Raw genomic sequence first — 123,246 nt, forward strand, 5'->3', positions numbered from 1 at the left:
AAAATAATATTCACATTCAGTGTGCTCAGTGTAAAGTGCTATTTTTAGGGTAGGTGCCTGTCCCTTTTTACAGCATTCAAAACAGAAATCTTTGGTTTCCACTTGTCATAGAGAACCAGTTTGTAAAGTGTCTTTGAACTTCTTTGCACTTCTCCCTTTCCCAAGTAAGTGGCAAATAAGTAGGTGTCACTGATACGTAGGGCAACAAATTGATAAAGCAAGCATAGATTCCGAGATCTATAATTTTTAATAATTTTTAAACTAGCTACAAAATGTCAATCACTTCACAAACTGACAGGAGACATAAGGAATTTCATATTACATGCTGTAAATGATATTTATCTCACAGTTTATCTAGAGTTCATTCATTTAGGTTTTTTTATTATTTTTTTACTGAGTCAGCTACTAAACATCTCAGCGATTTGGTGTGCATAGCTCTAGGTAAGCAACAGAGAACTGTACTGATAACAAACCACATGGGGATAGCGACTAGTAAGAGAAAGCCTTATAAAAATTACATTTCTTTGCACCATTTCATATGGTAGTCGTTTCCTCCAAAAGATAGTCTACAAAATCAGCAGACAAACCCAATATATTACACTTACTTCTTTTTGTCTTTAACGTATTTTCAGCCAAGCTTTTATTTTGCTGGCAATGGCTAAATGGTGAGTGCCAAATCCCTCTTTTTCATTATTAAAAAAATTATCATGATTAATAACTATATATATATCAACAAGAAAAAAGTGGCACGACTGCAAACTTGCTGGTATAACATAGTCCCAAAAGAGTCCGAATACTGAGCATGCTTTTGTTGTCATTGTTGGTGTGCTACTGCCATGGGAAAAGTCTTGTTTAAGTAGGACTCTAAAAGTCTATTTATTCCTCATGCATAAATGCATAAATCACATCACTTTTTAGTGCAATGCCTGTTATAGTAATATAATTCCACATTGTCTAATCATGAAATCATAACAACGGATAATGGTGATGAAGAACCAAAGACAGCAGGTTTAAGTGCTTAAACATCATGATACCCAAAGACAGGAGCATGGCAGTAGCTCTGTGGAATGTCACAGTTTTACAAGAACAATACTGTATATTTAAAGGTTAACAGCACGTTTAGCATTCCAACATTGTTGTCATTCAGCAAACATCATAAAAAAAAGGGAGAGAAGAGGAAAAAAGAAAAGGAATCCAAAACAGAAACAAGGAAAGGAAAAATCTCAAAAAACATCATAGTGAGCTATAGCCATCAAATCAGCACTATGTACAACCTTTGGAAAGAAAGATATCTAGAAAAAAATAATTACAAGTATCATTTTTGGAAAGCTGACAAACTACACAGGACAACATTTACAATGGGGCTGATATGTGCATGTGTGCAAACCTAGTAGGTAAATACCATGATAAAAGCATGAAGGTGCTGCCCTGTGGGACAGTGTTAAAAGGAAATGCACTTTGCTGCATTTAACCACTGCCCAGCATCTTTGTTGCACGCTGGTTAGCATCATCAATCCTGGTTTTGTTGGAATCAGCCTGTGGAAACACAAATTAAAGAAATAGTTGATTATAAGCAGAGAGAAAACATTTACAATGCTTTGTGGACACTTCCCTAGTTTTAGGTAGGTCAGAGGAGAAAAAAACCCTTGAAAATACTGGAGAGCTGGTTTTCTAGTGGTATTGGGGCCCAAATGTAAATTACAGATTTGCCTGTTTTTTTGACATTTCAGATAGCCTCTGAGTAAAGCTTTTGTGTTTGGCAGTTTTTGTGAACTCTTCTACTGCTATGCCAGATCTGTAGCCAGTGTTAACTGGTAACTCCATTAATAGGAACGCTCTGGATGACAACTGATAATGTATGTGCAGATTTCATTTGTTTAAAGCTTTAATGGAGTATAAGACTGATTGATAGATTCAGCGGATGTGGATTCTGTCCCAGCTGAAGGATGCACTAAAATTTAGATTACCACACAATCAAAACTAAAGTTTTCTTCAATGTACTGGAGAATCACTGGATTAGAGAAGCTAAGTCATCTTATGCAGGGAATGCTGGGAAAGATAAATTTTTCTGAAAAGAAATCAATCTGGATCTCTTTGCTTTACGTGTGACAGGAAGGGAATAGGTAGGAGTGATGCCATTATTCCATTCTCTTAAGAGAATTTGTTGGTGTGGCTGCAAGACAGGGTAACCTCTCTCATTGGGCAGCAGCATGAACAGGAATTAAGAAAAGGAAGGGATTCTACCATTATTTGAAAAAATCAAGCTAGAATTTAGTCTAGTGTGGGCTAAACTATTAGCTTCACCGTCTTCCATGATTTAACCCTTGTCATGCTTATAAAATGATGTTAATAAAACAGTGCCACCTTGGAGGTTTAGGAGTTGTCCTTGAAAGGGAGGACACTTTAACCATGGGCTTCTGTAGCTCTGTAGAAGTTAGTCTGGGATACAGAGGCATTGTTTTAGCTGACATAAATTGGTAAAGTTCCATTCAAGCCTATTATGCTATGCTGACTTATGCTAGGAGAGGGACTAGTTTTCAGCTCTTGAAATCAGACTTGTGGGAAAGGTGAGAATTATATTCTTGCTTTGAAACATGAAATCAAATAGCAAAGTTTCTCTTCTGTGATTTGGCGTCTGCATTTTGTTAGCTTTGATGACTATTTCCACTTCTCTGGGGTGTGTCCAAATTGTACAGATTTATTTTAAATCTTCAGTTTGCAAAGATACAGAATGGTGAAGCATCTTTTCCACATACATTCCAAAACCCCTTAAAAAGGTTATACTGATGTGAAGTAAATCATTCTTAAGCATCTTGGGCTTTTCTCTGTAACTGCTTTGGCAAATACTATGTAGATATGTCTTTTTAGTACAGTAGCATGTGCCAGGTCCTCAGCAAGTGTAGATCAGCATAACCGCTCATTATGAACCACACTCATTTATATTAGTCAGGAGTTTGACCTTGTCTATAACAGTATAGCTACCTAAAAAAAAAGTGAATGGTTTTGGAAGCAGTTAAGTTTGTCGTAAAATATATGAATACTGGGGTAAGGCTGTATGTGTATGTATTTTTTTCAGAGATGAAACATAATGGTCCTGAATGGAAATACTGAAGTCTAACTCTGGTGGATGACTCTGTTGCATCAGTCAGTGGGAGTCTTATCACAAACCTTCTCACCTGGGTCAATACAGAATACTTTTGAGCCCGTCGTACTTTCTGTCTAACCTCCATTTATAGCTCATTTCAGAGCAGGGTGCTCTGTGATGACAGCCGAGCCATTTGACCCACTCAGCACATTTTGTTTTTTCTCTTTCTTTCTGACTTGAAGGAAGGACTAAGTCTTTTATTTATTCTCTGATTATCTTGGATAGATCAGAGTACATCTCCACCCTGTGAGATGGCTCCGACTTGGATACACATTTCCAGTTTAACATATATGCTTTACGAGCGTAAGGGTTAGCTTTGTGATGTACCCCAGCTTTTGCAAAGTGTGCCAGCCCAGGGTCTTTCTAATGGTCATAGCTGATCAAAAGCACAGTGTTTCAGCTGGTCAAAAAACCAAAAAACTCTGGCAATGCTGTATTACCTGTCACCAGCCGGGGCCACTATTCTAGTATTTCTTTACAAAATGGACATGTATACATTTGTTATCCAGCTGTCGGTCACTTTTGTGTCTTCATGGAGGGCTTTCCTAATATATAGTTTCTTTTCCTTGTATATCATTACTGCTCAGACCATATGTACTTACCCTGAGAAATCAGATCTTCATTAAGATTGAACTGTCTTGTTTTTGTGCTGCTATCATGTGACTCCTCTGTATACGCTGCAAATCCATCTTTCAAAAGTGTATCACCGTTCTTAGCCAAGATCTCTGCCTGACTAGGCCTGCCTATGAGGCTGGATTTAGTGATCGATACTAGCTTGCAATGCTCTTTTATTGCTGTATAAAATGCTGTATAGCTAATTCTATAAGGAGACTCCATAGATGTGGAAGGCCAGTCCCTCAGTTAGTCAACTGCTGTCAGCACACACTGCGTAGAAACTTGGTCCATGTACCTCGTGCACAAAATGCCTGGTCTATGTTTTCAAAATCCAAACGTTTGCAGGCATGAACTGATGGGAGATCAGTGCAGTGTTAGAAAGTTAGGGTTGCTGCATTTGGTGATAGCATCCTGAAGGCATGGATGAGACACACCTGATTTCCAAGTGCAGCGCATGTCATCTGCCACTAAAGTTATGTCATGAATAGAATAGCTGCTAACATGGAGTAGTATGTGTCCTTGTACTTCCTCTGAGAAAATGATATATACCCTAGACTTCTTATTTAAAGCTAGTTATGACACGTGCTATACAATCCTCCAGTCCCTTCTTGCAATGTAGATAGATATACTTTCCAACGCTTTTCTTATGAATAGCAGTGGTAAATCCCTCTCCCTATCGCCACTTCTTTTTCCCAGAAATACAAACTGCTGCAGAATGGCATCACAATAATACTGTGCATTTTCCAGTTCATTCAAACTAACAGATGCAGCTTTATAAACAGAAGTTTTGACTGTTACAAAGCTATGTGCTCTTTTATGTTATGCGAATATCTGTCAGAAATAAACTTCCTTCTTTTAAGACAGCATACACTTCAACCAGTTCTCTCTGGAATCAAACTCCAGTAAGGAAAGTTACCAAACTGTGTGAACCCCTGACAGCAATGTTTTCTTTATTTTAATTTGTTGCACTAGGGTCTCGTGTAGCTAATTAGCACGGAAAGGAGATATGGACATCTTGCTTTCTGTAGCTGGCAGGTGTAAGAAGGCTCAAGAGTACAAGCTCTACCACTTAAGGTCAGCATTAATTCTAAGCAGTACATTTAAGTCCTTGGGTTAGATCCTCAGGTTGTGTAAATCTTAGCTGAAGTCAAGAGTGTACACCAGACAAAGATCTAGCCTGTTATGTCACTTCAGCCTGGCTGTGTCTATGCCTGGAGCTCTGCCAGCAATGAACGCAGATGGCTTGCAGATCTTAGGATCTGAAGAGAAGAGTGAATTCTCAGCTGGGCATGGAGAGTGCTTAGTATCTACTTTGGAAATCTGCAATGCAGATCTGGCATTGGAATGGTGCTCTCTGCATTTTTATATAGTGATTCCACAGTGGTAATAATAAGCTTTTGTACTTGGCTGGGCCCATGCAGGGCCCAGTTTATGTATATACGTAGAGTGAGCTGGTGGATCTCTATCCAAAAGGGGTTAAAAGCAGGCAGCAAGACAAGGCTGACTGCACTGTTACCACATGTCAAAACCAAGCTTAGTAAGTTCACATCCTTTTTTTAGGACTGGCCCTCCTAACAGGTTATCCAAGTCTGAATCATTCATGGAGTTTCTTAGGGAAGGAAAGTCCAGAAAAGTTCAAAATTTGCCAGGAAGTGCCCAGGCATTCAGGCCCAAGCTCCACAGTTCTGCACAGCTCACTGCTCACTTCTTTCCCAAAACCTTTGCAGAAGGAGCCTTGAAGCTACCCTTTATATATACCTGAAGTTATTAAGTGCTACCCTTGCCAGCTGTTGTCTTTTGAACCCAGCAGTGCAGTATGACCTGCAGTGAAGGGTTACTGAAGATCTACAGCAGCAAGCTCTGCTTTGATCCAAGGATTTGGAAGGAGGAGAGAGAGGAACTCTAGCAGCTGTTTCTGTTCCCTCTCCTCTGAAAGAGCTGAAGAGAAACTGCAGCATGACCCCTAAGTTGAAAGAGCTGGGAACAGACTGGGTTACATGTCTTCTGTACTCCTTGTAGCAGCCTGTTTCTGTACTCCTTGTAGCAGACTGTGCCCATGAACAAAGGCTTGCGGAAGAGAAAACACAGCCACCCTTTGGGGTTCTCTTAGAAATGTCAGCTCTTACCTTCTCCATGATCCTGTCGATCTGGCGATTCTGTGTGTCAATCTCATTGCCCATATCCAGGGCCATGTGACGTAAGTTTCCAATGATGCCGCTGACCTGCTCGAGGTTCTCATCCATTTCATTTTCTCGGGCATCATTTGTTACCCTGGGAGTGAAAAAACAATTCTTTGAGTAGAGACAGAGGAGGTCCCTCTGAAACTCTGATTCACCTGAAACCTCCCCTGCATCCTTCTTCACTTGTGACTTGTGCAGCACGCTGCTATGCTAAACTTTGAAGAAAAGGGATCAATTATTAAGCAGCTAGCTTGAAAACCTTTGCATGCTTACTTTTTGACTGTTGGGACTAATTGTTTGGGTTCATTACTACTCCACTCGTGCTGCTTCTTCCTGCTGCTCCTGGAAGTGTTGCTGTCTGAGCAATTCCACATAGTGTTGCTGTGTGAGGTATTCCACATACCACACCTGTCTGCTAGTGATGGTGCTTCTCAAAAGAAGAATAAAAGTATGCTTCATTTGGACATTTGGATTTACGTGTGGTTACAGTATATGTAACATGCTGTAGGGCCTTGGAATTGAAGCTATACGAGCTCCCAGCCTTGGGCTACACACAGCTAACTGTTACAGTGCAGTCCTTGCAGCCTGGGGGCTAATTGAAATACTAGGCATGAGCAGCTTCAGCTGTGAAAGTCCTGACCTAAACTCCTATTTTAGTTAAACGTATTTCCAGTAAATGACAGAAGCAGCTTCTCTCTGATTTGCTGGCTTCAGTAAAGATGCTTTGCCTCTCCTGTTAGCCCTGTCTTTTTCAGTTGCTTGGTGTTTAAAAGAAAAAAACTTGCCCTTGAGCCAGGGCCCAGCTCAACACTCTAGTCACTGGGGAGTTATTTGGTGACTGACATTGGGAAAAGCAAGGGCCATGGGTGACACTCAGGAAATACTACCTTGACAGGCTTTTTTGCTCTTTGTGTTCATAAAGGTGCCAGAAGGGCTGTATAGGCTATTTGCAGAACAATTATGGCATAGCACCCATGTAAACTTTCTTCACTGCTGTTCTGTTAACCTGCCCCAGCCTTCATGTTGCTGGAGCCTCCCCCCAGAGGTAAAAAAGTAAAAGTGAATGGCAGTCCCAGCCAACTTAAATGGCAACTCAGTCCCACACTCTGGACTGCATGACAGCATTGTTTCTATCACACTGATTTCCCTTTAATACAGCAGCCAAAAAATAAGTGGATAATAGTTTTTGGAAAGATAATTACTTATTAATTCAGTGTTCTTAATCTTCAGAGATCAAAGCTTTGCCTGCTGGTATGCCTTTATCCATTCAGCTGATAGCATTGTCATCTAAATACATGCTCAGTAAGTAGTGTAATCAGTATGTACTTATCATTGGATCCCTATGTATTGCTGAAAGTTTACAGCTTGGTTGCTATTAGTATAGCCGTGTGTTTAAAACTGGCTTTCGTTTGAATGCACAGTGGTTGCCACTAAAGTGTCAATGTTTTTTGAAAGTTATGGCATTTCAGCAGTTGAGGAACAGTGCCTCATTTCCCATTTAATGATTTTTTTCTGGGTAATAGTCATAAGCAGGGAAATGGTTTTCTCGAAGACAGTGTACCTTTAGTAAAAAGTGTGCTTCAAGTTCTGCACTTGTCTCTGTGCTTTGACAAAGGGCCTGAGACTCTTCTTTCAGAAAAGAGAGGAAGGGGTGCTGAATGCTTTGATATACCCTCTGGCAAGGACAGATAATGGAAAATGAGCCCTACATATCTTCAAAACCAAAATAATTATAAGCTAACTTTATTTGACACTTTATTTCCACAACATTTTACCAACTGTCATTAATGAGACCCATAATAAGGCCCTAAGTAAAAGTTCATTGATCATGCTGGGGAGCTGGAGTGCAGGGGTCACATGGCAAATGCTGACTGACCTTGAGAATCTTAAACCTAACATTTCTGCTATGAAGTAAATAAAAGTATATATTATATCTATGTAATTATCACCCAAATTTTAGCAATCTCAAGGAAGTAGGTTTAGGGTAAACATCTTCTGGATCTTAGGGTTGAGGCCCTGACTTCCAGGATTTTCATCAACATCCTCATCGTTATTTGCACTAGCTCAGGCAAGCACCCATAGGGCCAGGTGAAGCTGGTGGAAGCAGTGGGTGTTTAGGGCCTGTACTAATCAGCGTCAACCTAAATCTGAGCATCTACCATGCGTTGGAATACAGTGACTCCATTGCATTACCAGGTAGCACTGAAGGAGTTAATGAACATCACAGAACTCATGACCATATGGAAGATTTCTAAATATATCACTGACAAGCAAAATAGAGAGAAAACAGTGGATGAAAAGACTCACTTGCGGATAAAGCCACCACTGATGGCCATCTGCTCCCGTTCATCTACGACACGTGCAGGCTGGCTGGCTACAACACCATCCTGATTATTGCCCCAGGCTTTTTTGTAAGCATCACTTGATTTAAGCCTATGCAAAAAAGATGATGAGTAACAAAGCAGCAAGTGGACGAAGACAAATGCAAAACTCTTTACTTCTCCAAGCTAAAAGCTGAATCAAGCACATGAGTTTTCAGATAGAGGGTCACTAATTGTATACCGATATATCATAAGCCTGAATAAAAGGAGATTTTATTTTACTGCCACAACAACTGTGATGGTCAGAGGTTTTGTTTCCAATAGGGTGAATTGCAATTGTCAGGTCTACAACACTGCACACAGGTTTTTGGATGTTGACTTAGTTTCCAGAAAGGAGAAAAAAAAAAAAAGAAAGAAAGAAAGAAAAAGAAGAAAGAAAAGAAGAAGAGAAGAAATAGATAACTGGAAAACATTGTTTCATTTCAGTGACACATATATTTTGACATCAAACACAGAGAACGTACGGGCAGACAGACATAAAAACAAAACCGCCAAGTATAGTATGTACATCACATCACAGCAACACACCCTCTTAGAGAAAAACAGATTTGGCTAGATTTTAACAGGTTACCATGCAGAAGATTGGGCTTTGTTGTTGTTGTTTAGCATGTATGTGGCATAATAGGCATTTAAAGCCACTAACCTTTTCCAAGGTGATTTGGGGGTGATTTTATCATACAAGTCATAGGAATCATTGGATTTCTAAATAATATATCGGTACTTGAAAATAGTAATCATACATCGACAGTTGATGTACAAACCTTTCTCCACAGAGACAAAAAGTAAAATAGGCAGAAGTGAGATGAGTGCAGGAGAAAAGAAAAGATACAAGCAATCTAGCATCAGAAAGGGAAATTTTTCTACATTTTCTTCATGCACCAGCTACAGGCATGAATAAGAAGTGAAGCATTCTCACTAAGCACAGTTGCCCCAATTGTTCATCATACTCTTAATGCATCAGCAGTAACAGCCTTCACAATAAGCAAGACGCAGGCAAAAATGGATCATCACTTCCTTCAGGAGCTTTAAACCATGGGACTTTAAAATAGCCTACCAGGTTGTTATATTTGTTGTTTATGATAGTTATATTAGCTTTCAGAGAGCCATTTTTGACTGAGCTGCCATGGATAGAAAAATTAAAATCCAGGCATACCTTCAGTGGCAGATTAGCATGTGCCAGCGTGTTTTGGGTTGCTGTCTTCGGGGTGATCGGACAAGATCAGGCACTTAAACAGGAGAGCATGAGTGTTTGGGTTCTGTAGCTACGAATTCTTGATCTTATTTCAGAAGTGGAGCAGTTTCCAACAAAGCTGTTTGGAACTGCAAATCCCCATAGTTTCTGTGTTCTTCATTTTGGCTCTAGTCAATCATAGAAACAGCCCTGTGGCTTGGCTTTTGTGGGAGAAATTGAACATGCTTCTAGTTGGGAAAGGACACAAAAAGCCCAGCTCTGGTGTTACGTTCTCTCCGTGCCCTCTGAAGCTGCTTGGCATCTTTTGAGTCTGAAGATGTGTAGCATACTTTGATACAGAACTAAAATATAAATTAAAAGAGGATCTTTCCAAGTAGTCCTCTATTTCATTGTTTATTTCCTTTTAAAATCTGTGAAGACTTAGAAGAGGTGTTTGATTGGCTTGTTTGTTCTTAGCTCTCTGAAACTATACATCAGCTTTGGTGTTTCTGGAAATGAGTGAAGCTAGCTCTCTTGCTGCACATACAATTACAGGTGTTTGTTTGTTCTTTAGACCTGCACAACTTTGAGAGTGACACAGTGTTTGTGTTTGAGGTGAATGATTTTATACACCAAGAGCTCGATCCCCTGATTTTTGTGCATGTACACTTCCCACTAAAGTCAACAGGTAGAGTCTGGGCCTGCTCATGATCGATAGCAGTTGTCTTACTGACTTTAGTCTGGTTAAAGTTGTATGCCATGGGAATTTTGGGTCTTCTAAGAATGTAGGATCAAGCCTTACATTTTCGTATGGTTCACTGAATTGTTTTTACAAGCAACAGAGAATAATTGTGTGTGAAATGGTTAATCTTTTTGGAATATATGCAATTTACTACCAGCCAGAAGAGCATTAGGGGATGATGGCGTAATCATACTGATGCCTAGAACTGTTTGGATTTATCTCCCTCCTTAACTGTGCTTCTGAGAATATCATCTTAGGTGCACCAGTTGATTCCTGGCATGGTGAATCAAAGACTCTGTTTTTAAACATGTTGACTGATTGGTAATGCTAGTTTATCCACCCTGGCAGCAGTCTGCAAAGGTGAGTCAGAATGCTGCCTTGAAACAGGAAAGGGTCACCTTTAGAAATGAATGCCTGCCTCACCAAATGCAGGCAGTATCTTCCGGTCCCTGCACCTATGCATTTCATAATATTCCAATCATTGTGGAGCAGTAAATGTTTCCAGACCAGATATCAGATCCTAACCCCGTGCACTCACAGGTCTGGCTTTCAATTTTAAGCAGTCTTCCCTACAGCACAAAATATTAAACCTACTTCAAAAAATGAAGATTTCCTGCAAAATACATAAGGTTTTCTGCAGCTTAAGGATGAACTTTTGACATAGATGTTATGTTAGGTTTCTCCAGGAGGAGCAAGCCAAGGCAGTGTTCCTCTTTAAGTTGTAACTTTCCTCCCTCTCACTTTTCACGGGTAGGCAATGATATACGTCTTCTTGGCAAAATGCATACCCCAGCAAAGTGTTTTTGGCTTGGTATGCAGGAGCAAAATTGATTTTTAAAGCTGAGACAGTATCTGCATTTTGTCCCAAGGGAATTAACTTCAAAATAAATGGTGACTGATAAGACAGAAACCCAGTCCTACTGTTCCTATTCCAGGTAAAATTCCCACTGAATTCCACAACAGCTTTCAGTCGTTTGGTCTTGATAATGATGGTAGGATCAGGCCATGGTGAAAAAAGTATCTGTGCTACGCAGTGTCGTGCTACAACACGATAGAACCACAGCACTCTACCTTGTTTCCTGCAAAATCTTTGGCCAACCATCTATAAATGTTGTCACAGTAACCTGAATGAGTGCTGACTCATTGCATGCTGGATTTGCTATTCCTTGAGGAATTCTGGTTGTTCCAGTTTGCCCCTAATCTCTGCACCCACAATATGCACATAACATTTTCCTTTGGCATTTAAAACAAGCTTTGCATTACTCGGAGAACAGTTTCGTTCAAGTGTGATGGCATGCAAGCAAAATTCGATGCATTTCAACATTTCTGCTTAGTGTACTTTCTACCCAAATGAGAGAAATTGACACCACGTGTTCAGTTTTTCTCAAATTGGGTTCCCTAAAGCGGGATGAAAATCATCGCAAGTTGGATTCCAATTGTAAAACGTCATGTCTCCTTCAAGATTTCATCGAGGACAATGTCTGTTGAACAATGAGAGGAAGTATGATTTCCTTGCATAATTTTTGGTAATGTTTGTTATTACCTCTTCTGCATTTTTAAGCTACGAATTTTTATTATTAAACTTTTCTGTGAAAATAGGTTTTAAAATTTAGGGCTTCCAGGAATAAAGTAGCCCCAATGGTTTTGTTTGCTGGAAAATGGAAGCACGTAGTACACTTTGTGTAAAATGTTGAAACTTTTACCAGTAAAAGGTGTTGACAGTGAAGCTTTCACTGCAGTATGCCTGATTTTAATGCATCTACAGTAATTCCCAGTCAGTTGTCTATGCTATGAGATGAATGCATTTGAATCAGAATCATTCTTTCTGCATGCCACATGCTCATCCTGTCCATGTGCCTAGCAAGGATGAGCTTCACAAGGCCTTTGGGATCAGCCTTAAGTGCTCAAAGAGATGAGGCAGGCAGCACCTACTTGTTACATGGACAGACACAAAGACCACAGAATTTTCCTAGGTCCGTCAAATTCTTTTCTGCTTCTTTCATGTCCTTATTGATTTGGTCCATTCCCTCTTCGATGCGTTCCAGTTGTTCTGATTAAACACAAGTATTTTATCCCCACAGAATGAAGCAGATGGAAAAGGACAAAGAAAAAAAAGACAAAAAACTTCAGACATTCACTGTGACAAAAAACTGGACACCACATAGCAGAGCCGGTACCCAGTACCTACTTGTTACAAGGACATATGAAAAGGCCACAGCATTTCCCTAAATCTTTTAAATTTTTCTCGGCCTCCTTCATGTCTTGGTTGATATGGTTCATGCCTTCTTCAACACGATCGAGTTGTTCTGGTCAGGACAAAGGGATGACAGTGTGGAATGAATTGTATTTTTGTTTGTTTTTGTCTTCAACAGAACATGAAAAATGACCATGTAAAACTGAATTAATAATGATGTTACAATGCATTAATCTGAGCTGATGCATTGTTGCAAGGATGTATGCCAGACTGGATGCAGAAGATGTTTTTTACTAATATGGGAAGAGTAAAACAAAGGAGGCAGATGTTTGAAATATATTAATTTAAACAAGATGTAATGGTGTAGAAAGGAAGGGTTATAAACTTTAAGGTCCAGAAACATAATACAATACATCCACTTACTAAGACACCAATGACATCCAAGAGAAAGAAAGATACAGTGTTATTATTTTGCATTTATGCACGTTAATACCAGAGAAGTAGTGTCCTTCCATGGAAAATGCTTGAGTTACTTACACTGACAAGTGCCTTGGAATGAGATGATGTTTGGCAGAGTAACTGGTTTAATTAGTGACTGATTGAGTGAGAGATTTGGTAGTAGTGGTATCGGAGATGGTGTGAGCTTTAAAGAGCTGTGTCCAAGTACTCCTTTTTCCAGAGGCTGAGAAAACTGAGACGTGCCACTTTGATTGGCACTGGATATTAATCTCTAATCTGAGTATGGCTTCAAGGTTGATTCTTTCTCTTTTGGGCTGCTGTAAATCAGGAATAACCCCAGTGAACACAAAGGAATTACAACAACCTAAGAAACCTGATCCAATGCCCACTGAAAGAGGAGCACTGTGACTAACTTTGTCTCCATCCCCAAGGGATCTTACATAAACAAAGATTAGGTGAAGACTAACATTTCTCAGTGGGGTCACTTCTGATCTGCGCCAGGTCAAGTGACCAAATCATCAAGCCCAGTAGCTAGCCACACACAGGCATTATGTTTCTCCACTGATATCACACAGAATTTTCCTTATTGGTACTAAGGCTGACTTGTTGTGGGTTTTTCTCAGTGACTCTGTAGCTCAGAATAATTTAATGTGTTAATTTTTTCACTAATCTTAAAGCTGAGAAAAATGGCCTAGAGGAGTGGAACGCCACAGTATAAAACTGTCAGACCAGCTCCTTCGCTGATGCTAACAGACACCGATCCAGCTGGATCAGGGTTTGCTATGTCAAGTTTGGTGTACCTATGACATTTAACACTGGTGGAAAGCTCGGCCATTTGTTTAATGTGAGATATACCCAGATTATTACTACATGGAATAAAAAAGTTAGTTGGAGTGATATTTCAATGCAGTAGAACTTTTCACTCTACCTAAAGAGACAAAGTAAAGCAATCCCAGTAAAATACAAATACATTTCTATTCCTTGTATTGAGTAGAGAAAATATAAACACAGAATTAGAACTGAGAGGAAAGGAACTAAGAGAGCACAGGTTATAGGAGAAATCTAACGTCATCCCTGATGTTAAGGTAGCCATGTCAAGATAAAAGGAAGGCATTTTAGAAAAAAAATCATGTGCGTATTGACATCAGTACAAAACTCCCCTTGACTTCTTTGGAAATAGAAATAGGCCTAATTTCTTACTTGGGTTTCTATTAACAATTGAGGTTTAGATTTTAAAAGCTTCCTGGGGGATTTGGATGCCCAATTCCCATTAAAATCAATTTAATTTTAATTTTATATAATATATATAATTTTAATTAATTAATTTTAATGGGAATTGGGCATCTCACCCCTAGAGGGCTTTGAAAATCCCAGCCTAAATTATTCAAGCTGAAATAATTCTAATATTGAACTTGTGCTGTTTATTTAATTCTTGCATGAGGCTGGGCTTTGAGATGAAGAGACACCATGTCAGTATTGCCAGCTGCATCTCTTTTTCAGCTGTCAGTTCTCATTCTCCTCAGCTGGATGTGCCTGTTTCCTGATACCACAGGGATTATTGATCCCGAATCCAAGGATGCATTCGGGGGTTCAGAATTATGTGGTGACATCCTCTGACAGGAGTACATTTAATGTGAGCAAAAGATTAGGAAATTTATAAGGAAACCTGAGAGATGTGTTGTACAAGTTTGGCCAGATAAACTGCTGAACAAAGAAATAGAAGGTTAGACTGTTTTAACACACATTGCAATTTTGCTTGCTAATTTGGAGGCTTGAGCAGAAACTTCAGGTCATGTTTGCACCCACAGATCGTGAATTTAACTAGCCTCATGGGTTTTTGCCATTCTATTTTAAGGAGACATTCTCCTCAGAGGTGTGAGTACGTGATAAAAGGTGATACTGCTGTTCCTCGCATACTCAGTCTTGCCTGCTCCTGTGTAGCTGGGCAACACTTGCTCTGGCTCTGTGAAGCCTGTGCAGCTGTGTGAGCGTGAACTGGCTTTTATGCTGGTTCATGCATCATCATGACCAAGAATTGCTAAATTTCAGTTGCAAATTCCTTCCTCCTGCTTGTGAGGAGACAACTTTGACTGCAGAGGCCATTTTTCAGGGCTATTAGTTAAAAGCATCCTGTTTCCAAATGCATGTTTTGACAAAGCTGTCACTGGGAGGGACATATGATGCTGACCTTCATTTCACTGATTTTACTGCCCATATTTCTCTAACCTTGGGTGGCCAGGAAAAAACATTAAGTAAGCCTGCAGTGATCAGTCCTAGACCACGATTACTGGTCAACTTTCAGCCTAAGTGTGTTTCAGATTCACTGAAGTCAAATATATAGTAGGACTCTGAACTTTCTTTCCCAATTTCCTATTCTTCCTGAGTAGGTGAGCGTTAGTTGAAGAATACATTTGACATGACTCAAAGACTTTCCTTTAAATTATACTTCTCTTCAGGACTCTGAATTTATCTCGCTTCAGTATTTGTGTGTATGATGCCTGTGCTATTTCTGAAGAGAACACAACTAATTTATCTTCCATTAAAGGAAAGCTCATCAATGTAAAAAGGCATGTGACATTTGTAGCCCAGAAGTCTAGACATCTGGCTGCTGCTCCTAAAGCCATTTGCTTGTTGTAAATGTAGTGGGATGGATTGTTAACTGGCTTAAATCAGCATAGTTATACTGTCTTCGTGGAGCAACATCAATTTATACCTGCCACAGATCTGGTCCTACATGCGAGTAAACAAATTCGTGAATCATATTTTCTACCATTACAGAGGCATAAATATTACAGAGGAATTAATTTAATGGGGTCACTCTGGAGTTGTTTTAGTATAGCTGATATTAAAATCTGGCCCAGAATGAATCATTGCATGTAAGAAATTAGATGGCTATCAAAAGGTTAATTTAATATCTATTTTCATTGATTTTTCCCTATTCTGACTTTATGTGTTGTGTTAAAAGGTTTTAGGGAAGACATTCTGCTGGCATGTGCTGCCTTTTATACAGACTTTTATCTTTTGATGGTTTGTTGCGGTATTCTTTAGACATACTCCATCTCTAGATTTTTTTTTTTATATATATATACACTATATATATGTATACGTATGGTATATAAGAACTGGCATTGTCTTAATCTGGAGGTAGAATATACATGCGAGATATTTTTCATTTAGATTTGCTTCTTTTTTTTTTCCAGGAAGCTTTGGTGATTATTAACCCCTTTTGCATGTTGATATCATTTGATGTTTGAGAATGTCACTTTGATTCACAAATAGTGGCCATATATCTACTTCCAGATCTTATAGCAAACTGAGGGCATGTCTTAGGGTACATGCAAATCTCTTTTCATACCTCTATCATTATACTTGTGAACTACTTACAGATTAACAGCATAAGCAGCTGAGAGACCTTAAACTAGTCCTGTTCGCCTTACAGTGGCATTGTGCCCCTCTGCCAGTGTAAAACATCTCTGAAGCTAGCTTGGTATATCCCAGCTGTAGCACCAAGTGGGTGATCCTCAAGTATTACTGCATCAGTTGTAACAGCTTGAAAAATCCCCTCCATGCAACTGGTCCAGGGTGAGTGGCTGGCAGGAGGAGGCTGTGGCAAGGCTATCCCTCAGCTGCTCCCGTGGTCTCTTGAGCTGACACAGCTGCAAAAGGCTCTTAGCACAGTGTTGGATGCAGGACCAACACAGGGCAGCTGTAGTATTATTCCACCTTTATCTCCCCATCTGCAATTTATAAGAATTTTTCCTTAGTGTCCAGGAGCTGGGGCCTGTGCTTCTCAAATGTCAGTTAAGTGCTTTTAGAGAAGGGAGCTTGTTCCTCTGCCTGGAGTATTGTGCAACAAAGCAACCTCTACCAAGGACAATTTTAATTCAAAAAAGGATGTTTAAGAACACATTGTAATCATAATTGCATACAAGAGGGCTGCTTTTGAAGCAGAGTCAGCAGATTAACTACTTCCAGTGTTACTCAGTGATCCCATTTTCCACAAAGGGAAATCAGATTGGAATGAGGTACATTTCTAGGACAGCCTTTTCAAAAATCCTGAGTCTTGACCTAGCTCTTCTGAAAGGCATTGCTAAGCATGCATATGAATGGAAGAAAGCTGATGGGGAGTGCTTGTGAAACCATGTCTAGCCGGGCTAAAAATAACGATGGGCAAGGCACAACCTGCTTTTGTGGGGGTTTTGTTTTCTCTTTTCTTCTGCAGTACAGTTTCAACATAATGCCATTTTCTCTGTAAAATTTGGAATAGTCAATACCTATCATTATTTTCACTAATTAGCAAACCATTTCTGACTCTGATCAGCTCTTTCAGTCTTAATAGACTTGTTCCAGTATGAACTGAAAGGCTAACCTGCAAGACATTGGACTATCTATCTGTCTGTCCATCCAAAAGTATCTATCTGTCAATAGGAATCCTTATTTCCTGCACAGGGAAATTAGATCGCTAGTGTGAGTTTCAAGGTGGGTTAAGGGATGTTTGCTTTTTGTCCTTCCACTATCCTAACACCCTCAGTGGAAGGGCAAGAAATATATACTTAGGTGTTTATTATTTTTATTGTCCACTTACTGATGGTGGAAAACGAACATGCACTAAATGTGGGATTCTGCTATATTCTAGAAGGCTGGAGTTCCTTGTAGCAACTGCTTCCTGGGTGCAGAGGGTTATAGGAATTACAGTGCGGAGGTGATGGAGACTGTAATGACTGTTGCCAAAGCCTGTTTTCTTGATGTCAAGACTACCTGCTTGTCTGGAGTTGTGGATGAGCTCAACAAACATTAAAGATTTATGGCATTGGTTGGAAAGGAACAAGCTCAGGTCTGAAGCCTTGCCCACTTCTGGGAATCTCTGCAGCACCTTGTCAAGAGCAAAATTTGAGGCAGTTCTCCATCAGAAAACTGATATTTCCCCTGACTCCCTCTATGGCGGACGAGACCTGTGGCTAGGCATCGTTGGAACACCTCTAGTAACTAAACCTCTGGCATCTCACTAGCGATCTATTTTCATGGTAGGTACTGAACAGGAGGCAAGCTGGGGAAGGGCTCCCCCACATGGGGACATTGTTTTTCTCTATGGTGGAAGGAAATTCTTGCTATCTTTGTAGTTGCTGCAATCATTTCTCTAGTGCCATAGAAGCAGGTCAGCCATACATACCTCTTTTGGCAAAAACTGTAGAGACGTCAGCTAGCATAGGCGCTGAGACCTGGGATCTTAATCCCTTTGCATGTGGAGTCTCCCAGTTATTCTAAAAGTTTTATCTCCGTACTTCAACTTAATCTGGAGCACAGATCTGCAGTGAATCCAAGGCACTGGTGGAGTTTACTTGTTCCTGAATCTTAGTTTCTCAGCTATTCATCATAGCTCATTGGAGATGAAAGCCAGAGGAAGGAATTTTTAATCATAAAATATTATGTTTTGGCAATCTGTTCAGACTGTGTTATGTTGACTCACTTCACTAAGGAGCTTATAGATTGCTTGTGGGTGTATTGTAGCTACTTTGGGTCTACCTGTGCAGAGGGGACAGACACTAGTTTCTTAAGTTTGCATTAGGCAGCTTGGCGTATTAAGCTACCCTCTGTGTTTATTGGCATTGCTCGTTGCTCATTTGCAGCTACTGTGGTGCAGGGAGAAAATTTCCACTGCTGTGGCATTTTCGTTGTGGCTTATCAAAGACAGTTGAGATATTCCTCTGTCTTGTCTTGGATGAAAAATGGCTGTGCTGTTATTGCTGTTAGTGGAAACATTCCCCCCTCCACCACATTTTCAATAACAGAAGAGCGAAATTCCTTTGTAATATACTGCACAAGGACATCATCACTCAGGCATCATCAAAGGTCCAAATAGCTCTGCCCACCAATACTCCCCAAGTGATGGGAGATTCTGAGAAGGACAGAGATCTGCTCCTTTGGAAGGAGCTACAGCTCTGGGACCTCCTGCTGTGTGTGAAAGCCACGTCTATCTTCATATCCTCACTTTGTACTATCAGCTTCATTTTTTATGGTCTGCTTTTAACCAATACAATATGAACTCATCCAAATGTTAACATTTTCCTAAGCTAGCATGTTTTGAAGATACATTTAATGAAGCACAGCAACTGCCACTGCACAATAATCATTTGCAGCATGACATTTTTTTAGTATAAAATGTAAACACATTAAAATTTAAATATATATCTATATATACACACACTAATTAAACAAATAAGGGAGTTTGTCCCAAGGCCAGGTTTAAAAAAATGTAAGCATTATGGATGTAGACAGACTCTGAGAAAGACTTTCTCACTGATGAAAAATTTCAACAAGGAGAGCTTAACCTCTTAGCCCTCTGCTGTGGACTCCCCAGGAGAAGGACTCTTTTGAAATGGCTTGGGTGAGAATACCTGGCCCAAAAAGTTACAAGGAACTTTTGGGATTGCAGAGGGGCTACTCCAAAAGCCCACTCAGATTCATGCAAAGATTCCCAGTGACTTCAAAGGGTACGGGAGGAGGTCTCTAATTTTCATGGCAGTCCCATTCTCTGTGAAAAAGGAGTAATGAAAGCTCTTGTGAAGTTCCATATTTCTGTAGAGGAATAATATACTCTGCAGCCTGCTGGGCAGCCAGATACGCTGAACTGTTCTAGGCAACAGGAACTAGGCAAAATGGCGAGACCGTATAAATACCTAGTATTATAAAATTACACGGACTTCTCTCCTTATTATGATCCCAAAGACTTTTGCTTATTAATGTCAGAAAATGAGTTCTGCTCTGTGCTATTGGCTCAAAGAAATTTTGCTCATAGAGTATGTGTAACTTCAAAGCAAACAAATTGTCTAAAAAACCCTCAAAACAGAGCTTTGAACAACTGCGAGGATTAGGTATTCTGCTTGCCGCCCACTGGAAAGATCAATGTCATGGTCTTTGTCTATGTAACACCTAATAATCTTAAGTGACTTGTGCAGTCAGCTGAAAAGAGATCACATGGCAGTGTTAGCAAATGATTTCCTTAATCTGATAATCTGCTGAGACATCCATGCGTTGCACACATTGCATTAATTACAGAGGTTTCAAAGTCATCATTAGTGTATTTTGCCCAGTAATATAATAAGTCCTTCACCACTAAAAAAAAATAAAAAATATTTAGGCATTATTAGAGCTACATATGGCTAGAATGGACAAAACGTAGTTAAACATTTAACATAGTACAGTGATTACAATATTCCCAGGGTTTGTAGCATTGTTAGGCTGTTTTACTTGAGAAACCCATAAAGTATAATTACAAGCTTAATTCACTGAACCACTTAAGGCATGACCATAACCAGTTTAAGGAGGCTTTTAAGTTGTCTGCTTTTTCCCTGTAAGTATTGGCTACCTCCATCTCTGATCATACAATATACATTTCAGGTTTCACTGCCTAAAATAAGAGTTTAATACTGAGTTTCCTGGACTCCAGATAGTTCAGTGGGTCCAGCCTCAGCTCCTTCGCTCACACCGACACTGCTTCCTAGCACGACTAGTGATTTCAGAGTCAGTGTGACAGCTTGTGCATACAGGGGTTTAGCAATAGTAGATCTCTACAGTAAAAAAAAAATCAGAGTTAAAAACAAAATAAAAGGTCTGCAAATCTGTGAAAAATAACAGTTAAAAAACCCACAAACATACTTTCCCAAGAGCTAACACAAGCAAAGTTTTAGGCACCACTGAGGTCTCTGCTGATCTGCCTGTGAATTGCATCGCTAGACCCACCTGGATATTTATAGGATTTCTCTGGCAATATTTGTGATTTACTTTAAATGTATAATTCACTTCTGAAACAAAAAACATTATTTAGACAGGTGCTGCGTCTGTTTCAACACAACTGATCCTTGGTTTTCTGTATTCATTGGTAGTCCTTTTACCACCCTTATTCAGGAAATAAAAGAATTTCGAAGGCACCAAAATATTCTCTTTAATATTTTCCTTGTCTAGACGAATTCACGAGGCAGAATTTGGTTAGGTTAAATTCTTTTCCTTAAGAGGAAAAAAAAAAAAAAAAAAGCAATGCGGCATCTACATAAAAGCAAACAGGAGAAAACACTCTCTGTTTGAGTCCTGCTATCACTTTTCCTTCATTTTAGGGCCAGAGAAGCAGGGAAATTACACATGGCCTGCCAGGTTATGTAGTCCATTTCCTAATAATGCAATACTTTTGCCTATACTTGTTATCTGGGTTTGCTGCGTAATATAGCATTACTCCTCTAAAAAACTTTTCCTAATACTGTTTCATATCGTGCCATGTACTAAATAATGACAAGGGCTCACTGGAAGCTGGTTTGATTTAGAGCAGTAGAAATTTATACCGTATTGATTAACTTCTCTTTGAAGTCACCATTTATGTTGTTCCTGTGGGTCTGCCATGAATGGAGACTTAATAGTTTTGTTGCAGAAAAAAGCACCATCCATTGCTTTTTAATATTATGAAGAGCGAAAGTGTGATTTCCTGGGATTGTACTGAATAGATCTAGCTCTGTCTTTGTCAGTGTCATCCAGACTGGGACTCCTCTAAGTTTAAAAGCTCATATATGGTCAATTATAATGAGCCAATCATCCTATGGCTCCTGTTATCTTCACTGAGAGTGAACAAAAAGCAACTGAAAGTTACACGAACTATATCTGTTTTATCCTTTCTTTGGATGCATTTATTGCATGTGTTTCACTTGTAGCTAGGACAAGTGAGAAAATTACATAGCACCTGTGTAAATAATGCTGGATTTCACATTTATGAAGGCAAACCTTCCCATCATGTTGCTGGATCCTGACCCAGAACCCACTGAAAAAATAATGATTTTGATGAGTTCAGCCTGCAGCTCCCTTTGACATTAATGGGAAACAAATCAAAAGAAGTACAGACTCTTATGCGGTTATTTTATGTTCCTCTATCAGACAACACAGCTAAAGGCAGAGAGATTCTTGGATTCTCATGCGCAGCTACACAGACATATTTTATGGCCCTTATTTTTGTAATTGCACACAGTTAATACAGTACTTTGTGAACGGTTATACTTCCTTACTGAAGCAATCTGAACTTACCTCCTTGCTCATCCAACATAACCAAAGTCCTGATACCAGCATCTTTACTCTACATCCCGATAGTGGTAGCAAGGTTAGGAGAGAGAGGGGGAGAAAAAGAAAGAGAGAGGGGGAGAGAGAAAGAGAGATCAGTGAGGGAACACTCAGTCCTAGGTATGGGACATAGGAAGACAAAAGAAAAACAGTGAGAGGAATGGCAAGGTCGTAAGGGGCTGGTGATATAATCTGAAGCCCTTATATGAATGGACACTGTAAAGGGAACTGGGTGCTCTCTGTTGTACCATCAGCCCTTTAGGATTCAGTGGGATACTGAACTACTGCAGAAAAGAGAAAGTCCCAGACCTTGAGATTAAAATAATCATTTTATGCAAGAATCTTTTCTAAAAAGAGGGTTCATCTCTGGGTTCATCTCCATGTTCCCTGAAGCAGGAGAAGGGAGGTGGGGAATGGTCATGTTGCAGATGTATGTTCATCCCACAGGAGAAATTCCCAGGGAAAATAGATGACACAGATATGTTTGGTAAGGAGGCATAGTGACTTGTACATAGCCCTTGCAACACAGAAGTCAGAAAGCTTCCCTCCTTAGGCTTCCATCTTAAAGCAGACTAATGTTTTGTAGGATTAAGCCGTATCTTTTGGCTCAAAGATCTATTGATAAGGGCTTGAGCCAAGTTTTAATTCAGCCAGTGGACACTTTTAATTTCAATGGAATTTGGATCCCGTTTGAAGGCAATGTTTTCAGAACACTTACACACTGATCTATTCCTGCTCCCATTGAGGTTCTTGGGAATCTTATTGTCGTCTTTGCTGGAAGCAGAGTTTGAGCAAAGCTGAGCACTTTTAGAGCTCCCATCTGTCTAAAGCAGCAGGAAGGCGCCTTTCACACATACAGTTTTTGTATGCGTTATCATCACTCTGGGATGTGATCAGGTATCTCAGGTTCTTGGGTGCTGTGATGCTAAGCTATATCACAGATCACATTAGCTCCTTTTTAATTACTAAGCGAAAACTAGTTTCGTTCTGCTTAGAGCAGTGATAATGTCTGTGAATAATTAATGATCTGAAAGTTCTTGTGACTGCTGCATTTCAATAACAGATGAAGTAAGTCTTCTGTGGCCTAGCATCTTGCCAGTGGAGTTATCTGGACACGTACAGTGGTAATTCAGCTGCTTCGCTGAGCATAAGACCACCAAGATCCCCATGAAGTAGATAAGGATCATGGTCTCCATTTTGCAGAGGCCAAGGGAGATGAAGTTGCTTGCCCACAGTGGCACAGGAGCTTGGGGAACAGAAACCTGGGGTCCTGACTGTCCCTCTTGTGTTGCAAGCCATTCTGTCTCCTTGAAGCAAATTAAGGACTTAGTATTATCCTTCCTTCCAGCTGCCCTCCTCACTGCCATCACTTGTCTGTTTGTCTGGGAGTTGTGTCATTTCTCAGGCTGTCAGCTGCCCGGTCCACGCTCTCTCGGCCCTCCGAGGCAGGCTGGCTGCATGCTCCACACGTTGGCTCAGCTACATGCCTGACTTTCTGCTGCGCTCAAGGAGTGGCTGGCTGGTGCAGCTGCCAATTCAAGAGCACACTGCTCAGTTCAAGAGGGATACAAGATGCCTCTTGCTGCACTCTTATCCGCCTCTCACTACACTCCCATTCTTGTCTTTAATGTCTATGTCACTGTAGAAACTGGGAAAAACATCAGATGTGTGCAGCCCAGTTGGCTCCCCTATATTTTTCCTTGCATGAATTGCCAGGTGGAGGGAAAAAGCCACCTGCGTCCTCCCCATAGTCCCCTGGACCCTATTGCTCATTGGGTCAGTTGTTCTACTGGGTAATTGCTGCTTCCTTCTCTCCCTTCAAGCTGATACTGCGTTTACTTGAAACCCAGCCAGCTTCTTTTTCATCCTTTAGAAAACTTAAGGACCAAAGGTCATCAGATTTGCCTATACAGACTAACAAAGCAGCCATTAATGATCTTACAGATGTCAGATCTTCTAAGCACCTGATGTGCAGCAGCTTGCTACCGTGCTGTCTCTATGCTCTTGCCCCGTGGTACACAGGGGTGTCTTACCCTGAAAAATTGATATGTATTTAAAAAAATACACCTCATGCAAATGCAAGGAAGCTGCTTAAATCCTGAGTAATCTTAGATTTGGGTAAATATGAATGAAATCTGACATGGGGCCCTTCCAGATACTGGACTTGGAAAACCCACTATTGGTAGTTTGATAGTTGTTGGCTTTCAGTGAGGTAGCCAGGCTAAGAAACGTTAACTTAACTGTCCGACCCTATTTTCCTATGATTTTTTAAGATCTGACCAAACTGCCTTTATTCAGTTAAGATGTCCAGTGACCTGAATGAGAGCCTTGCTGAGAGGACGACTCAGCAATTAGTCCTTCCTTATGGAAAGACTTAACAAAAACGTTACGGTTTGTATTTCGTATTAAATCCTTGCAGAGAGCAGAAGAGGCACAATTTTCTTCTTCTTATGTGACCATCAATGCCATTTCATTTTGTCAGGCAGTACCATATCTCTTAAGGTGTCCTGTCACTCAGCCTTCCACAGCATTAATACTAATGTGAAAATATTAAAGGACTGTGCATTGAATATACTTCTCTGCATCTGAGGTCTAATCCAAAGCATATCAAAGCTAATAAGAAGATGCTCACTGACAAAGATGAGTGGTAAATCAGGCATCGAGTGACAATCTCCTCCTGTTCCAGGTTTCTATTAAGCTCTAATTGTCAGGTTTTTCACAAAAAATACTGTGTAAAGCCAATTAAAAAAAATATTACCAATCACATTTGTGCATTTTAAACAGATCCAGACTTCCCTAAATGTTCAGTATCTCCACTGTCACCAATCTTAGATAGCTCAGAACCCAACACATTTGCAAATACAGAACTTCTGTGAAAATGTGCTCATCATCCAGGTGTCTGAACAGGAGAGAAACACTCTGCATATCTGACCCTCAGTAACAGCAGACTAAGGCATCGCTGGAAAGCTCAAACCCTCTTCATTTAAAGGAATACGGAGAAAGAAAAGCTGCCACATCAGTGCATTTTGGGCTAATGGGAGAGATTTTCCAACACAGAAAATGTTGGCATTTTCTGCACTGAAACTATCATGGAAACTCCCCTCAATCTCAATAGGAGCAGGTGTCAGCTAACACACTTGAACTGGTTGCTTAGAGAGCATGTAACAGGAGGTGACGAAATCTGTGTTTGCTAAGTGCCAGCCCAGAAGAATATGTTTTACAACAACTGATCATAAAACCTTGGTAACAGGCTTCTAGAAGAGCTGCTGTCATGGCAGTGGCAGGGTGACAGTGCTGGGAGGTTCCCACTCCACATACACTACTCATTAACATGAACAAGATCCTATTTCGGAAGCCATAAATTGGTAGAACTGCAGCGAGGTCATGTTATGAAAATTTGTGCTAACGATAAACTTTCCCAAGGAACAGGGCCTTTATTTCTCCCTATGCAATGGAGGAATTTGTTAGGACCCTTCACTCCTCTGTTTAGTTTGCTGCAAAATAAGGTTTCTCAGAAAGCAAGATTCTTATGGTGGTTCAGGCCAGAGTGGGATGAAAAATACACCTCTGATAGGACACTACAGAGTTCATGGAGCATGTCCCATTTTAATCCAGCTTTCAAATCTATGAATGTAACGCCCTCTCGATTCAGATTTACTTTTGACCCTCTTTGTTTTCCCATTGTATCTGAGAAGAGAATTTGGACTGCCAGATTTTGCCTTGGAACAACAAACATCTTTCTTACACTTCTGTCCTTTGGAAGAAAATGGAATAGAAGGTATTGCTTTTATTAAGGCATTAAACTGACAGCTCTGGAGTTCCTCTGTTTATCCATAAAGCAGGTATATCACCAACAGTAAAATATATAATCTTTCCCACACAGCTGTTGAACAGACTGAGCCCCAAGTCTAGAAATGGTGGGTCAGTCCTTGTGTCCTTCCAGTCTTTGATTTCCATGGAGACTGTCATGTGTTGCCAACTGCTTTTCTGCAAAGTGGAGGAACTGACATATTTTGTGTCAAGATGAAAGGCTTCTCAGGTGGTGGTGGCAAAGGCCCCTCTCCTGTGGTGGTGCCACACAAGATGCCTTCTAGGGAAGGCAGTGGGAGAGTTTTGAGTGACAAGCCTGTGGCATCAGGTGCTTTGCTGCTCCTGGGACCCCACTGAGTGGGAGGCTATCACTGACTTTTAAAAGTTAATCGCATTAGTGGAAATAACACAATGAATATTGACCCCACAGAGTTTATGAAACACAGTAAATCCATGTCCTTCTACCTTTAAATAACACTAAGCTCTAGTGTTTTGAATAAAGGCAAAGCTACAAGGAGTACCAGTTTGTGTTTAACTTTAACTGCATGAACGCTGTTGCTGACAGTGAGATTCACCGTATGCTTTTGTGAAGCACATGCCTAAGTCTAAGCAAAGGGATTCTTAATTAGAAAGCCAGAGCCTGTGATTTAAAAACTCTGGGCTTAGCTCAACTCTTAGGTACATCATTCTAAGTCTGTCAGTGCTTCAGTGAAGCCTGTTTAACAGCACAATTTGGACCCCTGTTAGAGCCTATAATATACATTAACTTCAATCCTCTCTAACAGCTTTTTAAACCTTTTTGTTATTAGGGTCTCACTCAAAGCCCATTAAAGTCAGTGGCAAGACTTTCACTGAAATTTGTTAGCACTTTGGAGGGGAGATGCATTGCTGTATCATTTCTTGTTATTACTATTATGTCACTTAATTTCCCAAGGTGGGAATAAGACCAGAAAGGGAATTGGAATGACTTCTGAAAAGGCCCATCGGTCGTCCCAGGAACACAGTATGTTGAGTCCTATCCAAGCCAGCTACAAAAGACAGCTTCTCTGGCTTTGTTTAAGCTCTAGGCATAATTCGTGTATCAGTATGAAGGAATGATTTATCAGCTAGAGAATCCAAATTATCGAAATCACTTTCTGCGCATTTCAGGAAGTACCCTGAAAAACAACTACACACTCTCAGTTATGTGAAAAACACATAAACTTCCACTTCAGTGAGGAATTTTGCTTCAATCAATAGAGATTATAGAGTTTGTTTTGAATAAATTAATACAGACAATTATATACCAGGACAGGCTGACATTGCTAGCCGTTCGCAGAGACACTAAGGAGAAGTGTCAACTCCCTGAAGACAAAAGTGTGGTCAGAGAAACATTTTTTAGTCATCCCTTCTAATGCATCTCCTCGGTTCCTGTTCCAAGCTCACTGCCACCCTGTTAAGGCTGTAATGTCTGTTTATGCCTGATTAAAGGGTCATGTTGGTTCTCTTCACCCTATTAATTCACCCCATTGTTTAGATCCTCAGCCGATGCAAATCAGTGTAGCTCTCCCTGAATCCTGTGGGGCTGGTTTCACCTAGCACAATGTCCATGGCTCCAGTGCTGTCCTGCTGATTTACAAGGACAAAGGGGGTTAATCCTGTGCAGCAAAAACTGACAGCAGAATAATGAATCACCTCGTCTGTGTCAGATACTTATTTCTGTGGAAATACACAGATTAAAATATTTCGCTGAGTAGAACTGTTCCAGTAGCTACTGATGTCAAAGGGATTTTTAAAATTAGCTTTGACAAGCTTTAGATCAGATTCTAAATTAATAGAATCTTATTTTTCTTATTCTTTAGACTCATTAAGGAACATTTTGACTGTGATAATAATGTGATTTCCCAATCATAAATGAAGGGATGATAATGTATATGTAAAAGTCAGTAAAGTGGCATAGTGTGTGTTCAGTGTCATGCATCAGGGTCAGCATCATGAGGTTATCAAATTAAACATTTAGAGCTTACCATTTCAGCTTTGAAATGTTAGTAAGCTTGACTCTAACCCCCCAGCATATAAGAAACAGAAAGCAGTCCTGTTTGGATTTGAATATACAGAGCAGCCCTTTTGTCTGTACGTGTTGCTAAGTGCTTTCTTCCTGGAATTTCTGCAGTACTGATCTTATTGATTTTTTTTCTCTTGCTGCATCATAGCTAGAAACCATTTTTCCCCCCTACAATATATTTTTTTAAGTTATGTTGGTTTCACTGGAAGATGATAGTAGAGTCCTTGCTTTTCTCCTACCATGTTATTTTGTATTTAATAGAGTTGGTTCAGAGGTAAAAAGTTTGAACAAGAAAATAAGGCCAGCTTTAAGCTGTGTATTTAGTCTCACTTCTTTTGCCTCAACTCATTTTTATTTTATGTTTTGGCTAGAACATTGCACAGCAGCACCATAAAATACACATATTTATAGCACTGTGTAACTGAGTGGCTCTCAGCCTGTGACGTTTAATGAACATTGGTTAATGTAGATGTAATTATATATTGTATGGGAACGGTCAGCATCAGAGACCAAACTGATCTTTGTAATCTACCTTCCCAGTACGTAGTTGCCTTGGGGCAAAGCAGTGGCTACTTTACAGTGGCCACTCACCATTCCTTCTTTGCTTCCCCTGTTGTGCTAGAACTAAAACAATCAACTCCTCGCAAAGCTGAGTAATAAAAAATAAGAAGCAGTAACATATTTGGTCCTTCGGCAAGGAGAACGGCTCAGTTTTCCTTGCTGATGTTCCTTGGGACTAGCACCAAGGCTTAGTCCATTCTCTCCAGACTTGGTCTAGTCTTCTTGGACAAGGAGCACAAGGGTTCTCACTGGACATTGGTTTTGTCCCCCACACCATGACCTACAGTTCAGCATGTAAGGATGGCTGGTACTGCTGTAAGGCTTCACTGAGTGGACTGCAGTCCTCTGTCTCTAGAGTGCTGCTGAGGATTAGATCATACTCAGGGGCCAAGTCAGTCTGTTTGTTCTGTATTTTCCTAACACCAAGCAGAGTGCAGCTGACCATGATTCGAGTTTCTACGAATGTATATAGTGATAATGTTTAAACGTGGAGGTTTCATTTTCCCAAGTAAAGAATAACAGGTTTGCTCTATCAACAGAATATGATAAAACATGTTCTTTCCCTGAGCTGTGCATTTTTCTCTCTCTACTCACTAGACAGGTTCTGCTAAGCAAGTTGAGTCTAATTGCATTTTTTTGTCTATTAAAGCAGAGTAGTGCAAGTTTGATTTCAAAGACACTTGCCATTTGTCTTTTCAGTATAAAATCTTTCACTCCCTAAATACTGCAGTCTTTCAAAAGTATCTAGGAAATGGGGTCAGAGTAAGCAACCAGCTGTTTAGACCACAGAAAGAATTTGAAAGGTCTTTTGTAGTCACCTTAGTGAAAATTATATTCAGCTCCTTGTAAAAGAATTCCCTTGACTACTCAGTGCTAGTTTAAAAATTTCTGTATTTGAATAGGAAGATATTGTAGAATCCAAAAAATAGTCAGATCTAGAGAGATGCTGAGCTCTTCCAACTGGAGTCCTACATAAATTCACGGGTAGATTCAGCAGTCCCAGTTTTCCTCCTACTTTGTCAATTGCTGTGATTTAATACTGAAATTTCATGGCATTCACAAGATGCTGGTTCAATATGTTAGGAAAATTCAAGCAGTGCACAGGTCACACAGATATGGCTAAGGAGAGACAGGTCTGATATTTACTGATGGTTTGGCCCTGGGCAATTCACTTCCCTTTCCTGTGCCTCTCTTTCTTCCCACTCATCATCTGCCTCATCTATTTAAATCACAGGCATTTTGGGGCAGCAGACTCTCCTGTTTTGTATTTGTGGAGATACCCATGTGAGACGATCTTATATATAGATTGATTGATTTGATTTAATCAGAAGCCGCATCCAGCATCGAGTTGAAATAACGTGATGGTTAGAAATGGCATGTCCAGGTAGTTAAGCAGTGAAGAGAAAAAAGACAGGTGGCTTACAAGACGAGAACGTGCTCCTGCTGGTAGGGGCCCAAGCCATGAGAGCCAAAGCTGAAGTGTGTATGGAGGAGAACTGATGCTGACTATGCTCAGCGATCCATCTGTCTGTCTGTCTGTACACAGGAATTTAATTTTGTCCCTGCTGAACTCCATTGATTTCTGCAGTCATGATTGATTTCAAGGCCATGAAGCCTAAGGCTGGGCTTGTGTTTGTTCATAAACATGGGACCTGATGTCATTTTCTGCCCGTTGTCTTTGCTTGAGACTCCCACAGTTGTCACTATGCTGGGACTGTCAGTCCTGAAGACCCTGATTAAAAATGTCACTAGCTGCAGTACCAGTTCTAGCATGGTGTCTGAAAATAATACATCCTGTCAGGCAGGACCCAAGTTTCTCGCCATCTGATGGCTGATCACTCTGAACTGAACTGAGTGGGGGAGTGTCAGACTTTTAAACCCCTCCATTACAAAGACCGTGAAATGAGGCCTGATTGAATTGCTTTCCCCCCCTGGAAGTGCTCCCTCCAGGTGGGTATAAAATGCATTAGCTGTGAGGGCTGTGCCTGAATCCCCTTTTCCAGCACTGCGGAAAAAGAGAACTTCGTTCTCCAGAGCTGTCAATCTATGACATTTAATGAGCCTCGAAATCCTGATAAATGTTTCAGAGATACATAAAGAATTGGCATTTAAATGCTGTGGTGATTGATGCTCTATAAATAGCTGCAAGTATTTATGTAGCGGGAGGTATTTAGAGATGACAGGGCAAAGGGACCAAGAGCCTTTCTCACTGTCCCCACTTGCAGTATTAGGGCAATGACGTCAGAGTCGTGCCGGCATGAGGCTCCAGGAACTCTGTAGCAAGCTCAGCCATTTGTCCCTGACTTCAGGTCACCTTCAGAGCCTATTTTTGTGGTTTATCTTGAGTAGTCCCTCTCAATACTCAGATATGGCTGAAACATAGTGCCTCAGCAACTGGACTGCAGTCTGACACCTGAAAACTGAGGTACAGTGTCTCAAATGACCCTCATGGCTGGGATAAGGATAATCAGTGACGGAGTGGCATATAAAGCCGTGGCCATGCCCTAGCAATGTGAATAAAATAAAGAAACCTTCATTGTGTCACACTCTCCAATACTTTTGCTCATAAGGGAAGTGCAAATAAAATGTAAGTCCTTACCTCTTCAACAAGCTGCAGCATTCGACGGGTGCTCTCAAGTGACTGAAAAAATGGAGGAAAAGCCACTTAGATTTGGCAGATACAGCTTCCATCACTAATGTGCAGGCTCATGCTGACAGTATTGTTTCCTATGCTCTTTGCCTTCCCTCCAAATCCTGCCATTAGCGGGGTACTAGTGATCTCTTCCTCTTCAGCTATCCATTATGGTTCACTAATGCAGTAGTTCCTACCACATGTCTGGGTAGCTGCAATTTCTGATGCTTGCACTGTCTTTGCCTATGTGGTCAGTGATAGTACTTGGAACAGCTGGTGCTCCAATTCTGAAAACAAAATCCATGGTTTTCAGCTAAGACTTTTCAGATACCTAATTGGCGACTTTTAATATTCTGTATATTTGGCAAATTGAAGGAATCCCTAGAAAAAAATTAATTTCTGCTTTCTGTTCTGAGGTCAGCCAAATTGATGCAGACCCTAATACCTAGACCAAACCCATGATCAATAGTCTAGACTACTTAATCTAGACTAAACATGGCATTAATTTTTGTCCCAATTTATCTCTATTCCACAAGGGTCTTGTCCCAGAAATTCTGTGACAAGTGCAGTAATTTTGCTCTCAGTGACAGCAGTGTAACTCTGGAGCGACTCAGTGTCTCTGGCTGAGTTACTGTCTGTTGCCACTGGAGAGAGTGGCAGTCGAATGGGAGTCAGCTTTCCCTGGAATAAAGCTGACGGAAAACAGTCCTATAAATCTTTAGCCAGCTCTGCTCCTATTTCTGGATGCGTCTCTCATACAAAAAGAACCCCAAGTTTCTTTTAAGTTATTGGTCTCACTTCATCAGCAAGCTGGTCGGCACGCCGCTGCATTTCTTCCAACTCATTGCGCATGTCAGCGTCTTCTGCCATTTTAGCTGTGGGTGTGTTTGTGGAAGCTGCAAATCAAGGATTTGTGTTCAGCCTGTGAGCCTGGAAGACAGCAAAAAGCAAAAGAAACAGTGTGGTTAAACTCCCTGTGCTTAAAGCACTGAACTGTGCTTAAATGTCAATGCCCCAGAAGTGCTTTTATTACATTAGTGCCCTCACCCAAACTCTTTCTTTCTGGATAGCAATTCTTATATGTAGGATTATTATATACGTATGGAGCACTCAGGATTTTTCAAGGTAATGGTTTATTCCTGTACTGTTACTCGCTCTGAAAGAACAAGAATGTATCCTTGTCATACTCATTAAGGAAATATTAGTTCTTCCTTTTCCCTTAAGGGAAACATTTCAAATGCTGTACACATTGAAGCTGGAAATTCAGGAGGCATTGTTTGCTACCAGAAATGGGCTTGAGACCCGTTCATTCTTCTCTAGAATTAAAAGCAATAATATGAAGGAGTTAAAGGTCAAGTCTGTGCCCCTCACATCCCATATTTCAGCTGCATAGCTTGGAGGGCCGAATGCTCAGCTAATGTATCTCCAAGGAAACTAAAGACAACGGAACTTTGCCAGTTTTTATCAGCTAATGACTTGTCCAGAAAACTCTAGTGTAGACTCTGAAATACTTACAGCTAAACTGGGTAAAGACATCTATTTGGGAAAATCCTTCATTTCAGGGCAATACATAGTATGACCTAACTGGTACCTAATGTTTACCCTAGGTGGGTCAGATTTTGATCTTAATTGTCCTTCTCAATACAGAATAGTATCACTGAACTGATCCTAACCAGAGCTCAGGATGCAGCCTATTAATCCTCATTTAGATAGGGTTTCTTTTTTGTTATAAATGTGAGCTAGCTTTGATTACTGAGCACGACTTGATTAAGAAAGGTGGGTCCTCCTACCATCTGTCAGGTCTTTATAACAACAACACTGGCTTATTTCTCTGCTCGATTCAGGCATGGCACATTGCAAATTACTGCTCACTGAATGTTAGATTTGTTCACTGCAGGAAGACCTAATCCCGGGTGCAAAGTTGCTGGGGAAGATGTGGGGGACTGAGATTAAACAGCACTAAAGCACATGCCATCATGCTCAATTACAGAAGCAGGATAAAAGCAGCCCATTTCAGTAAAGCTGCTCTAGGAAAGTAAGATCCCAGGGGCTATTTTCTGCCCTGTCTTTGTGATATGTGCAGCCTTTATGAAGCAAGGTAAGATAGGTCAGAGTTTGGCTCTAAAATTTTAACAGTAACAACTCTCCTTAAATGGAGAAATGAATCCATTCCTTGCTTGACAATGCTCTCCATTGGGACAACAGGCATGCAGGCTGAACAGGTACAGCTAGGGTGGCAGAGATATTTCCTGGATAATAGCCTGTTTACTTATAAATGTATACAGAAAGCAGACAGCTCCTTGCATTTCCTCTGCAGCTTCAGCAAAGAATTTGCTGTTTTTCTTATCTAGGAGGGAGTATGTGACCTTCATGCTTTCGCATTAGCTGTGTCCTCACTTGTGGTTGCTTTTGCTCTTTCAAGCTACAGCAGGAAGAAATCCATCTTGAAGAGTCAGCCCTGAAGCTACTGGCACGACATCCTATTTTCATCACTGAGAATATTGCCACATCCCTGTCTGAGGGAGTCTGGCATTTTGTGATGGGTCACACAATATTCAGGAGCCCCAATATACTCTGGAGAAGTGGCTGGAACAAACCCACTGGGTTCTGACAGCTGCATGGTCACAGCAGTGCAAAGGACCAAGCTTAAGCAACTCATTTGTAGCCCCAGCTGATGCAAATACAAAGCTTAATTTCCTGGCTAATATTCAATGTGGTATCAGGCACTTCAAAGATGCTCACAAACAGCAATGAATAAGCTTTACAAAAACTGGCTCACTCTGAGGATTAGAAGGAAAAGATGAATCAGGAGTCAGACTCTTCCTAGAGGGCACGTGAAAGTGTGGGGACATCTTGTGCTGCTCAAGGCCCCCGCAGCCTTCCCACGCCCTGCTGCGCTGGCTGTGCCTGGGCTTTGTGCATTGCCTTCTGCGGCACACCATGCAGCTCCAGGAAGACCCCCACCCCTGAACAGCAAATGGAGCAGGAGGAAAGGGCAGGTTCCACTGGGATAACAAAAGGTTATTTTAGTAAAGAAGTGCTCCCCAAACTCCTTTTCCTCTTGGCACAGGCTTGTGCTAGATCCAGTCAACCAGGAATTCCATCATTTCACAAACTGTTTTTGTCCCAAATCAAGGCAAAAAACAGCATTTAAGTATTTCTGGCAGAGCCTCTACAGCAGTATACCAGGGTTAAGTCTGTAGATATAGATTTAGTGCTTAAAATATTGTCCTCTGCCTGCATCCCTCACTACACTTGTGCCAGTAGAATAGCATCAGTGAGCCATACCAAAAATATGGAAAATTTAGACATGACTTCAATGCTGATCCAATTAGTATATACATGTAGCTGTGAGAAAAATGAAACTAGTTCTGCATTATGCCTATCTGGGAGCATTTTACGAGTTGCAAAATGGGACTTGATGTACCAGAGAGGATAGGATGCTAACATGGGATTGGGTTCAGTCTCTAGCCATATCCAATGTGAGCTCAATGATTACAGAAGCATAGGCAAGTGAAAATGAGATGAGAGCTTCTAGTGACAATAACAAATTAATAGAGTCTGTCAGTCAGTCACCACAGATAGATAATAAAAATTGCACAGATAAGCCAGTTCTCAAGTAGGTTCCAGCCTTGTTCTTGATCTTTTGCTTATTAATTTTTGATCATGAATCAGTAGTAGCCTTGAGTGGTACAAAAAAGTGGTGAAACTTTGTGATTTATATCTAGAGTTGTCCTTCTGGTTAATTAGAACCATCAGTTGACCTCTTAGTGACAGATGCATCCTATTTTACATCAACCTTAAAAAATGTCAGAGGTTGGAACCAGAGAGATGTTATGTAGCAAGTGATTGAACTTGACAGGTTTATTGAGATTGTTTGGTATTTGTAAAGCACTTAGAATGGATTGAGAAATAGCAAAAACCATTCTTCCAGACAAGTCGTTTTACATCAAGTTTTAGGCATAAACAAAAGTGCCCTGTAGCAATGCTGATTCAACTTTATTTAATGGAAAACCATGTACAAAAATCAATAAAGATTACTCATTTGCACGCAATATGATAAACTGCATATATTTTGTAAGTGTCTGGGTATGGGTTTAAATTTTTGCAGATATTGCAGTTCAAGATGTGGAATAGGACAGACTGGAGCTAGGATTTTCCTAGAAAAGTCCTATATAGACTGAAATTCCATGGGCATTAGGTGCTTAACTCTTTAGAGTAATAGTATTTTTAAAAAGCTACAACAACAAAATCTGTTATCAATAGAATCCCACAGCTGTAGAGAGCAGGTTTATTTGCTTTAAACGGTGTTATTTCTCTACAGTATGAATTAACATGTTTTTCTTGGTAATATTCCTTAGGGAAAATCTGGGGTCTATATATAGACCTCTTGATGTACTAAAACATGTTGGAACTGAATGGTCACAGTGATGGCCAAGAAAAGGTGAACCATAATGGGTTTGCTCTCAGTGATTACTGGATAGATTTTCAAAAGCACAAAGCATTAGTCTTAGCTTTGGGGCCACTGAAACCTGCTACTGTTTTAGTAAAGTGGGAACAGACTGTAGATACTGTTGAGGATTTTGAGGAATAAATTCCTTGCAGAATTTATATTTTTAAAAATACCTGATATTTTGCATTTTTCAAAGCTTGAATATTTTGCGCTCATTCAAGCTAATTTGAAGCAAGTATCAAAATCCTATAATTGTCTTTGAAGCCCCCAATATGATTGGACTTAACATCTCAAAAATATATTCTTTAGTTTCAACATAAGTTTACACTTGCAATAACTGTATTAAAAATGCAAGCTTAAAAATTCATGACGGTCTTGGTTTTTTCATTTCAAAAAGGGGAAACCCTTTGGGTTACATACAAACACACACCAGACTCTCTTAAAAGAAAATAAAAATCAAAACATTGTTAAAAAACTGTGTGCTTCATGGACCAAATTGTACTCTATATCTTCTAGATAACTGAGGTAACTTCAAGGACTTGATGACTTGTATCAAATTCCCCTTGTGAGCCAGACTTATACATCATACCAGTGCTGGTACAGAAGGACCATAGGAGATTAAGGGCTAAAGAAAAATTCAGAGAGAAACTGGCTAATGGAAGTGCATTGCCTGTTACAGTTTGAATTCTGTATCTGCTGTTTTAGTAGTGCTCAGATGCAATAAAGAATCTCACAGCAAGAACATTGTATACCCTTACGGAGTTATACTGAAGTCTTAGAGAACCTTGCGTCTATCCCCAGAGAAAGAGAGATACAATGAGTGACCTTTGAAAGCAAATATTTGCTTTACAGTGATATAAACACTTCAGTGCAATAAATACAGGCAAATGAAAATGCTGCAATTTACTGTGGTGAAGGCAACCCTGCAATAAAGTGTTCTTTTTTAAGCACTCTTACTGTTATTAAAGGACACATCTATTTTTCCCATGGATATTTGTTGCCAGAGGATGATTTCATTGGCGTATTCTACTAAAAAAGTCAGTCTATCAATACTGCACTTCATGCTTCTCTCTTGTAGGACTGTGTGAGCCTTGCCACAGTGCTGTAGCATTATTAGAGCTGCAGAAAATCCAAAGAGAGACTTTGGTCATCAGGCATCTCAAGAAGGATGTAGAGTCATTTAAAGTTAGATGCTTGGTTTGCAGCTGTTCCCCTTTTAATCTGCCCTGGTAGAATGAGAAACACATGCTGACGAAGGAGAAGAAGATGGGAAGATGTTCAACTACAGCTCACGGGGGCTGTTCTCTCTCATGCTGGTGCTGCAAGGCAGCCTGTATGCTGTGCAAGGCAGATTCATTCACGGGACGGGCCAGTCACTAGCTGCTTCTGGGGCTTTGTAGGATCCTCCTCTCAAGGTGTGCATCCTTTTTGCTGCCGCACCTCCCCAGCAGCTTTGCTAAGAGCTATCTAGAGGTCAGCTGCCCGGCGGGATGGCATCTTCACCTTTACCAGCCTTCCTTAGGCAGGCTCTTTGCAACTAGGTTATAAGAAATGGATTAGCATTAACCACAGAGCTCAGTCTAGTCTAGAGACTGCCTATTAACACCAGCCAGGGAATGAAACTACTTCAAAAGTGAGAATCTGTTGGGAAAGGACTCAGCTACGAGTATATGCCCATGTTGCTGACACCAGCAGGTTCCCTCTGAAACTATGTTGAGAATGTAGTGTCTGAAGGAAGGTCCCAGCAGAAAGGAAAGAAAGGCTTGTGTGTGCTGCCTACAGTCAATGTGACAAACAACAGCTGGTGAGAAATTATTTAAGGGAGTTGGGAGCATAGTTTTTATATGTTGTGGGCTCTCAGAAGTGTACCTCACAAGTTCTAATTCTTATGAGTTTCAACTTCTGTCATTTCCATAGAAAGCTTACTACAGTTAATACTGCCTATAACAGAAACATTTCCTGCTTTTGCTCTTATTGTATTTTAATTGATCTAAAAGCACTTGAAGAACAAATCAGCTAATTTTGTGATGAAGAATTCTATTTAAAGATTTTATGCTATTGTATAAAACATAAAATTACTTAAATTTGTTATTTAGGTTTAAATTTTAAATAGCTCTGAAATAGAATCTTGAGGAAAGAATATCTTTTGTATCAATTCTGCAGCTCAGCCTATGGCCTGAATGTGTGTCAGGTTACCCACAAGATTTTTAGCAAAGTTACTATCCATCATTTCCAAAGATACTGCCTTTGTTATGTTTGTGTTGCTGATTAAGTCTAAATGCAGCGTCTGTGCTTTTGGGGGGTATGTTAATGTTAACCTGTGACACAGACACCTCACCTCTCTGCTGTTGCTTTCCCACAGTGGGTTGCTTGCAAGCCTTTGGGCACAGCTTTGCAGCCCAGACTAACAGTGTGGTGATAACTGATTTCACTCTGTTCTTCACTTGATATTCAGTAAAGAATAATGCCTCCAGGTGAAGGCTTGACAGGGAGCGGCTTTGGAAAAGACAGGCAGTGAGATCTTGCAGATCTGATATTCAGGAAATGCAGGCAATTGCTAGTTCATCACAGTCGTCTTGTGTAGCCTTAGACAACTTACTTTACGCCTAGGGCTTGCTTCCATTGGCTAGAGATAGGTCCCTAGAGCTATGTGAGATGCTCTAGGTATTTGTTTTCCTGCTGCTGTCTGTACCTGTCAGTCTTGTGCAGATGTCTTGGATACCCCCTGATGGGACTACTTGTCTGGGTTTAACAACTGAAGCTGTCTCTCATCTGTAAAATGAGGACAAAATTCTTCTTCCTCCTGCCTTGTCCCTTTTTTGTCTATTTGAATTGCAGGCACTTTAGGACACGGACTGACACTCAATTTGGGAATGTATGTGATGCAGGACAGTGGGGACTTCTGGATAAATACTAGTGGGAGTGATGCCATAATCTCACGTTGCATCCTTATGGTCAGAGCCTATATCTAGCTGGAAAGAGAAGTCTCCAGTCAAGGGCCAAAATGAAGATGCTGAAGAATAATTAGACAAAATTATGAGTCCTGATCTTTTGCTGAATGTGTTGGAAAGAATAATTGGAAAGTGGTTTTCCTGTGGGCTTCTATTGCTATAATATCATAAAGCTCAATAAAATGATTTCTTAGTGTGGATGCAATTACACAATATATATGTACTTCTAGTGAAATTACTTTTTCCTGTAAACATGGGCACCTCTATCACTAGTAAACCCATGATTATTAGTGGATAAATAATTATGATTGTGTGTATACACAGTCGCAGTGCAGCCAGCAAGTCATGTTGACACAACTGCTCTGTGCCTCCAGGTTCTGCAAATAGGGAGGTTATGAGCAATACATCCCACACTTCTTCCCCAGGCGCTGCAGCAAGAGGGGAATGACAGGTTTAAAAAGTTGTCTTTGAGATCTCAGAGAATAACAGGAGGTCCTAAAAGAAATGCCTGGAGCCTCCCCATCAAATACAAAGCAAGTCATTGTTGTCCTGTCAGTTGTCAGACAACACTTCTATTTTATAAGGCTTCAACATGTGCGCGTCTCTTTATCAGGCTCCTACACAGGAAAAAAATGCTCAGAGCAGCCATTTTGTAATAATTTCACTTCAGAGAAATAATAACCTGACTTTCGATCCATTTTACTGCTAATAAAACCACTTTAGGAAAGAAACCTTTCATTATTATCTTTTTGCAGTCATTTCCAAAGCCATATACCCACCTACTTTTTTTTTTTCTTTCCTGACAGCAACAGAAAAATATCACAGGTGAAAATGTTTGTCTGGGAGCAACCAACTGGAGTGGTGGAGGATAAAGAAGCCCACATACTGGAAGTGGGGCCCCTTACCTGGAAGGGGTTGCAGGCAGCGCAGAGGACACTGAACAGCGGCCTGGACTGAACAGGCTACAGTGAGTCTAATTCCCTGCTATTACGGATAGCCATGTCACACAGCTTCATTTGTAATTTAGCAAGCAATGTCCTATGATTTCCTAGGTTTCTTATGTTCCCTCTTCTCCTGATACAAGGCTATTCCAGACCCTCACTTTCCAGTGTCTAGAAAACAGCTCAAATTAATTCACAGCCAGCTAATACTAGCTTATTCTTGTGCCAGTGTTGTCCTATGGCTTAAATAGTTCCTCTCCTTCCCTAGCCTCTCTTTCTCTCTCTATGATGGGTATATAAACAGCAATCATAAGCTTTCTCAGTGTTTCTTATGACATGTATGATCAGACTCTGTTAGTCCTTTGTTGGTAGATGGACTGTTTGTTCCTCTGGTCATCCTAGCAGTTGTCGCTTATGCTGGTTCCAGTTTGAACTGGTCTTCCTTTGAGATGCGTAGCAGTGTATTTTAAATGAGAGTACAGGCTTTGCTCAAAGGCCTCAGTAGTTCCCTGTCCCTACAGGTGATACCTCCTCCAAAATATCCTACAACCTCACTTGCCATTTGCATAGCTAGATCTTGTTGGTGGCTCTGTAAAAGAAATCCAGGCATTAGTAGAGAGGATTAAAAGAAATGTCTTGACTCATGGCAAAGTTATTTGCATTCTGTAGCCAGAATCTGGAAGAAAAACAAAAGACATCTCTTCAGCTAGAGGATGAGGTTTGCAATTGTGCCATGGTTTTTAGTGTAACTCACCTTAAACTTCTCAAAATACTCACTTACCATCACTGCAGCAATGACAAACAGCAAGTCTTACTTCTTTGGTTATTTTCTGCCCTGTGTTTCTTTATACTGCTCCTTAAGCTGCTAAATCTGATTAACAAACAATTTTAGAAGCTAAGGTGAAAGTCAGGCCCCACTTCAAGCTGGAGGAAGTTTCACCATTGCCATTAGCATGGTCAGGCTTGCAAGTGGGGATAGCGGGTGGCAGCATGCTGTTAGATCCTGGCAGCGTATAGGTGGTGAACAGTGCACCGTGTGTGTGTGTGTGTGTGTGTGTGTGTGTGTGTGTGTGTGTGTATGCAAACATATGACAGGAGTGTCTTGGAGTCTTAAACACTTCTGTGCCAGATTTTCCTGGGGCTCTACCTGCTCCCTTATGCTTCTCTTATATGTATCTAACAGAATTATTGGAAGATGTTTATTGAGGGATTCAGGAGAGAGTGATGATTAGGAAAACTCAGTGGCAGATTTTCCTGGGGAGCATAAAAGGGGTTCCCACCAGGCTGTACAAGGCCTGCTGCATTTGCTGTCCCTGAGGGCTGGATTCAAACTGGTGCAGTGACAGGGAAGTCAATGGGGAGCGAAGGCAGGTGCAGATTTACTAGGGAGCTGAGCTGGACTTGCATCCATCCACCCCTGGCACCAGTTCCCACAAAGGTGTTTGGCACTGGTCTGCACCAAAGCATTAGCGCTCGTCTTTCTCTCTGTTAAAGCTCTTGCTCCTGGACCATGACTGCTAAGCACTAAGTGTATGCAGATGGTATGACATATCTTGTTCAGTGGGCTCAGGGAAGGGAGTAGGTCGTAATCTGGGAGGTAGGTGGGCAGAGACCAACAGCGTATTCCTTCACGTGTCTCTGGCAGAGCCCAAGGGAATCAGATTCAACCTTACAAAGTTACTGTGGAATATACCGGATTAACTGTGTCTTCGCCTATTAACTTCCCCCTAGAGCTTCACATGGTGTCTGTGAGTCAGGAGCACTTCAGCTACATGAATGTAATGCAGTATGAGAAAATTACAGTAGCTCAGCCCCGTCTGCTCATTCCTTTGCTCATAGTCCTGCCAGCGGGCACGTCTTACAGATCAACGCCCTAGCGACTGACCAGTTCATGTTGTTTTCTGTTCGTGGGTGAAGGGTCTCTCTCTGTTTCTTAGTAAGTCAAGAGCAGCAGGCCCAGTGGCAACTGGGAAAGAAAACCGAGCTTCTGCAAGAGAATATTAAACGAGTGGTTGTTTGAAAGGCCTCACTCTTCATTGCCTCAGCCCTGGCTTGGTCTCCTCTGCCTTTGCAAAGTCAGTGCAAAATGCCACCATGTTGACAGAGTTACACAGTTACATTTTGTGCAGATTATATCAATGTCAGAAAATGCAACACAGGAGAGATCATCCCTAAATTGCTTACAGTAATCCAAGAAAGCAGAGAGACAACTGGAGAAAGATTTCTTTAAATGGATGACAGAAAGAATATCCACTGGTATTACAGGAAGAAAGGAGTGCATTTGCATTGGCCTCAGTCACAAAGTAGAGCTGATTTTTGGTGTGTTTTGTGGTAGTGTGCAAGTCAAGTAGAAATTTTGTGGTAATTTTGTTTAATTAAAAAGTAATTTTTTAAATTAATAGAATGGAACAAAAAATAACTCAGTCATTAAACCAGTCAGTGAGTTCTTCATTTTTATATTAAAAATTGATTAATTTGGTGCTCACCCTTCTTTACCAATACTGATGCTTTTAGGACCAGATGAGACAAGTTGTAAGTGAAACTAGTGTTTTCACATGCTTCGTATGGGATGGTTGATGATTTTGGTAGCTGGGAAAATATGGAAGGAAATTTTGAGGAAAAAGAATAATAGCTCAATATTTCTGTTAAAAAGATTGGTACTGGAATAGTTAACATCAGCATCTATGTTGTCTTTGATTTCAAACTGAGAGATGGGAATAAAGCTGTTACTTCATGATGTTTCTTATGGGCTGTCAGCAGACTCAGGAAGACAATTTATTTCTGCTTATTTCATACTCAGAAGGTTTGTGTGCAGTCTAGGACACACATCGACCGCAGCCCCTGAGCACTATTGTACCAGTAAGATCTTACTCTTAGAGTCTTGCTTTTCATGTGCTGAATAGTACTTGATAAAGGTGTATTTGTTGAATTAACTGCTGCACAAGCCCCATCCTTTCACTCCTCTTACTCAGCACTTGAATTTGGCTGGTAGGGGACATCAGGTGATGCCTCATGAGTCCATGACACTGGGCTTTTATCTCTTTTTGTCCAGTAGAGGTGACTAAGCCAGTACAGTCCCCCTGCCTGACAGGCTAGATGAAGTGGCCTTGGCTTTGTCTGACTCTAAAAAAGAGTAGGAGGCTAGTCATGGAAGAGACCATGTTAATGGATTGATATTGCCAGGTTTTCACCTTCAACTTCTGCCAATAAGGTAGTTACATTCAGCCTTAGATTTCTGCTCTTTTTGCCCTGAAAACTGTTGTCTCACAGAAGTATTGTCACCTTGTAACTACAATATTGCTTCGCCAGTGGAGCACATGTGCACTTGGCTGCTGGACCAGAGGGCTGTGACTTCACTGTGACTTTTGTGGTAGGTTTTACCAGCTTTCAGTGCATTTGTGTGGGGACTGAGGCAAATGTGCAGTGCCAAAGGGCACCTTCTTCTGTCAAGACATGGCAATGTAGACTCTGGCCTACACAGCAGCGACCTTCACTGGGCCCATCTTTTTGGAAAGGTACCACCTGCAGTGACACATGGTCCCAGTGTAGCCCTGTTGAAATACCATCTCCTTCTGACTGGACAGCAAACAAGATAATGCAGTTTGTCCCACACTGTGCAATAGCTTATATTCCTCCTGAAAAGAGGCAGTCAATGCAGTGATGCTCTCTGGCTTTCAGCGAGCTCTCCCCAAAATCTCGATCTCGTTCTGTGGTGACCCTTGAATCTTAAAGGTGTGTATGGGATGAGGTCCAAGTGCAATTATAGCTGTACAGCATCTTGCAGTAACATCTCCAGAACAGAACTAGAAGGTGTTGGGGGCAGGACATTTACAGTGAAGGATTGTAGTCAGAGAGCATGATCCCTGTCATGTCACAGGGCAGGATTAATCTGTGTGCTCCAAAAGGAGAGCACCTGGACAGAGTGTTGTTGGCAACATTCTTCCAAACCAGAAACACGAAAAGGCCATTTTGAGCAGTGACAGAAATTAATGAAAGACGATGAATGCAACTGTTGCTACATACAAAAATTCTAATATGAGAATATAATTCTATATGCTACAATCATGAGGGTGTTAGGAATGTAAATAGACAGATTACCCCTTTAGATATATATATATTCAGTAAATAAAGCAATTAATTATGTTTATTATATTCATCCTTTCCTTTCATTTCTGCTTGATAGTAAATGCATGGACAAGTTTCAACCAATGACCTGGTATATTTTTAGCAGAAAGAATAAATCTCCTTTAACTAAGTTGCCAGAATCAAATCAGCAGCTGATAAAATATAAGCACTATGAAACTGGACTGATGGTGTTGTTTGTAGAATGGAATTTTTAACTGAAGAAGAGTGGGGGGGTTTAAGCTATGAGGTATAGCAAAAAAGGAGGTGTTAAGGAAAAGATCTCATTGCCTTCGTGAGTCTTGGTTATAGCTCATTATTTATATGCTTTACTTTTTCAAATGAAAGGGGTTTCATCTTTAAAGACACAATTTCATCATCCATCCATCAGTCTGTCCATCCATCCTTCCATCCATTATATCATATGACACTTGAAGCAGGCAGCAAGAAGGAAAGGAGTTCACCAACTTGAGTTTTTTCCCCTGATGCATATATCCATTTGTGGTGAGGCCACTATCACGTGGAAATGCAGTGTCACGGGCAAAATAGAACAGGCACAAGAGATTATAAGTCTGAGTCAAAGCCCCATCATGTCAAGGAACTTTTACCTAAAATATGTCCAAAAGGAGTTCAGGAGACCATCTGTACATCTTTAGTACTGCCTCTGGATTTTCTCTAGCTGTAGTAGTGGACAAACAAATAAAAATGGGTTGATATTTCCAGAGCATTCTGAACTACCCCAGAGGAAGCCTTATGTTCGGTAGACCAACAGCCGCACTCTCAGCTCAGGGTTCACTTTCTGACATGTCCAGGGCAACCCAGCCCTCCCTGGAGCTCTGTTCTCTCTTACTTCATGCCTTAGTCTCCACTGAAAACTTACTGTGGAAATACCAGTTAAAGCTGAAGAAAGTCCATTGGCTTTTGAAAAACTTACTCCCCTTCAAGAAAGAAAAAGAAGTAACAACAGCATTTCTGGAAAAGTCTTTCTATAAATTCAGAGTAATCCACCAAAGGTCCAGAGAGATGTTAAGAGGCAAGATACTGAGAAACACTTCTGATGGCTAAAAAGGACTGAAACCAGATGTAGGCTGCTTAAGTCCACCAAAAAACAAACAAACAAAAACCCGGAAACTCCTTTTCAACAAAACTCTTTTGGGCGCTAATGTTTCTCAGCACAGTTCTCTGAGTACCTAAGCTTCTCTTCCCCCAGAGAAGTAAGCATCCTAGCCACCAGGCAGTGCCATCAGACATCTCCTCCTGGCATTGTATGACTGGCCAAATGGTGCCCTGGTTTCTGCAAGAGAGACTGTCCCTCTCTGCCCCCCAGCTGCCTAGCAGCCTGGTGGTCGGGCTGCTCTCCTGGAGAGTCAGATGGTGTGGTTTTGAAACCCCCTAGGCTGAGGAAGGCCTCAAATCACCAGCTATGTTATAAAAAGAAAGAACCCTACGAACTATCCTCTTCATCTGCTTATATGCAGATGATTGATACACAGATGGGCAAGTGCGTACATGAAATGCAGGTGGCACAGTGGAAGGAGACAGCACAGTCTCTTTTTTAAAGGCAACATATATGGTGAAAGAGCTTAGAAACCCAATTTTAATCTAATAGATCTTTTGCAGCTCTAAATTTTGCTATTTGAGGCTCCTTTATAGAGGCACAAGGGCTAAAAACTCTGCTCCCATTAAACAGCTCATCTCTCTGAAGTGAAGTTGGCCCCTTGACTAGCGCAGGCCCACCTGCAAAAGCCTGCAATTTCACAGATGCCTTTCCTGCAAGGGAGAGGAGCTGGCTATTCCCTTCAGTGGGCATGGCTGGGAGATTAGATGGGAAGATCTAGGATCATATCCATCATTCATTGCATGTGAATATTTATTCCAAAACCAATAAGCTGGGAATGACTGTTTAAAAATATGTATTTGCAATACACATACACTTATACAAGTCAAATATTGAAAGTACCTGGCATTTCTAGGCTAAATAACAAATTATATTAGCCACAGGAATGTATAATAGTACCCCACGGATAAGCAAAACTTATTCACTCATTTTCAAAACCCACTGCTGCTTTCTGATTCACACCTACAAGTAATTCCTGGTTGCTACTCATTTCCTACTATTGAGTAATATAAATTTGAAGAGGCCAAGGGCACACACATACATTGGCTTTCCCTGGTGCAGTGTATGAGAACTCCTCATTATTTATTATAGGCTTATGAGGTTAAACCTCTCTTTCCTCCGAACTCGATTTCAGCTTCACAAGCTGATGAAGAAATCCAGCACACTCCTGCAGTGTGCTAAAGATTACCCAGACTTGCAGGCAAGGATTTAGCTGTACCAGTACAGAAGCACAACTTCTATTCTTTTTTTTTCTCTTTCTTTTTTTGTTGACCAATCAACTCAACAACAGGCTAGATTGTACCTCAAGGGCATCGCTTTCAACCACATGACCAGCAGATTAGCAGAGAGGCTGCAAAATCCTTTCCGCTCAAACTGTTTTAACAGAGGATCAAAATCTTTCTCTCTGCATGGGGATTTTTATTTCGCTAGTTGTTTTTATTCAGCTTGCACATGTTTGTGAAGGAATTAAGACCTGCAAGGACAAGTAAGATGGTCCATGTTGGCTTCTAACCTTTTTTGCTTTAGCGTACAGTTATTTTGGAGTAGAATGTTTGCCACATTCCTTGTGAGAATATTGCCCCTCTCCTGGGCCTTAGGGCTGCATTAGTATTGTGTGAACCTAATCAGCCCACAGATGATGGCCCTGAAAGGCCAAAGCTTAAAATGTTTTGCAAAAGCTCCCCCTTTTTCCATGCTGAAGTTCATGTTCTTGTGAAGGGAGGTGGATATATTGAAACAGGCAGCGATACAATCTGTAGGAGAAAGGCCTGGGAAAGGCACAAACTGGGTAGGTCTTTAGGGGTTGCATTAAACTCACAGGGCTCTTCTGAATGATAGGCCATGGGATGAAATTGATCATGTAAATAAACCAAACAACAATTGACTGACTCTTGGCCCCAGCAGCCTGGCTACCAAGAAGCTGATGTGCTAGTTTCTTTACAGTGCAGAGCTACGTGGGGATTCCTGCTGAAACTCTTTACGATAGCAGGAAGGAATCCAGGTACCTTCACTGCTGTAGCGCACGTGTATTTTTACTGAAGAGGATGGGACTTGAAAAAAACAGAACAACAGAAAAACAGACTGCCTTCCATCTAAGGCGTGAAAGCACACCTAGAGCTACGTCGAGTGAGGACCATGTGTACGCACAGCATGACCAAGTGGTTTCTTTGGCTGCAGCATGTGCTGAAACAAGGCTAACCTACTCACTCAGCTGCTGGATGGGGGACCATGGCAGTGAGCTGAGCTGAGAGCAATTCACATAGAACCGACCGCAACTGCAAGAATAAACTCAGCAAACAAATTAATAGCTGACATTTGACAGCAATTACAGTCTGGTCATGAACAAATCATAGCATCTAGCAAATACAGGATTTCCCCTGAACTGCGCTTGGATATTCCTACAGTCTCATTGTCAATATTCTACAGGTTCAGATTTCAAGCTGGGGAGCAAATGTGTGCTATACAGCCGAGGGCAAAGGGATTTTGCTTTGCTGCCCAGCAGTGGAAGCTCCATTTTTTTTTTTTTTCATTTAAATCCCTAGGCCTTTTTTTACCATCACTGAGAGCTACATGGGGTGATTTGGGGCCTTTAAGACTGGAGGCTTTCTAAAGAGTTCTGCCAAAATGCAGGAATAAAATATTCCTTGCAGTGAATGAATAGTGACAGTCAATCTTATTTTCAAAACATTAAAAAGGTACTTGTTTTACATCAGCAAAGGGATTTGCCTTTCAACCTCTGTCATCAGAAGATTCATACTTATTTAGCTGCTTCTGCACTCATTCACATATATCATAAATTTAGAGGAATTCTGGGTTTTAGTTGAGACAGTCTGCTTTTACAGCCCTCTAAATAAGCAGAGTTTGTCGCAAGGACAGGCAACTATCAACAGTTCTGCCTCCAGAGCATCACAGAGATGACTCAGGCCGGCAACCCAGGAGCAAGAGGCACAGTTGCTTACAAAGCTGCAGCATGATAAGGACCACAGGGCAAAGTCCGTGACGAGACTGAGCAGGGGTTGTACAATTCATAACACTGAGCACATCTGGCCAAGCACAGTCCATGACAACAGCAGAGAGGAGATGCCTGAAAGATAGGGGTGGTAGCATACGTGTTGTCCCTAAAGCCATGTGCAGCAGCAATAGGTGACTTCAGGCTAGGTCCCCATATGGGGTGGTAGGAGTTGGTACACAGTGGTGTGTGTGAGATCAGGCGTTGTAAAATAAGGAAATTCTACCCCACAGGTTACTTTTACACTTTAAAATGGCCAAGCAGTCTGTGTTCAAGGCTAGGTGTCTCAAGCAGATGGTGCACTGCCAAATCTGTTGGCACCTGAGTATCCTGCTGGAACTGTTCAGGAAACAGTGTATGTGTCCCTTCTGAGAGACCCATCAGAGGACATCCAGCTTTTCAGGTTTTGGTAGAAATGCTCTGGTCTTGCGGTGTCATCCAAGAATCCTTTATTTTTCATCTGGTTTTAGTTTTGGAGAGCTCCCTCTTTCTATCTACCTCCTCTGTAAATGTTTGTTTGAGGATTTTTAGAAACTGGCATGTTTTCAAGAGAAGAACAATACTTGCTAATGAAGCCATTCTTCAGGAAAATAAGTTCCAATCAAGAATATTGACCTGCTTTACTATATATTTCTAGATACTACTCCTGTGAGTAAAGACAGGAGGATGGGCCCTGAACTTTGCTTCAATGTAATCCAATCTAAATCTAAAGCAGTATTTTTTTCTTGTGTATTTTATGTCATCTAAATTCCAGGGTGCAGAATCAGTGAGTCTTCATTCTGCACCTAAGGATAACGTGGAAACAATTCCACATCTCAAACAGAATTTATTTTCTGTGAGCAACATCCCTCCTTATAGTATTCAGACATTTCAGACTGGACTGCTTTCACAGCAATGACATTTATTTCTCAATAACAGGAAATAAAGAAAGGAAGATGACTCCTTCCTTCATGAAACCCTAATGACACATACTGCAGAAAATCCACGCAGTGTAAGAGATCTTGTAGTGCAGCTGCTGTCTTCACACTTAACCTGAGGGTAAATTGAGGACCACAGCTTTAAATGAAATTACCCTCTTAAGCTTTGAAAATACATCTAAAGAGCATATCTCGAGGACATCCAACCTGGACCCATCTGGTAGATTACAAGCCCCTTGTTCAAACAAATAAAAAAGGCCATTGTTGAGAAAAAAGAAAATAATATTTGTGTCACTTAAATCAGTTAACAGCTTAACAGAGCTTTGTAACTGTATTTCAACCCCTGTAAGTATGGAGCCCAGTTACTGAACAATTGTCTGAAATGCCCCAGCCTCAACCCAGCTACAACATGCAAGAGGCGAAGACAGCAAGCATGTCTGGGATCGCAACATGCTGGCCCTCTGGCCTTCTCCTGAGTGTGATGAAATACCTACATGCCAGTGGAAGAGCTGCACTTCCAGATGACCTTGACCTGAAGAGAAGAACAGGGGCAAGAGATTTATTTAAGGCGCTCGTGGGAGGGCTGTGCTCTATTTTTAAATAAAAATAATCCAGTTTGGGAACTTATTACACTCTGGGAACTGGATTACTGCCAGAGAAGAAGGAGCACCCTCCTCCTCAGAGGAATATGTTGCAAACACTTTGTGAGCCTAAAATTCGCTGCAGCACTTGCTGGTCCTCACTGCTAGTTCAGGCTCAGGTATTGATCACAGTGTATCTGCTGGATTTCCTGGCCCTACTGTGCTTTGAGCTGCTGTGTCAGGCCAGGGATGAATACAGAGCATGCAAAGGCTTGCTGGCTCCCTTCGGCCTGGTGGAGACTTCTTGTATTGGGAGAGTGCAGGGCCCCACTATGCTGGAGGCAGTTGCAGTCTGGCTTGATTAAACTTGCTGTTGAAATCACAGGCAGTTTCCAAACTACCCTCCAGGCTCTCATGCTCTTGGCTGCTGTCCCCCCTTCCTGGAACAGCCCCGCTAGCAGCGGGACGCCTTTCCCCATCTCCCATCGCTAGCAGCCAGACCCAGAAATCTTTCCTTCCTCTGTGAGAAGAGCTGCTGGCACTGCAGCCTCCTTGTCCCCTGGTGAAATCCCCTTTATCCCTCAAACTGGGTGACACCAGAACAACAGCACACCATGTTGTGGTTGCAGCTGTTGTCCAGGTTGTCTCTGGTAAAGCAGGAAAGCCTCCCATGGGGTTTTATCTCACCTGTACGGGCAGTGTCATAGCACAGTCGGCTTCTTCACACTGGTGCAAGGGGCCTTACGTCCACCCCTACCTATCCACATCTTCCAGCCCCAGTCCCTGGCCCTGCATGGCTGCTGCCTGCTGCTTGCCAGCTGCTTGCCAGCTCTGCCTACCCTTGCAGAGCTTCACTGCAGGTGAGGGTCAGCTGAAGACGAAACCACTGAGCATGAAGCCACTGAGCATGGGTGAGTGTTACGGCTAGGGAGTACTTATGGGCTCAGGTGTCCAGGTCTGGGTCTCTGCAGCAAGGGGTCTTCTTTGCTCCAAGGGCTGTTTCTAAGGTTGTAGCGAGAAGACTGAGAGGGAGGTTTCCTGTGTGTTAAACAGGGACAGGATAAAAGCAGAGAGGGCATACTGCAGTATCCATTTTAATATTTGATGCAATGAAACCTTCTGCCTTTGGGATTTGCTCTAAGCTGCCGCAGAATTTGCAGATTGCTGCAGGATGTGGTGCTGGAGCACTATGGGAACAAGAAGGCCTCGCTGGGCAGTGAAACTGCCTGAGTGCTTATCCCCGGAGGAGGGGGCACAGCAGGCGGTGGGGCAGGGAGAGGGGTTGGGCTCAGCCTCTGAGTGGGGTGGAGACAGACTCCTTCCCCCTCAGCCGGACGGAGCCGTACAGCTGTGAGCTAGGCCTTTGTGTTGTGTCCTGCTTTTGTTCAAACACAGATGCAGTGAAGCACAACTACCAGCTGACAAATTATTTATTTCCTTCCCTTTTCCCTACATCCCCCTCTCCTCGCCATGAGGCTGCCTAGAATCCAGTTTAAGTAACGCAGGATAGTAGGGTCACAAAAAAGACTAAGCACATTCTCAGATTTAGGCATTGAGGGTAATCTCTGTCTGAAATTTCAGACAGACCCTAGGGGAACAGGAGCCATCACTGATGGCTGATAGATAGTTGGCCGCAGTCCATGAAGCAGGCTCAACTTCAATCTCAGTATTTCGGGTACCCCAGAAATAGAGGCCATGATTGAAAACTTTGTCCTAGCATATGGAAGCAATTGCAGTAGTGGCTGATACTGAAAAATGTGGAAAATTAATTTTAGACTAATTTTATATTTAGGAAACCAAAGCCAGCTTGTGAAGAAGGGCTCTGCACTCCTGTTTTTCTTCATTTCTGGAAAGCCTGTACAATCCTATCCTGGGCTGGGTATACAAAACCATTAGTAGGTTCATTGAGGAAATGATTTGAAATCAGTGGATCTCTTCTGAGGATTTGGCCTAAAAGCCTGGAACAGGTCACTCTCATTTTAATGACACACCAAAGATTCTTCCCCTCGTCAAGCTAAGGTCAGAAAGAAAGTCCTGCGGACCTTTTCTCAGAGGAGTCTCATGAGTTTTCTCATCTCACATCTGCTTGAGCAACAAAGTCTTTGCTTATGAACTCAGTGACAGCAGATTTTAGCTCAGAAGTCTAGTATATCTAGTACATTTTAGTAGCTCATATTAACTACCTTGTCTAGCTACAGATATCTACTCATAATGAAAACAGTCAGTATTTATTCATATTTATAATCATTCTTTGAATGCAGAGATTTCACTCGTTTAGCAATATCAAGTGATTTTCCCCTTTGAGGAAAAAAAAGTTCTTTACTGCTGAAATGTGGCACTCCTTATGCTTCATCAGAATAGGAGTCTGCTTAATCCAGTCCATCCACTGACACAAAAACAATAGACCAACCAGTGAGTCCTCAGTTAGATGTAGATTAATGTCCAGAATGATCATCCACTACGAAATTTCTCCTCATTATTTTGTATTTCTGAACCAGGTTAATGAAATTTCTCATGAAATAGGAATTCTAGTCTTCTGCAAGCCTTACAGCTTCAAACCTCCTCTGACTGAAAACAGGAACAGGAATTAAAGATCTACCCCAAAGCTTAAGGAGGCTATTGTCTTTCCCAGAGATTTCACTAGGCTTTAAGCTAAGCACTAATACCGGCTCACAAATGATACAAACACAGCAAACACAATGTTTTATAGCACAGGTACGTAGAATGGAGTAGAAACCACATATCTTCACCTCATTTTGTCTCAGTGCAGCAACAAAATTCATGCAAAGACTCTTTCCTAGAATTAATAAACATGCTGAACTGCAGCACTGGGAGCATTAGGTCAGGACCAAATTAGTGTCACTGAGCCAGTAAAGCTTGAATAGGTAAGGGATGTGCCATGCTTGGGCTGTTGAGATGGGCTTCTTCATTCCACTACTAATCAACATTTGACCCTGGTTAGCAGATGTAGTAATGGTAAGATGTGAAATGGCCTGTCAAGATAGTCTTCCTTCTGAGTCAGCACATGACATTAGTAGAGCCTTAGGGGGTCTCTGCCCAAGAAGTTACAAAATTCAGAGTGAAATCCAAAACCAGTGTCCTGGTCACCTGTACCCATTTAACACACAATGCATGGAGCCTTTCAGTACATGCTTCCCTTCCCCCTTCCTTGAAGTAGAAGTCTAACCATTAGGATTCACCACCTTGGCTCTTCTGGACCCACTAAAAGTCTATGGGCAGATCCCAGAACTTTGTGGTGTGAATGGGTGCTGGGAGACATGGAAATGAAAGCAGATACTTTTCCTCTGACCCTCAGTAGGCTGTTCCCCCTCCCAGGATAAGGGCAATCTCTAATCATGACCAGTTCAAAAGCTAGACAGAAGAGGTTACAAAATATGAGCCTTTCAGGCACTGCCAAAATCCCCTTCCAGCATGTGCCTTGGCAATCATCCCTGACAGATACCTAGCCTCGGACCCTTGGTAGCCTCATCCAGGGCCACTAAGGAACAGCAGTGCTTATTAGAATATTTTATTTCAAGACACCCTAAGGTCCACAAGCAGAAGTGGCATGGACCATGTAGAAAGCCAGGGAAGGAGAACTGTATTAATACTTTGCAGACATTGTGATGGGTGCTTTTCTCCCATGAGAGCCTAAGACTCGAGCAGGTACTCATAAGGCATCATGAAGCATGAATTACAAATGTGTTTTATGATACAAGTTAAATACAGAATTCAGAAGGACTATCAGTATTAAAATATGATTTCTCCAGCTATTTGTTTTTTTAAAAAAGGTGCACCTTTTTGAAACATGCACAGCATTTGCTATTCCAGCCAATATTCATTCTTCCAGTTCAAGGCTACACTGTGTTTGATGCTATTGTCCAAAAGAGGCCAGAACCTGCCTTATAGATCACCAACCACAGCTTCCATATTATCTCAGACATCTGATGCATCTTCTCCAGAAATGGCTCAGGCATGGGAAGCCCAATCAGTCTTTAGCTGCTTGATCTCATCCAAAAATGAGACGTAAACGTTTCTGAGTTCGACTGTATTTTCATTGCTGAATCTATGAGGCTAGAATAACTTTCTTAACATCTCCAAAGCACAAGCAACAAAATTTAGTCCTCTTCTCTCTCTCTTTCTGATTATATGTCAGTATTCCTTGGCTGTGAAGTATATAATCAGTCTAAATGGTTTGGGGGGTTTTGGACTGAACAACAGTGCAAATATCATTCATCAGGATAGACTCTTTGGCAGCAGTTAAACTAGACTCCTGCCAGATACATAGATAGATGCAAGTAAGCAAAGAAACAGAAAAAAAACTTGCTATCATTAGAGATGTGCAACATACTGATTTTGCAAACTCATCAAATAATGATCAAAAACTTATTAAGAGAATTTAAACTCTTCAGTTCTTACAGCAAAAAATTAAATAAAGGATAAGTATTTCTAAAAGCTTCTTTTTAAAGCATTGACTTTTCCCCTTCATTAGAAAAGCAAAAGTCCACCTTCAGTGGCGAAGAATCTGACTACCTTATCACATTTTCTGTACCCCTGCTGATTAACCAGCTACTGAAATAAATACAATAGTTCATGTTACTACTGGAGGGAAGAGGTACTCTTTGCTGTTGGAATAGGTAGAAAATGTGTAGAATTTCTCATTTAAAATACTGAATTTCCCCCAATACTTTACATTCTGAGGTTTCAAATTTTGCCATATAGCTGAAATGACCTGCTTTAAGAAATATTAAATAGTTTAATTAGTAATAAAGACTTTTATACAGTAAGGTGATTAAATTCTGAAATAAATTAATTTCAACAGCATTGGTTAAAGAATGTTCCTATATTCTTTGCTGGACTGACTTGTTAAGCAAACGGTTTATCTGCATTGTGTTTGCTTGCCTCTCAGTGACCCACAGATAGCAACTATACCAACATTTCATTCAGCAAGACACAGCAGCAGTACAACCACTAATAATTGTATCTACAAGAACAAATGTTTACTTTTCTACATAAGCAAAACTGGCAAAATTAGTTTTCACAGAGGCAATAAATGGTTACAAATTTTTTCAATTTATCTTTTTTTGAGTATTACAAAACCTCATAATCTAACATTGTATTCCCTTAGTTTGCTATTAACTTCTATGAAGTTAATTCTTCACGTGGTTTTACAATGTGCTTCCCATAAAAATGCTGCTTGTCCTTTGTTTTTGTATGAGTTCTTGACAGAAAACTTCAAGAAAAGTCAGAGATGTTTGCAATAATAGCCAACTAAACTGTCGTCTGACCTAGAAATGGAACTTCTTGAATCATAAACCCAAGTGAATGGCTTAATTTCCTATGACATTTGCAGTGACATCTGGACATTTCCCTGTGGTCCATCTGTATCTGGCAGTCCTGCAGTGTGTACAGTTTGCTCAGAGAATGCCAAATTGCTGCTGACCCTTGCAGGTCCACATGCAGGCATCCTCTCTTTCTGTGGAGAGAGACTGGTCCCAGCAATTCTGTTAAGAAGTTTTAAACAGTAGATCACATGTGCCTCTGCATCAGGTCAAAATAATTCATCTCTGCCTTGAGATGTACACTTTTTAAAATCTCCTGCATCTTTGTACTCTGTCCAGTCTCCAAGTGGCCCTGGGGCTGTGAGCTTGTGATAATGAGATTGTCAACCAGACACCAAAAACTGCCTACACCTCAGTGGTTCAAAGCCATTTTTGGACCTCCTCTCCATATTGCAACATTTAGCAGCAGAGAAAGGGATTTTCTAAAAAATCGAATTGAATGTTCTTTTTTCAACATCCCCAGTAATTTGCTTAGAATTTTTCATATAACTGATTGTGTCGTGCTATATTAGCATTCCTACAATTGCTATTTGTTGCACTATTGTAGCCATGGCAGACCTGAATAGCCAGTGATCTTCCTTTAGGAGGTCTTTAACAATGATAAAGCATCTATGGGGAAAGTTATAATCCAGACAAGCTAAATTGCTGTCCTGATACTCTTCTTTGCTCAATGTAATTCTCTGGGGCTGCACCTCTAGTGACTGTTGCTAGTGACAGTTGCTATTTCTGCAGAGCTGAACATGATAGCCTCAGCTGGGGAAATGTGACCAACATACAACTGCAATTCTGCATTTTTAATAGCATCCTCCTTATGCCTCAAAATAGCATTGTTTTTGTCCAGCTTTTAGGATTCTTATGAAAATTCTTGTTGACAAAATTGCTGGAAGTAATGCGTGCCGAAACATCAATTTTTTATATGTTTAATTAAGAATACTCACAGATAGAAAAATCTGGATATGAAATCCAAGCTTTTCATTCTAGCAGCCTCTATAGCCTTTGAACATGGAGTAAGAGAGCAGAAAATCTTCGGCACCATTCATACTAAATCAAAGGAATGCAGTGGAGGCGGAGTTTCAAATGTGTGCAATGAGTAGTCTGAAGATCTAGCAATGATTTTCTCGGAAATGATTCAGCAAACAATTTCAAATGAGGAAGTAGTCAAGAAAAATCACAATTTGGTGGTGAGCAATCCCAAAAGGCAGAAAAATAATGGGGATTTCACTAATATAATTGATTTGCTGAAAATTACTCCCTTGCTTCTTCAACTGAGTCATTCCTTAAGAGTATCCCTTCAGATAGCCGTGTGATTACTGAGGTGCCAGTGAGCGAATTTTCTCAGCCTTGCCCCTGCTTTGTACTTAAAAAACTGATTCAGAAGTGAGTCAGTTCAGTTCTGCCATTTTGGAGAGAAGGCCAGACCAAGTTTTCCTTTAGACACATGGTGATTCATAGCAAAATCCCTATTGAGCTCAACTGGATAAGGATTTTACAGATAGTAAGTAACTGAACCTTCTTTTAGGCTACGTTTCTGCCTTATATAATCCACTGTATGTTTGTATGTATGTAGCTTGCTGGCTAGCTTCTCAGCTGGCAAATTAAATTATTATTGGCTCAATGAGATATAGGGTAAAGTTGGCTGTCATTGTGCTGTTGGTTATTTGTACATAATTGTATGCAAAAGACCAAAAGCACAGTCCCTGCTTACTTAGGGCACGTAAGGAATGATGTTCAATGCTTCCTCAGCCTCCATCATGCATTGTGCGTTCCAGTCACACACTGCACTTCCCTTGCAAAGGAGGAGAAGCTCCACAGTTTGTCTTCTGTGTAATGCGGCTGTGCATTATTAATGTGCTTGCACTTAAGCCATTTGCTTTTTGAATAGGCTTCTTTGTTATTGTGTCCAGAGAGTTAAAATCAGCTTGATTACTGCCAAAAAGACCTTCCTCTTCCTTGCTAAGTGTGTTTTTAAGTCAGTCGTAGTTAGGATCTTCACATGGTGCAGATCCGCTTTGCTCTGCCGACTGCAATGGCACTGTACTGGTTTACCTCGGCCAAGCATCAGGGACTAAAATACTCAGTTGAAATGGGAAGCCTCCTGCCACTGAAACAACTTCCTTTTGCTGTATCTACTGTTCTGGTTATTTTAGCTCTGCAGGATGTCTTAGTACAGGCATGATCTATCAGCTGAAGAAGGGCTATCTCTGTGGCTGATAAGACCTGCCCGTGACAATATAATACAAAACCAAAGTTCTTAGTCGTCTTGTTGCCAGTAGCCCGCACAAGTGTTTCTGGACCATACCTGTAGGCCTTTGTGCATCAGGACACCCCTATTCCAAGAGCTGCTCTAAAAAACTTTTCAAAAATGTTATTTGTTTTTTTAAATGTCCTATTTTGCTCAGGACTCAGTATAGGAACATATTTGGATAATTTTTCCACATGGTTTTCCCTGCGCTATTCAAAATTAGTGAAAGTGTTCTTTCACTTCCAGTTCTTTCTCTTCACCCATGGTAGGTGGGGATGAAACAGGAAGAAATGTTTTTCCTACCTAAGTGAGATGAAACTGAAATGTTTTGAGAAATGCCTGTATTAAAGAATTGTTTTCTTAATGCAAGAACTGTTATATTTCAGTAACAAAGCCCTGAAACTTGCTAGGAATTTCTCTGATGAAGCTCCTGGTTGCTCTGGAAGCAGCTTCACTTAGTGCCGTCCCTGCTGATCAGCCACATTTATTTGACTCCTCCAATGAGCTCCCCTGTCCTGGCAGTTGTGAGACAGGTCAAAAGATAAAGCTCCATCACATTTTATTGTATTGTGCTTGTGCTGCTGGACAGTTTGTCCTGAGCAGAGTAGTAGACAATGAGACATGATCCTCAAAACGGCTGTGACTTTTTTCCTTCTTCCCCCTCTGATAGAACCAGTCATCTGCGCAACGGCTTACAAGCATGAGTGCAGTGCTCACAAATCCCACCTTGCAGTGTGATCTTACCACTTCTAGAAATGTCCTTTTTGTATTCTACCACTTTCTTTCTGTCTCATGATTTCAATAGTGGGGCAGTAATTTACCCTCCCCCCCACATGGCACCATTAATTTGCACAGATAACTTCATGTCTCTTCTAAAATAGGTTTCTAGCTCTAAAACACTTAAAAAGAGTGCCTCTTTTGGGTTTTCTAGCTAAAAGGAGAATTCCATGCTCTACCTTGTGATATCACAAACAATGGTCTGCTTTGATTTTCAAAGCAAGTGCTGCAGACCAAATGCTTGTTTCAAATACCACAGCAAGTAGATAGCAGTAGTTAATGTTTTGTTCAGCTATTTGTCTCTGAAACAGTAACTACAGTGGAACAGTTGTCCTAGTTCTCACAAATACCGCCATCCAGCTGGTGTCTGTATACACATATGCAAGACTTTAGCGTGGCTAAACTCTGTGGCTGATATTTAATTTCCCCCTTTTCTAGCAGGGAGTTAACTTGCTGCAGCCGTCAAAAGTAGCATAGCCTGAATATATGAAGAACGTGTATTCCCTGCAAAAAATAGTGTCGCGATGTGCCTGTGCTGCCCCGAGATGCCATGCCAAGCTATATGCCTGCATGTGAATACCACCCCTCTGGTGCCTTGCAAGAACCAGGTAGGCCGGTCTTTGGTGTTCGCAGAGAGAACAGTTCTGGCTTCCCACTGTGCCCTGCGACACCTGGATCAGTGGTGCTGCTTCCCTCCCCGTGGGCTGCTGGTCTTCTGTCCAGCAGCAGGATAGGGGAGGAGGAGGACAGTCTGCAGCCAAGCCTTTCCACTCCTCATATTTGCCTGCAACTGGCAGTGCAGAGATCATGACTCAGGAACCAGCCAGACTTGGGGGTGGGAAAAAGCTAAGGCGGCTTTGCTTTCTTGCTGGCTTTCTTGCCAGGAGATCTGCTGCCAGAAAGTTTAGCACTCGAGAAAATTAGCAAGCAGAAAGGTGTAAGGAAAAGACAAACACTAGAGCGTGATCTTGGGGGTGCGGTCTGCTGGTCAAAGCACAGATCAGCCTAGGATATCAGCTTCTCTTTCTCAGGCTGCAAAAGTGGTTTGCAAAGCTGTCCTTCAGAGTGCATGCCCACCGAAGGCAAGAGGTTTTCTTCTCTTAGTGACAGGAGTGGAAATTAGACTCATGCAAAGTCTTAATGCAATTAGGGAAAAAGGGGTGCAGAGGTGACCCCAGGTTAAAATACAAAGACTAAACAGAAGGCTGTATGGTAAAAGGATGTAGGCTGGAGACAGGGGGAGAGAACACTGTATAACCTAACACTTGAGTGCAGTTTTACAGTGCCACTGCCAAGACCTTGACTACTGAAGTTTATTTTTTAAGTCTAGGTAATTGTCATTGGCTTGCTGACATGGAAACATCAGTAAGAAAGAGGATTAATCCAAAAGTCCATTATATCCTTTCTCTTATTTTAGTTTGCCTGCCTTTTATCCTCTTTTTTTCTTGTAATTATTATTGCTCTAGTTATTTCCTTCTCATTCTTATTCTCTTGTCTCCTTCCTCAGCCTCCTTGGTACAGTGGATCATTGTTTAAGATGTAAGTGACCCTTCTGAGTCCAGGATTTGGCCTACCATATTTGACAATACTAAAAAACATGGTTAAATTGTGAAGGCTTTCTGACTTCTCATGGGAACTGGAGTCTTATGAGAAATAGATTCTGGCTGCAAGCATGAATGGAAGAGCTCTTTGTCTGGAGAACAGCTGAGTGTAAAACACATCTCTTTATAAGAGAAAAACAGACTAGATGACAGTAGAAGGTAAAGAAGCTGAAATCTGTACACAGCTTTAGAGTCCTGTGTTCTGTACTTGAAGGTCTAATCATGGAGCATGTTTTAGCTGTGGTATCAGTGTCTTATCTCTTCACCTGCCAGGCTGGAGAATCTTTTTAAAATCTTTGTTTGTAGTCTACCAAGTGCAAGAAAAGACATTCTGGGGAAGGAAGGAACATAAATGTAGTAGGATCCTCATTGGGAAAGAATGGAGCCCTCAAGAATATGAATGATACAGAGGAAAGCAAGTGTTATTCTGCAGGGGTGGAACAGCCCCATTGAGGGGTGGAAAAGATCACACTAGGGCATCAGCAGAGGTAGATCTTGATCTGTGAAACAAGAGGACTAAGCCAGTGGGGCCTGCTAGATGGGAATTTGTCAGTGACAAACTGAGCACCAGTGTGTTCTGCTAAGCTACAGCAGATTTCAGGGGTGCTCTTTAAGAAGAGAATTCTTCTTCTGACTGGTCAGGTCACACCAGAAATAGTAAGAAACTTCTTACCCACAAGTATTTTAAAAATCTAGATGTTTGTACAACACCTCTGCCACTGTCCCTAGCCTGAGGTAACTGCTCTTCAATCTAGGTAGCAGTTTAATAACTTTGGAAATAAATGATTGCATCCACAATGAAAACCTTATTGGATTTCACCACTCAATTAAAAATATATATTGTCACATTCTCCACCACTGGCAATTCTTAAAATCAAGATTGGATAATTGTATTGCTGGAGAAGCAGTTAATTCAGAGAAGCGTTATAGCCTGTGGGGTGTTTTGTTTTACAGGAGGTTCAGCTAGCTGATGAGTGATCTCTTCTGGCCTCTTAATCAATGAGCCAGTCAAAGAGGATGGAAGCACTGGAGTCCTTGTAGCTAAGGGTGCTTATGTAGCCAGAAGCTAAGAGTCAGCTCTTCATCTGCACATGCACTGCGTTCCTGTCTTGCTACTGTTTCCCTCCTTTATGTTTGTGTTGGAGGTTGTCCATGGTGTGGAGTGTCTTCCCTGTGCCTGCACAGGCACAGTGAGACCCCTGTCCTCAACGGGGCTGCTGGGTGCCTCGCTGCTTGCTAATACTGCGGTTCAGTGTGGTCTGGAGAAATGAATGTGGCGTTGGGTGATTGGGGTCCCGGTTCCATCACAGAGTCTCTCCCTGGCCTTCCTGCCTCTGTTTTCTGTAAGTCGCTAAAACAGAGGCAAGCAGTGTGCAGTTGGCCATGTCTCAAGGGAACTGTATTTTAACTCATGTTTCTTCAGTGCTTTGACCATGTAAAACATACTCTGGCTGAAGACTCTTTCTTTGTATCTCCCTGTCCTGTGAAAGAAGTTTCCCTGATGGCATTTGTGGAATACAAGGGAGTAGGAAGCTGGGGCTGGGTAAGGCGATGTGGAACTGGGAAGAGGGCTGTACCCCAAACTCCGGGAAACAGGCAGCAGAGTTACTGAGGCCTTTGGAGCCCAAGAGGTGCTGACAGGCTGCTCTGTCACATGCTACCATGTAGTAACCTGCTTAATACTGTAACATGATGTGCCCTGGGTGCTAATCTGGAATTGGGATACTACAGAAACTACCATCCCTTTTGTGATGACTGCTGTTCTCTTGCATTCTTGTTTGTTAACCAGCTAAAGTGCACACCAGTTATTATTTAGCAGACTCAGAAAATGATCCTTAAGAGCCTAAAAGTTGCTCCAGGAGCAGCTATTTTGTACCATTAAGAACGGTTAATTAAGAAAAGAGCAACTAGATACAATGGTTCTGAAGTGCCTTGCTAATATTGAAAATTTGAGGCATGTAGATGGCCCTACTGTTGTGTTACAGAAGTGGTCCAGCGCATTTTCAATTATGCTCAGTGCATTCCTGGCGCCTTGAGGGTTTTTTCCACTGTCTCCTGCTTGACGTGTTCCACTCTGAAATGAACTAAACTGACAGGCCTCCACCACAGCATAGAGCCATCCAGGCCCTTCCCCCCCCACACTTTTTTTTTTAAATAACAAAACCCTCTTAGGAACATCAGACTTAAAGGGACTTCCTGCCTTATCAAGTCTGGTCTCTCGTGACCACCAATAGCTATGCCATATAATCCTCTTCATGAATTCATCAAGCACCATCTTAAAACCATTTGCTGCTGTCGGCCTTTTAGTCTCAGCTACTTTTGTTGATATAATAAAACACATATTTTCAGGAATTGCAAAAATGGGTGTCATATCTCAAGAACATACTTTTAATGGCAAAAACCTGTAGGAAAATATTCAAAAGGCTAGGCAGCCAATACATGTTTCCATACAGCTGAGCAAATAAAACAGATGCTTCTCTGGGGAGAACGGCTGTTAGAAGTCAGTGGTGAATTTCAGTTTAATTGGGTTCGCATACCTTAGTTTGTTTCTTGAGGGCTTTTCACATACTTGAGTGTCACTTAGGTGAATACTCTCAGGAAAAGCAAATGTTTGGCTGAAATGCTCAAATATTCACGAAACATCTTCAAGCTGTATATTCAGCTGTGACATTGTCAATTTGGAGCTTGCACTGTTGAACAGACAGGGCTAGGTCCCCGTCTCCTGTGCGCAGGCTTAACGCAGCTCTAGCAAAATGCACAGCTCTGGCAGACTAGTTGTATTGTGTTATGCCTGGCCATGAGAGCAGGATCAAATGTGTGAACGTTTCATCTACCGTCTGGTCTGAGATCACTTTCTCCCCTTGCTATCATGAATGTAATACTAGTACTCTGGGTTTACGTTGCTCCTTCCAGGCAAGCCTTTCACAAATCTGGAAGGAGCAATCATATGTAACACCCACTTGAAGGCTTGAAGGTAAATGATACTCACCTACATTGAGAGGATGATGCATTTTGGAAATACCAATTTTTAGGTTACCGACCTGACGCAACGAGACTGTTATGCCCTAATATATATAAAAATGTCCCTTCAAAGGTACAGGATACCTGTTCAGCATCTAAAGCTGAGGATCACAAACTAACAGCTGCTTTAATCTCAGTTCTTTCTTCTGTAGATGAAGGTAATCGGGGCACTTCTCAAAGGGCACATTTATTTAGCATGTGATAGTTGCACCTGAATCCAGATATTCTGTGTGCAGACCCTGTGCTTTAATCACTAAACCACAGTATCTGTAGCTAAAATGTTTGTTACTGAACACCTCTAGTTCACACAAGTTGCAATAGCGTTCTTACTGCTTTCTGCAAGAACAAATTATTCCTAAGAGATGTCTGTGCCTAACAGAGAACAGAAGTTTCTTTCCTAACATTGTCAGTCACTTGCTGGGTCAGTACTGCTCAGCAAAGGCAACCCTGAGCTCCGAGAGTGGGCTGTGTGTGTATGTGTGTGCGCGTATGGCATGGAGGCATATCAGCCAGAAGCAACACTGAGCTGAATCAAATAGCGGTTCCCTGGTGCCTGCAGAAATGCAAGCTCATCTGAATCCCTTTGAGGTAAATGGTGAGGTTTCTAAAGATGTGAATGGGGACCAGACTGAACCAAAAATACTAAAAAGGAGGGGGAAGAGACAAAACTTCAATTTGAATCTAAAGCGTGTCGATACTAATTTTAGTACCTTTTCTTTTCAAAGATGCTCAAATGTGCAAAGAATACTTCTCTTCCTGCTTTTTTAAAAAAATCAGTGAATGGTAATACTATTTTGACAGATCAGCTCTTCTGAAGATGTACACTTTTTTATGTTGTTTTTTTATGATAGCTGGAGGAAGTATGTTTACCTCTGTCAGACAGATCAGTAAATTGGCCTGCTCCAGTGTGAGCTGTAATTTCTAGGAGAGGGGAATGAACCAAATGAACAGTTGGCACATCTTCCAAATAACTGGCTTATCTGAAAAATAAAATTACTTCCTCTGGTACAACTGTACTGCAGCTCAGAAACAGAATTCCTCTCCTTGAAGTGGACAGTAATTATAACAAATAAGTAACCCATGACAAACACCAGAGGTGTAATGGGATGATGTGATAGCCTTTAGTTTTCAGGCCACCCCACACTAGTCTTCTAGTCTCTTTGACTAGAAGGACTAGTGGCAAGGGAAAGCATTTGGAAATCTGCAGCCTGGGATTTTTAGTGAGAAAATGGGCCCTAGCAAACAGTCTGCAGTGCCTATGTATTTGTTCTGAGCGTTTGTATATGTACCTCCCTCTTAACTGGTAGGTTTTGAGTAACAAATAGAAAATCGGGCATTAATGTCAAAAATCACATACATGAAGCATCCTTCTATAATCATGGTGTAGGATATGGATTTTAGTTATTAGCACTGGCACAGACTATGATAACTGTAATTTTGCTCATGGATTCTGGCAGTAAACGTTGGCACAATCATTTTGTCATATTAAAAGCACAAGGAAAACTACAATTATAACAAAAAAAGTATTAAATCTGTTCCCCTCTTTCTTTTTAGAAATGTGTACAGTGAGGCTTTCCTTTACCTTAACTCTTTTGTACGTCTACTCTACCAGTAACATGGCTGAGTAGTCAAAGGGTTAAAAATATTGCTTTAAAAGACTTGGTGGAAGATGCATAATTTCACTGTGTATTTACTGGAATGCAGGAAAACTTTTCAGTACTTTCAGATTCAGAATAAAAATGAATTATTACTGCTAGGAAATGCAGTTTGTGAAATTAAATTGCATCTGAAAGTGCAGGTTTCATTTTGTTACGCATTCATTTATACAGTTCTGGCTTTTTCTGTACAGAAATGTGCATCTAGGAAAAACTCAGCTGTAGTCATGGGTTTTACACCATATAAAGTTCTGCTGATGTTATATACCAGCAGAGTGCAGCAGAACCCAACCTGAAATACTGTCGTAGCATGCAGTATTCCTCCTCTGCTGCTTCATCGTTGCTTACTGTCACGGTTTCTAAGACAGGCTAACTACTTGAACTTTATCTGTGAGAATCTGCATGAATGAAACCAGACTGGAAAAAAACAGGGTTTGACGGAAAGGTTTTTCAAGTTACTTATGTTTACAGAAGAATCTGCTCCTTCAGCAGGTATAATAATTTCTGTTTTAAAACATGAATGATGAGCCGCCAGTGCAGGAGGTCATCAGCCGGTAGTGTAGCACAGCACCTCTGAGTTATGCTAATTCACACCAATTGATAATGTGGCCCAGTAATACATTTAATCACATTTTAAATGCAAGATTCAGCACTGTTAGCTTTTCAAATAAATCTTTTCCTTTTAAAAAGCCAGACAAAACCTAGATTGGTGAGCATGAACTTTCAGCTTTCAGAGCTGAAACAGCCATGATTAATTACTTAATACTTTCTTCTCTTCCTCCTCCTGCTTGTATTAGAATTCAGCTTCCTTCGGTGGATGAGATACACATCTCTCATTATAAGAAGAAAAGTTATAATGCAATGATTGTATTCTCTTTAGAATTACAGCATATCCGTACATTTCAGAGGGGACATACACAGAGCACTTTGTTTCCCTTTGAGAAACCTAACCTGCTAAATGTTATTACAATTTGCCTTTGTTACAAGTCCCAGAAAATGATATACACAGTTTCCTCTTGGACAGCAGGGCTAATCAGTACCTGCCCATTGCTGGGAGTGGAATGCTATTTATCCTTCTGCGCCCTGCACTCATCTCTAACAGCACACAGACTTACTGGTGAGCTTGTTCGGAACCTGATCCAAAGTCTACTGTCACCAGTGGAAGTATTTTCCTTGGTTTCAACTGACTTCGGGTTTGACTCCTTGGGATAATCAAACTCATAAGGCCACGGTTCTCTCCCTTCAGGTCAGGATCTTAATGCTCTAAGTTCATGTCATAGTACTCTTTAACAGTAGTCAAAAGGGGATTGTAGGTGAGCACGAAGAAGAGCTAGGTAAGGAGGAAATAGCAAGTTAACAGAATGAAAGAGCAAATGCAAAGCTAAATTTCATTCTAAAATGCTAAGACAAATGGCCCAAATGCTTTCAATAGTCCACTATGACACAGTAGTGCTAGAAAGGAATGAAAGTTTCCACTTTTGATTCTCAGATTAGCCATAGGTCCTGTATAAAGCAGGAAAGGAAAAACTTTGAGCCTATGAAGTTGTCTTGTCTTTGTGCCTGGTAGAAAAGAAAGTCCTAGAAAATCCAGTAGGATGCAGGACAACATATTGGAAATCATCTGATGAGAGGCAGGTTTTAATGATGGAAGTGTGTATCTAAGTATTTGTGGAGGGAGCAACAAAGTGGTGATAGACAAGAACTAGGAATAAAATTTATGTGCGTTTTGGAGAAGTGCTTGTTGCAATACAATGCAGTGGGCTAAACCTACAAAGTCAGTAGGGAAGAAAGCCAGAATTTATTTAAGATAAGGGCACAGATATCAGTTAAGACTCAGAAATGATGAGCTAAAAAAGAAATAAATCATCCTTTGACCACTGATGGCCTTGACAAACTAAATCCAACCCTCCCAGGAGCAGATATGTGAGCCCTGGTGCCTGCTCCAAAGTCCAGCTTCCCAGAGGTAATTAGGACTTGCTTGGCTGCGTTCTGCTGCAGTTCTCAAGCAATGTGTTATTCCTCTCTCCATTACATGCTCTAAAATGCTTGAACAATTCTATTGTTACAGATTACCTGGCACTCTCCCAACCCAAAGGTGACTGCATTTTTAGTGGTGGATGAAGCTTCACAGATAGAAAAATGCAATCGTCCAGCTGAAGGCCATAAGGTCAGGCTACTTTTTTATGGTTTTGTCCAGCTTGTAACCCTGGAAAACCCTAAAATGAATGTGTGTGCATGCGTGTGTGTGTGTGTGTATTCATATACATATATATATATATATATGAGGCCATATACGCATATGAAAGGAATGTGGTTATATTATAAAGAGTTAAGGCAGAGATCCAGGAAAAAATAGCAGAGAAAGAGTAGCTGTGTGACAGCAGGTCAAGGCAAACCTAAATTAGCTTCTTCTCCTCCTAGGCTTTCTTACATTCCTGGGAGAAGAAATAGTTAACAAAGTGAACTCTGCACTCTGCCATATACTTCCCATTTTTCCCCAAGGGTTGCTACATATGCAGAAGCTGCAGCCTTGTGACATACAAGCCTAAAAAATGCTGAATTTGTTCATAGTGGTAGGAAAGTATTTTGTTTTGTACAAACAGTAAGTGTGGACCATGCTTTATTTGCCGTAGCAATCTAGTCTTGTTCTTTGTAGTCATGCCTAAAGCGTATGGAAATGAATGAAAAGCTTTCCATTGACCTGAAGAGGCGTGTGGATCTGGTCCTTACTGCAGAGTAGCTATCATGTCCAGTGCAATAAATCTGCTGTGTCTCCTTAGGTGTATTTTAAGTGTTTGGCACTGGCTGAATTCTGCTGTTCTTTATTGTACTGCCCTCAGGAGTTCAGTGAGCCCAGTCCTGAGTGCCCTTGGATATCCTACTCTGTTTTTCTAGTTAGTTTTAAAAAGAAAGTTAAATTGTATTGGTTTGGGGCTTGCTATTTGACTGAGTTTTGTTTCATAACCTGCTGAGGTTCTGCACATCCTCTTGACTTCAGTGGGAGCCTCAAGCTCTCGCTTTTGCAAATCAGGCCTACTTGCACCTTTGGGTTGGTCACCCCTGTCGTCTCTTTGGCACTGATTACCCCAACTCATCTTGGGCATCAGAGTCTCCAGCAGCGACTTCCTGGCTGACCCCTTCTGCACTATGGAGGGGCAAAAGAAAACCGCTGCTGTCTTTTCCTAGACTGGCCTCGTTGGCTGCTGTGAAGGGCTGTGCAGAGAGCTGGGGACCCGGGAGGGAGTCTGTACCCCCTGGAGCACTCACCTTCGTGGTGGCCCCGTCCCTTCCCTGGCCACTCGCGGGGGTGGCTGCCCCACACACAGTCCCCTTGCTGCCATGCTCGGTGGGCGAGTTGCTCAGAGCTAGGATGGGGCAGGGGGCACAGACACTCCCCCTTCCCCTCCCGCTGCCCTGTCAGCCAGCCCCGGCACTTCGAGACTGCAGGGACCGGCTGCCCCTTCGCTTCCCCTTGCCTCGCTGACCTTCCCGGGCAGGCCGGGCCGTGCCACGGAGGGGCTCGGGGCCCTGCAGTGTCCCCACGTCCTTGTGGGTGCTGCGGCCGGGGCCGGCGGCGACCAGGCGGTGTCGCCGCCGGGTGCAGGGCTGCTCCGCGCCTGCCTCCGCGCTGCCCCGCCACCCCCGGGCTCCGCCGCAGACCTTCCCCCCGCCCCCCCCCCCAACCTCCTTTCCAGCTGGGAACGAGACCAGCAGCAATTACTCAAGCCGAGCACGTAAATCGGGCAGATCCCGCGGCCCTCCCTTGACGCAGCTACGCAGCGCGGTGTCTGGCCGCTCGGGCAGCTTCGCCCTCTCCCCCAGCAGGGAAGTTTTCCCACGCCCATCCTCTCTCCTCGACCGAGCGCTGCGTTCATTTGCCCCTCAAAAACCTGCGAAGTTGCCAACTTTGCCGGCAACGAGCTGCACGGCGGGAGATTGCGTTGTCGGGGGAGGGGAAAGGGTGGTGGGGGGAAACTGCCGGTAACAGGGGGGTCGGGGCCAGGAGCGCGGTGCGGGTTTGCCGCCGCCCCCCGCGCCAGCCTGGCATCGCCGGGGCAGCCCGGGCAGCGCGTTACATAAGGGGGCGCGCTGCGCTGCGCTCCGCACCGCTCCGCAGCATGGCCCGGGGGAGAGGCAGAGCCCAGCCCCCCCCCCACACACACACCCCGGGCTTGGAGGAGCCCCCGGGGCCACGCAGGGGCGTTTGCGCCCGCGGCACGCTGCGCCCTGGCTCCGCTGGGGACGCCGAAAGGGCGGCGGCGCTGCCGGCGAGGAGGGGTGGGCGCCGAGGCCCCGGAGCGCGGAGCCGCCGCGGGCGCGGGGAAGCCCCGGGGCTGCCGCAGGTGCCCCGCTCGCAGCCGCCCGCCCCGCAGCGAGCCCGAGGTCTGGGCATTGCGTAACTCCCCCCCCCATTTCCCCTGCACAAATTCCTTTCCCCCCGCGAATGGGCAGGGATAGAGGCCAAAGTGCTAAGCGCCGTTTAATTTCAGGAACCGAAGCTTTTCCCATTTTTTATTTTCTCCCTTTACCCGACTGAGCTGCGGGGGGACACAGTAAAGCCACAACTATTCCTGTCCGAGGTCCTGCCCCAGCGGGAGAGCACCGCTGCTCTTAGATCCGGGAAGGCGCTTCTCGTACGCGACGGCAGGAGCTCGCCCAGGAGGGCAGCGCGGGCGGAGGCGCGGAGCCGCAGGGCGCTGCAGCACGTCCGCCTCCCGCCTCCGCGGCGCGGGCAACCCTGCGCGCTGCCACGCACGGCCGCTCTCCGCGGTGCTGAACCGCCAGCGCTGTCCGCGGTGCTGAACCGCCGGCCGCGCTCCGCGGAACGCAGGGTCGCCCGGGCGCTGTCTGCCGTGCTGACCCCCCCCCCCCGCCTCGCCCAGCCGCTGTCCGCGGTGCTGAAGCGTCGCCGCCGCCCGACGCGGTGCGGAACGGCGCTGCAGTGCCCCGGGCGGCGGCAGCCCAGCCCGGCCGCGCAGGGCAGCGCGCCCGCAGCCCCCGCTGCCCCCTCCGCGGCGGACGGCGGCGGCTCCCCCTCTCCCCCGAGCTCCCCCGGGCTCCCCTTCTCCTCCGACCTCCCGCAATCTCGCCTGGCGCGGCGGAGAGGCAGAGCCCGGCTCCCTCCCCTGGCTCCAGCCGGCGACGAGGCTGGCGGCGGCGTTACACCCCTCTCCTTGCCTTCTTCCTTCCCTGCAGCCGCCGAGAGGCTGGGGACAAAAAGGCGATCAGCTCCCTTTTTAAATTTGGGGGGTTGCTGCTTTTTTTTTTTTTTAATTTCAGCCCCCCCTCCGCCCGGCGTGCCCGGTGCTTTCCCACCCTTACCTCGGCTTGCGCAGCGCGGCGGCGGGCCGCGGCGGCGGGGTCGGTGGATCGGTGCCGCAGCTGGGAGGCAAGGACAACCGCCGCTGACCTCCGCGGGTCTCCTTCTTCAATGGACCGGGAGCCGTGCCCTCATCAAAGATGGCCGTCCGCTCCTACGTCAGCAGCTTTTAATAGCCCTCCCCGGCGGGGGGGCGGGAGCGGGCGGGGGGGCAGAGCGGGCCGGGCGGGCTTGAGTCATCGCCGCTGCCGCACCGCTCCGCGCACCGCTCCGCGCACCGCGCAGCGCCGCCGGGGGGGCCCCGCCGCCCGCCGCCCCGCCGCCCCCGCCGCCCCCGCGCCTCCGCGCAGCGCCCGCGGGCCGGGGCCGGGGGCCGGGGGCTGAGCGCGGCTGCGGGCGAGGCGCCGGGGGGAGGGGAAAGGGGGCATCATGCAGCAGCGGTTTCCTCCGCCAAAGGGGTGGTCCGAAGAGGGTATCCCTCTGAAGTCCCCGGTACTCCATATATGGCCAGTCTACGTGGGCTTCTATTTTTATGTGTGAATTCTTCCTTCTCTCCCTCTTTTTCTTTCTCAGAGCATCCTGTCAGGGGTCTGGGTGTGTTAAACGGATTTTTTCCCCCTTGCCCCCTCCCCCCCAACCACCACGTAAGAGCAGCCAAACACAAGGAAATCCATGTTTAAGGACATGTGTTGTGTCTGAGCATTCGAGGGACGCATTCAAAAAAGAGAGAGAAAACAAACAAGAGAGAGAGAAAAAACAAACAAAAGCCCGGGCATGTACGTGCATACACACGGCAGAGCGAGAACACCCCACTGCTGCCAAGGAGGAAAACGGTGATTCTGTTCCAGGAAAGAGCCTGGGTTATTGATCATGGATTAATTAAAATATTCATTCAGATCATACCTAATTTGGAGCAAATGGAGCTATCTCTAGTAGGATTTTTAATGGGGAGGAAATCCTTTCATTTCATGCAAAATGTATTTTTGAAAAAAGTATTATTTAGTGGGGATTTTAATGAAGAATGGGGATTCGATCTAGAGCATGACTGTATTTCGTAACCTCAGTTATCACCTCCTTTCCATTCTGCAAGCTTCGTGTGTTCATTTATGGAACCATCCAGACCTACAGACGAGCGGAGATGCCTCTCTCTTTTCCCTGTCTGAGCTGCTCTTGTGAGCAATAACTGAGCACTGGCTGCATTTAATTCTTACACTGCGTGTAGAGGCTTTTCTAAGTAGTCTGTGGATGAAACAGTTAAAACACCAGTCCCATATTAGTGATAATTCTGCCCTAATCAGGCTTCCCCCCCAGCTTTTCCATGGCAGGGAAAACCGGAAGAGAAAGGGAAGGCTATGCAGCTGTATTTTGGAGTGCGTTCATCTCGTGTTATGGTTGTATGGTGGGGGGGGGGGGAGGGAAGGGGAGGGAAAGCGAGGAGGGAAAAGAGAGAGAACTGCGGGTGATTCCTCCTCCCCTGCTCTGTAGTTCCCCACAGAAAAACGTGATCGTAGATCGTGCTTTGCAGTTCTCACCCTCTCCTACAAAAATATGTCCTTGAGTCTGATTTGGAAGGAAGCAGTCAAAAGTTTGCTAAATATACAACAAAGGATTTCTCAGACAAGAGGGGCTCCCTACTGCATTAGAGTATCTAATGAGCCGTGCACATGAAAGCCATAGGGAAGGAGAGAACCTGTCAGGTTTAAGGGCTGTAAAGACAGACTAAATGTAAGATTAACACTGTGCAGACATCCCCTCTGCTCCCCTGCCTAGGTGAAGGGTCTGCAACAACAGCCTTCTTCAGACTAATTAGGCAACCTATCTAGCACCGTAAATGGCAGTTTGGGAAAGCAAACCTTTTCTGGACAGCTCGTACGTGGGGTAGTAGTAGCCAGCACTTCAGTAAGTTATGCATTGCAGATGGCAAGGTAAAACCCAGACTCTGTCTTGGTCTGAAATCCAGGCTGTCCATGTGCATGCATTATGTTTTGCAAGTTCCTAGTACACATGAAAAGTTAAAAAGAAAATTTCAATCAGACAGCTTGTCTGATAGGTGGTTTTGAAATGAAGTATGATTTTCAAGAAAGCAATACTAGTTCTTATTAATAATTCATATTAACAGTAGATAAGGGAAGCGAAAGAGAAGTTATGAACTGTTGTTTTGATTAAGTCACCAGCACTGCAAAATCCTGGCTAGGTTTGGATTCAGCCCAAACCTTCAGCCTTTGAGGAGAATTTTCAGAGTATCAGCAGGGATGAATTTGGATCCTTTTATCAAAAGTCTGGGAGGAAATTGCAGTGATGGTAAAGTAAAATGCAGCATAACTTAGAGAAAGAGGGATAAGGGATGGAAAAAGAAGGAGGGGGAGGATGACATACTGGTAGGTTTCCAGTGAGAAAACTGGATTCAGTGTAAGATTAATTTTCAAGCTCTGCTGCAGCAGCAATCACGTATTTTAATAAAACAAAATAGGGCAGAATCATTAAATAGATTGTGAACATTGCTCATTAAGCTTCATGGGAACAACTATCTTTCCTACAGTTATTTTTAAAAATGAGTAAGGGAAGGAATATATTTTGTATTGTTTAGGAAGGCAGATGCCTCTATCCCAGGAGATGCAGAGGAGGGCAGCCTTTTGCACCACAGCACTAGGATTTCTGTTGCAATAAGCGCTACTAAGCAATTTTAGCAGATTCCCCACCACCATTTGAGCATTAAAAAAAAAAAGAGAAACATGAAAAGTTTATTGACTCTATCTGATAGTATTTAAACACTCATTTCACACTATGTACAGGAGAGCTGTGAGAAGTGAAGCCTAAAAATGAAGTAGGAGGAGAGATAAAACTGGAATTTGGTCTAAGAATGATTCAGCTGCCTCGTAATTATTCAAGCAAATATTCAACAAGCTGAACAACTAGTACATGTGGGCACAATCCATGAATAATGAGCCACCAAATGTGCTTTGCTGTATGTAAATCACATGCTTTTAACTGGGGTCCCATGTTACTGGCAGGGAGTCGAAGGAGGCCAGGGAAGACAGAGCCTGCAGCCCATTAGCAGGAAGGGAACTACAGCCCTTGCTTTGCCCACGGTTCGAGGTCTGCTCGCAAGCAGCGGAGCTTTCTGGCTGCTGACAGATTCACCTTCAGCCTCCAAAACACATGCCTGCATGCTGCAAAGCTTTGCTGTAAAGCAGCTAGACAGGCAAAACACCAAAATACTTAGCAGTGCTGTCAGGTCCTGGCTGTTAATTCCCGGGTTCTCCTGGAGTCAGCTGTAATACAGAGATTGCCTTGAACCTCTCCACCTTCCTATGCATTTCTGTTTTTTACGCGGAGAAGGAAATACTTTGTTTATCCAAGTACTGTTCATTTGTGCTTTAAGTGTGTAGAAGGGAAAAGAAATTCTAACTGAACAAGGGGAGAGAGAGCAAAAAAGAGAGGGGAAAAATATAGTGTTCCTGCTTTGGCACTGAACATTTCATAGCCTCTCTGATTTCTGCATTTTCACAGACTCAGATGCTAAGGTGTATTGTGATCTGCAAAGGGCTGTGCAGTTGGGGCAGTTTGAGGACTGAGCCCTTTATGCCCAAGTCCTACCTACTTTATGTCTTTCACTGCTGTTTATGTAACTACTGAATTTTGACCATCAGTGGCAGTTGCATCTACTTGCTCCAGGCTGCTTCTAATTAAATTTGAGGCAATGGCTGGGCTGAAGTTGCATTTTTTTCCTGTGTTTTCAGGATCTCCAGATACACAGTTAAGCTGTGGGCTTTTTTAAGGACTGGTCTGATAGGGCACTCGAGTTCAAGCCAAGCCAAGATTCCTCTGAGGCTTATGCTCAAAAACAGAGAGAGAAATTGAAAATATGATTTTAATATAAACTCTCTGAGATAAGTCCCCACAGATTTTCTGATCACTCCCAGACCAGATCCCCAGAGTGTTTTGGTACCTCACTCTTGACTAGCTGCTTAAACAGGATTTCAGAGCTAAATTTTCTGGTGAGTCTGGGCTTCCATCGCTCACCCCACCTTTGGCTGGATGTCTTACCACTGTCACATGGTTTCAATGGAAAAGATGGAAGAGACTTTATGGTAGCGTTAGTTCCTTTTCCCATGTGAAGGGCAGGTTGGTGCAAAACTCCCTTTTATCAGGGCCCACAGAACTGCTGCCTGGAGAGGCTGAGTGAGAACCAGCCGGAGCAGCACAAAGGTATGACTGAGTCATTTCCAGCAGTGCCAGACTTTAAGCTCTATTATCCAATGTGTAAAGAAGAAACAGCCACAACACAACTGAGTCCCAGGAGATTATACTTTGGCATGGTGGGAAGATATGAGATCTCCAGGAGCCTTGCCAGTGGGAGTTTTAGGTTAAGCTCAACAGAGCAAGGAATGGAAAGCAGATGAAAAACAGGCCACTGTCCTCCAAGCTCAGCGGGACGAGCTGCAGGCCGGGAGGAACGCTCTTATTACAGAGCCAGAACAAGGAAAACATCCGCTCAAACTGAGTGGTTCAAGCAAACAGAGCATAGAGGGACCATGGAGCCTTCTCTTGCCTGGGGAGATGTCTAACGGCATGAGAAAGCTCCACATTCAGAGTCAAATCCATAGTGATGTGTTACCAAAATGCATAATAAACTACTCAGTTATAACTAACGTGAGGAGAAGGCTCTGCACAAGTCTCAGAAGGCACAGAGAGACTGATGGAGATAGTGTGCAGAGTATATCTCCATATACCCAGTGCTCCTTCAGTTGTGCTTCTGGGCACTGCTGGGTGCGGCCTGTTTGGGTGAAGCTGTGCTCTGCTAGAAGTTACATCCAAGCCTGGGAAAAGGCGTCAGCGAGCTGGCCCATGGACTCCAGTTCCGAGTGCCTTGGGCAGCGGGCTGCAGAGCCAGGCTCCCAGCCCTTGGCTGGAGAAAGCCGTGAGCACCCTGCCAGGGCCATAGCTGGCCCTGCTCGACCACGCAGGCCGTTGGAGCAGGGACCCCGGAGCGCCCCACCAGCCCGAGGCAGTCCACGTTTCACAAACGTACAGTGCTTAGTGAAGGAGGGTAGGAGGTTTTCCCTTCTGGTAGAGACACCGATAAAAAACACATGGGATAACAGTTTGAAAAACTGATCTACAAATTTGTCCTCTTAACGCTCCTGTAAGGGCTCCACCTCTGCTATTTTTTTCCAATGTGTTGGATAAAATGGACCACCCTTTAGTGCCACAGTCTCCAGTTCAATTTCTTTTCCTGTAAGCATGAAAAAACAATGGTGCAATGCTAATATATTTGCAATTCCCCACATAATTTTGCCCAGATGCTCTGTTTGACCACTAAGCTTTAAGTGAGTGCGAATTAATGTGCTGGTTTATCTGTGCTTAAAATGCTGTTATACTTTGGGGGTATAGTGCTCTTTTACAGGAAACAAGGACTGTTTAAAACTGTGAGCAGACTTTCAGAACTGAAAAGAACAATTCAGTCTACGTTTGCAGGCTTTGAAATCGATGGAGCTCTGATGAGTTCAACAAGCGGACTTGTGATTTTTAATAATCTACCTGGAGGTGAGGGCATAGATATTCCTTCCCTTCTTGTTACAATTGCCACCTACATGTTTTTGATCGGTGTGAAGTGGTGCGGCACCCTTGACTTCATTAGAGTTGTGCCTGTTTATAACAACTGAGGTAAATATGATTTAAAGAAGGAAATAGAAACCTCACCAATCCTGAAGCAAAAGACAAAAATATAAAGCAAAGCAGAACATCTCTCCTCCCCGCCAAATACTGGTCTCAGTTGAGAAGACAGACAGCTCCTGGGCTCCCCTACAGAGTTAGTGATTCACCACAGCCAGTTGTCACAGCAAATGGTATGAGCCATAAGAGATGAAGATCTTCTGGAGATGCTGGCCCAACCAGTATGAAGGCAATAGCTGCCATGTCAGATCATACCATCAGATTTAGAGATTTCCTCTGACACCAGCACATGTGATGCCACTTATCAGGCCTTTTACAAGAAGAACGATCAGCTGTTTCCCTGGAGGTCTCAGCATGGCTCCTGCTACTTGCCTGACTGAATGGGCTTTAGCTGGGGCAAACTGGCTGGGCTTTTTTGACCTGAATTTTTAACACCTGGACCCTGATTTGCTCAGTCCCCACTAAGGTGCCTTCTGCTGTTCAGCCCCTTCATTACATGGGCAAAAAGGCAAATGGGAGAGGCAGTTTCTTTTGCTGGGGAGTTTTCCCTGTACAAGCCTTGACCTGGAGGGATGAGTTTGCAGCACAAAAAAGTGCCATGAGCGCTGAGTTTGTTCCTCTCTCTTGCTGTTTTCTTTCCCTAGAGTGTGTGGGAAGGTGTTGACTGTTAGTAGGTCTAGTTCCTGCTCTTCCTTTAAACTGGGTCATCACAATTTACCCTCCTACCTTCTGTGAGATTTTTTTTTTCCTCTCTCCCCTTTGATATATCCTTCTGCAGCTTTCTCTCTCATCCCCTTCTTCCCCTTCCCCCCATTTCCTCCTTACGCTAAACAGGAGGAAAGTAGGTCACTTCATAATTGCTCTCCTCTATTTCAGAGGAACCCAGAGGTGTAAAACAGAACAAACAGGTAAGTGTCACCAATTCAAGGGAACTTTAAAGATGTTTTCCTCTTGGCTGTCTCCTGGGCTTGCTTCACCTCCTCCTTTCCCTTTGCTTCCAAAACCCTGATGTAGCAGCTAGTGCTGCTGTCTGATCGTGTAGTTAAAATTCAAGTTGAGGCTAAGTGACTCAGGAAGCTGAAAGTGAGGTTGTTGGGGTGGTTTTTTTTCCTCCCTAGCTTTTACGTTTTTTGGTCAATGGAATGACAAAATATTACAAAGGGGATGAGTTGTACCTGGATATGCAAAGGAGGGAATGGCGCAGCATAAATGCAATACTTTGCAATAATCTCAGGCACCTATTTAAAAAAAAAAAAAAGGAAAAAGTAAAGATTTCTCACCTTAATAAAAATCTGTATCTGGGAGTTGTCGTCTGCCACAAAACCGGACTTTTAGATCACCTTCTGTTAGCCTGAATGACAGCAGAGATGTGCAGTCCAGCCAAGTGCATAAGCGTGTGTCTGTTCATTAATGTAGGCATGGTCCCAGGGACTGTTCTTCCCCTCGGGCCTCGCTGTGTCAGGGCTATCTCAGCCATTACCCACTGCTTTCAGTGCAAAACTTGATGTTGAGCTGACCTGATCTCTGAGGAGAAAGTTAGTCTGGATCCAGATGAGTGTTACAAGACTTCTGGGGTTAGGGGGTTTGAAAGCCAGCAGTGCTGGCCTGCACAGATGGGCCTTGTCTGTTTTCTGAGGCCTGGCGTACACAGTTGCAGGCACCACGCTGCACACCGCTGGCTGTTACTCCGGGTTAGGTTAATTAGCTCTCTATATATGTCAGGCAGGCTGGGTTACATTTTCTTATGGAGCCTACAAGTGTTCATCAGGCATCTGAACAAGTGTGTTGTGCCTACTCAGGTATGACTGCCAGGTAACTCCTCTTGCTCTGATTTTTCACTGTCCTATGCAAGAAATGGTACTTTCTCCTCGACAAATTTTCTTTCCACTTGCTGTAGGGAGAGGTAGGACAGACCAGGCACTAGGAGAGGGGCAGAGTTTGGGGCTGTGCTCCCAGCTCTGCTGTGGAACAGCTGGGCTGCTGTGCAGTGAGTCACTCGCACCCTGAAAATCGATGCTCCGGGTTGAGCTAAGAAGGTGTCAGCCTTACTGTGAGTGCCGACCGGCAGAGTCCTTGGTGGCGTTTATGGACTGTGCTGCATTGATGCAGCTGCATGTCTTTCTCCCCCTGTTTAAATCAGGGCTGCATCTGTCTCAGAGCCTTAAATCTCATTGCCACCCCCAACCCCCCCATTAAGGCTGTGAATATTTTTGTCCTCATCTGTTGTTTACTCTGTTTCCATCCCGTGCTCAGCGCAGCGGGACTCGGTGCAGCCTTTGTTCCTGCGCTCTCTAATTTACCTCTCGGAGGAGAGCTCCGAAGGCAGCGGGGAAGTGCCCAGGGGAGCGATTTCTGTTTGTCGGGGGGAAGGGAAGATATAGGCTTGCTGGTCCTCTTGAAGACTCTTTTCTGTCACTAAGGACTTTTGGGAATGCTGATGTGTCTGTTTAATCTCTGCTCAAAAGGGGACTGCATCAGACAGGGAACCTCCTCGAGGGGGAATCAAGTCTCCACTGGGCCTTGACTTCGGCTTTCAGTCACGTGGATACGTAGCTGGAATAATGCAAACGACTCGGAGGAGGCCGGGTTTGCTCTGCACGAGGGAAAGCTTTAAGAAGGGAAGGTTTTAAGAAAGACCAGCCAAATATTTAGCCTAAGGTTTAACCCTTGTGTTCTTTCAGCTTCCATATACCTAGCTACATATCTTAGTAACCCCTGGCAGTATTCCTCAGCGTGATTTAAGGCAAAAAAGGACTCTTTTAATGCATGATCATTAATCTAGTAAAAAGACTATCTCTTTCTGTTTTTATTTATGGGTCAGTCTCTTAATATATCTCTGAGTGTAACTGGAAAATGCGATTTTTCTATTTTTGCCCCCAAACTTAAACGGGAGTGAAACTGTCCTGGAAACTTCCTGAGAGTTATTTCATTTTTCCCTCTCCCCCCCCCCCCCCCGAGTGTTCTGCAAATGATAACTGGTTGTGGTTTTTTGTTTGTTTGTTTTGTTTTTAATGGAGAAATCTGCTGAAAATGAGGGAAGTGAGGGGAGCTAATCTAAGAACTCCTGAACATATGAACATGGGATTTCCCCCCCCCCTTTCCCTTCCTGAAAAACTGATAAATGAAACATTCAAAATATTTTGAGGAACCAGAGTTCTGCTGCAGAAAACTCTAGTTCTCCCCATCCAGTTTAAATTCCCAACATTTTTATGGTCTTTGACCAGCCTGTTTGTAAAAGATGCATAATACAGAGTCATGAGTAACTAGTAAGCCTTGCTGTCACATGAGCTATGTGAATAATATGAAGCCAAATGTGGAGATCTCAGCTTACTGCCTCATCTACATTTTTTTCCCTCCACTTTGCACAAGTACCAAACACTTGAGTGTGATAGTACTTGACAACCTGTACTACTGTGAAGCTCAGCCCTGGCTAGGCAGGGGGTATTGAGGGTCAGGGCTTGGGTGCGTTAGCACGCTGAGGAGAAAGCTTTCATGTTGGCTGATTGCCGTGTGTTCTTGCAGCTTAACAAAACAAGGGAAAAAAAGGAACTGGACAAAATAGAGGTCTGATCACAAATCTGAAGGAATCTTTCTGTGGACTTCAGCTCAGGCCTGCAGGCAGCTCTGGACTGAGGGATGATATGGATTGCTATCAAATCATTTAAAAATAGTTCCTTAGAGATTGTTTCCTGAGCAAGAAAGCTCTCATTACTTGGTGACTGCCTGAGCAACCACCCACAAGTCAGACCATAGCTCTCACGCCTGTCCAAAAAAATACCAGAACTAGGGCCCTTTAAGAGGAGACTCTCACAGCCTCCACAGACTGTAAATGCTCACACCCCAGGTGAGCACGATGCCTATCGTGCTAACCCTGTCAAGCCCACTGCAGCCCTTATCACCAGGGCTGGCTGCCTTCTCAGCCACTGTCATAGCCCAGGGCAGTCTCTCCTGTCCCTCTGTAGCCTTGCAGCAGGGCTCTGGCATCTCTGTCTCTCTGACTGACCATGCTTGTGTCAAAAATCCTTATACGAAGGTGGCCAGAGCTCCCTCGCTCATCTCCCAGCACTGTTCCAAAGCAATGGGATCGAGTTAAGTGACTAGGGATGTAATGATGTATTTGACCACTTCAGTATTGTTACTATGGCTAAAGCAATGGTGGCCAAACCATGGCTCACCGGTAGCACGTTCCTCTTGACCAGAGGAATTGGCTGCTGTGGTGATCCAGGTAAAAGGAAGATCAGAACAGGTCATTGCCTGTAGCGCTTTGCCTGCTTGCTGTTGTGGGCTCTGGGGGGCTGCGGGTTGGGGGCTGCTGCATTAGGAGCTAAGCTGTTACTTTGGCTGCATGACTGGGTAGAGGAATCTCGTGCTTCTCTCCAGCCAACCTGAGCCTTGGTGGAAGGGAAGGTGCAAGGGCAGAGAGGTAGGAAATGGAGCTGCTATCAGCGCCGCACTAACTTGCTTAGCAGAAGGAGCACAGCTCTTCTTTGCCAGCCCTCCAGGGAGTGAGGAAGGTGGTGTAGGCCTCTGAGGTGCGGGAAGCTGCAGAGGAGCTTCCTTCCCACACCTTATGCAGTCAGGATCTAGATTTGTGGCTTGCTTTTTGTCTCTTCCTAAGTCCTGACGATGGATGTTAAACCTTTGGGGGTTCTCTATTGGCTAGTTATTATCTCCCTCCCCAGGAAAGGCAAAAAGAGAAAGGTTAACATGTAGACTGCCTCTCAGCTGCTAGGCGATGGACTGGTTCTCTGCTTTTGTCTTTAACTTGCCTTTTCAACGTAACAGGCTGAGGGTGAGGTCTGGTGTGCAGGGGGCTGAGGGCATTTAGGAAAAGGAAGGAAGGAAGAAAAAGAATAGAAGATGGGAGAAAAAGCCCTAAACAACCAGCTGGCTGTGAACCTGGAGCTGTGAAGTTCATCTGGTTGTAAAAGAACAGCTGATGTGAGAGGCAATGAGTGTAGAGGACTTGGAGGTTTACTAGTGAATGTTATCCAGACAACTAGCCCAATGGGATGGCAAGTAAGGAAAGCTAGGCTCTGCCTTTCATTTCCAGTGTACTCTCAGAGGTGAGCTGGGGCAGCCCAGGCATGACACAAAGGTGCCTGCCCAGACCAGTGTCTGTCCTCCTTTCTTTTTTTCTTATTTTTCCTTCTTTTTTTTCTTCTCCTGGCACAGAGAAACTTATTCCCACTTTCCAGATCTCTTTTGCTTTCAGCTACTACAGCAGATCTGCTAGGTAGCATGCTGCTGTGGGCTGGTCTTCCAGCTGTTTTGCATCTCCCCACATCTATTCCAGCTCAAGGGAGACTGAGGTGTTCCCTTGTTTGGCACAAGAGTATAAAGCTGGGGATGCCTTGGGGCTGCAGTAAGTGTGCGCAGAGCACAGGGTCTGCGCTGGCCCTGCCCTAAGGAGGACTACGGGAACCAGCTATTGGATCCTGATGCAGAGCCCAAGGGAGGCAACTGAGCACTATCAGCAAAAATCTGATGGTCTCGTCATGTCACCAGTCCATTTTAATCAGTCAGGAGCACTGGTTTACAATTCATCCAACTTAGTTATGTCAAGGTGATGCTGGAGTCCCTCCCTTTCCAGGTCACAGCTGGGAATGGAGAAGGCCAGTCATATTATGATGAACAGGAGCTGGGAAGCCTAACACTGTTCATCAGTAGTCCTGCTGTGTCTTGGTTGGGTTTTGGGCTTTTGTTGTTGTTTTTCCCTGCTCAGGGACTTAATCCTAGGATGCCAAATACAATCTCCGCTTCTCAGCACTGCCTAGAAACAGTCATGGGACTGAATGCCACTCAGCACCTGACATTCTTCAGTGTTTGCTTTTGTTCTGTTCTTGCTGCAGCTTTTTCAGTGCGTACCTATCTGTGGCTCCAAAGCGTGTGACTTGAGGCAATCTTGGAAGTGATCTATTCCTCTGTGGTGTTCACAGGATTATGAGCTGATGAGGTGACTATCTGGCTCTTGTTTAGAATAGTTCAAGGAGGCCAACTTGTCCATAATACCTGTTGCAAGGCTAACCTCTGCTTTTCCTTGTGTTTGCCTTACTCTGAAAATGGTTGCATGTGTGGACCAAAGTGTCAGCTCTTTCCTCTTGTAAGTTTTGGAAGTGCCACTTCGCTGCATGAAATCCTGCCTATGGGGCTGTCTTGTCTTACTTTTGTGGTGCATTCAGCTTTCTGCTCTGGGCAAAACAAAGAGAGCTTGACCCTGAGAGGTACTGAGCAATTGCACTAACAGAAACCTGCTCTGCACCTCTCAGCACACATTAGGTCTGCTCAAGGGAGCATCCTCAACAAGGCACGTCCTCAAGCTGGTGTAAGCTTTGCTCCAGCAAAGGAACAGGAGAAGCTTCGTGCTTTTCCCTAAAATAGGCGAGAAATTTGGCTGAGCAGTGTCCCAAGTTGCTTTCCTGCAAAAATAGTTTGGATGTGAAAATATCCTCATTGCAGCTTGTCTTTCTGACCTGTCCTTTTGCTCCAGGATGCTCATCCTGCCTTTGCAGCCATGTCCCCGGCGTGGTGCAGAGCCCCCCATGCGGCAGTCCCGTGGCCATAGCACCGCAGCCCAGCACCCTGTGACCCTTCGCAGCAGCCTGATGGGTGTGAGAGGTGTGCAGGGGAAGGCCAGGCAGAGCAGTTGGGCTCTTTTGTTTGGTTTCGGAGCGTTCCCTCGTTCCTGTGAGTCACCTGGCACGCGGCCCTGGTGTCTCGGGTACGTGCACTGCTTTCTGTCTGGAGGCTGGAGCCTCTCTGCAGAATGTACCCTTCAGCCTGTCTGAGCTCTTCTGCACAAAAAGGAAAAAAAAAAATCAGGCAGGTTTGCAGAATCGATCATGCTAAAGCAGAAATAGCTTCACACTGGAGCCAAGGTCCTTTCAAAGCAGGAATCATTCATTTGGGAGATTTCAGCAGTGTTGGGTGTGTTAGAAACCTCAGCTATTTGTGAATTCACTGGGAGTCTAGCCCCAAACACTCACTTCTCAAAGAAATTAAAAATGATTCCTTTGGAGTACACTTTATTTGCTTTCTAGCTTTCAAATATCTAAAAGCTGTGCTTCCTATGTTTATACCTCCAACCACAGGAGGTCGAAAATGGGCCAAATTGCAACAGCGCAGAGCTGGGCAGAATAGGAGTGCTCTACTGATGTCAGGGGAAGCTGCATCATATGCTAAGTTTTCTGCCTGATTAGCTTTGTGAACTCTTCCCAGGATTTTTTCCTGGCTTCTCCATCTTTTTTTCCCTACTTCCCACCTAACTGTGCTTCAGCTTAAGAGCCAGGATGAGACCCTGCATGGATAGGGCAGCGTTGCTGTGCCCTCTTGTGTTGGCACAGGAGCTAGTCCAGGAAGTCAGATTGTTACAACTTTATTGCACAGGTCATCAGATTTTTTTTGCCCAGCTTTATTTGTATTAAAAGCTGGAACAGCCTCTGGGTGTGAGTGAAGGTATTGGAATCTGACTCTTAAAATTGATTTGCCTGGTGGTATTGATTAGTCTTGTGGTGGGGGAGGGACAAGGCTTTGTACATCGTGCCTTTCCCCCCCCCCCCCCCCTTTCCTTCCCTCAGACAAATGCAGAAAAAAACATAGCCTGGGCTGAAGGGAAAAGCAGCCTGTGTGTAATAATATATGGCATGGCATTTCTGTGTAGAAAAGGAGATAGATCTAGTTTACCTGTATGAAAAACTGGCACTTTTTTTTTTCCTGCAGAGATTGGGACTGCTGCCATCCTATGCACCAGTCCCACTGCTTATTTGGCAATAAGCTACAGAGCCTTGCCTGGTACTGGATATGAATCCACAGCAGAGAAGAAATCTCCCACACACCGCCAGAGAACAGATTTATTGCCACATATCCACACAAGGTGCTGAATTCATCTAGGTATTTTTTTTTTATGTTGTATTTTAATTGCTCTTCTCAGGCAGCTAATAATAAATCACTGTTAAATTTGCAGTGGGGATTTGGGGTAGAGATTGAAAGAGGGTTTATTGGTGTTATTGGAAATGGTCTTTTTTCTTTTTTTAATGAATTCTGTCCTTTGGGTTGTATTAGATCTTTCAAAACCAATGTGCTAGGAAGCCTCTCTGCACACTTTGAGCAGTCCCTGTGCAGACTGCTGCATCCCTAGCCAGCAAAATGCCGTGTGCTGGCTGGAGCCCTCAGCTAGTCCTGCCTGCGCTGGAGAGCAGAATGCAGTGGAGAATGAGAGATTTCCAGCAGCCTTTGCTGCAAACCATCCTACAGAGCTAAACCGCAACGTGGCCGCAGCATGTACGTATGGGACAGTATCTGAAGAGTAACAGGAAAGCTGTGTGTGAGGCAGTTCTCTCTCCCTTTCAGTGCAGGAGCATTAGACTGGCCATAATCTGAATCTTATGAGAGCTGCAGTTCAGTTATTGAGTTTTATATGTTGATTTAAAAAAAAAAAAAACCTCTCTATAGAAAGCCTATATTTTTCTTTCCTGTTCTATAGGACTTTCCCAGCGGGGCATCACTGGGGCACTGCAGGGTTATAAGCTGAATCCAATACAACATTATTGCCATTAATATTTAGGCACTACTGTCATGCTAAAGCAAGACTCAGCTGAGCTTGCCTTGTGCTGTATGCAGATACAATGACTGGAATGCTCCCTGCCCCAGTGAGTCTGCAGGCTGAAATTGATGAGACTGACAGCAAAAAGTAGAAAATAGCCACTTTTGGTCTATGGTTTTCAGCTTTCAGTGGACTTCCTCTGTATGCCGAGAACTGTACAGCTATGTAAGGTAACGGCTATTATTTTTAATCCAAGAGATCTGGGAGGTAAACTGATATGTTCCAGGTCATAATTCAACCTCTCTCTGAGGAAAAAATTGCTTCCTGATCTCTATTTTCTGGAGATTCTCATAACTGGCTAATTGGGAAGATGATGCAGGTGGGAAGATAAAGCAATTTGCCTTGTCTCCTCATTACAGCTCCTACTCAGCATATTCAGCTGGACTGCCACCGGTGTGGTACAGCATTGCTCTTCCTGTGAGTATAGTCCATTGCTTGCACAGAAAACCTGTGTGCATTGCAAAATAAATAACTCCACAGTGAGAATGGCCCTGAAAGCCACCTCTGAGGGGTTGGCACAGGACTTCTGGTCTAAGCAAGTTGTCTGCAGTTTTTCAGTGTGATGGCAGGAGATGTGCAAAGCTGTTCTGTTAGGCACATGTGGCAGAACAGTGCAATTATTGCATTGCTAAGTGGCCATGCAAACACAAATTAGAAGCAGGACAGCCCACTCTGTAAAGGCACTCACCCAATATCCTGTAGGCTCTTAGCATGTCATTACAAGCTGTATATTCTTTGCAAAATGTAACTACAGGATAAGAAGAGGTTTAGCTGATGTTAGTACAGACCATATGGTAAATGGTTGGGGTCCCCTCTGGAAAGGGGTCAGAAGCATCAGGCAAACTCTGGACCATTGCTCCTAAAACATCAGTTTTACCTTCTTCAAAAGTCAAATTAGTAAGTCAGTGACTTCAGAAGCTGGGCCTATGGAGTGCCACTGCTTTGCTGTAGCAACTCTGAGTCAAAATGTAGGTTTTGAGGCCTAGTCCAACAGTCATTATGCATCTTGTTTGCAATGAAACTTCATTGTTACAAAAGGTTGCTGACATGGATCATTGGGTTTTGGTTCCTTGTAGATGTGCATGTACAAGCAATAAGTGTCTGTAGCTTATTTTGGATGAGGGAAGGGGGAAAAACAGGACAAAACTCCAACCAGACAAGCCTTGTGTGTATGAAAAGCCCATAATCATAGACAGCCCCATTCATGGTTCTCTGACTACTTGCTGGAACCTGGTTTGGCAGAACAAGGCCTGTGACTCCTCATTAATATAATGCCTTTTTCTTAAAAATTCTTCATTATCTTAGGCCTGGCATTTTTCACATGAGCCTCCTGAAGTACTGGTAGTCAAGCAGTATCAATGAAACCCCAAACATTCAGTGCTTATCAAGACCAATGTAGTGAAAATTCTTTCTGATGGCTCTCTTCTGGGGGCAGTGCATCAGGTCAAGATCTGGTTCAAAACTATTTTTTGTTTGTTTTTGGGGGTTTGGGGTTTTTTTTGTTGATGCTATGAGGAAATGGGAAGAAGGAGGTCATGATATTCTTATTCAACTGCAATAAGCTTTGCAGGTAAATCTACCTCCCTGTGACTTAGTTTTTGCCATCTGAGAAATAGGGATTGGATTTCTGTCTCTTGAAATTTTAAGCTTTCATGTTCATAAAGTGCTGCATATCTTGGCTGGAAGATGAAATACCTGATCATTGTGTGCAGGTCAGAGCTCAGTTTTGGGGAATCCACTAATGTACTGCAAAGCTCTCTAGTTTGTTCTCCCACAGCTACAGGTTATGATTCAGTAACTACAGCAACTATTTCATCTTTAATTTGTAAATGTATTGAGCTAGTTTCTCTACTTGTTCTGCTTCCATTTGGTGCAGTGAAAGTTGGGCGCTCTTAGGGAGACCCTGAGATACAAGGCAAGGTGGAGAACAAAAGTATGCCATAGAAGTTTTGGGTGGAGAGAGTTTGACTGTTATGTCATGTTTGTGACAGAGTATGCTCTAGTTTCTCTGGGCATGAAGCTGGATACTTACCTCAAGGATTATTTTTGCACAGGAAGATACTTAAGGGAGGGGGGAGCACAAAGGGAAACCTGGCTGTGCAGGAACACATTCAATTTTGCCTGCTTAACGCTCATCAGGAGTCAAGCAAAAAAAAAAAGAAGTTGTTGAACTATCTTCAGATGTAAGAAAAACACCAAGAATGTGTATATGCAGGAAAGGACTTGGAGGAAAAATAAGTACTCAGATGTTAACCCCAAAAGGTGATGGCATAGATGAGCTGGGACAAACATGGCTGTTACCTTTTTTTGGTGGTAGAGTGGCACACTAAAAGCTGGTAAATTTGCTGCTTTGGACTCTAGAGAAAGGCAATAACCCATGCATTTTTTGCCATCAGGACTAGCTACTTATTTCAAGTGACACCTTGGATTCATTTGAATCTTTCCATTCCAGAAGTGAAATACATTTCTGAGACCATGAGATTCCCGTGAGAGCCACAGGAGTTGGCAGTGCAGTCCTAGCAGACAGCAGTGACATGAGCCTGTCCAGTTTGGACAGCTTTTGCAATGTACCATTTGGGAAGAGTTGTAGGATAGTGTTCTCACTAATGAGAAATGGTACCAACAGTGGATAAATCCTAGGTGGAAATTAACTAAATGAAGTCACAACTTGCCCAGGTATTTTCTCTTCACTTCCAAGACATAATTTATCTGATGGAAGAAGCCCCAGTGTAATACATTCTCCCTTCTTGGACATGTGGCCCAAGGCTGGTTTGTTAACATGAATTGAGAGAAGGAGTTCATGTTAGTGGAACCTGTGTTGTAGCAGAGTGACCAAACCAGCATCAAAACTCTGGCCAGAAAAAAATACGACTCTGTGTACAAAGTAGTAAAGGAAAGCTGTGGTCCTGCTGTCCTTCACTTCCGAACAGCAAGACAAAGTGCTTTTCAGAAACCTGGTGTGTGTGTGGGGGAAATATAAAGGGGTACTAAGATCAAGCAAAATAAAATCATCTGTCTTGACACTTTCATCTAGGATTTCTTGAATCGCAAGAATCTGAAATCCACTGGGGGAAATAAGACTGAAATGACAGGGGTGTGCAGAAGCTGTTCTGAGTACTGGAGGAAGAGAGACAGTGAGAGCTAAAAATAAAACAAAAAACAAAGCAAGGGATGCTACAGTAACCTAGCCCACTCTCCCTACTGTTTTTGTATAGGTGTGGGGGAGATGGCAGGCAGCAGCTGGCTGCTTCAGAGAGCCTATTTTTATTAAGTCTTGCAAATATTCAGAGGAAAGAAGACATCAAATTTAAAAAGCTAAACCAATAAATATAGGTGAGAAACCTCTAAAATATCTTTTTCTGATGAAGTTTTTCCCCCTCCCCTCTTTCTTTTCCCTTCTCTTGACTGTTCTGCTCCAACCGGAAAAGACCCAAATGACTCTTCCTACTGTATTATTTTTCTGGAGTCCTATTTGGTTCTCAGTGTAGACAACAAACTGCTGAGTCTGGCCTTTCCCTGGGAGAAACCAATTAAGAGATTGACCCTGAATGCATTCTTAATTGCAGGTTTTGGTCTAGGATGAAAGGATGAGTTGTTATTTATTTAGCCAGTTAGGGAAAAGCACCAATACTGGCACCAGCTTGTAATGTCAATGCTGTGCAATGGTGACAGCTAGATTTCCAAGAAAGAGTGGGAAGTTCTGCTGCCACTCCTTTAAGGGCTCTGCAACTCATAGCTGCAAGCCCACCCCAGCTGTAGGAGGGTGATGCAAACGGAGGAAGATGCTTCATGCTCTTAGTGTACCTACAACAGGGTTTCTCTCGCGTTATCAGGACAGCACCTATTTCTGTGTGACCCCTCTTTTCAGACAGTTTGTTGTTGTTTGCTTACATTCACCTCTGTAGTGCTTGCAGTATAGCTAATGGGAGTCTGTTTCCTGTGGTTTGGTAGAGCAGATTGCGCAGACTACCTCACCTGCAGAGTCCTCAGAAGCAGCATGGTTTGGGAAAGCCCATTGTTTTGTTTCCTCTTCAAGCAACACATGGATCCTTTAATATTTTAAAAGATGTTCTAAAGTGCACACGGTATTGAGAGTTGATAGACTTTCAGCCTAGGAGAAAGAAGCCAAGGGAGGGAATCTCCATCTCCCTAGGGAGCAATGTGCTGTTGGCTCTTGCATCACCATCCTCTGCCAACATCTCATCCTCATTCTTCTCTCTCCGTAAAGTGAAGAGAGCTCACTTATGTCCGTTTAGCCTTGGCAATCCTTGTTGGCAGGGTATGGGGACAGGCCAAATACTAGTGATGAATGTTTCTGCGGCGTGAAGGCCTTTCCTCTCAGATGTATCTCCTGGTTTCCTGTAAGTCACTGAATGGACATTACTGACCTTAAACCTGTTCAAGTGTTGTTGCAGAGATGAGACATCCCAGTTCCATTACTGACTTCCTTCAAGAGTCGCTTCCTTTACAGAGCACCCCTATTAACTATATATAATTATTAGTGTCTTATTGGACAAGGAGAATAAGGATGCTGAGATAGCTTCTCTGCTGGCTTAAAAGGACCTTAACTGGTGGTGGTGGAGATGGGCTATATTGTGTAACTCAACCACACTAAAGAATCTTCCCTCTTTCTTGTAGCCATTATGAGATGTAAACTACCATCATGGCAACACAAATGGTGCTTCCTGGCACTTGAGATATGGAAGAGCATACAGCTGATTAAAGAAAGATCCATGAAAGAGAGGGAGCCCTCTGGGAGAAGGGACTGGGTGGTTTGGCTCCTCGCTTCTGTGTCAGAAGCAATGCTGGAAGCCCTAGTGCTGTGTAGGGTACCAGGGCTGAGTGCTTGCTTATATTCAGGTTAGCTGAACTGTCCCAGTCTACTTTTGCTGAGCTAGATCATGTCCTATAGACCAGATCTTGTAGATAAAAACCAGGTTTGGCCACCAGCATAGTGACCGTGTCATGGTTCCACATCCATCCATCCCTTCCAGGCAGGAAGAATTCATAAAGCTGGAACTAACTGGGACTTGGCTCGCCTGGAGCCCTGGGGCAGGGCAGGCCAGCGAGGCTGAGCTTTCCAACCATCTGGGAGGTCTGAACTTCAGGTTGGCTGAATCTATTCTCAGGTCTGGCTTGGTAGAAGATCTCAAAGTGTTAGTATATGTATGCAAAGGTAACTGCTGTCTCCTCTTCTGAAGTTATCTAAATTTGGGGTGGGGAGGAGGAGAGGGTCAATGGCTCCCTTACAGAGAGAAGGGTACCAAAGGCTACTCTGGTATCGAATTCCTTAGGTGGGCTAACAGGATGCTATGTTAATGGCAAAATCATCATGCTCCAAGTTTGGTTAAAGAGTGAAGCTTGTGGGCAAAAGGCTCATGTTAGTCATACCCTGGAAGCCCTCAGTAGGGATGAGCAGTGCCCCTTATGCTACTCACCCAGGCACATGTGTGACACTCATGACAAGTCATGAATGCTAGGTGAAAACATCGTGCCACAAGTGTGCTTTTCTAAGACTTTCTCTTTTGCCTTTTCAATAGTCGTATTTACTGGGGGACCGGGGCATATAATACTCCTTTTTCCTTCTTCTGCACCCTTATTCATCTCTTCCCATGTGTTGGAGTAGCTGTCTTGCAGAGTGCTGAGAAAGCATGCAGGTTAATATTGATTATCTCCCTTTTTTTGTAGTAACGCAGCAAAGAGACGTTTCTCCTCTTTTACCTGAATTGCATCCCTTCCATCAAATAAATCAGTCACTGAGGATCATCCTTAGGAGGGAAATCTTTACATTTGTGAATGAAACCAGCCTTCGAAAAAAATTTCTGGTAAGGAATTCAAGGACACTCATAATCATTTTATCTTTATTAGTGCCTAAACAATAGGGATTATGTGGGGGAAGGAAGAGGGGGTGGGAGGCAGCTGATGAAATGAGCAATGTGCCCTACTTATGAAATAAACTTGTCCCAGTCGATACATCAAGGACCCATATGCTTTCTTTCGAATGCCTCACTCCGAGCATCCATGTTAATAAGGAAGCAAAATACTGAGAGCTGCAGCGAGCTGAGCCACACGGCAAAGAGCAGGTAACAAATCACAGCCGAGCTGGTGCTGCAGTGGGCTGGTGGCCCACACAGTGCAGGACTCAACAAATTGCTGCCCTGTGGCAGCATCGATTGATTGCAGCACTGGCTTGGCACACGAGACGGTGTTTATCTGCTCTCTCGTGCTGCCTCTCTTTTACTCCAGTGCAGTGTTCAGCAGTAGACACTTGACTCATTTTTTTTAAAGTGTGCAAAATAAGAGTGCAGCTGGAGGAGGAGGGGTAGAGGGTGGGAGGAAGAGCTTGTCTGAGGTACCAGGTGTGGGCGGAGGGGTGGCATTTCTGGGAGAAGCCCAGAAAGATCATTTACCTGGCACCAGTGCTTTTCTTATTCTTCCCAAAGTAAAAAGCTTTCTCGGGAAGGAGCTATTCCTGCTAGATGTCTCCTGCTCCATCCCAGCTGGCACGGCAGGCTGTGGTGTGGCCTGCGGGGTATGAACGTGTGGCAGCAGGAGGAGGGCTGTGCTGGGGATCCCAGAAGTAGTCACTGGGCAGCTGCTGCCGTTGTTCCTAGCGTTCAGATACAGCCTTGAGGGCTCCTGTCTTTACTGGGCCAGGCTCCCAGTCATGGACCGAGAAGGCCCAGTAGCTGGTGGCCCCTAGGGAAAAGGCCAGGAAACTGGAGAGCATTGCTCAGCTGTGGCAGGGAAGTCTTGTCTAACCTGATTGCCTCATGCCTAACCAGAATAAGTGTTGTGCAACTTGCCAGGAAGCCCTGCAGCAGAATTAGCAGGGGGGCTTAGAAAGGGACTGAAGGTGCAGCCTGGCCCTGTGAGAAGGCTTCCTCACAGCAGAGGCATGCAGGTGGCTGAACAGTTAGTCCCACCAGTCTGGGACTTAGGAGCTTTATTACCAGCTCTGTGCTGGCCTGCTGAGTACCTTAGGTGAGCCCTGTGGACACCTTGCAGGCAAATATATAATATAAAGGTGACAGTACAGCAGACTTCCTCCCTCTTTGGAAAGAGGGTGCAGGAGCCTTAGAGAAAGGTTTGGCAGTGCTGTCAGCTGTGACACAAAAACCCTCCATATGGTAATCTGAGCTTCTTGTGGTGTCTATGCCTCAGGCAGAAGTCAGTTAACCTGCTACAGCCTCAGCTGACAGTGCTTGCTCTGGTGGAGAGGGCCTCAGATATTGAATTCTGAATCTCTACTGCTTGAGCGATAGATAGGACCTAGGTCTGTCAGCTGGTGTTGTAGCAGGATGAAAATACTCTTCTGCAAAACAACTATGAAAGTCCCTCAGGCTGGAAGTGCTGCTTATTCCTTCCCCAGGGTCCTAGGGAGCAGGTGCAATAGCTACAGAAAGGACTCAGAGGGCAGAGTAGTATGAAAGCAGCTCATGCAATGGTTGGCAGGCTTTGCTTTTGGTTGGAAATTTCTGCCTGGCCCTGCATCAAATGCCAGCATAGGGGAGGTGAATATTCCAAACCAGGAAGGGCTGGAAGAAGCATGCCTGACTTATCATGGGAACTGGACATGAGGAAAGAACTAGGAATGTGCTTCTGGCTGCATACAAATGAACCAAAATAGGAAACAGCTTTAGCCTAGGTCTCTCTTGGCTAGTCCCCATGACAGGGGTCATTGCTCATCAGAACCTTTCCACCAAGAGTTCTCCACTGCAACTGGGAGGAAATCTTCCCTCTCTGGCTGTACCTGTGATGGAAGCTGCGGTGCTCTCTGCTCTCCAGTGACAATGTCTCCTGGAGTGGAGTACTGACTTGCCTACTTCCCAAAGGATGAACCTCCCCTGCTCCTTGCTTTTTTTTCCCTCAGATATCTGTTCCCGGGGGGAGAACTGGCCCTTTGTCCCAAAGCCTTGGTGAAGGCAGGCACAGAGTCTTTCTCAAATTGTCTGCCGAATGTGGACTGCAGGCAGTGACTGTTGCTCACAGTGATGGATGTTTTTATATGGCTTTCAAGACCAGAAATGCTCCCTTCCACAAACTCCAGCAGAACATAGGCTGTACGTCAAAGTAATCGGCATCCTCTATATTCTGCACTGAGACACAATAGTTTGCTAATTTCCACCCAGCTGTGGCAAAAAATGCCCCACAAAGCTATGAAGAAAACAAATATGAAATATTTAATGAACTCTGGAAATAAGGAGACTGTACTGTTTATATTACTTATTTGAATACAATAAATGGTTCTTAAGTTTGTGCTGTAGAATGCTATACTGATATGTGAGCGAGACTGGCTGCTTGGGTAACGTGAAGGAGGACTGTCATCACCTAGTTTCTGAATGAACAGATCGCAAGATGAATGGAAGATTGTTTCTTGGAGCTGTCATTTTGGACCTTTGCATATCCAAGAAGAAAACTTGGCACTGTTCTTAATGTTAGTTTTTAAACATAGAAGCTGAAAGATGGGGTTGAATTCCAGTTGCTTTGAGTTGGTGTAATGCCATTGATTTCAACAGAAAATTTACAACAGCTGCATATTGTTTGTTGTAAATGCAATGAGAAATGGAAGCTGGAGCAAGGTTTTGCAGCAAGATTCCAATTTTGTGGAAGATCCCACGGTGACAAAAAGTAGAATATATGACTTACATGATGCAATTTTTTAAGTTTGTTTGTTAAAGGCATTAAGTGCCTTTGCCATGATGTTTGAGTTTAGGCTCCATTAAAAAAAAAAAAAAAAAAAAAAAAAAAGTTGTCTGGGACCTTCACACCTTTGAAACAGGCAAGCCAATCTTCCAATAAGTCATACAGCATTTATTTCTAGACCTGAAATATTCCTCTTACTTGGTCTTTAATTACTTTTCATATCTCAAAAGGGTTTTTGGATAGCTATTTATCTTAGCATCTCCCTTGGAGTGCTGAGTGGATAGATTTGTGATAGTGAAAGCACTTGACTTTATGGATAGATGTTGCAAGAAATGTTTCCTTGTTAAAGTGTCTTTAAAATAATTTCCTTCAAATTATAGAATGTGAAAGAGTCTTAAAAAAAATTCATGAACATGTGTTATAAATGTGTGTGAATGTGCAAATGGGTGTACAAAAAAGACCAATTTAAAAATTGGTCAGGACAAAACAGTCCAGGAAATGTAAACTTTCAAGTTCCTCTATCAAAGGTGCAATATTTTCAAGTTATCAACAAGGAGAAAATTGGCAAGCAGCGAGCAGCTCAGCCTTATTAAGGGGACTATTTATTGTCAAGGCTTCTTTCTGTTCAGTCACTTGCTGGGCTTTTCAGGGGAATGAAGTGAAGGTGGAGATGAGCGGGGGAAGTCAGGGAGCTTTGGTGGGGACTGAAGAGTGCTGCTTGCATGAGTTTGTATAACTCTTTCCACCTTTCCCTTGCAATACTGTGGCTGATCCCTGCTAGGTGATAGCAATGTCTGGAGCTTTGAAAGCCAGTTTCTCATCAGAAGAAATTCCTTACTGAGGCCATTTTCCATTTCCACTCAATAAACCAAGCCTGGGTTAGGCAATATGGAAGTAATCACCTCTCTCAGGGCTCCCAGCCAGGCTTTCTGGGAGCTAGATGTTAGTGGTAAGTGAGTTTATCTAAAATAAGTCCTCCTCTGAAGCACGTGTAATGAGAGGAAACACCGAGTTTCGTTTGCTTTCACACTTGACAGCATGTAACAAAGCGGTAAGTTTTCTTTGGTATAACACATGGTTAATACTGGCACCTGCATGAGAAATTGAGATCTGGTCAATAACCTCCTGTTCATGTGAAGTTAAATGACTTGCTTCTAGTTTCAAGGCCAAGTCTGTCTGCTTTTCTCATAGCACTTTTGGTTTACTTTATAAAGCTTTTCCCCCAGCCTAAAAATCAAGGGTTAAACTTGTATGTGTATTATGTGTAAAGAAAGAGGAATCTAATTTTTAAAATACCTCAGACATCTAATCCCTATTTGCAGTTGCTGGGAGCCAGGTCCCTAAATATCTTTCAAAATCTGGAGCTATGTACCAGATGGAGAATCAGCCTTTGCAGAGTAATTTTACGAAAGAAGTGGAACATCTTAGTAAAATGATTTCCTTTAGCAAATAGTTGCACAGCATGAAAGAAAGCAAAGCCAGCATCTTGCATGTGGAACTTGTGCTTGCTTTCTCTCCTCATGTCTGTTTTCTAGCCTGTTTTTTGCTATAGACCCATCCAGACAGCATCACGGCATGATGCACGGAGCACACCAGACCTGGTATCTGTTGGTCTCTCACTGGCACCATGGGGCAGGTGAGAGGCTCTTAAAAACAGGCTGTTAATATGATATGCCAGGCTCATGTAATCAGCTGTTGTCCTACATCATCTATCTGCCTATCTGAGGTTATGCTTAAACATAGTGGCTGCAGTTGTGGTCAATACCCCAGGAAAGGAGCAAGAAAACCCCTTACCTACTGAAGTCTGGGTGTCAAAGATCAGTAACATTTCTAGAGGGGAAAATTCAATCCTAGATCATCTTTCAAGATACTATTGCCACTGCAGATGCTGGCTAATTTGTCAGGAGTTAGTGACTATCTAGAACAAATCTCAAAAGTTTCTTTATCCTGGAAGTTGGTAACAAGTGCAATATGTAAATATGTTTGCAGTGTATAGGATTGAAAGGAAGCTATCTGGGCAGGTGAAGCTAATCAGTTTTCAAAAAAAAAAAAAAAAAGTACAGCACCAACATCTTCAGCTCTGCCATAGGAAGTCAGGGGAACTGATGCTCAATGGCCACGTAGGAGATGGCTAAAGCTGCAGTGAAACGCTAACAGTGCAGAACAGCAGAGCCTTTGTGTTCATTTTGCACGGCTACAAATAATTAGATGAAGTACAACGAGACAATATCCCATTGTAGGCAATCAGTAAAATAGGCAGCTTCTTCCATTTGGCAGACTTGAAGCTTCACCAGCGTCTCGCTTTTTGGTTTTGGAGGAAGGAGGCTTTTTGGCTTTGGAGGAAGGAGGCTTTTTGGCTTTGGAGGAAGGAGGCTGAGCAGCAAGCGCCAGAGGGAGCGATGCTCTGCCAGGTGAAGCAGCGCGAAGGAACAGGGACCGGCTGGGCGCTGGCAGCCAGGTGACACGACTGCCCTACAACCATCCTGGGCAGGGAGTGAGTTTCTCTGATATTCTTCCAAATTTTATACATGTTTTGTTGCTGGAGAAGGAGGCAATTCTTTTCCTTGATTTAATTGGAGCCAGAACTGGAGAAGGGAAGCAGTTACTGGAGAATTTAGCCTGAGAGTTGTAATTTATGAAACCCTGACAGCTGTGAAGATAAACATGTAAACGTTGGGGGGAGGGGGGGAGGTTTGTATAACTCTTTTTATATAAGTCTACTTCTCCACCAGTGCTGAATCAACATTTTTTTTAACTGAAACAAAGAATTGCATCTTACTGCTCTGATTCTCAGCTATATAAGACCAGATCTCATTAGGAGGTGCAGTAACAGGACATCTAGTTAAGAGCAAAATTTGGCTCAGCCCTTTCACTTCCACAACACACATTTTTCATCTGAGTATTCAAACAAAAAGTCACTGCAAAACATTTTTGAAAATTAGCTATAAGCTACAAACTATAGTAATTTTTCCAGTGGCAACTGTTCCACAGTTCATCTGCACTTTTTGCAGTACCTAGATTTGTCATGTTATTGTCTATGAAGTCTTGTTAATGCTAATCTTGTTCCAGTGCTGACTCAGTTGATTATAAATTTGTGATGTAGGCAGCCCTAATTCATGGTCCTCTGGATTACACAGAGTATCCAGAACCTTCCTCAAAAGCCATTGTGTGAGTCACTCACATAGACAGGAAAGATCTTTGGACTTAAGGTTGGAAGTTGTATAAATGCAAACTAACATTTATTATTTCGGTATTTGGTCTCAATTTTGGCTTTATCCGATACTTCATTCATAAACAGTGACTGCTGCAGGAACCATTTGTTAACCTTTGCTGCTAAACAGCTTATTCTATCACATTAGGAAATCAAAAAAAGCAAAGCTTACAGTATTAAAGGACAGCCTGAAAAACATTTTTTGTTGTTTCCCTTCCCCCTTTCAGGCTTTCTGCTCCAGTAGTTCATATTCTGTTCATACTGTACTTCAAGTGACTTGAAAGCCTACCTGCGTTCTTCCATAATGCTGCATCCCAGGCACTGTAAGCAAATAAACTGTTTTTGTGCAGCAATCTGTAAGCTACACTTCAAGGAATGCTTCCTCATTTACTGATAGACATTCAAGGAGGCTCAGCAAGGATTGAGCAAGGAGGTCAGGTAGTGGCAGAATGATAAAACTTTTCTAATCTACCTTTATGTCTTGAGTAATAAACTCAAAGCAACCTGAGGAGCGGTCTATTGGCAATGAATTTTCCTTTCTGGCTATCAGCATTTTCAGACTGACTGGTTTGGATGCTGTCTCAAGCCACCATTGTCCTTGGTCCATATTTGTTTTATTTGGGAAGAGGAGTGAGCCACAAAGAAGCCAACTGTTGTAGCCAGAGGAGAATGGCAATAGGCACAGGGAAAGGCAGCCGTCCTCGTGGGCGGGTGGGTAGCGCTAGCAAGCATGTGTCAACGCAGCGGTCCTGGGATGGGATGGGGACGTGCACAGAACTGGGTGCAGGACGCCAGCTACCTGCTTCACGCTGAGCCCAGCCTTCTGCTGATTTGAGGCTGGCATATATATATATGTGTGCGTGTGTGTGTGTGTATGTGTGTATATATATATATGTGTGTGTGTGTGTGTGTATATATATATGTGTATATGTGTGTATATATATATAAAATATATATATGTGTGTGTATATATATAAAAAAAATATATGTATGTATGTATATATAAAAAAAATGTAGTGGCATTTGACAAGTTTCCTGGGGCTGTTTCTTTCTCAGCCTGGCAGAAAGGGAGGATGTGGCAACCAGCAGTCATCTGACAAGTAGCGAAATGCCCAGCGTGCTTTCTTACCAGGGGCTGTCTGAAAGAGTGTTTGGTACTGCTGACTTGAGGCCGATTTTTGAGATGGTGCTTGGACTGCTCTCAGGTTCTGCAGTTCCCACCTGAGATGTCGGGGGGAGCATGTGATGTGCTCTGTGAGAGTTTTCTTCTCTATCTTCGTATCACTCTGGCTTTCTTACATTTTATCTTCAGTGGGCAAGGTGATTTATGTGATGCTATGTTGATGTGTACCAATGGAGGATGTGGCACTCTTGCTTTAGCTGGATCAGTGAAACAAATCAGTGCCAGTGTGTGATTAAGGGCTCCGTACACCTTGAAAAATATCTTGGTGACACAGGCTCTCCCAAAGTTCATTTGTTCTTCAGGGAGACCTGTTCCAAATTTGCTCATTTTACAAGTTGAGATAATTTTGCCTAACGTGAGCCTGTAGGAAACACAAGCTTTGACCTGAAGATCAAGTTGTTTTCCCTCTGTCTCTTGTATCATCTCCAGTGATGAAAAGCCTGTATTTAAACCCTCACTGACCCACTGATAATAGTGCACTGACCTGAGAGCTGTCAGCAATAGGCCCGTCCTTGTGGAGCCATTGGCACTGGGACTGACTGCACGGGGGATGTCGGACGCCTGTTATGCCAAGGCGTAGCCAGGGGAGGGAGAGCTTCTCATGTGGCCAGTTTTGTCCTCTTGTTCAGTGATGGCACTGGGAATCCTTGGGTTCGTATGGCACGGAGATGCCAGGCGAAAGCAGGTCCTCCTCTGCTGTAAAGCGGCGTTGCTCCTTCTGAAGTTACAGGTGAAGCCGCAGCTCCAGCCTCCAGATCTGCATCACCAAACCAGTGTGGCTGCAGGCTGGCTTCCCCATGGGGTCTGAGTTAGGAGGCTGGATCTGTTCCTCCTGGGCAAAATCTTCTCTTTTCTAAAGAACTGCCAGCTCTCCTGACCTAAAGCTGGAGCCCGGGAAATTTGCTTTTTCCTTTGCTTTTGCTTCCCAGACATTTCCTGTCATTTTCTCAGGATTTAAAGCAGGGTTTGCGGAGGCCTGATGTTCTTTCCCTCCCCCCCCCCCTCCAGTATTACTCAGGAACCTTCTTTTTTCCTTCCCTCTGCTAAACAACACCACACTCCCCCTGTGCTGTTGAAGCTGCGTTCGCCGAGCTCCCTTTGTACGAAACGCTCGCTGTGACTCAGCGATCGGATCAGCCCTTTGGAAAGCTCTCCCGTGCGCACCGCTTGCAAGATTCAAGGCCCCCCTGCTCTGCAGCAAGCCAGAATTCGCACCAGCTTGCTCCTACGTCGGTGGCTGCTTTCGCCCGGCCTCGTGCTCTTTGTGAATGAGCTGTTGGCAAGCGCTCCTGACGGCTGCCGCTGAAGCCTTAATCTCTCTCTTTATGGAGACGCAGAGGCTGCCTCTAGCGAGCAGTGCCTTGGGACTCTTGCTACACCATCAAAAGCCTGGTTCGGCACAGGAGCGGAGCAAAGCCTGCAGAGGTAAGCTCGCTAAACCAGAGGCTTCACTGGGGCCGCTGCCCACAGAGCGACGCGCGTGCCGCCCACGGCAGTCTGATGGCCCCTGTCTAAGCACGTCCCCGTCAGCACCAGTCAGCATGCGAGTGTTGTCGGACTGCTATCCTTATCCTGCGCTCTGGTAGCCCCAGCACGACCCCTTTGATTAGGAAAAGCCAAGCTGTTCAGGCTGAAATCTTTTTCATGCCTGCAGATTGCAGGTTCTTGAGGCTGGTTTAAACTGCAGCCTGAAGGCTAGGAAGGAGCCCAGAGGTGCAGGAGAGCAGCTCTCTGCCGGTGTGGCCTGACCTGGGGAGGAGTTAGCCTCTGCTTATTCAGTGCAGAGAAAAAAAATCAAAGCAGGCCAGGTTTGACCTACATTTGATCCTTGCAATGTGCAAGTTCTTTTGCTTCCTGCACTTTTTCTTGTGGTGACTTTTTGTTCCGAGGAGCTAGGTGAAAACTGCTTTGAGGCATCACTGTATGTTTTTTAGAGCAAAGTTTTCCTTTCCACAGGAAAGAATAATTTGACGTTCATTATTTAAGTTGCAGGAAATCACAAAGCTGTGTATAAAAAAAGAAAATGTGTTCTTCTGACGTCTTCAAATATCATAGGATTAAATCTCTCTTTAGGCTCTGACATTATAGATGGGATGATTGCCATTGATACCTCCTATATGCCATGTGCCTCAGAAGAGGGTGTTTCGCCAAAGTGTCTCTTGCCACCAATCGAATCTCAGTGAGTGGGAAAGAAATGTGGTTTGCTTCAAAATAGACAAGGTGAAGGAAGGCCAAGGTGCTGGCTTCTGAAATGTCAGATGTTACGGCTGAGAAAAATGTGGATAATTTTCCTCCGGTATTTTGATTTCCATGCGTGAGAGAGCAGAGCAGAGAAATTGGTTATTCAGAGGGTGAGGAGGGAGATCTGCAGAGCAGCATATGCTAGTCCAACGCAGAGCCGTGTGAATGCTTCCCTGCCTCGCTGTTTTCTGGATGAGCGAAGGCATGGGTGAGGGGTGGGAGGACCTGGAAAGCCCTTGCCGGGGCGAATAAGCCATCTGACCTGAAAAAAAGTTTCCATTTAACTAACGGACAACCAAGCCTTGGAGACTTTGAGAGAGCCATTCACGAGACATGAGTGACAACTAGCTCCCTTAAACCTTCCCACCCCTGCTCCTAGCTGCCACTTAGCTGCCAAGATGCTTTAAGCCCTTAGTTAATGGAAATAAGGGTTTTAAGAAACCTAAAAAAAGCATAATCACTCACTGGCACATGCCGGGAGGGGAGTAAGCAGCAGTGCCACCAAGCTGTGATGTAGAGGGGAGCACGGGTGGCCGCCCAAGGCCATGGGCCTCCTCCAGCATCGTCATGACACTGCCGTTGCTGCATTTGATTTACTCCGACAGATTTACAGCACCTCTTGCATAGCTCGTAGTCACTGGCATGGCTTACAGACAGTAAGGGGCTCTTCATGAGGGGCTGTCCCCAAGGGAATGAGCGGGCCTCTTGGTGCCCGTCTTCCCCGAGTCACCCTGAGGGAAGGACACTCTGCGGTTGCTCTGTAATTACGTGGCTGAGGATGTGTTTTATTTGCCTTTTCAATGAAAAAGGGGGTGGAGAAGATGCAAGTGAAGATGGGAAGGCGCAGCTCTTCTTATCAGCCTGCCCACAGCAGAGGCAGCTACCTCCGTGGGGGCACAGCGGGTGTGCCTTTGGCTGGTGTGTTGTGGTGTTTACAAATGTTATTTGTCACAGCCAGCACACTACAGAGGGAAAGAAAGCTAGTATGCACATAAACCAAGGCGGCTGTAGGCAGCATCTTCAGAAGGTTCATCAGTAGCAGGAGTTAGCCATAAAACTGAGCATAACCTATTTTACTTTGTTGGCTCCTGACACAGGCAAAATGTTATCAAGTCACAAATCATTTTCACTAGGGCACTTATGTGTTTTGACCGCTTTTTATCAGCCTGCCCTGCTTGTCTTCCATTACTCTGTTTAGCCAGTTAAACTCATTGTCCAAGCAGCCACGAGCACCTGGGGGCAGAAAGCAGCTTGACCTTATCAGTGAACCTGCCCCTCTTGTTTGAAAGATGCTGCGGTTACTAAGTCAAATGTAGGAGATGACAAACAAAGTTTGCTAGAGCAAAATATCATCTCCTGCCCTGCTGCTCCTCCTACACAGCGAAATGAGGCAGGGAGGCAGTAGAAATACAAGTGTGCGACCATGCAATTCAAGATTACTTTATAACGCAGAGAAGGCTGAATGAAGGTTACCCATGCAGCTTTGCTTCTGCCATGTCCTAACGTCTGAGAGCTTGGCTGCTACAGTTTTCATGTCCTTTCTGTGCATGTATCTTTTCCTGTGTTTTAAGAGGAAAAAAAAAAAAAAAAAAAAGCAGGGGGAAGGAACTAGAAATCAATAAGCTTTCTTGTATGGCATCATGTTTAACACCCACAGGGGGTTTGAGACCTTTTGATTAATTTTACTTGCTTTTATGGAGTAGCAGAGCAGTAAACTGTCGAGTACCAGGCACTTGAGGGCAGAGTGCCTTCACTGGAGGATTTTGTGGTGATTCTGGGGAATCTCTGCTGCCACTCCAGCATCTAACTTGGTCCAGCAGGTCAGAGGGTCTTTCGCCTCAGATCCCTTCAGGGCCAGCTGTGCCCACATCTGGTCCTGGGCAGCTCCTTTCCCCCTCCCTTCCCTTTGCCCTCTTAGTGCTTGTCCTATCCCAGGCTTTCTGCCCTGCTGGTCCCATGGAGGGGGCCTCCGAAAGGTTCCTCTCACTTACACGCTGGTCTTGATTAGTTTTCTTTTTCCTTGTAGTATTTTGTGCTTCTGAGCATCTGTGCTTGAATCTTGCAAAGTGCCTTTCCTGTGTCCTACTGAAGCATGAACAGTCAGCACAATTTATTTGCTATTGAATAAAACTTGTCAGCAGCTTTTTCTCCTTTAACATGAAATGGCTGAATCTAATGCAGGCAGTGCTGCTGCTAAACTTTGTGCTGCAAACTCTCCTAAGCAGTGATTTGTACTTGCAAAGTATCTCTCTCTGTCCCTCTCTCACAGCTAGTACATGGGCAGAGATTTATGAACTGCTATCACCAAGACAGTGATGGTCTTGCTACTAGATGTTGGGATTAACCCCTAGCGGTAGTCATCCAACTAGAAACAGCACATTATGATTGCAAAACGATAGCAAGTCAGAGTCTCAGCCGGTATCAGGGTCTATAATCCTACTGAAGGCAGTAGAACTACACCATTGCACACCGCACATGGATTTAGCCTTTATCTGGCATCTTAGGAACATATGCTTTGCTAAATTAGGAGAGACTATTTCTATTCTTTAATAGAAACCTGCTAACAATTCTGATTTATTTTAAGGATGTGTCTTAAAAGCATTAAAAGGGGCATAAAATAATAATGTATGTAGTTTACCGCTATGGAGACTGTCAGATGTTGTCATGCTACTGGCATCATATTTAATACATGGGCTGCCAAGAGGCATCCCTAATAGAATTTGCATTAATATACAAAGCCTCTTTAAAAATTAATTAGGCAAAGTAGAGCATCATGTGCAGAGACTCTCAAACAGCAAAAGAACATTGAAGCGGTAGTGAAATAAGCCATCTCGAAGCTGCTTGGAAGACGGAGGGCAATAAAGACTAGAAATATTGCCCCAGACGTCTCCCTCATGCCCAGATGTTTGCAGCACGACGGGGATGTAGACATAAACTGACAGCGTGAAGCATTGCCGTGGAAAATTTTGAAGGGAATCGTAGATTTGGACTGGGCCCAGAGGCTATTGTGCTACTGCCAAAGGCTGTTGTGTTGCAGCTGTAAGTTGGAAAAGCTGTGAAGAAATACAAGGAACCTGTTAAGTCACTAAAAGGAAGATGTGATCTTCTCTAATATTTTATTTCTGCCTTTTAGAAATGCCATGCTGGGAGGCACCAGCACACCGCAACTTATGCAACATGCCTAAGCGTGGGTAAGGAAAATACGTTGCAGAAGATTTGCATAGGTCAAAGTATACAGCAGCAGCAGTGAAGCGTTGCAGAGAGCTTATCAAAGGAAGGTACGATAACCTCCACCCCCAGGCCAGGCCCCCTGTTTCTGTATTCTTTCATCAGCCTGCAAACACAATGGCAGGTTGCCTACTTGGGATGCTGCTTACTCGATTGATTTAATAAATGAGAAGCCGCCGTGCACCATCAGTGCACAACTCCTTCAGTTTCTTTATGCAATGGAAATGGTTAGAGATGCATTTCCCGATTCCGTATGGAAGAGAAAAAGGTAGCTTTTACTGGTTACCTTTTACTGGAAGCTGAGCAAAGCTCTCCAAGTTACCAGGGTATTTCTGCTAATACTTGGGCAGCTCGTGGCCGGCTCTCCTTTCCTCCCCCAGCTCTCTTGGGTCGTACATCTGAGCCACGGTGTGGCCACTGAAAGGGGTCTGACCCCGTTGCCTGCTGGCGTCTCTGTGTCACCAGCATCGTGAGAAGCAGCCCCAGAAGGCCCTGGCAGCCCCTGGGCTGGCCAGGGCACCGCTCGGGTCTGTAGGTAGCTTTGTGATGGCCACAGGTAGTTTCTTTGCAAGGCTCGATCAAATCTTCAGTACAATAATTGTTTCTGCACTGTGTGAATATTTTGCTTGTAGGCTCTCACTGGTTTCTCTCACTGCTAGCTGTCCTCAGCTACCCCTTCACTACCAAGAACTGCCCCCAGCTACACAGTTTTTCCTCCTTTACTACCTTCCAGTGAATACTTGCTATCCTGCTATCTGTTAAAATTATGAATAATTCCTTGCCTTATCTGCTGTCACCTTGAAGATATTTATAAGCTGTGATCATGTCCCTTTTGAGTCAAGGTAGTGCCATCGTTTCTATTGCAGTCACATATTTCTCAGTGTCTAATTTCAGGGTTCATAACTCAGCAGGAGAAGTTCTGTCTGGGCTGGAATTTGGAAAGTGAAGTTTCAGATTGGGAGCAATTAAAAAATCAAATAGTTATTAACTGTTAAAATTACAGAGAAGCAAGGGAGATTAACTTTCTTAGCCACAGTCTGGCTGCTTCTGGCAAGTCAATTTTTGCAAGTCAAGTGAGTTTGAAGGAATGCGGCCTTTCCGCTTTTGGTGGAGCCGGTATCCCCTCAGCGTCTCCATCTGCACAACGGCTTTGTGCAGCCAGGAAAAGAGAGCCTATGTTCAGCTGTGACTGCGCTCGTGGTGGGCAGCCTGTTCTGGAGCAAAACCCTGTAAGCCCAAACGTGACTGAAGACTGTAAAACCTGTCCCCTCTAGGACAAGTCCTAGAGTCTATCCGAATAAAGCTCTGGTCAGTAACTGCAGGTACTTGTGCATTGTGTGGCTGGAGGGGAGGTAAGGTGCGGACCGCTAGGAATGTGTAGGGGTTTTCTTCTCTTTTGTTTTGTTTTGCTGTAGGAGGTTGTTAGTGTGAGATCTGATGTGCTTAATGAGTGCATCTTTCTGATTCGTCATTGCAGATCTGTGTTTATTCATATGATGGTCTGGGTTATCCCTTTCTCTCTACTCCCCAGAAAATTGTATTATTAGACACAAATGCTCAGACTGCTGGTAGCATCTGAGATTTCACTGCACTGATCAAACGCAGGGGGCATGAGTGGAGGTGCGAGGCAATGAGAAAACTCAATTCTGGGGCAAGATGAGATGCATAAATTGAATGTTTTCTCACCAAATGGGGAAACTCAAAGGGCTTCTTTGCTGTCCAGATGTGTTAAGTGGCAGAAGAGAAAGGCAGGATGGGGGAGTCTGCCAAGGGATCCTGATTTCCATCGTATGTGGGACTTGGTTAGAAGATACAAAGAAATTAAGGATATTCAGAGCTGGACTTCACCCACTGTGAAACAAGGAGGAGGAGAGTTAGTCTCGGCCCATCCCCAAAGACAGTCTTGGGCTTCACATTGGAGTGGGTCTGAGGAGTAAAGCAGGTCAAGAAGCTCTGAAATCTAGGAAAGTTTCGTTTTTATATTGGAATGGAAATACTGGTATTTTTCCTTGCTTTTCTGCTCGCAGTGGTGTGCACGGTAGAAATCCTGCTCTGGACTCTGCCTGGCCGTGCCGCTGCCAGCTGGCTGGCGGGGTGTGAGAAGCCCAGCCGCCCTGGCCCGTGGCCCTGCCAGCAGCAGGCTGGGAACCTGCCAGGGCTTCCTGAGGAAAATCAGCACCGAGGAGCTTCTGGCAAAGTGGGAGCAATCGGATCGCGAGGGCTTGAGCTCCCCAAAGTCCCTGCTCCCGGGGTGGAAAATGAGTTGCTCCTGGCTGCAGCGAGGGCTTTGGGTTTTCTGCTCCTCCCAGTTTTTGGTGGAGGACTCCCTGGAGAGTCCCACAGGCTTCGTTTGGTTCAGATAGCACCTCCCTCCCTCCAGGGCTGCAGAGAAGCCCTCGTGCCCAGGACAGCTTTTCCTCCTGGAAAGCTTAGACGTGCTGTTTCTGGGGGAATGTGAGCACTCCTTGTTTTCAATGCAAATAAGACCAAAACCTTTCAGCAACTTGCCCTGAAAAGAAACGCCAAGTGTTGAGCAATGAAAGCCTTCTCCCCTCTCTCCAGGGACCTGCCTAGCTTTCCGGTGATTTACTTCTCCGCCACTGACCTCTCCCAACAGCCAAGACCCAGGAAGTGCAGATACCATGATGGCAGCAGTGGACAATTTCTACCTAGAGGATGATGGACCTGCTGAGACCTAAGGAAAGGGTCCTAGCAAGGTAGGAGGATTTTTGAGGGCTGAAGTGGGATTGGCAGCTGAAAACATCCGTGTCTGTTGTGAGAGGGCTGAGACACTGGGGAGGACACGGTGCCTTCTCCGTATTGTGAGAGGGATTAGGCTCCTGGGCTCAGGTTACACATTCTCAGTGCAATTTACTGAGGATGAGCGGTATTATGAAAAGGGTGCCACGTGCTAATCGGCTGCTCCTCACAAATGCTGTGAATATTTATTTTGGCAGTGGCTCGCAGTGTCTGACCTCTCAGGACCAAAGGGAATCCCATACAGCCTCTCCTTCCTTTCCCTTCCTCCAGAAACATTATTGTCTGAAGGGATTCAGGAATTGCAGAGATTTGGAGAAAAGTTTCCTAGGGAAAATAGCCTTCCTGAGTGAGGTGTGCCGGTCCCCATGCCGCATCCCGAGGCTGAGTCAGGAGCACGCTGGGGAAAGCACTGTGTTCCTTCAGCAGAGATGGGGTAAATGTGTGCCCTGCGGTTAAACCTATTAGCAAGGGCAAAACGGAGGCTGAGTCTTTTTTCTTTTTTTTTTTTTTTTACTTTTTTAATTCTTTTCCCCCAGGTCTCAGTAATGCTGTTCAGCTTCTCAGGTGTGGAGCAGCCCTGCTCTCAGCGGCACCTTCTCCCGCTTGCTGGGGCTGGGTAGCCCAGAGCCCCTGCATCCTCCCCATTAGCAGGTGCTAGCAGGCTTTCCAGCGGCAGCAGAAAGCCACGTGCGAGCCGAAACTGCAGTAATTCTTCCCTTTGTGTCAGTGTCTCTGTGGGAGCATTCTCCAATATAACTCTGGTACTGTAAATACTAGAGATATTTACTTTCTGTTTCAGGGGAGTGAGATTCTTGGTATTGCAGCATGATATTTATTTCTGTAGCTTGGCTTAGCCTTTATTGGCTCTAGGTTCTTGGCAGGGGGGGGATGGTGGTGGATTTCTGCTTATTTTCTCTAAGGTACACTAGATATCACCTGCACAAGCAGATGGCTTTGGAGGAGACTGTCTCCAAGGAGCACTGCTGACATTGGATGTGGCAGAAGTCACAGTGCAGAAATATTAGCAGCAAAATCACATTGCAGATGTTATCCTCAACTCACCATCAGTTTCCTCCCTCCAAAAATGCCTCTCTGATTAATGCTTTTAACATAAGAAACAGAGACTATAATACATAGATCTCATAAACGCAGCATTTGTCAAGTATAAACATTGAACTTGATGCATACGTTGGTCTACACACTTTTGCAGCTATTTGCAAAGTGAAGGTCTGTAGTGCTTGTGGGCCAGCAAGGAGTTACAGCAGGTTAAAGACAGCCAGGGAATTGTCATGACTGAGGCTGTAAGTTTCTCATAGCCTTAAAAATTTTTCTTTTAACAAAAAGTGCTCATCAACATTTTTCCATTTGCTATAACCATACATTTTCAGAGCTCACTAAACAATATATAGATTCCTCAGAACTAAATATGATTTTTTTTTAATCAAAACACAGACGTTGCTATCCTCTTTCCCTCCCTTCCAGGTTTCCCATTAGAAACACAGAACACTTTGAGCACAATATAAAAATGCTGCTAGACTCTTCATTTTGGATGAGAAGGCCATTCATTTGTTTTAAAGGATCAGTTTTAATTCTTACATGGAAGCAGTACCACAAAGCGAAGCCCGAAGTTTACGCTGGCAGCCCCTCTGCCATTCGGACCCGTGGTCCTCATCTCCCTCCAAAGCTTTGTGGAGCGTACCAGGATGCAAGGTAGTTGCAAAACAATGTCAAAGGTGTTAAAATGATTGCCATAAAAATACATCAGTTTTCTACATTAATGCCTTTAAATACCACAGAGCTTTTGGAAACTAGAACATTAGCACCCAATGCCTGAGTGTGTTTTATCTGGCCTTGGAGAAAAGTATCCTGCTGAAATGGTAGGATTTTCTTTCTTTTTAAAACTATTATTTTAGGAGAGGGAGTTAGGAAAAAGCAATTCAATTTCCCACGTGATTAGATCTAAATCTAGCTTCTAAATCCCTCTAACGTGATTAAGGCCTTAAATGGTTTGAGTATTGTTGAAAAATATTAATGTTTCTATATAAGTATCTGAGCTTAACGTCCCTAGTGCAGTGCATTAAATTAGGTGCCCAAGCCTTACACGGAGGCATCCAGATAACTTGGCCTGTAGGGATCATTCAACCCTAGCAAAGACTTAAACATCTGTATGGGTGTGCGTATGTACATATGTAAGCTCGGTGATTAAGTCAGGCAGCAGTTTGCAGCCAATCTTGAGAATGGATATTTTCTTTTTACCTTTATATGATGGGTATTAGGCAAACACAGCGTCTGATCTAACTTGGGCACTTCTGAGAAATGCCTGTTTTCTTCATCGCCCTTTGGATCAAACCTTTGCTCCAGGGAAGTGAAGCTCTGGCATGTAGATTACTGCAGATATACAGCTCCGTCTATGGTAAAGTTTTCTTTATATCACTTTTTATGCACTTTATGTCACTTTTTTATGCACTAGAAAGTGCATATTCCCTTGTGGCTTCCCGTCGGCACGGCGCCCACCACGGGGCTGCTCTTCGGGGCTGCCTGGCCTCTTCTAGCCAGCACATCTTACTGCTCTGCGTTTGGGGCACAAGCTCAAACTCCGTCTTTGGGCCTTGCTCTCCCGTGGGTTATCCCTGGGGCAGGAGCGAGGGGCAGCCCCGTGTCCTGGCTGGCGGGAGCGGGGGTCCCCTGTGCCACGGCGCTCGGCCAGTGGCGGGGGGTGTTTTTGTTATTCGCCCCGCTTTCCTTTCCATGCCTACTGACACTTAGTGGAGACGTAAAGATCGGAGCACTCGAACTCGCTGAAGGAAATGCTGCGTGTAGTATTTGACTTTTCACAATGCGGCGTGATGGCAATTGTTAAGCCCGCTTCCTTTTGTGTGCTAAGCAAAATAATGTGTTAACGGGGTATATTTAGAAACAGATGGCGAAGCAGAGAGCGGGCGCTGGAGAAGGCCTGAGCGCAGGAACAGAGCAGCTGTGAGCGACAGCCGTAAGGCCACGGTGACAGGCTGTGGGGCGGGGGGTGCTCCTTGTTGCCGCAGGGGATGGCAGTGGGGCTGGGGCTCGGGGTGTCTGAAAACGGGGATGCGGCTGTTGCGGGGACGTGGCCATGGGGAGGTGCAGAGCAGAGAAGGTCCTGGGTTGTGCTTTCCTTGCCGAGGGTTTCGGCGCTTTGCGCTGCCTCGTGCCGACGTGCCGCTTGCCTCGCTGCCCCGGCTTGGCCGTTCCTCACTGGGTGCTGCTTCCCTGCATCTCCTGTTTCTGCCCCACCTGCATAACGTGTCCCATACCCCTTGGCTGTAACCCTCTAGGTCTGTACAGGGCTCTAGGGACTCCCGCCAGCTGACTTACTGCGAGGTGCCCCGGCCCTGGGCTGGTGGCCCCCTTGCAGGGGCCGGGGCCGGGTATCGCGCCTCTGCCAGGGTTATTGGGGCTCCCCCGCCTGCTGCTGTGCCTCTGCGCTCTGTCGTGTTGGATAACTTAGCAGAGAGTCTTTCCCAAACTTTCACAACAAGCTGATAGCAGAGGCAGGGACAGAACGTGGAGCTGCTGAGTTCTCCTTGAGAAGTGGGAAAAAAAAATCACTGTGGGACAACAAGTGGTGTATTTTGTTTGCAGACTCTGAAGAGCTAAGCTTCAGCGTGGGAGGTGGTTTGCCCTCTGGGCATGGAGATAGGAAGGAGAATGAGGAAAGCTGTGATGAAATGTCACAGATACATAGTGAAATTGTCCCCTCTGGTCAAGGCAATGCAATCTGCTCTGCAACCCTCATTTCCAAGGATGCCAGCGCTGTTAGAAGAGCTGGTGATACATTTCCATAATGAAGCTTAATATCAAGGTATTATGTGGCCCCTCAATGAGTCAACTGGGAGAGAAGGAAAAGCCTTCCTATGTGCTGTCCACCCTGGTCATATTCTAAGTTGATGAAGGTAAGAGAAGAGACATTTGTTGAGTTCAGAGAGTGTTGGGTCAAGCCCAGTGGGAACCCAGGTCATACAGAGCATCTGTAGTCTTGATGGTACCTTTGCGTAAGGCTTTGGGTTACATCCTGCTGACCTGATCTGGAGAAGTGAACCCAACAGGCTCCCACTGTGATAACTTATAAAGTGGACAACATCAGTCAATCATGCATCTGGCTTTTTTAAGAAGAGTTGGAGTTGCCGTTTTCTGCTGGCCTACGCTTAAACTTGCGTTTTGGCAGAGCAAAAACAAGTTGCAATCCTGCCAAAGAGCCAAATCTTTGCATGTGTCCTGGAGCGTTCGAAAGAACAATTTTCCTTGAGACATTCCTGGTTGCATCTGCAAGATAACAAATTATAACTTTTTGAAAGTCACAAGATTCTGGCTAATTTGTCTTTTCCCATGGAAAAATACTAGGATATATGATTTCAGTGTGATGACAGCAATGGAGGAGATATCGACAGAAATAGAGAATACTCCTGAGGATACTTCCTAGCTGGCAGCTAAAAACTTGTCTGCTGAGCTCTCTTTTGGGTAACGGGAGAAGACAGGCTGTTAGCAATGGGAATTCAGAAACATGCCGCAGCGCTGTGCCTTGTACATCTTCCAGTGTGGGAATACCAACTGGCTGCCTGTTTTAGTGAGAGGGACACCGAAAGAAGACGCTGAACGTAGAGGAGGAACAGGCTGATGTAAAAGGAGAAACATACGGAGCTGGAAATGAGGTAGCAGAAACATCAAGAAGAGGGAAGAGTCTGTGAGTGCAGCTGTGCCTGGAACAGAGAAGAAAACCAGCGGGGTATCCATCACGGGAAGGGAAGGGAAACGGGAAGCTAGCGAGAGATGAGGCTTAGGAAGGGGAGAAGGATGGACGCATGGAGACGAGGAGAAGCAGTGCAGGACAGATGGAGCTCAGCTGCTCTGATGAGGCAGGAGTGGACGCAGGATAAAGCACTGCCAAAGGGGGGATAAAAGCAGGTAGCCGCAGTGGAAGAAGCATGGGCTAGAGCAAAAATTACAGCAAAAATAGGTGACAGATACTATGCTTTCTAGCATCCAGCCATGCTAGGAAATTCAGAAGGGGAGTGCCTCATGGATGGTGTTTTACAGCCTTTATCTTGATCTGAAACATCCAGATTATTCACAAGCCGCTTGCAATGCTGGGACTGTGGGGGTTGGTTTTGCTAAGACTCACTTCTTGTACTGCTTTCACATCTGTGATATTTATGGTTAGAAATAATGCAGTACAAATATACTTGTGTCTGTCTTTAAGAAATCAAAGTTGTGGTGATGCCCGGGGCTGTGACCGAGCGAGCGCTAGAGAAGTGCAGGCAGAAAGCTGCCGCCTTAGGCAGGCAAAGAAATCGGGCATTAAATAAAGACTCCTGCTCTAGCACCACGCTTGCACCCAGCCCCTCTCTGCCGCGTTTGCGCTAAATCAGCGAGCCCTCCCGGCAGCCCCTCAGATGTATTAATTAGCGCGGCACCCCAGCGATGAACACGGAGCACCGTGTTTCGGCAGCCATAAGCCCAGCCCGCCTGCTCGTCTCCCCGCCGGCTGCCTGGCACCGAGCTGTCAGACCCTGCCGCAGCAGCGGCTGGAAGCGGGCTGCGAAAACCAGAAAAGCTCAGACCTCTGCCTGGAGAGACGGGAGGCCGTAAAGGCTCTGGCTGCACGCGGGCCAAGCAGCGCCGGCCAAAACGCAGAGCCGTCCCTCGCTGGCGCAGAACAGCGAGCTCCCCGGAGGACTCCTGCGCCAGCCTACCGCTTCTTAACGCTTGTCCATAAACATTAGATGAAATGGATGTTCCTTTGTCGATACATTTATCTGAACTTCGGTTGCCTTGGGCACTAGCCGGGAGCCATAAAATGCTCTGTGCTGGTTTATTAAAGAGGAACTTTAATTACCTTATGAAGAATTGACCACTCTCTCCAAGTATATGAAAACCAGAAGAGAAAGAGATCATTTCTCCAGTCTGCCAGTGCAGTTCAATAGCAATTTCTTGTGTCCTAAAGAGGAGATGGCTCAGCGTCGCTGCCGAGACGCTGCAGTGCCAGGACACCTGGAAACTCGTCTGACCCCGAGGGCATCTTCCCATCGCCGTCTCCAGCCTGCAGCCGCTGCCTGTCCGGTCGCGCTTTGCGAATGGGCCTTCGAGTAAAGCAGAAACGTGCTCGGAGGAAAACCCATCCCTCGCCTCTGGAAGCGGCACGCCGAGCTGCCTTTTGGGATCTGAGTTGGGGTGAGACGAACCCCCAGGGCCTCACGGCACACACGGGGGTGGCTTGTCAGCTCGGCTGGGACTACGAACTGGGCAACACCGCGCTGCTGCCCCCCAGCCCAGGCAGCTCTGTTCAGATGGGCCGGCCTCTGCCAAAAGTTTCGGGAGCTGCGGCCACGTCTTTGCTCTGCTGCTTCCTGCCTCGGCTGGGGGGGAGAGCTGCGGCGGCATCCCTAAATTAGCAGGCTAGCTGCGAAATCCAGCTACGGGGAGCCAGATTTTCAGAGGTATTTAGATGCAGATTGTCGCCGAGGCAGATCTTGCAGAAGCACCAGTGAGCCCAACACCTATTGAAATCAGGCTATTTCCGCCCTCTTCCTCGCCCACCCGCAGACAGACAGGCACAATCTGCTCTCCAGGCAGCGGCAGGACGGGCTATTTTCCTCCTCATATCCTCCACCCGCTCCCGGTGTTGGCAGTGAACGGGGCTGCAGGATTTTGCCGCTGCTGTGGAGGCCGAGGGCTGCCCGGGGGCCGCGGGACGGTGGCAGGCTCCTCTCGGGGAGGAGCAGGGCTCTGCGGGGCCGGAGGCAGGACGGGCGTCTGGAGGGGCGAAGCACAGCCCGCCCCAACCCCGAGCCTGCGCTGCTCCGTGCTGGCCTGTGAAAGTGAACTGGGCGTTCAGCTGTTTGGGGGACATTTAGTTTTCTTGCGATGGTCAAGTACCAACTTTGCAAACAAAGCAGAAGGGCTGCAGAGAGGTTCGATGCTTTGCCTGTGCTTCCTGAGACCTTTCTCTTTGGTGACTCAGACTCTTGTCCTTCACAAACTCACACACACACACGCAGGATGTTCAGGCAATCTGCTTGCCATAAATCTGCCTTTTTGCTATTTGTTATTAATCCCACTAAGCCAAATGGTATAGATTTTACTGAGGGGAAAGCTGCTAATTGGTATCCAAGTAACGCAGACCAAGGAAGTCTTTGAGTCAGCAGGAGTGCTTGCTGGCTGTGACCACCGCCCCATGACTGGAAACCAAGTACCAGAGCCTGAACAAGACCCCTCTTCTCACCCTGTTGTTTTGCAGCCCAGCTGATTAAATCAACTCCTTTTTAATGGTCAAACTTACATCAGCTTAGGGAAGCCCCTGCTGCCTAACCCCCAAGCCCTGTCCTGGAGGCCGTCGTGCACAACAGTGTGAGGGAGCAGGAGAAGCACCGTGAAGGGCTCTGCAGGGTGTATGCAACCAGCTAGAGGTCCTACAAGAAGCAGGAACGATTAGGAATGGCCTGGCTTAGGGGCTGCTGTCACCTGTTATTTTTCACAGAGTTCATCCACAAGAATTATATTTTGTCTTCTTAAATATTGCATGAGTTAAATATAGCATTGGTGATTGTGTTTTTCACTTCTTGCAAGCATCAGTCCGAGGGGATACACAGAAGGAAAGAAACGGGCTTGTATCCACGAGCTGACTTAGACTGTAAATCCGTTGGTGACAGCAACTCTTGCTCTTGCTCTCTGCGCAGCTCCGAGCACGCCGGGGTCCTCTAGAAACAGAAGGGCCAGAAGCTACTGAAGGACCAGTGTTGGTTAACTGGTAATAGCGGCAGGAGCCACCAAGTCTGTGAGGCAAAATCGATGGAGCAGGATCTAAAAGCTGTGCTAAATAACTCCTCAATAATAATAAATCTTGTTATCAACAGCTCTCAAGCTGCTTTGCAATGGAAATGTTGCCCTCATTTTACAGATGGGGAAACGTGAGCATTGAGAAATGAAGCGATCGTTCGTAGAAATGCATAGCAATCCCGGGAGGGGGGATAAAAAAGGTCTGGATATCCAGGTCACTGTGTTACCTGCGAGGCTACGTTGCCGCCCTCCCCTGGCTGAGCAGGTCTGCGTGGGAAAGGCTGTGGGCTTCTGTGCGCTGAGGGCCGGCGTTTCGCGTGGGGCCGTGCTGAGCGGCGCTGGGCTGGGGGAGGCCGCGCGGGGCCCTGCGGACGCGTGCTCGACACGGTGCGGAGTCTGGCTCTGCAGACAGGAGCCTGCCTAATGGGCTCCAGCTCCTCTGGGCTGATTTCTGCATGTGCAGGAAGAGCAGAGCAGGCTAAGCGTGTTTTAAAGATCTGCTTTGCAGCAAGCCGGTCTGAACAGCAGCGCTCCGTAAAAAATGATGCCCATTATGCGCATGTAGCAGTCTGACTCCATCCCTGCTTGCTTGTCCTGGCACTTATCTCATTAAAAAAGGCAGCTTTTGTTCTAACTGACTTAAAGAGCGCGTCACACGGGGATTAGCATTGCGGAGAAGACTCTCACCCTGCTTTTCTTCCAGAGCGTGGCATGGCATCCTCGCCAGCCCCAGGGACAAGTAAGCTCTTGCCTCTCTTACAGAGGAGAAACAGAGGCTAAGGCTAAATTTGGGGCTGCAAGCATCGATAGCTGGACCAGGCCAGAGTTTCCCACAATGACTATTTAGGTGCATGAAAAAATTCAAGTTGAAAATCGTTAATGCAGGGACCGAGTCTCAAGCCAGAGCCTTTAACCCTCATCCTACCCTTTTATTTTCCATTGAAGACTGTAAATCGATTACAGCAGCGTTTGCCTCATGCGAGGCAACGAGGGCTAATGAACTCCCCGTAAAGTGCTGTGGCAGGGTTGAACAAGAAACACCGCCTCCGAGCCACGGGCCTTAGGGTTTCAGGGTTTGCCTCGGGGGACGAAGAGGAGGAAAACACTACGCGGGTGTTTTAACGAGTGGCCGGCGCGAGCTCTTGCAGCACGAGCGCTCCGGCGGTCCCCGCGCGGTGCTTCGTCGCTCCGCGGGGTGGTCGCACAAGCCAAGCGCCCAGGCGCTGGGGGCCCCTGCGGCCCGGCCGGGCACAGCTGCTCCCAGTGAAACCCCTGACAGCTTTTACAGCTCCCGGAGCAACCAAACTTCTGGCGCAGGAGCCCCCTCCCTGCTTTCGGTCTTCGGCGGGATGAGGTTTCCGGCAGCAGAGGGCGGCAGAGATTGGAAGAAGAAAGCTCTGGAGAAACCTTGCTGCAGCGGCCGAGTGCAAACGTACTTCTGCGCCTTCGGCCGATGCTTTCGCACGAGGAGTTCGCTCCGGTTAGCTGGCTGGTAGGAGGGAAATACCGTGGTTAGATATTTGCGAGGGGCAGGAAGAGCAATGCAAAATGACACCCGAGCCCCCAGGTCCTGCTGTGGGCCGTGAGGAAAATAGAGTGTGCAAAATGGGGCGCTCTCCCCGCACGGCCCCGATTCGGGCGGGCAGCGTGTGGGCAAAGGGCCCTTCCCCTCCCGTGGCTGCAGCCGCCGGCGGGTGATGCAGCCGCGCGCCCCGTGGGGAGACCTTCGCCTCCCCGACGCCAGAGGAAGCGTCTTCCTACTCTCAGCTAGTGCCCGCTGCTTGCTCTCGTCACCCCTCGCTCTCCTCCTGCCTTTCCCACCGGCGCTGTAAGACCAGCCGGGGAGAACGTGAGCCTCATCCCTGATGAGGGCTCTGCCAAATCCTGACTCTGCGCTTGCCGGGCGGCCTGGAGATCAATGAACAGCAGCAAAAGCCCAGCCGAGGTGGTGCCGGGAAGCTCAGTGTTGCCTCCGGAGATGGGCACTCATCTTGGGCGGACTGGGAGCCGGGGGCCAAATCCTCACAGCGCTATAAACCGCACGGCGCCAGAGGACACCACCGAATCCCACTTCTCCTGCCGCTGCCGCGCATTGCTTTCTAGGGGCATCTGCTCCTAAAACAGTCTGACTTTACTAACGCCAACAGAAAGCAAAGCGAAGGCCCCTGGGGAGATACTACCCACCACCTCCACTCCACTAGCCACCTGCTACCTAAAACATGAGGGTGTTCTTGATAAAATAATTCAGCTTTACGGTGGGGGAAGATACTTGCTAGAATGTAACGTCTCCCAAGCACAGGATTATTAGCGCTGCAATTATTCCTGCTGTATTACAATTGTTATTATTAATTACAATCATTACAAATTATTAGAAGCTGCAGTGGCGGGAAGGCACCAACTGTTGCTTTTCTTTGGAACGAACTTCTTACTGAAGCAACGCTATCTGCTGAGGAATTGCAGGTATGTATTTGGCCTATATTTGAAGGATTAAACAGTCTAAAATATCCACTGGGCTGCTGATTCCTTTTGGCACAGTCTCCTGCCTGTTCAGATGTGACTTTGAATTGTGCCTTTCACTTGTGCGTCTTTTTTTTTTTTTTTTTTTTGGCTTAGTATATAGCTTCTAGGCAAATTTCTGACCGTCGTCAGTACCCCAGGCAGAAAACCTCGTGAAAAAGTGCTGATGTCTCATCTGCTGCAGCAGAGGCCTTCTTAAATTATGAGATACATTTTTCTCGACAAAAGGAGTGCGGCATGTCTTGCCTCGCTGCGTTGTGATGGTGGCGTATACCTCGCTTCCTCGTGCCTCCGTGATGCAAGATTCACAAGAAATCCCTAGAAATGGGCCGTTATACAAGAAGTGGGCTCAGTACCATCTTTACCACAGTTTCTTACTGCAGCTGAGTTTCCGACTGAAAATGCTGGCGGTTGCTATGTTTCCGCTGAAGACAGCAGTGTTGGAAATTTTCTTGGGTGTCGTCTGCATATGCTACTAAACTGGGCCCCTTAGGTGCCAAGTGCAGGATAAGTGATCAGCTCTGCTAGCTGGGGAGACCTGTAGCACGTGGGGTTGGACGGTGCTTACAGGCATCTTAGAGATTTCTTAGAAGATGTAGGCCAGGTTTTTGGATTTAGGAAGCTAGCAAGGATCTTGAGTTAGACCTTGTAGAAGTTCAGTATTTAACACGCAGCCTTGCAATCGAGACGTTCAATGGGGATGGGTCAGGCAAGTCATGAGCAATTGTTTGTCTTCCCTGACTGTATAAGCACGAAAATATAGTCAGGTAAACAGAACTGGCCAAAGTCCTCAGATTTATATTTTCCTGGTGGAAACTATTCCCGGAAATTCTGAAAAGTCGATTCAGACTGGGACAGTGGGGATGGATTTTGTTTGTCTGTTTTTTTTCTTTACAGCCCTCCTCAGGGCTTGAAGAAAGATCGGCAGTTTTGAAGTTTTGACTACAAACTTTGTCAAAATTGTATTTAAGAGGCAAAAGTTTCAACTTTTTTCCAATGTTTCCCCAGTAGGTCTAGCTATGAATGCTCAAGGCTCATTTTAAAATTGGTTTCTGTAAGCAAAGCAACATGTGTCTCTGAAATTTATTTTTGTGGAATATTTTTTTATATTCAGGAAAAGTTCCTTCACAAAATTGTTCACAGAAAGCAAACTACAGAAGGTTAGGAGTCTGACCTCAGTGGATTCATTAAAAAGAATGCAAATCAGTGTTTTGAAAGTGGTGCCTTTAAATAGAAAGAAAGAGGCTTGATTGTCAGAAGGTGGATATTCCCTTTTTACTGAGAATCTGAAATCTGTTCCACTGGCTAGGCTTTAAAAGTCACTGAGTGATTAAAGGAAACCTTTAAATTATAAGGCTGGTAAGGGAAAAACCCAGTGGTTTTCATTTAACAGTGATTTCAGAGGCAGCTGGGAGAGGGAAGGCTGGGTACTGTTACAAATGAGATCTCTGCAGCTGGGGTAGGTGCAAGTGAAGGAGGGATGGTGCTGTAGAGGCAAGGCCTTATCTCTGGAAAAATAAGGTATTGTGAAGTGGGACTGAAGGGAAAAGAGGGGAGATGAAAGTAGTGATGAAGTGATTCTTTAGCTGTTTGAGTAATGGTTGTATTTGATTTCTTTCTTTCCTTTCTCTAGTGGAGGCCAGGTCATTCTGGCCTACCAGGTAATAACTGTTGACAGATGAACTTGAAGTTAATGGGTAATTTGGAGTTACTTTTGGTTCATGTGAGTGTTTCTAGTTCTCTTTCTGTAATGATTGTGCAGCTTGAGCAACTCCCTGTAGTGTGCTAGGCTTCCTTTGTCCTCCTCGGTCACCAGGTAGAGCTGTATTACACAAAACAAGTATGCTCCCCCTTCGTAGTCTGTTTTTCATCTTTCTACAGCTCTCACTTTTTCATTTTGAGACACCTGAACTTCATCTCTTTTGCAAGTATCCAGTTATGGGCTGTAGTAGGTGGACATGCCTATCTACTGGATAGTGTTTTAAGCTCCCTGCAGACATGGTGCTATGTGGCAGTAGCTGTTTGGCAGTGCAAGTACCTGGTGGTAGTAAGAGGGGATGTCCTTGTTCTGTGCTGTCAGTAAGATTGGTTTCAGTAATACTCTGGTATTTTACTTTGCTATTTGGTGGCTCTGATTTTGCTTCCAGAGCGTCCCCAAGGCTTAGAAGGACAGTGCAGCCTGATTTAGCCTTGCCCTAATCAAAATCATTGGGAAAGGTGGGGAGAAGGGATATGACTCCTAGCTTGAGGATGAGGAAACCCTTTTTTCTTTAGCCCTTTAAAGCCAGTCCAATTCAATTGCTTTTGTTGGAAGTCTTTCTGATCTGCTCTTGCAAATGAGCTGCTCCTTGGAGCTATAGAAAAGGGAGTTGTAGTAGCAGTAGTAGGGCTAAATAAATTCCCTGTGGCTCAATTTCAAGTACTTTGCAATCTGGGCTATTTAGGAGCCATTCAAAGGTCCTAAGTTGTAAACATATTTATTACCTCCACTCTACACAAGCTCAAGAGTTCAGCTTTGTGTTTCCTGCTTTGTGTTAGCATAGGAGGATAGTTGCTGTGACTAGAACAAAACTTATGTTGCAAATTGTGCCTTCCAGAGGAAAAAAAAGCTGTTGAATGGGAAGCAGTGAGGAAAAGCACATGCTTACATCTCAGTTCTAAAGTAAGTATATCATGAGATGATAGGGTAGACTGGAAATATGAAAAATACCAATATCTTCCTCTACGTAGGAAGCTTGTAAAATAATGTGTGGTCATCTGAGAGGACATCTTGTCAAATGCATCTTCTGTCTGGTTATTACTGAAGCTGTATTCATGTCATCATCCCAAAGCTGTACTTTTTACCATATTATATAGTTTAGAAGAAAGACATGATGATGTAAATATCTTAATGGTGATAGTGGAGGCAAGCTGGCAAGCCCTAACTAATTTCATGTGTCTTGGAATTGAACTTAGAATAGTGCAAAATCCCTTATTGGAAATTGAGGGATAAGAAGTGTAATTGTCTGTGTTATGGGATGGAGTGGCAAGTGAAGGACTTCATTTGGGTGTCAAATGAATACCAGTACCTCAGGTTAGCTGCTGCTGAAACAATCCTTGAAGACTTCAGAGATGACCTGAGTTTTAAAGGCAAATTGCAAGGAGTGACTAAAGCTGGATTATGGCCTGGCTGTGAGCCAGAACTATTATACAACTCAACTGGCCTTAGCTTGTCTGAATATGTGAAGTCTATCTTTCCTTTTCCTGTCATTGCTCTTGTCCTCCGTCCACTTAACTTTCTGCATTGCTTTTCCGATTTGATTTATATTTTACTTGTGCTACCCCTGTTTCAGGAGACTGAATCACAGTCACCATTTGTTTGAACTCCCACCTGAGAGTTTCCTTGTTCTCAGTATGTCTTCTGAGTATCTTGATATCCTTTAACAAGGCCCCTCAAATCATCACTTGGCCTTTCTTGTCCATTAGCACTTTTTCCTTTTCTTCCCCTTCCTGCACACATGCTTGCCCCCAGCTCTTTGCCATCAGCAGAAGGAAGGCTACTGAGCAATTCTGAGCTCTGGAACTTTACCCCTGACTCCTCTTGTGGCATCTGCTTTCTTATCCCTAAACTTTCTCCATTGCTGTCACCATTTCATGCAGCAGACCCCTGGGGGGGGGGGGGGGCAATGTACAATGAGGGTGGCTCTGAACCACAGTCCACGACATCCTTGAGGACAACAGCTTTGAAAGGTACATTTCTACTCCAACCAAACCCCTCGTCCTCTTCTTCTAATATCTGCCTCTATCCAGTTGTGACCATAAGCTTGCTGAAACTGAAAAGGACTCTTAATGTCCTCCCCAGACCCTTCTTTATCCATCTGGGCATCCTACCTATCCTTCCTATTGCTTAGCTTGTAAACCAGGAGTTGCCGATTCAGATTTGTGTCTTGGTCTACGTCCAGGTTTCCTGAGGTCTACTAATAATGGCATTGTCTGCTGAGGAAGTGCAGGTGGCTCTCAAGTGACTTCTGAGGCAATAGTGTATGTTGTCAGGGCTCTTGCAAGGGAAAGGCAAGATGAATAATTGGGAAAACTGAAGGTGCACTCAGTTTTTTGAATCTGGACACTGCAGGCTGAGCAGCAAGTTGGGGAAAAGAGAAAACTAGTGAGGGAAGGCAAATATTGGGCCCTCCTCACTTTGAGAAGGAAGTGTTCTTTCAAAACTGGCATAAGGCAGCATGCTTCCAAATACAGGCTATTTCCTAGACTGGCAGGTGTTGGCTTTCCTCTGTGTGTGGTGGGGGGTGTATGTGTGTGGTGTTCTTTTTTTTTTTTTGGGGGGGGGGAGCAGTCTTGGTTCTTGCTTGATCTTGGGGACCATCCTAGCAAAAGAGTAAGTTGTCTTTCAGAGACCATGAAATGCAGGTAAATATATTCCTTTGAAAACCGGGTCTGGGAGGAGGAATAAGCATTTTATGCTGAATAATGTTAAGCAGAGGCAGGAATGAATCTAATTATGTTGCAGGCAAAAGGAGACCTAAAGCCAAATGTCACCTTGAAGACAAATCAAAACTGAAGATTTACAATGGGTGTAGGGGGGAAAATGTTCATTATTATGCTCATACATGTTGAGCTTGGCATTTTAGAAGGTCAAAGACCTCTGAGCAGTGGTCAGACTCTAGAAACTTATGGCTGTGCTGACTTGTACTGTCACAAATCTCAAGCCCATGTAGCTTTAAGACTAGACTGAATCAAAGCTCTTCTGACGTTACTATCCTTGGCTAGACTTGGTTATTGAGAACAGTAGGGCTAAAGCATTAATACTTATCTTCAAATGGCTTCAAAATAAATGCTCTTGCTGAACTTGATTCAGAAGTGTTGCCAGTGTTTTAAGAATGTGCTCCTGATTTTTGCTCAGCACCTTTCCAGCAGTCATTTTGTTTGACATGCAGACCAGATGCATGCATGGCAAAGAGCTTTCAGTGAGATTACCTACATTTCTTAGATTAAAAGCAAAGCAAGGAAGATCCAAAACATGGTTGTTGTTTTCAGTGGGGTGATAGAGAATAGATAAAGTTTGTTTTAAGCAGCACCTTTAAACTCATCTATTCTATCAGCAGTACAGTTATTCCTCATTTCCATTTGATTGGGCTTTCTACTGAGAAGATGGTTTTGTGTTTTAGATGACAGCTGTTAATCACTGCATGTCTTTAGTGGTACCCGCATACTAGAAGTGCACAGCTATGTTAGTCATGCAACTCAGTAAACTGCTACAAGAATCCAGTTATCTGATCTCTCAACTTCTATTGCCAGACAATTTTTGGACCTGAAGTAAAGACTGCAGGGAGAGATCTCTCTGCACCTCTTGCAAAGCAAGGCAATGTGTCGGTGCTTAAGACCGAAGGGCCTTGTCAACTTTAATTCTTGGTCAGTCCGTAGTAAATGCTGCTGGCAGGACAGCATTAAGGGGCATTATGTCGCAATCTGCAATTTAGTGGTAGGATTCTTTGCACAGCATTTATTTGAGGATCTCTAAGTACTTTGCACAGTGTTCTTTCTAGTGGTATCCATTATTCACCCTGATAAATCAACACATTGCCTGGTGTAAGCAAAAGTCACTTTGGAAAAGAAAGTGGCTACTCAACACCCATTCCTCTTCCCTAGCTTAGTCCTAAAATTCTCCATCAGAGCCATTTGGGTTACCATATCACTAAACTACTTTCAAAGAAGGTGGCATGAGCAAAACACAGCTGAACTTGTCTTGGCCTTGGGACTCCCTGCTTTCACAAAAACTTGGGGAAGTTTGAGAGACTGCTTGAACAGAACTTCTGTAGAAATTCTGTAGCCTTGAAATCTTGCAACTCATCATGTGTCAGTCTTGATCATAGCAGAATTGACTGAGGACTTTGGAATAATGGTGTGGGGGTGTCCTGTGGGGGGGTTCTCCCCCCCCCCAAAAAAAAATAAAAAGCACACAGAAATGTTTGACTGATTCCTATTGAAAATCTATAGGAGTTGGACACTTAGCTCCACTTCAGAAAGTTTTTTTTCTACCGTCCCATCACTAAGCATCTGACTGCTTTAACAAAACGCAGGCGTCAGGTTCTTCTACTGGCACTGCCTGCTGATTGCAGTGAGGTTACCTGGTAGAAAACAAGGATGTGGGAGGGCCCAGTCACTGGCTTCCAAACCTGGGCTACCTGAATCAGTTCAGTATTCATGCAAGAATGTCTTTTGAGCATTGGATTTTTTTTATAGGGTGCTAGACATCAAAATACCATTAAAGTTAGTAAATATTGTGTGCTTGTTCCATTCATCTCTCTGAAAATGCCACAAGGCAGTTACATGCTTATTTACTTACTTTTAAATAAGTCTGAGCCCTTTGTATCACTGCCTTCCCCCCTTTAAAATGGGAATGCAGTAAATGTAGGGAAGGGTATAGGCATTTAGGCTCAGACATACAAAAGTGACACCATATACCATTTGATACCCTCAGCAGACAGAACTGAGGCCACTTAGTTGATAGACCCAAATGTTGAGGTGGACTTTGAAAGCCCTAAACAGTAACATAACCGTGTAACAGCTGCAAAAAGCATTAAACTAGCTAAGAAAACAGCTGGAGGTAGGCTTAGTCCTGCGTCAGGAAGTCCTATATAATGTCCCTAATGTATTCTGTTTTGAAGCTGCTGAAGAGTTTTACACAGCTCTTGCTAAATGAAGAAAACTTGCTCCCTGATGCCTCAAGGGAGACAGTAGGCAGCTCTGGCCCTGCCAGACTCAATTGCTATGAAGTGACATAAGGCAAACAATGCCTTAGGCAGAAAAGCCCTCTGTTATTGAGGGCTTAAAATAGTTGTAAATCACTGATGAAGTATAATTGTTGAGTAGAGCACGTGGGGTTTTTTCTTGCACAACACCAGCTGTCTTCACAACTGCACACAATCCTGAGTTGTTAACCTTGTGTCACATGCGGTGATGCTTCATCTCGCCTCTTCTGTCACTTTGCACTCCTGCAGAAAGCCAGCCCTGCGCCGAGGGTGCTGATGAGATTAGCACTAAGAATCCCCTGGGGAAGTCATGCCGGTGTTTTGCTCTAACGGGGATACTTGCTTCTAGTAACAAATACTCTATTGGTTTCTTCATATACACAAATTTACCTGTGTACACCTTCTGCCTCTTCTCACATAGGGTTCTAGCTCCTTAAATTCATAGAGGGTTTAACACCAGAGACTATATTGAAGGCAAAACAAGCACAGCTGTTTCCTACTGTATGCCATATTGACACACACACATGTGCCTTGTTTTAAGTGTATAAAGGCCATGTGATGTTTTCCTTCAGTTCTTTACCGCTTGCATGAATTCCTAACCCCCTAAATGCTTAGCTTATAATTGGTCTTTAAGCACATAAGTAGCTCATGTCAGTAGTCCAAGCTGGCACCTAATGACGCTATTCCACACTGTAGCTTGTGAGGTGTGAAACAGCACACCAAGGCTCACCAGAACGTGTGGGTTCACCACTTTGTGATGTTTGGGAAGGGAAGCTGGACGGCTTCAAGCATAGCTGCTCTCCTCCTGGGGAATGCACCATAACAACAAACTTTGAAGTTAATTTTACTTCTCCAGTGCTGCTGAGCACCAATACTCCATGAAGATATGTGGGAATAGCAGGGGCCACATGAAGAGGAATTTTTTTTTTTTTAAATAAAAACACTTCCCATCAGTGCCTAGATCTGGTAGCCTGAGGACTGAATTGGGTCCATGACTGAGCTTGTGATATTTTCCATGGCACATTGCTCACCTGGGTGCAATTCAGCTGCCATTTTAGGGCTGTGTTGCTCTATGCACAGAGGAATATTCTAGTGTAAATCTGGCTTTGCTTTTTTTGTTCTTTGCCTATCAGGGTCTCTTTTCTTTCCTAACAAATTACGATCAGTTCCATCATCAAAAGCTACTGCAACTATCTCCCTTTTTATTGAAAATACCTGACATAACACTGTAATATGCCTGAGAAACAGCAGATGAATGCTGACTCCCTCACTCTTCCTCAAACAGCAGTCTGTCTTGGGCTTTTTCTTCCTGGACCTCACTGCCTTCTGCATGGCTTAATGTGCTGACACGCTGAAGATGTGGGCCTCTAGGCATCTCTAATTCCATATAGGTGGGTTGTTCCTGATGTGTAGGACCTCACACAACAAGGAGAGCCCCCCCAACTTGTTCCCCAAACCTGGAACCATCTTATCTGCTTTGGTCATGCCCAATATAGATGCTTGTTCAAAGACGTGGTGGTAGCCTGTGGGACAACTCAGCCTTGGGC

The 123,246-nt window shown here is 44.1% G+C and overlaps 1 protein-coding gene across 2 annotated transcripts; it reads right to left on the reverse strand.

Annotated features, from left to right (window-relative positions):
* Positions 1 to 228: 228 nt before the first annotated feature.
* SNAP25 (synaptosome associated protein 25) lies at positions 229 to 69,226 on the reverse strand. 2 transcript variants are annotated; one of them, XM_064509995.1, is made up of 8 exons: positions 69,083 to 69,226; positions 31,829 to 31,960; positions 30,998 to 31,039; positions 21,951 to 21,999; positions 12,423 to 12,540; positions 8,248 to 8,373; positions 5,887 to 6,031; positions 229 to 1,536 (listed from the first exon to the last, which is right to left on the reverse strand). In XM_064509995.1, the coding sequence occupies exons 2-8, from the start codon at positions 31,898 to 31,900 to the stop codon at positions 1,468 to 1,470; spliced, it is 621 nt and encodes a 206-aa protein (XP_064366065.1). In that variant the 5' UTR covers positions 31,901 to 31,960; positions 69,083 to 69,226; the 3' UTR covers positions 229 to 1,467. The 2 variants fall into 2 exon arrangements, with proteins under 2 accessions (XP_064366065.1, XP_064366064.1); XM_064509994.1 differs by lacking the exon at positions 12,423 to 12,540 and adding an exon at positions 12,167 to 12,284 and having other exon boundaries at positions 69,083 to 69,224.
* Between the last annotated feature and the right edge of the window lie 54,020 nt (positions 69,227 to 123,246).

The sequence above is a fragment of the Dromaius novaehollandiae genome, chromosome 3 (assembly GCF_036370855.1).
Source record: "Dromaius novaehollandiae isolate bDroNov1 chromosome 3, bDroNov1.hap1, whole genome shotgun sequence".
In the NCBI taxonomy this organism is placed as follows: Eukaryota; Metazoa; Chordata; class Aves; order Casuariiformes; family Dromaiidae; genus Dromaius; species Dromaius novaehollandiae.

Bases quoted from the DNA above. Each gene is read 5' to 3' on its own strand.
- SNAP25 (XM_064509995.1), bottom strand. From the start codon at position 31,900: ATGGCAGAAGACGCTGACATGCGCAATGAGTTGGAAGAAATGCAGCGG. The intron at 31,040-31,828 runs GTGAGACCAATA...CCATTTTTTCAG, and splicing joins CCGACCAGCTTGCTGATGAA to TCACTTGAGAGCACCCGTCG. The intron at 1,537-5,886 runs GTAAGAGCTGAC...GTGTTTCCACAG, and splicing joins TCGACAGGATCATGGAGAAG to GCTGATTCCAACAAAACCAG.